Raw genomic sequence first — 144,179 nt, 5'->3', positions numbered from 1 at the left:
CCTCATTTTATTTTCTTAGTGACTTTGGACAAAGCATTTAATCTCAAAGAGCCTGAGTTTCCTCATCGATTAAGTGAGGCCAAATATCAAACTCATTGAGTTATGTGTGGATTAAATGAGATGATTAAAAAGCACTGACTTCATGCCTGTCATATACCCACATATTTTCTGCTCACTAAATATTAGGTATTATTATTGTAGTGGCCTCATTTTTGAGGTCATATATATATATGTATATAAATATGCTACTCAGCAGCATTATGTTGTATGGAGGACATCTGTCCTCTCTTGTTAAGCAGAGGGTGCATGAAACATCCGTGAGTGTATTCAAGAAGGCAGGCAGGTGCAACATTCAAAGCTGTAATGCTGCACCTTCTATAGACCTTTAGCTTTGCTGATGTTTAGCAATATGCCATCAGTCTTCTCCCTCATAACCTCTTGCCTGGCACCCTTCTGGACAATATGCTCTAGAGGAGCAGAACTCAGTGCCAGTTTTTAGCTCTGAATCAATGGAGCAATCTGTCCCTTCAGATTTATCATCCACCCTAAGCACATGATTGACTCTACTGGCAGTTTAGAATTACCGACAAGTTGCAGCTCCTGGAAAACTTTCTTCCAGAGAGTTAGAAATGTTTTTCAAGAAACCAGCAGCATTGAGGATAGCCCCAAGCACAGATGTGGAATATTAAATAAAAGACCACCAGTTCCACACGCCTACCATTGGTGATGGTCTCTGAACCAAAGATAACATCATTAAATGGGATATGACCAGCCACGTAATCATGAAGTTACCTTAGATGCTGCACTGAAGCCTACCTAACTTCTGCCATGAGCTGGCCCTATTAACGAGAGAGACCAAGTGCAACAGGTTCCTTGGGGAAACTTTGTGATTTACCACCCCTCAGAAGTGCATCCCTTGTTTTGGAGGATGAGGCTCCCTTTCACTCTACCTTTTACCTTGGAAAGTGGGAATGAATCAGAAAGAAAACTGGCAAAGCAATAACACTGACAGATGGAGGTTCCAAGAAATATCTTGTGTCTAGGGAGATGCTCTAACTTCCTTAGGTACCCCAGTCTGTTGCTCAGAGAGAAGGGTTTTTAACTCCTGACATGTGCACAGCAGTGGTGTTTTGAAAAGTACCCCATCTGTATCACCCTCATTGTCTTCCACTTTGATACTAACATCAAGTTTGGGTATATCACTAAAAACACTTAGCCAGATATCCCAGAAGTGTTAAGGAAAAACATAAAGCGGAACTAACCATTAACTTTACTCACTAATAATACACAGTCGTCCCTCAGTATCAGGGCATTGGTTCCAGGGCCCCCACGGACACCCAAATCTGCAGATGCTCAAGTCCCTTATGTAAACTGGTGTAGTACAGTCGACTCTCCATATCCGTAGGTTCCACATCCGTGAAAATCGAGGACCGACTGTATGAGAATTTGCTCTGGAGTTGGTTAATTCTCTGCCCTCACTCATATGGTGCCTGCTTTGTGTCGCCACCTGGAGTTGCTCTAGTGATGAAATGTTCTTCATTCACAGGGCACCTTTATTCTAAAGAGTGATAGGTGCTTCATTAAATTATTATATTGTGTTCAACTCAAGCATGCCACTTAGTAGATGGTCTTATCCCCCATATTAGACATGGAGAAACTGAGCCATAAAGCAATAAAACAGGTAGCACATGGAGACAGAATTGAGACTCCAGGCTCCTGAGTCCTGGTTCTCTTTGCAATATCCCCAATTTTTCTTGACATATTACCACACACCCCCTTTTAATAAGCATTTTAAAAATAACACAAACTCTGATACACCCCTGCAGAGGGGGTTTCCCGGCTTCAAACCTCACCCCTTCTGATCATCACTGATATTTAGAAGACTCTTGTATCTCTACCTACCAAGAAGATTTTTTTGTTGCATTTTACTTTCTATAATTTATGAGAAAAGGTTTAAATTTTTTCTAAATATACTTATATTACAATACTGAACATAACACTAGCAAACCCTTAGTACTTTTTAATACCCTCCTACCACCCCACTGAGAATTATTGCAGCAAACTAGATGACTCTGTCTTTAGCCTGTTAAATTTAATCAGGAAAAATTTTAAAAATAATTGGTTAGGTTAAAAAGGGGAAACATTAAAGCAATGTACCAAGACTATTTAGACAGACCTTATTAAAAATAAGATGGAGGGTGGGGAGGGTCGACAAGGATTACTTCCTCCCAACATCTAAAGGTGTACTTCTTCCTTGGTTTTAGTACTGCACAGTTAGAGTCAATTTGCCCCCCTGCTTCTGAAATCGTTATTTTATTTCAGCTTTTTCTGGGTTTCTGAAACGTATTGCTTTTACAGATACAACAGTCTGAACTGGTTGTGCCTTGGCTTTAGAGCTATTGTTAGGATGTTGGTGTTTTGACAGCTAAAGCCAGCTGGCATGAGTTCTCAGTGGACAGCCCAGATGTAGAGGTAAGGGCCCCAGGGTCTTAATCAAACCTTTCAACATTTCTCCATGTTTCAAAGCATCTTCTAAATCCCATGAAAGTAACATGACATAAAACTGAACATGGAATGTTCATAAACACCTAAAAGCTTCCAGACAGAGTATTTGATGCAAAACTGAAATTAGACTTGATTTCAGTTTTAACTTGCTTAAACTCAGCCTTATCTAAGTCTTACAGCCCTAAGTACACCCCTTTTTATAATCCATGGTATGTACAAGTACAGCTGGTGTTCCCATTGACAAGAGTGACTAGATCCTTCATTACAGATTGGTGGAATATTTTTCATGCTCTATCTTAGGATCTACCAATGTCTCTAGAATTGAATGTTTACACTATAGTGATTTATTTGATTTATTTTTATTTATTTAAACTAAGGACCATGATAATATTTTCTGATGAATGACTTTAAACAGATATGGACATTAAAATTGCACAGTAAAAATTCTGCACATTATACATTCATGATAGAATCAAAATTAAAATTTAAGAGCCCCTTTCACTTGACCTTTTGATTGTGACAGTGATCTCAATGAAAGGGCAGACTCATTCACATATATTAAAAGGCACTGAATGATTTTAAACTTCTATGCATATTACATAGAGATAGGATGTGTATAAATTACTAATGTACAAGACTAATGCATATACATGAGCAAATACTTGTGGCTGCTTTACTCAAACTTTCCTCAGATTGATAGCATGACTAGAAATTTATATGCATCTCATGACAGATGACAGTAAATCTTACTGGTCTCTTTGGATTTGTCTCTCACCATGAAATGTAGTAATTATAATGGAGGAAGGGAAAAGGGTGGGTGGTGCTAAAGGCTAATGAAACCAACATTTCTGATGGCTCAAACAATCATCTTTAATGCTTAAATTTATTAAACTACAGATATTTTACTAAGTGACTACATAGACCCGTACTTTTAAAATCTCATGATATCCATAAAAACTATACAACCAGAACAGAGTAAATTTTCAAATAGGTTTCTGAATAAAATTGTTCAATTATTTATTTTTACAAAGGGAAGTAAGGAAAGGGAAGAAATGTGGCATGGTATACTTTCATGAATTTGATTGTAATTCGCTAGGTTGGTTACCTCTAGGAACTGCATATGGATAGCTCAGTACATGTGAAAGTTACACAATGATGGAGGGCTGAACCCTCATTAAAATTTTTATACATAAAAAATAAGACTGTATTATATTCTGAAAATGAAGTTTAAAATGCTTAACATTCATGGGTTTCTATCACCATGACCTTAATGCAAATTAAATTTTAAAAATCACCACAATCTCTTTTTGCAGAGAGAGCTCTCTTCATTGCCTTCATTTCGGACATGCACCAATGTGCTCACAGGGTTTCCGCTTCGTATGTTCCCCAAGCCAAGCTACCTAATTTGACCTCACCCTATTCACATGGGTCTTAGAGAGGAAAATCTGCCAGCCCACAAATGTCCTTTCTACAGAGAACCTCTATTGACTTCTACCCAGCAACCATCTATATAAACAACCCCTTATATTGATCTTGTAAGTTATGGTAATGCTACATTAGCATTTATTTCTCTGGATACATATTTAAACAGTAATTTCTTTTAAGCTAGTGATTACCTGGTAATGCTGAATCAATCTGAAAAGTGTATCTCTAGGACAGCTTCAGAAAATCTGGTGAGAGTTCCCCTTTGCACAGCGAGCATTTCTCAAAGCCTCGGGCTCATGAATGGCTACCTGAGATTTTGAAACAAGGAGCAAGACACAAATAACATTGGAAGAGTCAGAACTGCACTGACTTGAACTGGTTACCAAGTCAGGAGAAGGCATGCAGTAGGAGGACACTAAGATGTTTGAGGTGGAGTTGATCTGAACCAGAGAGATAAACCTTCAAACATACACAATTACTTCAGTGTTCTCCAGATTTAATTGTGAACATGAGGAATCTTAACTATCCTAAGAAATGTGGAAATAAGTGAATCACAGATCTCACCAACTATTTACTAGGGGATTATTTGGGGGACATTATCAGTAGGTTGATTTTTTTTAAAAAATCAGAGTCAGATATACTTGTTTTTAAATGCCAGATTTTGTATAATTTCAAGAAATATTCTCTCTAATGTAACAATTCAGCAGTTAACTCAAAACAGACTAACTCAATCGTTCACTGGAAGACACACTATTTCTCACAAGATTTGAAATAGCCAAATAGTACTTTTTCTTTGAAGACAGTTTTTCTTTAAAGGGCCATATTTAACTGCACCTTTTTTTTTTTTTTTAACATGGATGTATGCTTACAGATCTCATCATCTTCTATATTTAGAGAGATGAGCTTTCCAAAGGAAGATAGGCAGCCAATGAGGAGGATCCCATCAAAAGAGAGGTGAGTTACTATGGTTACTTTTCAGGAGATTGAGTAACAGTGAACTGGCTGCTCCTGGCCAAATGGACCCTTTCCAGAGCAGGACCTAAAAAGAATGTTGCTCTCCGTACGTGTTCATTCAATTAGTCGAGACTACACTATCCTCTTCGCCTTAACCATAGGTTTTCTATGGGAGCTCACTGCTTCCAGCCCTCCTAGCTGCACACAGTCAGCGAAGTCAAAGGGAGAACAGGGAGGACTGAAAACTTCCGAGCACAAACCTAACAGCGACGGGCAGGAGAATCTGCAAGAACAACCCCAAGATTAAAAAAAAAAAAAAAAAAAATCAAATGATGTTATTTGGGACCACCAGCTAGCCACTTTTCAATGGCTGGGGGCGGGGTAGTATCCCAGAATACGTCCCTATCCACACCCTCAATGAAAGAGTCTTTTCTGAGTCTCAGAGAAGGGCACCTGGCTGGATGAGTCCAGACGTACCTTGCGATCTGGGTCCACTCACCAGGAGACAGGTGCACGCACCTGTTTCATAAAGGCGCCGGATCCGGTGCTCCCTCCCGTTTTGCGGCGCTGTCACTCTTCAGACGGGCGCTGACAGCGACAGCGACGGCGGCGGCGGCGCGACAGTGGCAGCACGGCAACTGCAGCTCGGCGGGCTGCCCTGGCTCCTGCAGGTCCGTCCCTCCAGTCTCTGAAGCTCCTCTCGCTCAGGGTTCGCAACGCGAGGCGGGCGCGCAGCTGTTCTCGGCTCGCATTGGACCAGAGGGAGCAGATGTTACCGGTTGCTAGGAGCGTTGCTAGGAGGCGATGACTCCCCTCCACAGCTAGAGAGCAACTTTCCTGCGGTTCGGGTGCGCTGGCGGCGGCTGCTGGGAGGAAGGTTTGAGAGCAGGAACCAGGAGGGAGGCGAACAAATAACCCCAAACAGGGGGTCCTGTGCTCGCCTGAGTTGGGTCCTGGAGAGCGGCCTGGGGAGCTGCGGTTGGCTGAGCGCGCGGGGCTTCAGGCCCTGCTCCGCCGGCTTGGGCAGGTGATGGGGGCCGCGCCCCCCACGGCAGGGTCACTTGCTGTAGACCCTAGCTGGGTGTCCCGTGGAAGGATCGGGTTTGGGGATGCAAGTGGGTTGGCACTTCCAGCGGCTACGAAGCAGGACTCGGTCAGTGCCTTGAGACCAGCTGGGATGGCCTTGGGTCAGGTCCCAGGCAAGGGGAGAGAGAGAGGGGTGTGTGACATGAGGTGAGGCACGTGGGATGAGGAGTAGGGGACCTTCCACCCTCTGGGACTCTTCTCCCCAATGTTCCTGTTTGTGTATGCAGGTTCGAACAGTTGATAGATTTTGAAGAGGGAAAAAATAACTAACACATGAAAATCAGTCCAGAGTCTAATTCCTTTTGGCACTGTTTGTGGCTGCCTGCTGGTGCCAAAGGTTTCAGAAAAAAATGATCCCGTGGTCTAAAATACTTTATGCAGTTAGAAAGACTTCATTTTGATTCAGTGGCTAATTAAAACCTCAGGCTAATAGGCAAACTTCTTTAAAATAAAAATATGCAAGAGAATGTACTTTTCACAAGGGAGACTGGAGAAGGTATGCATGTTTCAGTCATTTACACTTTAGTATAAATTCACCCAAAGGCTTGTATTGTCTCTGTAGTGGATCACTCAGGCTATGTTTTTATTTTTTATCATTGCTTCTTCGTGTTGTTGTTCAATGGAGTTATTGTTCTTGGGTGAAGGGGGATGTTGAGAATGTCAAAGTGGGCAAATTTGGGTAGCCAGTGAACGATATTAAAGAAGGGAAGATGAGAAACGTAGCAGAGAAATTTTGCCCAGTGCTATTCTCAGAAAGGGAATCTCAATGAAGAAAGAGATACACAACTTCCCTATAGCGTCAGGCCAGGGCCTGGAAGGAAGAGGGCAGCACTGGGAATCAACTAAAAAGAAAAGGTGCAGTCTTTGGAGCCAGGGCAGAGCTGCTGTACAGTGTCATGCTGACTCCTGTAATAGCAGACATTGTGCAAGGTTGAAGGGGCTACGGAAAGTGGCCCTACAAATCTCAGGGGCCCCTGCCCCCTCAGGCACCCAGTACCAACTCAACACCTATGACAAAACGTAGAGTTAAGAGTTTGTTAGCCCTAAGATGTAAAAGCTGATAACTTTGTGTTTATTATTAACCTTGTGTTAATAATAAACTCAGTTTTAGACATCCATTCACAACGTATATCAAATCATTATGTTGTATGCTTTAAATATCCTACAGTTTTGTCTGTTATACCTCAGTAAAGCTGGAGAAAAAAGCTGGTAACCTAACATCTAGCTGTCTGGAAGAAGTAATAAGTGGGTTGAAGATCTGATGATCACATTTCAGCTATAAGGTATGAAAGGGGGCTTTGAGACCAGCACACCTCAAATCTGGGCAATAGCCACAGCCAGAATTGCACCACTGCTACCTCTTTTTCACTGTCAAGGAAGAAAGGAGCTGGTATCTCGGTCAGCCTTGCCTTCTTGGCTAGCCCATCTCAGGAGGCGCTCTCCTTTGCTGTTCACAATCCTTTTTTCAGTTTCCTTGAATACGGAAGGTTCTCATTTGTCTCAGGTATTTTGCACATGTTGTTTCTCCTTCCTTAATGTGCCTCCCTTTCACCTGGCTTACTCCTACTCAGCCTTCAAGTCTCAGCTGTACTACCACTTCCTCATAGTGGCTTTCCCTCGGAGCCTCCCACCAACTAGATTAGCCCCCTGATTACATTCCCAAATCATCCTACTGATCCCACTTCACAACAGTCATCACGCCAGGTTTTCAGCTTGTTCCACCTTAACACTGCATCCCCAGCTCCTAGCACACAGTGCCTGGTACATCAAAGGGAATCACAAGCACATGTGAGTGGATGCAGCCACCCTGCCTGGTTCAAGACTTCCGTTTTCACCTTAGCTATGTAGCTATCAGTGAGCTTACATAAGCCATGAGGGGAGCCACTAGTTGCTGTACTTTTTGTTAAGTGAAGGAGAGGAAAAAAGCCTTTCACATAGAAAACTGTTTTCTGCCCTTAGTGAGATGTTGGATTGATATAGTAACTTCTTTTCCTTCTCAAACCATTTTATAAAGGTCACTATCTGTACACTGGAAACTAACATAACATTGTAAATCAACTATACGCCAATATAAAATAAAAATTAAAAAAAAGGAACACTCTGGCTGAGTTTGGTTGGAAAAAAACACAAAACATTAACTGATTTCTACAAAAAAAAAAAAAAAGTCACTATCTGGATTTTAATAGCATTGGAAAATAACCTAAAAGTCCTTTATCTATTTTCCTAATTCTCTTCTTTCTGTGTCCTCCAGAGTAGGTGTGAGTCCTCTGAGCTGAACTGTTTCATCTTTCCTTAAAATTCTCCTCTACCTCAGGTAAAACGTAGCCTCCATCATCACATGCTGCATCTCTATGGAGCGAAAAAAAAAAAAAAATCTGTTTAGAAGCAGCTAGCTAACTTGACCAAAACGAACAGCACTTTTAGTATACCTTATTAGAATAGACTAGGAAATTGCCTTTTCTGCTGTCAATATAACTCACCAAATAATTGCCAAATTCCCTCTTCATCTTGAGGGACCACCTCAAGAAAAATAACAGATTTTTGAAGACATGAAGGAAAGGTCAAGGTAATCTCAAGATCGCAGAATTGCTTGGTGGCAAAGCCAGAAATAGAACAAGGGTATAAGAGTTTAATCTTTACTGGACCCACTGTGTCTGCAGATATAATTTTATAAATTCTTCAATTCTTCTGGTGATTAGAGCAAACTCTTCACTAAACAATTTTGGATTTAAAAATTAAATATTAAAATACCATACTAACCACCTTAGAATTCATCTAAATTCTAATCTTTTCACCATTGAATCTTGTCCCTCCTTGAGACAACCACAGAAGTAATGCTAATCCTGTCTCCTACTCCTTATCTGTTTGCTGAAAAGGATGAGATGTTGTATTATGTAGTAGAATGCACATTAAAATTCATCGGAGCTCTGAATTGTCACCCAAGTCCTCTTGAGCCATGTCCCTGAATCTCCCTGGAGAAACCCTAGAGAAACTGTAAAGAGACTATGAGGTTTACAAGACATATAATGTGATTTGATTCATCAATAAAGTGTTATTCAAGATGATTACGATTTTTTAATTGCTACAAAAGACTTTAAGAATCACAGTCATAGATGGCTGTCTCAATTATTTTAACATTTAAGGATGTTTAAGTCTCTGTTGAAGGAATGTCAGAAGACAGCAATCAAATTTGTCAAGTTTTTCGTTCTGCAGATGATTTACTTTAAAAATCTGTTCCCTCGGCAATTTTCTGCTTTTGCTCACAATTTTATATATTTTCTCTGGTTTTTAAAAAATATCACATATGTATCAATATGTAGTACACAGACACATGTAGAAATGCTCAACTGTACTCAGTGTGAGTGCTCAAACTCTGCCCTGTGGCTTTAGAAATGCGACCTCAAATGATCTTTATTTGCAACACCCCACCACCACTCTAAACAGTGTTAAGATGCTTTAAGATGACTAGGGTGAACAAGTAGAGTTCTTAATCAGCGTGTAATGTTCTAGTGTCACCACAGGTTAGGAAGAACTTCAGCAACATAAGAAATGAGCTTGCAATTAGCAAGCTTTCCTTAAATAATCACCACTACCACAACATTGGAGATAATTTTTTTAAAGAGAAGAAAAAAAATGTGTGCCAAATTCTGCCTAGAAGATTCTCACTAAACTGATTCATTTTTCCATATGCACAAATAAACAACAATTCCCAGCCTTCTTAAACGTAAGTGGAACCAAGTGACTAGCTCTGGCCAATGGACACACAGAAGGAGAGGTTGCCACCTCTTAGCCTGGCTCCTTAAAGAGATTCGATTCTCATGCCTTTTCTTCCCCCTCTATTTGTATGACCAACTAAATATTCCTTTAGAGGCCCTAAGGATTCTGAGATGGGCTTCAATTCCTGAGATGCTAAGAAAGCAAGTTGCATGGGGAAGAACATCTTAGAGAAAATAGACCTTTCTTATACTAACTCACTGACATTTAGGCTTGTTATAACACGTAGCATTAATTCCCTCAACTAATACAGTATGCAAAATGGTAAAAATAAATTTTCCCTGAAACATCTATAGTTTTTTTTTTCCATTTTCTTTTTTTTGTTTTGGGGATATTAGTTGTGTTTTTACTGCTGTGGAGGTGGCTGTTCATAATAGCTCTGCTCCCTCTACTTCTAGCTTGCTGCATCGGAGCCTTGTAAACTTATCACAACTGTCTATACGTAGCAGGGAGAGACCTCTGAACGAGAGCCTCTTGGATGAGTAATTACCCACACATTTGTACAGGAATGCCTACGTTTTGCCTTCTCAGAATCCTCCTCAGATGAAATTAAGTTATTTCAGGTGATCTTTACATTTATAGAGCTCCTTACTTACCCAATATTTTTTTTTTTTTTTTATACAGCAGGGTCTTATTAGTCATCCATTTTATACACATCAGTGTATACATGTCAATCCCAATCGCCCAATTCATCACACCACCATCCCTACCCCCCCTACGGCTTTCCCCTCTTGGTGTCCATACGTTTGTTCTCTACATCTGTGTCTCAACTTCTGCCCTGCAAACCAGTTCATCTGTACCATTTTTCTAGGTTCCACATACATGCGTTAATATACGATATTTGTTTTTCTGACTTACTTCACTCTGTATGACACTCTCTAGGTTCATTCACGTCTCAACAAATGACCCAATTTTACCCAATATTCTTAATTTAAATTCAACACTTGAAGCTAGCTTTTGAGTTGATATACATTGATTTGTATCTGTGTTCCACATAAAAGCCTACAGCACCCTAAAACCAAAATAAATTATATGGGTCATAAATGTAATACTTATAGTTCTAATATATCTATGTCTGCAGTTGGTATGGTTTGAGAGTTAATGGTTTTTGTATATAGTGAAATAAGTAATATCACTCAGGCCCATAAAATTTGCATGTTGATGCTGCAAAACTGTATCTTTTTTGACATACAAAAATTTCACATGTATACATATAAGCCATCTGCTTAGACTTTATTGATAAAACCAGTAGCAGCAGTTTTACAAAATTGGAATGATTTTCAGTTTTGAACTAACATGAGTTCAGTTGCAGCAGACATTTTGTACAAACTGGGGCTAATGCTTCTTCTATGTTTCTGTTTTAAACAAAAAGCAATTAGAACTTATCCTCATGCATTTAAATATCTAATACAGAAATAGTTTTTAGGCTGCATAAAATATGCCTCCAACATCATTGTGAGACTGAACAGCTGCTTTAAGGATTATTTGTACAAGAAAAACAGTATAATTCTTCCAATCACAAACTTATTCTTTATCACAGGTAAACAATTTTGTATTTTCTAACATATTTTCAAAGGGTGTTTCTAACACAAGAGTATTAACATTGAATTGAGTATCGACATTGAATATTTCACTAGCTTGCCCAGTTAAAACACAAGACGTAACAGTGCAAGAGTAATACATTAAAACCATTGTTGTTGAAATCTTGAACATTACAAAAATAGAAAGGTATTCTAGTTTTTAAGTTGACCAGTTTAAAGAATTCCAAACTGTTTTCTATACACTATTCACTGATAGAATTTAGTAATTTTAGAAATGGGGTGGGTCATTACATTCTATAGCTGTTTGTTCTGGTAACAGCTAGAGATACATTCATGCTCCTTAAATAGGAGACACCATAAGTCAATAAGTCATACTGTGAGAAACACGAGGACACCTATTTGGAACGTTCTGAAGATTTTCAGAAGTTTCTAAAAGAGAGTTAAACCCTTTGGAAGAAAAAAGTACTTTTCGTTTTTCTCTTAAACCTCTGGGCCACCCAGAGATTGACTCTCTGCTAGAAAATTTGAGAAAATCTGACAGCAGCTGAGTCTGAAAAGGCCCATGAAGCAATGGGAGAGGTTTGGACAGCTCCTACCTTACAACCAGCAAGTCTGGCCCCTGCACGATGAATTTGCCCAGGAACACCTGCTTGTGACAGAAATCTAAAGGAAGACCAGCTTTTATATTAAACCATGTCATACTAAACTATCCCCGTAAGCGAAATCCATAAAACTAATGACCAGCCTTCACAATCACCAAAAAGTCAGGGCAGTCTAGGACATATAAATAACTCATTAAAGTAAACAAGGGAAAGAAAAGGTGCAGGTTTACAATATTAATACATCTCCAGCATCCAGCTGTGGATAGAACAGAAATACAAAGCACACTCCCTGCTAAGGACAGTGTGCTCCATGCAGGGGAGCACAGTCTCCCCAAAATAGTTAAATATGTTCAAAATGAATGAATCATTCACATTTATATTTTTTTCATGCAAGTTCCTCAAGGACACCCATCAAAAGTTGAGATATAAAGGAAAACCAATAAAATATTTTAAAACAACAGAGTTGCACACAGTATGCATATGGTAAAACATAAATGTGTGAATGTGAACAACTGTTTCAGATGCCATATGAAGACCAAAAAAAAAAAAAATCAAGAGTCAGATTTATCTTGCACTGTGAATATAAAATATTGCTATGAAATCTTGGATGTACCTTGAAAATATTTCTTTTAATCTTTACTTTTTTCTGGGAGATAATAAATGCTATTTAGGAAGAAAATGATTATGTGGGTGAGGACAGTCACTTGAGAGCGGAGAGGTGGAGGAGACTGATTCTTCAAAAGAAAAATAATAATGTAGATTGAAGGACCTTTTTTTGGTGGGGGAAGCATCTTTCCAAATACTGTATTTAAAATCCCATTTTGTAAAAAAAAAAATGCTATTCAATTTAATACTTTCCTTGTGCTTGAAGTTAAAATGTTCTTAAAAAAAGGTCTGTGTTCAACTCCAAGATTGGCAAGCCTACTGAAAAGATGGATTTGTAATTTGTTCTGTGGTCAGGGTGTCTGAGCAAAAGAATTAGAAGATAATACTTTATTTTTATCTTCTCAGAGGGGGAATGGCTAAAGACCATTCCCACTTTAACTTTTAGTCAAATTACTGACATTCTATGAATATATAGCTCAATGACTGGCAGAGATCTAAAAGTGTCAATTACTAGTATATAAGTAAGAATTGATTTACCTTAAAATAAAAATAATGAAACATCTCACAGTCTTCAGAAACTCTTAACTCTGCAAAGTATTTTTTCATCTGTTACTTAGTCAGGCCTATGGCCCTGGTACACAGTGGGGACCCAGAGTGTTTGTTATATTAATGAAGGGATGAATGAAACTTTTTCTTACAACAACCTGGCAAAAATAAGTAAAATGAGTATTACCCTTCCCATGTGACAGATGCAAAAATGAAGGCTTACAGAACTTGTGATCTGACATTCATTTTAGAGCTCATTAGGGGAAGATTTGGTACCAGAGGCCTCATTAATTTTCATCTAATCCAGTATTCTTTCTACAACCACACCTTCATCCCTGCAATAATCAATAATGCCCAGTTCCACAAGTTGCTGCAGCTACAAAGCAAACGGTAATCAGTACACATATAAATAATGTCAAAATGTTCACCAGATATTGATCATCAGTCAAGCCTCCCCCTTCGCCCAGTGTGATTATCGGTGTTATCACTCCATCACCCACCACTTGCTCAGTCAGCCTATGCATTATCAGGGCTCATCCTTCCATTCAGAATTCAGAGCTCCTGTGTGATCCAGATGCTTACAAACCACCTTTGGCTAATTTGTACAATTGACTATGACAGGGCACAATCACAAAGCTTCCTTTCTCTTGGCAGCAGTGGTAAATGTAAAGTCATATAAACTAGTAACAGAAGGTGGTTTTCTGTCATGAATCAGTAATAATGTAATTAGCACTTTTTATCAATGTATATTTAAATCACTGCTCAACAACAAAAACGCCACAGAGTATCTAAATTTGGGGATCACGTCCCCCGAGTCTTCGAAACTTTCCCTGCCTAGATTCTAAAGGACGGGGGAAAGGGCTTAGATATGTTAACATAAATGATAAAATTACGTGATTATTTTCATGAATCTTCTCCTCAAATGAAAAATAAGCTCAATATCATGTAGGTAAAATTGATCCCAGATTGGAGGTTGCTACATTTTATTTGATGAATCATATGAATTAATCCACCTATTTTTCTTGAGATCAGGCACATTAACAAAATGTAACATAGTAATTAAAACTGCAAATAAAATTAAACAGATAATAAACAAACCGGTACATCCAGACAATGGTATATTATTACTCAGAGTTAAAAAGCAATGAGCTATCAAGACTTGAAAAGACATAGAGGAACCTATAATGCATATTACTAATCAAAGAAGCCAGTCTGAAAAGACCACACACTGTATGATTCCAACCATATGACATTCTGGAAAAGGCAAAACTATGGAGACAGTAAAAAGATCACCAGTTGCCAAGAGTTAGCAGAGAGGGACGAATAAGCAAAACACAAAAGATTTTTAGGGTAGTGAAACATCTAGGAGTAAACCCTAGTGTAAACTACGGACTTTGGATGGCAAGAATGCGTCACGGCAGGTTCATCAATAGTACCGAATATACCTACCCTGGTGCGGGATGCTGATAGTGGGGCGGGATCATGGGGGTGGGGGTGGGGGCGGGGTGGTGTAAGTGTGGGGGAAGGGAGTTACTTGCACTTTCTGCTCAATTCAGCTGCGAACTTAAAATCGCTAAAAAAATTGTTTATAAATTTTTTTTAAAAAGTAAATAGATCACAAGGACCATGTTTTTTCCCCCCAAAATAGAGGTCAAATCTTATTCCAACAGATATTTTTACAGAAATTTCTCAGTCACAATAAAGTATGCAAATACTAACTTCTTATTCACAAACTTAAAATAATAGAATCTTCAATAAAATTAAATTAAAAATTCTGGAAAATACTTTGTGTTTCATAACACTAAAGTTTAATTTGTAGCTGCATTAGTATGGTGGCATAACAAAAGACTGCATTATATTTGGGGATAGTTGTAAATTAATAAACATTATCATGGTCCACAAGGAAATGTGGCAAAATTAGTAAGCCTTGCTGAAGGTGCCAACTCTAAAGAACTTGAAAGACTCTTGAGAGACACACAGCCCTAGAAAGTGAATATATTATATGGAATAACTTACATGGAAATGTTCTTTTAGTGTACATGTTCCTCACCAATCAGAGTTTTCATTGGCAGCCTTCTGATATCTTTTCCCAAACACCAAGGTCTCTAGCAAATTAGAGATGTGAACTTTTTGTTATGGATTTTATTACGGACCATCAATTGGGCAACACTAAAAAATTGTCTTCAGTAAGAATTTTTAGGCCACCAAACATTCTTTTTTTTTTTTTTAACATCTTTATTGGGGTATAATTGCTTTACAATGGTGTGTTAGTTCCTGCTTTATAACAAAGTGAATCAGCTATACTTATAAATATATCCTCATATCTCCTCCCTCTTGCGTCTCCCTCCCACCCTCCCTATCCCACCCCTCTAGGTGGTCACAAAGCACCGAGCTGATCTCCCTGTGCTATGCAGCTGCTTCCCACTAGCTCTCTATTTTACATTTGGTAGTATATATAAGTCCATGCCACTCTCTCACTTCGTCCCAGCTTACCCTTCCCCCTTCCCGTGTCCTCAAGTCCGTTCTCTACATCTGCGTCTTTATTCCTGTCCTGCCCCTAGGTTCTTCAGAATTTTTTTTTTTTTTTAGATTCCATATATATGTGTTAGCATATTTGTTTTTCTCTTTCTGACTTACTTCACTCTGTATGACAGACTCTAGGTCCATCCACCTCACTACAAATAACTCAATTTCTTTTCTTTTTATGGCTGAGTAATATTCCATTGTATACATGTGCCATATCTTCTTTATCCATTCATCTGTCGATGGACACTTAGGTTGCTTCCATGTCCTGGCTATTGTAAATAGAGCTGCAGTGAACATTGGGGTACATGACTCTTTTTGAATTATGGTTTTCTCAGGGTATATGCCCAGTAGTGGGATTGCTGGGTTGTATGGTAGTCTTATTTTTAGTTTTTTAAGGAACCTCCATACTGTTCTCCATAGTGGCTGTATCAATTTACATTCCCAACAGTGCAAGAAGGTTCCCTCTTCTCCACACCCTCTCCAGCGTTTGTTTGTAGATTTTTTGATGATGTAGGCCACCAAACATTCTGACTTAATTTACGTGGATTGAGACATGTTTAGTATATATTTGAGATAAATTTTTATGACGTTAAGAATTACAAGCAATAAATCCACTGGAAAAATTCCTAGTTTTGCCTTCTGTTATAAAATTGAAAGCATTAAGAGTTAGATTCACACTGATTTTAAATTCTTTGAGACTAGAAAATAATTATTGGTCCATCTGCCAAGATAGGGACACCCCCAATGTTGACATTTACCCATTTCATAGGATGCCCCAAATGTGCTTAGTGTATAAAGTCTAAGACAAATTTTAATCAAAAGAAGCAGAGGACCAAGCAGGTATCTGTGTTCACAGCGTCACCCCTTTATCTGGCAGCCTCTGTCCAGTTCACTTTTTCAAAAAGTACAAGGTAGCCGTGCCTTTCAACTATTAAATCACTGAGCTCATAAGAACTGTGTCACATTTGTTTGTATAGACCTAGCGTTCCAGGGTCTAACTTACTGCCTTGCAAAGAGCATTCAATATTCAATTCTAAAAACAAATATATTAAATAAATAAATATTTAGAAACAAAAATGATTGTTCGGCTCAAGCTGTTTTCCTCACCTGCTATTCTCCAGCCCCTAGCCCAGAGTCTGGGATATAACATTTTTAATATCTTTTGAATGAATAAATTTTATATAAACTAAAACAATAAAACAGAGCAAGTAGATACTTTAAGGGGAAAATGAAGTAAACAAAAATACTGCATAAGTATGGTGATACCAATGGGAAGAGAGCCTTCTCACCGTCTTTAAAGTGCAATTGATAACACCGTCGTTTGAAGGCATAAAACCACCACGGAGACACCCGAAGGCAGCCTTAGTGAGCTATGGAGAGCAGGTAGCATTGTTTTATTCTATGAGTGTCCCTAGGCCTCCATGCCTGCCTCTGAATTTGTTCTGTTAAGGCTCAAGCTGTTTTACAGGTCTCACAGTGGCTATAAATATAGCTGATTATTGTCCGTGTGTCTAGGATACTGCTTTGTGACCTGAGGGAAACAAAAACAAAGTACCATAGGAAAGAAAACTCACCTGGAGCCTGCAGGCATCCCCAAAGTCACCTAAACAAAGTCTGAGCAGGCACTCCCTGGAAAAAGCCTTCTGTGATGCAGAGAAAAATCAAAGTGGGAAAATGTCCAAAGGGGAAGAGGGCAGGCCTGGAGTACTGTTATTGTTGATCCTGTTTGGAGGTTACATATAAAAATATTAGGCTCAGAAGGAACTTTAGAAAGGCTGTCTTCCTGGGTGCCCTGCTGTTCCCCTTTAGTCAGAACTCACAGCTCATGCAGATGTTTGTTTTAAAAGACTTCCAAAGGTGATGATTCTGTGATCTCCCTTGGTGATTCCCCTGCAATGTGACCAAGGCCTACTCCAAGTCCCGGGCTTCCTACAGGATTTTTCCAATACATTGAATCAATACAACTCACCTGTTTCCAATAACTCAAAACAAGAAACTTGACTTTTCATGGTACATGATTAAACTAATTGAACAATTGTATGTTGGTAAGCATTGCTGTTTTTATTGTGACATTGCTTCAAAGTGTAGTCACCGCACTCCAAAAAGATTTTAAGTCCTGTGCTATCCCAAAGAGACAAGGAAATCCAAAGAATACATTGTGAATTAGCACAAGACCCTCTTCATATCATTCTCCTTATATCTCAGTTAAACCCTCTTGACTTGCTTTAGGTGGAAGCTCTGACCCTGTCCACATGTTAAGAAGAGAGGGGGTGAGTCATCCTCTCGGTAAGAGCTCTTTACATTCTGGATAACCGTTCCTAGAAATCACTCCTCAGCTTTCTCAATACCTATCCAACCCCTTTAACTTCCCTACGTGCTAAATTATTCCCAACTAAAATCCCTAAGCGATCCTTCTCCAATTTCTTCATGTTTCTCCTTAACTGAGAATCGTAGGACTTGAGTCAACACTTTGGCAATTTGGCAACTTTGGGAATGTGGCCTCACACTTCCCCATCCCAGAACCCTGCTCAATTTAAAACCACCAGTATGCGTGACTGGTTCATGGCACCTGGTTATGCCCAACATGAGGAGGTTTGCTGCTGACCACTTCTTCAGATCAAATGTCCACAAAGGCTCTTCTAAGTTCTCAGGAAACTCTCCTCTTTACTTAAGGTTTGAACACCAGAGGACAACTGAACACACATTTGAACACAAATGAACACATTTTCTATTACATCAACAAGTCACTCTCAAAAACCATTCTAAAAAAGAGTATCAACCCTGATAGAATTCCTTTGAATTATGACTTCTGACGGGAAACAGATAAATAATTGGTCCTATTACTTCCCAGTTGAACAGTCAGGTAAGTCTGAACAGCTGCATTATTAGATCTTTAAAATTTTTTACCTATAAGGATATAATATGGATATATAACATAAGCCCAAAAAAAGAATGTTGCCCATTTTGAAAAGAGTGTCGGTATAGTGCCACATTATTTATTTTACTTTTCAGATCGAAGTTGAAATAGGTACTCAAGTTGCCATCTTTACCAACTCTTTTGATGGGAACAAGGTGCTCTGTCCACATATGAACAGTAGAGAAGAGCTGGGTGTGAGGAGACGCCTTGAGTGTGATTTACCAAGATGTGCACAAAAGCACGAGGGTGGATAAAAGATTTGGTCATTATACCTCACTGGGGGTTTATTAAGACTCAGTTTCCTCCATACACCAGGCTTATCCCGGTTGAGGTTGCCCCAAATTCAGACTAGCTTCATGTAGTGTCAGTGGTACAGTGGTGAGCATAGCTGCCTTCCAGACTAGCTTCATGTGCCTACCCTTTTTAAAGTATCTGAAAATTGTTATTAGTTTTTCTCTAGCATTAGTATTACTTTCACTAGAAAGAGAAACAAATCTTAAATGCATTTTTTTTAAGCATGATTGTGAGAGGGCAACACTGAATGGTTACCATATGCCCATCTCTATGCTGTTATTTCATTATTGAAAAAAAATAAACAAGACCTTATGAGGTAGGAATTATTTCCATTTTCCAGTTGAATAAACAGGGTCACAGGCTGGCTAAGTAATTTTCTTAAGGCCACACAGTAGGCAGAGTTCATCCAAACCCAGGCTAAGAACCACAGCCTGTGCCAACTTCTCTGAGTTGCGTTAGACCAATTTCATTCTCCCCATCTTAAAGTATTTTCCGGAATTCCACAAGTTGTGAAAAATGATACTTAATCTAAAATGGCTTTTGGTTTACATTCGTTTACTCTTCTTGCATATATGCAACAGATGCTGGCAGTATCTAGCATATTTATTTATTCTTTAATTCTTCCATACTCATGCTTTATAATTTGTTTGTTTTATAGTTGTGCCTAACTTTTCTCTTGGGAACACACCAATGATTTTTAATACAGTAAAAAATACTTCTGCCATTTCAGGATTATCTATCATTTGCTTTCATTGAGGATCAAATAGAATGGAATGCTCTTTAGTCACAGTTTACTCAAAGGTAAGAGGAGGGACCACATGTAATTTCTAGCCCTGTTTCTTCACCATTAAAGGATATGCCTGCATTTGGTTTTATGTCGTCTACGAACAATCCTTTCCTACTCAGTGTTTTGATCTTCATGTACTAAGCCCTCTGCTGCAAAAGGATAGCCAGGCTTTTGAGAAACCCCCAGTTCCATGGTCCACACTGAACCATGAATTTAATCAATTCAATGGCTATCAGAGAAGCATTTTCACTTAATCTGATGGGAGTTCCAACTTAAATAATGCATTACTTGAAAAGAAAAGAGTTTTGGTTGTCAGCTAAGACCACGTGGTACAGCCAGGATGTAAAACACAGTGACTGACCGAGACTTGTTAACAATTTATAAAATATTGTGGGTGCTACATGTTGCAGAGGCAGAGGCTGTGTTTCAGGCTTGCTGTAGCACCTAGCACTATGGAGAATACCAACGTTTGAGGTCAATACGTCACTGTCATGGAAGGAGTTGCAGAGTGAACAGTGCCTAAAGTGAGCGACAATGCAGTACGATGCTCTCTCTTTCTCTTCCCATCATGGCGGGGATTCTTTCTCAAACTTTGCACAGGTGGAATGCCAGGTCCATTACTTCCAAAGGCATTACAAGCTCTTTTTCTGTTAAGAAAGGCAAGACCTCCCCCCCTCACAGTTATGCAACAGGAGCAAAAAGAGGTTCCAAAACAACTGTACATCACACTGGGAGCCAGTGAAGGAGAGAACCGAGAGCAGGTGCTCGGCTGCCTGGTGAATGGCCCATTTAAAAATCCAACAATAGTCAGAGGGGCGCAGAGAACGCAAGAGTCACCACCGTGTTTGGGGAAACGGGCACTTCACGATTCAGTGTAAACTCATTCCCTGAAAGAAGGCACGCTATAAACCAGCTTTCCATAAACCTAGTGCATCATTTACCCTCCACAGTAGTATTTTAAAAACATTCTCTTCAGGAAAAATCTCATGGAAAGAACTATTCAAGCAACAAATATTAGTGCTTCTTCAATTTCGTATGTCCCTATGAGATATTAATTATTAGCTAGATAAAATAGGCAAAAGCAGCTTTAACACGGCAGAACCAACTAATTATCTTTCATAACTCCTTTGAAAAGCAAATGTAGATATAAAAGCTCAAGTGAAAAACATGTTAAGTGCACTGTGTCTAGACTTTGCCAAGAAAATAAGGAAATTTAAGTGCACAAAAATGAAAAGATTTTACTAAACCAGAATTTCAAGTCTATGTAAAAAAAATTCACCTCATATTTTGATGTATCTTGTCATTAGCATTTTATATTTATACAATCAGCTTTAGGGTGAATGTTGCTAGATATTCAAGATGTACATGCATCCTACATGGTAAATAGCACCAACATAGTAAAATTATACAAATGAGAAATGCTTTTCAGGCATTCTTCCTTTAAAATTTCTGTTAACTGTATCATAAGCAGACTATTAGAAAGCAGATCAAACACACAAGGATATTTTCACTACACCAGCAGAAAACCTTAGAAATGGTGAGTCAAGGCAGCAGTAAATGAAGTATAGATGATTATTGGGCACTATGAGACAAGGGATGCAGCAAAACATAGAGCAGGAAAATATGAGGAGAAAAAATCCAGGCCTGTCTGTACAATAGATGCAGATTTTTTCAAATGTAAATTTTAAAGTGAATGCTGCTTTTATGTCACTGCATAAAGGAAAGCATAACAAGGCTGCTCTGCTTCCCTTTAAGCACAAGCGCATAGAGTAAGGGATGTGAAAAGCCAATTCTTTGTGCTGTTACTTAATCAATTGCACTCAGTTCTACTCGATGACACAGCCGCACTGCAAAGACCACTCAGCAGTTAATGGATATGATGTTGGAAAAGCACTTTGAGGTCTTCCAAAGCAAGGTAGGGGAAAACCCCAAAGGAGCATGGTTTTACTATTTATTCCCAATAACTGAGCAGCATTATATCCAAAACTCCCATGACCTGAAAAGAAATTAAGATATTCATTTATTTTTCTAATTCTGATTCTTCCATATGAAATCACTTCTTTCAAAAGCTTCAAATCAGAGTCGAGTTATCCTGTGTCTTGGTCTGGGCTTGTCAGGATAACCGTTACATGCTGTAAGGAATAAATATGTGCTTCAAGTGTTACAGCCTACGTTTACAATCTGTCAAAATGTAGAGCTGAGGAGGAGTTATGTGTTTTTAACTGTATACATCCATCCCTAGCTATCACTCTTCCCACAGACAGCAAAAAGTCAACAATGAAACATAAAAGCTAAAAATAAGTGACAGCAATTGCTCAGAAGAGCTGCACATGGGGCTCAGTGTTACATGTACACACATTCCTTCCCTTTTCTTATTACTGCCAATTTAAAGTAATTGAAATTAAGGGCTCAGATCTAAGAAAATAAACATGCACTGCACAAAAATGTAAAAGTCAGTCAGAAGTAAAATTTCATGCTCATAACCATACATGATCAGTGTTCTAAATGGCACGTGCCCAAAATGCAAGTAGTGACTAATATATGTTGCTGCAAATACCACGAAAAAATGACAATTATAGGCACTTCAAATGCTCAAAGAAGAATTAGTGTCATTGCTTACAAACTGAAAATATTCTTCATTCACAGGTGTTATAACATGTTCATTTCTAAGAGTCAATCAAATCAACAAGTATTAAAGATCCACTGTATACAATTTACTATGCTCTGATGATGGAAAATATGGCATTAAAAAAATATGGTTTACATGCAAATACAGAATCAAAATATATGTATGAGTGAGTATATTGTACTGAATATAGAAAAAGCATAATCTAGAAGGAGAACACTAGATTCAGAAAAATCAATACCTCCATGACTTAATAGGTTTTTCGGTTTTCTTCTCATTCTGTAAGAATTTATTAGGTGAGAAAAACAGCATAAAAACCTTGAAAGTTTTAATTTTGAAATCTTACATACTCAAAAGGAGATAAGTTGTCTTACAACAGTAGTTTTCGAATTCCTGTTTAGTTTCAAAATGGGTCACCTAGCCAAATCTCATAGGAAACCACAAAATATAAGTGAGATAAACAAAGAGGTATTTAATTCATACAAATTTGCTTTATAAGTGTAAGTTTTTAACATTTATTTGTTAGGCAAATAAATGAAGGGTTTTTTTAATAAAGAGAAAAACATGAAATAGGGGATTATGGATGACAGTTACGTTCTTCTATGAGCCTCGGCGTCAGATTCATTTCTGTATTTTGGAGTATTTTGCCCCATACTAAGAAAATTCTGATTCCTACACACAAGTGGTTACAAACAGTAACTTTTCACATCTCCCTTGCAATCTAAGGGAGCAGAGACAGCCAGAGAAGCTTAATTCCATAGCCTGAACCAAAATTTAATAACCTATTAACAGAAATTAACTCAACATCATTCATCTCAACTACAATAACATTTCCAATAAAGTATACTCGACAGTGCATATGGGCTTTTTAAAAAAATTACAGTATTTAAATCCAAATCAAACCTTTGAGAAACCCAAAGATCCTTCCACCCCCAGAATGTCCTAGGGTCTAGTAGAATCCAATCCCTACTTAAAGCCTGTCTTTAAAAAAAGCCTGCCAGCAAGCACTGAGTTGGTATCAGTACTCAAAACATGGGTCACCAGGGTAGGTAAGCCCACAAACACCTCTTGGCAAACCTAGGATTCGAGTAAAGTGTGCCACCTGCAGACCTGCTGCCCTTTGGTCTCCTTCATTTCCTCCCAATGGTCTTGTTCCTCCTCTCCACTACTGTTTTGACCCAGAGCAATCCAACCAATCATCTCTTTACGCTTCATGGTACGCCTGTTATACACAGAAATCATCAACGTAACGTCAGAGAGCTGAAAGAGGGCCACCTGGAAAACAAAGGTCTCCTTATAGACAGGATTGGGCTGACCACGTCGGATGGATGTCTTGCAGCGGGACATCTCTTGACCCACAGAACTGAGAAGAAAGAGCTTTCCATATGTATCTGAGGAAACAATGGAAATGAGAAAACATCAGTGCCTTCTGTTTTGCTAGTTTAATTGCAGTATCTACATGGGCTGTACATTTTTCCTTTTTAACATACTGAGCAGCATCTTTAGGCCCGGAACTTGCTGTAGGACTAACACATCTTACATGAGCTCTTCAGGAAAGGGATTATTACCTTTACGCTTAATGTTTCATGCGGCCCACCATGGGGCACCTTGCTGATGTTCATTAGAAGCTCTATATGTGCAAGGGTATGTATATGCACAGGCACGTGTGCAATGGTATTTGTGGACATGCACAGTTCTTCATCCACATTTTATTTATGTAACTATAAATATACATTTTGCTCTATGTGTCTTTCTTTTCATTGTCAAAGGGCTGTTTATGCCTAAAGAGTCTCTTCTCTTCTCACTCTCTACATATTCTTTGGACCATGTTATCCACTCAGTGACAACCACCAGATCTGTATCTCTGGCCTAGACTTCCCTCCCAAGCTCAAGATCCAACTGAATACCATACTTCTTCCTGTGGAAATCCCATCTCACACTCATCATGTCTCCAACTCTTAAAAACTTGCTGTTTTAGTATTCTCCAGTCCTGTGAATGGCAGTATCATCTGCTCAAGTACCCAAGTCAGAACTCAGGACGGCATTTTTGACTAGACTGGCTTCCTTACCCTTAATCCAGTCAATCAACCACCAAGTTCTGTTGATTCTACCTCCTCAATAGCTCCCAAACCCACCCACTTCCTTGCATCCCAATGCCACCGAACTCTCAGTGTACACCATCAGCTCAGGTCACCAGCATTTCCCACTTGCATTACTGCATGTTTCTTCACTGATCTCCAGTCACTGGATTGTCAGACGGGTCTTTGTAAAATGCAGATCTGGTTGTGTCACTCTCCCTAATAAACAAAGACTAAACCTTCAATACATCCCACTAGTCTCAGGATAAAAGCTAAATTTCTCGGTATAGACCACATACCCTGACACTTTTATCTTCCAGTTTCACTATGCATCACTGTTGCCTTTATACACTGCATCCCCACTACACTGAATACCTTATCCCTCCAACCCACTCTGCTGTCTTTCCCTTTCACTTCTGCATAAGCTATACATGCCCTGATATCCCAAATGATATCTACCTTCACATGACTTCTATTCACTAGTTTAGTTTGGATGTCACTTTATCCTGGAATCTTTGCTGACCACTTGCCCACATGCTGACCATCTGTGGGCTCCATCAAAATCTAGTTTTAGCCTCTCTCAGCACTTAATACCCAGTATTTCCATTGCCTGCTTACTTGTCTGCAAAACTGTCAGTTCCCAGATGGGAGAAAGAGAGACTGCCCTGTTTACCACTGTACCCCCATGCCTGGGGTAATGCCTAACATGTGGTAGACACTCAATAAATACTAAATATTTTGTAATGAATGTCTATGACCAGCCAGGAGGCTCAACTTTCTTTTTTCTTTTGGACTTAAGTTTTCAAACTTGCAAAATGGAGCTAAACCCCTCATTTTATAACCCCTGCACTAGAATACCATGAGATGGTGACTAGCATCATAGGTTTAGTCACTTATAGAAAGTAAGTACTAACATAGTCTATTACTTTTACTAAAATTCCTGAATGGATAATTACAAAGAAAATTATATCCTAAGAAATTTCTATTTTTATTAAAATCAATTAATTTATCAATTTCTTGACTTACTCCTAACTACATTTTTTACCACTAATTTATGTGTCCTATCCTTTAAAAAAAAATCTACAAGTTCCAGTGTTTCCCGAATTTTATCATTCTGTACATTCTGTTCAATGCAGGCTAAATGCTGATTAGTGTTTACTGCTCACTTTCCCACCTAACAACCAGTCAAACTTTTTAAAGTGTAAACCCAGAGCTCTGTAATTTACTGTTCTCTACAAGAGCATTGTAAGATAGGAAACAAATTACAACCTGCAGTTTTCTTTCTTTGTTGATCTTTTTCTATTCTGGTTTGATATGTTATTTTATGCAGTTATCTGCTGAGAAACACAAGGTGTGAAATTACACTTCAGGTGTGAAAAACACTTCTCTGTCTCAAAAACAGGGCTCTCCACTCTTCAAACTGCTTTATGGAAAAAGCTGTCAGAAAACCAACAATGGGGGAGTGAACTTGTGTTTCCGCAGCTGTACAGCTACACAATTCCTGTAGGAAAAGTTCAATCCAGTCACCAAACTGGTCTGGCAATTCTGCTACCAGTTATGGCAGTGAAAATTGAATCAATCTTGCAGACAAAGACCTGCTCATTTCACAAAGAGAGCAATTTCCAGCTTTATCCTGTCAGAAGATCATTTTCTAATTATGAGAAAGGCTACTTACTCCCAAACCACCATCAATGAAGCTGAACTGTACGTGTATGACAAAAGGGGGAAATAATAATTTTATAAACAATCCAGTCTGAGGACACCTGACCAGAAGAAGAGAAATGTTGCTGATCATTCCAGCTCAAAAGGGAACTTTTTATTGGCTGTAATAATGTGCTTACTTCTTAGTGACCCAGGGCTGTGCCCAGAAAATTCTACTTGTGAGGAATAGTGGGGAGTAAGGCTGGGGTCTTTTGGGGTTCAATGACTTAATCTGATGAGCACCAGTCAGAATGGAAGAGAAAGAGTCAAGTAAATATGCAACTTAAGTGAGCTCTGTTTTAATTCTTTGGAATTGATAATACTTGCTGCAGAGCACCACCGAGCAGTACTTTTTTTTTTTTTATTCAAACAGAAAGTCACAAAAATTATAATCATCCTCATCAGTTCACTCAGTCCCATGTAATTAATTTATTTTTCATCTTGATTCTTTGTTAGCACTTTTATGAATTCATCAGTTTTCCATTAGAGTTCTGAAAATGCTTATTTATTCAGTTCAGCAGTATAGTCAGTTACCAGAAACCTGTACTTGTCAGAGTCTTTTCCATGAATTCCTTGAAGATGAAACCCTTTTATAGGAACATTTTTGCAAAAGCATCAGAGTACACCCAGAACTGTCTGTAAATGACAAAAGACTTAAAAATGACCATGGTTAAAGATTTGATGAAAGTTCATAATAATGCAATTGACAAGGAAATTTAGTTATTTCTGAGATATACATTTTAAAGTATTAACTAGAAATATGACTTATAACATTATACCAGAACATATAAGATTTTCAGAAATTTCATGTAATGTCTGAAACATTTATATTAACATATTTCCATACAAATAACCCAAAGAAAGTTTAGTATTAGTTGTGTTTTTTGTTTGTTTGTTTTTTTATACTGCAGGTTCTTATTAGTCATCAATTTTATACACATCAGTGTAAACATGTCAATCCCAATCGCCCAATTCAGCACACCACGATCCCCACCCCACCGCGGTTTTCCCCCTTTGGTGTCCATATGTTTGTTCTCTACATCTGTGTCTCAACTTCTACCCTGCAAACCGGTTCATCTGTACCATTTTTCTAGGTTCCACATATATGCATTAATATATGGTATTTGTTTTTCTCTTTCTAACTTACTTCACTCTGTATGACAGTCTCGACATCCATCCATGTCTCAACAAATGACTCAATTTCGTTCCTTTTTATAGCTGAGTAATATTCCATTGTATATATGTACCACAACTTCTTAATCCATTCATCTGTCGATGGGCATTTAGGTTGTTTCCATGACCTGGCTATTGTAAATAGTGCTGCAATGACCACTGGGGTGCATGTGTCTTTTTGAATTATGGTTTTCTCTGGGTATATGCCCAGTAGTGGGATTGCTAGATCATATGGTAATTCTATTTTTAGTTTTTTAAGGAACCTCCATACTGTTCTCCATAGTGGCTGTATCAATTTACATTCCCACCAACAGTGCAAGAGGGTTCCCTTTTCTCCACACCCTCTCCAGCATTTGTTGTTTATAGATTTTCTGATGAAGCCCATTCTAACTGGTGTGAGGTGATACCTCATTGTAGTTTTGATTTGCATTTCTCTAGTAATTAGTAATGTTGAGCAGTTTTTCATGTGCTTCTTGGCCATCTGTATGTCTTCTTTGGAGAAATGTCTATTTAGGTCTTCTGCCCATTTTTTGATTGGGTTGTTTGTTTTTTTAACATTGAGCTGCATGAGCTGTTTACATATTTTGGAGATTAATCCTTTGTCCACTGATTCGTTTGCAAATATTTTCTCCCATTCTGAGGGTTGTCTTTTCATCTTGTTTATGGTTTCTTTTACTGTGCAAAAGCTTTGAAGTTTCATTAGGTCCCATTTGTTTATTTTTGTTTTTATTTCCATTACTCTAGGAGGTGGATCAAAAAAGATATTGCTCTGATTTATGTCAAAGAGTGTTCTCCCTATGTTTTCCTCTAAGAGTTTTACAGTGTCCAGTCTTACATTTAGGTCTCTAATCCATTTTGAGTTTATTTTTGTGTATGGTGTTAGGGAGTGTTCTAATTTCATTCTTTTACATGTAGCTGTCCAGATTTCCCAGCACCACTTATTGAAGAGACTGTCTTTTCTCCATTATATATCTTTGCCTCCTTTGTCATAGATTAGTGGACCATAGGTGTGTGGGTTTATCTCTAGGCTTTCTATCTTGTTCCATTGATCTATGTTTCTGTTTTTGTGCCAGTACCACATTGTCTTGATTACTGTAGCTTTGCAGTATAGTCTGAAGTCAGGGAGTCTGATTCCTCCAGCTCTGTTTTTTTCCCTGAAGACTGCTTTGGCTATTCAGGGTCTTTTGTGTCTCCATACAAATTTTAAGACTTTTTGTTCTAGTTCCATAAAAAATGCCATTGGTAATTTGATAGGGATTGCATTGAATCTGTAGATTGCTTTGGGTAGTATAGTCATTTTCACAATACTTATTCTTCCAATCCAAGAACATGGTATATCTCTCCATCTGTTGGTATCATCTTTAATTTCTTTCATCAGTGTCTTATAGTTTTCTGCATACAGGTCTTTTGTCTCCTAGGTAGGTTTATTCCTAGGTATTTTATTCTTTTTGTTGCAATGGTAAATGGGAGTGTTTCCATAATTTCTGTTTCAGATTTTTCATCATTAGTGTATAGGAATGCAAGAGATTTCTGTGCATTAATTTTGTATCCTGCAACTTTACCAAATTCATTGACTAGCTCTAGTAATTTTCTGGTGGCAATTTTAGGATTCTCTATGTATAGTATCATGTCATCTGCAAACAGTGATAGTTTTACTTCTTCTTTTCCAATTTGTATTCCTTTTATTTCTTTTTCTTCTCTGATTGCCGTGGCTAGGACTTCCAAAACTATGTTGAATAATAGTGGTGAGAGTGGACATCCTTGTCTCGTTCCTGATCTTAGAGGAAATGCTTTCAGTTTTTCACCATTGAGAATGATGTTTGCTGTGGGTTTGTCGTATATGGCCTTTATTATGTTGAGGTAGGTTCCCTCTATGCCCACCTTCTGGAGAGTTTTTATCAAGAACGGGTGTTGAATTTTGTCAAAAGCTTTTTCTGCATCTATTGAGATGATCATATGGTTTTTATTCTTTAATTTGTTAATATGGTGTATCACATTGATTGATTTGCATATATTGAAGAATCCTTGCATCCCTGGGATAAATCCCACTTGATCGTGGTGTATGATCCTTTTAATGTGTTGTTGGATTCTGTTTGCTAGTATTTTGTTGAGTATTCTTGCATCTATATTCATCAGTGATATTGGTCTGTAATTTTCTTTTTTTGTAGTATCTTTGTCTGGTTTTGGTACCAGGGTGATGGTGGCCTCATAGAATGAGTTTGGGAGTGTTCCTTCCCCTGCAATTTTATGGAAGAGTTTGAGAAGGATGGGTGTTAGCTCTTCTCTAAATGTTTGACAGAATTCACCTGTGAAGCCATCTGGTCCTGGACTTTTGTTTGTTGGAAGATTTTTAATCACAGTTTCAATTTCATTACTTGTGACTGGTCTGTTCATATTTTCTGTTTCTTCCTGATTCAGTCTTGGAAGGTTATACCTTTCTAAAAATTTGTCCATTTCTTCCAGGTTGTCCATTTTATTGGCATAGAGTTGCTTGTAGTAGTCTCTTAGGATGCTTTGTATTTCTGCAGTGTCTGTTGTAACTTCTCCTTTTTCATTTCCAATTTTATTGATTTGAGTCCTCTTCCTCTTTTTCTTGATCAGTCTGGCTAATGGTTTATCAATTTTGTTTATCTTCTCAAAGAACCAGCTTTTAGTTTTATTGATCTTTGCTATTGTTTTGTTTCTATTTCATTTATTTTTGCTCTGATCTTTATGATTTCTTTCCTTCTGCTAATTTTGGGTTTTGTTTGTTCTTCTTTCTCTAGTTCCTTTAGGTGTAAGGTTAGATTGTTTACTTGAGATATTTCTTGTTTCTTGAGGTAGGCTTGTATAGCTATAAACTTCCCTCTTAGAACTGCTTTTGCTGCATCCCATAGGTTTTGGGTCGTCGTGTTTTCATTGTCATTTGTCTCTAGGTATTTTTTGATCTCCTCTTTGATTTCTTCAGTGATCTCTTGGTTATTTAGTAACGTATTGTTTGGCCTCCATGTGTTTGTGTTTTTTACGTTTTTTTCCCTGTAATTCATTTCTAATCTCATAGCGTTGTGGTCAGAAAACATGCTTGATATGATTTCAATTTTCTTAAATTTACTGAGGCTTTATTTGTGACCCAAGATGTGATTTATCCTGGAGAATGTTCCATCCGCACTTGAGAAGAAAGTGTAATCTGCTGTTTTTGGATGGAGTTTCCTATAAATATCAATTAAATCTATGTGGTCTATTATGTCATTTAAAGCTTCTGTTTCCTTATTTATTTTCATTTTGGATGATGTGTCCATGGGTGTAAGTGAGGTGTTAAAGTCCCCCACTATTATTGTGTTACTGTCGATTTCCTCTTTTATAGCTGTTAGCAGTTGCCTTATGTATTGAGGTGCTCCTATGTTGGGTGCATATATATTTATAATTGTTATATCTTCTTCTTGGATTGATCCCTTGATCATTATGTAGTGTTCTTCCTTGTCTCTTGTAACATTCTTTATTTTGAAGTCTATTTTATCTGATATGAGTATAGCTACGCCAGCTTTCTTTTAATTTCCATTTGCATGGAACATCTTTTTCCATCTCCTCACTTTCAGTCTGTATGTGTCCCTAGGTCTGAAGTGGGTCTCTTGTGGACAGCATATAGATGGGTCTTGTTTTTCTAACCATTCAGCAAGTCTGTGTCTTTTGTTTGGAGCATTTAATCCATTCACGTTTAAGGTAATTATCAATATGTATGTTCCTATGACCATTTTCTTAATTGTTTTGAGTTTGTTTTTGTAGGTCCTTTTCTTCTCTTGTGTTTCCCACTTAGAGAAGTTCCTTTAGCATTTGCTGTAGAGCTGGTTTGGTGGTGTTGAATTCTCTTAGCTTTTGTTTGTCTGTAAAGCTTTTAATTTCTCCATCGAATCTGAATGAGATCCTTGCTGGGTAGAGTAATCTTGGTTGTAGGTTCTTCCCTTTCATCACTTTAAGTATATCATGATACTCCCTTCTGGCTTGTAGAGTTTCTGCTGAGAAATCAGCTGTTAACCTTATGGGAGTTCCCTTGTATGTTATTTGTCATTTTTCCCTTGCTGCTTTCAGTAATTTTTCTTTTTCTTTAATTTTTGCCAATTTGATTACTATATGTCTCGGCATGTTTCTCCTTGGGTTTATCCTGTATGGGACTCTCTACGCTTCCTGGACTTGGGTGGCTATTTCCTTTCCCATGTTAGGGAAGTTTTTGACTATAATCTCTTCAAATATTTTCTCTGGTCCTTTCTCTCTCTCTTCTCCTTCTGGGACCCCTATAATGCAAATGTTGTTCCGTTTAATGTTGTCCCAGAGGTCTCTTAGGCTGTCTTCATTTCTTTTCATTCTTTTTTCTTTAGTCTGTTCTGTGGCAGTGAATTCCACCATTCTGTCTTCCAGGTCACTTATCCGTTCTTCTGCCTCAATTATTCTCTTATTGATTCCTTCTAGTGTAGTTTTCATTTCAGTTATTGTATTGTTCATTTCTGTTTGTTTGTTCTTTAATTCTTCTAGGTCTTTGTTAAACATTTCTTGCATCTTCTCGATCTTTGCCTCCATTCTTTTTCCATGGTCCTGGATCATCTTCACTATCATTATTCTGTATTCTTTTTCTGGAAGGTTGCCTATCTCCACTTCATTTAGTTGTTTTTCTGGGGTTTTATCTTGTTCCTTCATCTGGTACATAGCCCCCTGCCTTTTCATCTTGTCTATCTTTCTGTGAATGTGGTTTTTGTTCCACAGGCTGCAGGATTGTAGTTCTTCTTGCTTCTGCTGTCTGCCCTCTGGTGGATGAGGCTATCTAAGAGGTTTGATGGGAGGGACTGGTGGTGGGTAGAGCTGACTGTTGCTCTGGTGGGCAGAGCTCAGTAAAACTTTAATCCACTTGACTGTTGATGGGTGGGGCTGGGTTCCCTCCCTGTTGGTTGTTTAGCCTGAGGCAACCCAACAGTGGAGGCTACCTGGGCTCTTTGGTGGGGCTAATGACAGACTCTAGGAGGGTTCACGCCAAGGAGTACTTCCCAGAACTTCTGCTGTCAGTGTCCTTGTCCCCACGGTGAACCACAGCCCCCCCGCCCCCAGCCTCTGCAGGAGACCCTCCAACACTAGCAGGTAGGTCTGGTTCAGTTTCCCCTGGGGTCACTGCTCCTTCCTCTGGGTCCCGATGCACACACTACTTTGTGTGTTCCCTTGAAGAGTGGAGTCTCTGTTTCTCCCAGTCCTGTCAAAGTCCTGCAATCAATTCCCACTAGGCTTCAAAGTCTGATTCTCTAGGAATTCCTCCTCCCGTTGCCGGACCCCCAGGTTGGGAAGCCTGACGTGGGGCTCAGAACCCTCACTCCAGTGGGTGGACTTCTATGGTATAAATGTTCTCCAGTCTGTGAGTCACCCACCCACCAGTTATGGGATTTGATTTTACTCTGGTTGCGCCCCTCCTACCGTCTCATTGTGGCTTCTCCTTTGTCTTTGGATGTGGGGTATCTTTTTTGGTGAGTTCCAGTGTCTTCCTGTCAATGACTGTCCAGCAGCTAGTTGTGATTCTGGTGCTCTCGCAAGAGGGAATGAGAGCACGTCCTTCTACTCCACTATCTTGCTTCCTCCTCCCACCGAGCAGTATTTTATCTTCTGCTGACGATTCAGACACCTCTTGGTGTCAAAACCATCATCAACAGGCTGAATGGGTCACAATCCCTAGATCGTCCTGGATGCTGTTCTTCTGACCCAGCCTGCCAACTGCTCTATGGGTCACTTGTCTCTTTCTCCATAAAGGAAGATACCACATGTACCAAAAAAATTATGACAGTAAAATATCTCCAATATATCATGGCACAAAAGTATGTCATTTGGGACTCAGAAGTCATTTTTCCAAAGAAACAATATAATATCTAACTATTTAACTAACCACAATAGTTAGTTAAATAGCTCATACAAGACACCTGCCAGTGGGCAGCATGACGGTCTACCAATTGTAATAGACTCAGCCTTGTGGAGGGGGTGGGAGTGAGGTACCATGATTCTCTGGGTAAGGGAAAGAATTTGGTCATTTAACCTCCCCTTAGCTTCTAATGTATTCATAATTATAAAATATTTTCAATATACATGAGAGAGAATAATAGTACACATACCCAAGTATGCAGACTTGTGATATTTAGCATTTGTCATATTTACTATGGACCTTTTTGCTTTTTGTTTGATTTTTAGGAAATAAAGTGTTATAATTGAAGATCCTTGAGTATCCCTCCTAGATTCTGTTTGGTTTCCTCTATCACTAAAGGTAATTCCTCTCCTGGATTTGCAGCTCATCATCTTCATGTATGTTTTTATCCTTTCACTATATAAATAGCTGTAAATAAAGATATCCAAAATATACTTAACAGTATTCTGCACATTTAAAAAGTATTTAACGTTTTACTGTATGTCCTCCCAAAACTTGCCTTTTTTGCATTCAGCATTAAATTTTTTATATTACCTATATTATATATACAGCTGTGATTCAAGTGCTGTATAGTGTTCCAGTATATTAATAAACCACAATTTATTTATTCATAATCTTAATTAATGGTCATTTTAATTGCTTATAATAACCAAGAAGTGAAAAGATTTCAGTGAACATTTTTCTATATTTTACATTGTACCAATATTTGAGAATTTCTCTAATACATATCTAGGAGTAGATTACTGGCTCTTTACAAATTCTAGAGACAAAATCTTGTTATTTTTATTGTTAATATCTTCTCCCTGCCTGTAACTTATCCTTTTCCTCTGTGTAGTAACTTTTGTAGTATAAATGCTTTAAATTTTTGTGGAGTCAGATTTATCAATGTTTTCTTTTTCAGTTGACATATTTTAAAAAATTGTTTAAGAAATCCTACCCAAACCCAACAGTCTTCCACATTTCTCCTATGAGTCTTAAGAGTTTGTTTTCCACATCTGATCTTTAATCCACCTTAAACTGATCTTTGTGTGTGGTATAAAGTAGGGATCTAATTATTTTTTCCTATATGGGAAGCATTATTCATTTAATAGCCCATTACCTCCCAGCTGATTTGTAATATAATGTCGATCAGATATCGTGTCCAGCTTTAGTGTCCTTCCCCTAACTTGATAATATTTATTATCATTTTAGAGTATATTTTGATCTGCTCTGAATCCTTCTATCATCTTTTTAAAAGCTATTTTAGTTATTTTAAGCTCTTGCTTCATTTAATTGGCTCTTGCATATGAATTTGAGAATCAGTTTCTCAAGCTCTTTTTTTAAAAAGAAAAATACACCAAAAAAAAATCTGTGAGGATTTTGATTGGGATCGTACTGGGTATATAGATTAATTTGGGGAAAGCTGTTATTTTCACAATATTGATTATTCTAAACAATGAACATGGTTTATCTATCTATTTAGTTTCCTTTTGTGTCTTTCAAACAGTGTTGTGATTTTTAAAATAATTTTCTTACTCATCTTTTATTAAGGTTATCCTTTGGTACCATAGGTACTGTTACTTTTGTAAATATCCATGTGTTAAAACTCCACTTTCTAACTGTCATTGATGTATTAGAAAACAAGTTTGTATTTTTAAAAAATGTTATTAGTTTAAATTTGTAGGTTTTCTTGTATTTTTAATGTAGACAATCATATTTTCTACAAATAATGGCAGTTTTGTTTCCTCCTCTCAAGCTTTAAATTTTTATTTCTTTTTCTTATTCTACTGAATTGCCTTGAGTTTCCAGTCTAATGTTGAGTGAGAGTGATGCCAGTGAAGCCTTACTTCATTCTTGACTTTGAGGGGATTTCAGGATTAAGAATGATGGCTAGTGTCTATTTTCTTAAAACACCCACTATCAAGGTTAAGCAAGTTCCCTTCCACACCACAAACTAGTTGTTGATATTTAATACCACTTCTACCTTTCTAAGCTCTTTCCCTTACCTAACATAAAATTACATTCCCCTGAATCTCTTGCAGTAAGATCCCAGTTAAAATCCACTAATGAAAGCGACTTGTATGAGACTGGAAAGTAGAAGGAAAGGGGTGCCACAGCCCTCTAGTCCCAGTTGCAGGCATGTGTACAGGCATTAGCAAGCAGATGGCAAATTAGGGTTTTCACCCATGGTGTTCAAACATCCTTATGAGAATCATCCCTTTCATATGTACACAGCTCAGATCATACTGGCGTCTTTCCTGTGATACCTATACTTCTGGATTTCCTGGAGAGCTTTCCTGACCTTTATCACAAGCCTTCCCATGCTTAAAACCCATAAGAAACAACTTCTGACTCAAAATACCTATTTTGTATTTTCCTGACAAAATCTGACTGATATAGTAACTGGTAATCTGAACTGGAATGCTACCAAAATAAAAACACAAGAATGACCACTGGCCTAGAAGTTGGGTGCCAGGTGATGAAGAAACTAATATCAGAGGCTAGAACAATGGAGATCCATAATCCATATTATGTGATAGTAAAACCACCATCTTCTATAACTTGGAAGGAAGAGCATATGCTTAATGTTTATAAAACTAAGGAAACAGACTGAAAAACAGAATGTTAGAAGTGTGTATTCATACTACTGGCTTTATTTGGGGGGTGAGGGTGAAAAGTAAGCTTGGGAAAGAACTGACCAATGTGCAAGGAAAAAGAGAATCCTGAAATTCAGACCTTTCTGTGGTTGGAAAAGTTCCTTGCTTCCAGACCTCCAAACAGTAAGAGACGGATTTTAAAAGGCTTCAAACAACAAAGGCCCAGTAAACCTTCTTAGGGGAATAATGTGATAGTGACTCAGGTTAAGTATCAAATTAAGGATGTAGGCTTCACACCAGATTTTAGTTTACTGAGCCATGTGACTGAGGTCTGAATAATAGAATATGAGAAGTGGCAAATATCATCTTCAATCACAGCTATAGGCAACCACTCCCCCGTCTCTTCCCCTTCCATGACAACAAAGCAGGTCACATTTTGAATATAATATTATCACCTCATTAAATGGAAAGAACCTGTATGCCTTAGTCACAGCTTAGAGGAGAGTCACCTGCTTTATTTTGGACTGTGATGCAAGGGAGAAATAAACCTTTGCTGTTAAGCCACGAACTTTGCAGAATTTGTCATTGCATCATAGCCTAGCCTATACGCATACACCTTCTATTATTCCTCTGCTTTGAGTTATTTTTATCAATAATGGATAGTGCATTTTATCAAGAGCTTCTTTTGCAACTATTGACATGATCAGGTTTTCTCATAAATCAATTGGTATGTGAACTGCACTAGATTTTCCTAATATTAAGTCATTCTTGCATTCCTGAACTAAGCCCAATTTGTTGGTAATTAGTATTTCTTTTTCTTATAGATTGTGAGGCTATGTGGGCCCAATATAAACTGCAGTATATGTGAGAGGATGTGAGGAGGGGGACAGGGAGAGATTGGGAGGAAGAGAAATATTAATCTAATGTTATATCTACCTTTTACATAGCAGTCTTAGTCCCTTTACATTTATTACGATCACTGATATATTTTGATTTATTTTTATTGTTTTGGTTTGTGCTATCTACTCTGCATTTTCTAGGCTTTTAAATATCTCTTTCTGCTTTCTATTGGATTAACTGAATTTTCTTTATTCTAATTTAGCCTCTCTACTGGTTTGAAAGTTGGAAATGTTAACATGTACACTTGACTTAATGTCTAAAATGAATCAATACCTCTACCCCCTTTTTAAGCAACGTAAGTACCTTAGAATTCTTTGACTTCCATCTCCCCTTCACATCCTTCATGTTATTCCTGCCTGGAATTTCCTTTCCACGTCGTTGTTGTAGTCCCAACATTAGGCATGTTTCCTTCTATTGCTGTTTCTGCTTTACGCAGTTTATACATGCTTACCCTTACCTACACGTTGATCTTTTTTTGTTCTTGTTGTTCATTTTCCTTTCTTGCACTTCACTACTTCCGTCTCAGTTCGATTTCCTTCTCCCTGAAATAACATCAGTTAGTAGCTCTTCCACTGATAAACCCTTTCAAACTTTGTGAAAAAGATCTTTATTCTTCCTTCACTCAAAAAGAATAGTAAGTTGAGAGTATTTTTTTCTCTTTGATGATATTCTCCCCTTGTCCTCAGCCTTCTATCGTTGCTGTTAATAAGCCTGTCCTCAGTCTGTCATTCTTCTGCAGAAAGCTGTGTTTTTTTTTAAAGCAGCTTTATTGAGATATAACTCACATACCATGGTAACTGTATTTTCTCCCCTGTTGCTTTTCAGATTTTCTAACTTTGATATTGTTGTGAGAATTAAATGAGATGATGTAAGTATAGGAATATCCCATATGCAATCAATAAGTTATTGCCACATACAAATCTTCATATGAATTGGCCTTAATTCTAAGCACATAATGGCTATTAGTAAGTACTCGTTATACTTAGCTTTAAAAGAAGGTGGTATGCCCTATATCTGTTCATTTCCATGTAGTCCTTTTTTCCCTGCCTTTCATCTGTAGAGTGTACCCCCCTGCATCCCACTTGTTCTCCACGCTAAACACGAGCCAGCTTGATTTGCTTTTCCTTCCTCTAGTCTCTGCTACTGTGAGTACCTAACAAGGTTAATATGCTGCTGCTGTAAGTATTATCATTTGGGATGTAATTATCACATGTGGCTAATCATGCACATGCTGAGAGGCTGGGGAACTTGTTTTTAACTGGAGGGGACATCTTAATGATAGTTTTTGACAAGGACCATTATATGGGTGTATATAGACACAGTGCAGTAATGCATTGTAGAAGGACGGAGAAAGAGAACCTGCCAACAGAACAGCTAACATTTTTTTTAAAAAACGTAGACTTGTATCAGTAATATTAACTAGTTAACCTTATTTAATAGGGAAAGAAATTAAACTCAGAGAGGTTAAATCAAATGTCGAGGCCACGCAGTAACTGGGTGGCAAGCCCAGGAAAAGAACAGAACAGAGCTGCTAAATTGTTAGTGAATTGCTTTCCCATGAAGCCAAATTCAAAAGATAATCAAATGTTTCTAATTCTTAATGGTAACTTTTTCAAAAGCTTCTGTAAATGTGTATCCGCAATGGAATATTACTCAGCCATAAAAAGGAACTAAACTGAGTTATTTGTAGTGAGGTGGATGGACCTAGAGACTGTCATACAGACTGAAGTAAGTCAGAAAGAGAAAAACAAATACCGTATGCTAACACATATATATGGAATCTAAAAAAGAAAAAAAAGAAAAAGAAAATGGTCAGAAGAACCTAGGGGTAAGACGGGAATAAAGACGCAGACCTACTAGAGAATGGACTTGAGGATACGGGGAGGGTTCGGAAGGGTAAGCTGGGACAAAGTGAGAGAGTGGCATGGACATATATATACTACCAAATGTAAAATAGATAGCTAGTGGGAAGCAGCTGCATAGCACAGGGAGATCAGCTTGGTGCTTTGTGACCACCTAGAGGGGTGGGATAGGGAGGGTGGGAGGGAGGGAGATGCAAGAGGGAAGAGATATGGGGACATATGTATATGTATAACTGATTCACTTCGTTATAAAGCAGAAACTGACACACCATTGTAAAGCAATTATACTCTAATAAAGATGTTAAAAAATAAAAAAAAATAAAAATAAAAAAATAAAAAAGAAATCATAAAGATCAGATCAGAAATAAATGAAAAAAAAATAAGTCTATCAGGATTTCAGATGTCTAGCAGGCACAATAAGAGGCTTTTTCACCTGGGCCATCTGCCATGTACAGATGTGGAGACTATCCCTTGCCATCGGATTTGTAGACTACCCTGTACCATCTTAACAGCAATAATGACAACACTGACCACATGTACTAAGTGAGATTTTACCTTGAAAGTGCCTGGAATGGTTCTTGGCACACTGTTACCTGACTTGAGCTAAGATTAGTTCATTTTGTTAACTTACTTATATATTGTTTCTGAATAGGTTCTATGGAATAGTTTCAGTAATTTTCAAATAGCCTATTTTATCTTCCTTAGCCCACCTAGGATTTGAAATATATATATACACATTTAAATTTTTATAATACGGGCATTTTCACCAGAATGAAAGGAATGAAGGAAGGAAGAAAGGGAGGGAGGTAGGGAGGTATAAAAACCTACTTACCTTTCTATCTATCTATCTGTCTGATGAATAGAGAAAAGGTTAAAGTTAGAAATAAAGAAATGCCCAACCACATACTTTGTCTTGGGATGGATGTGGTTTATGGAGGATGCTACAGAAGATGCCCGCAGGTTCATTTGCTTGGTACCCTGTCTATTCCATCCAAAACTGAGTCAAGGGAATAAGGTCGGAACTTGAGATGTCATCATAATTTTTTTAAAAAAATGTAATGCCCACCACAGTAGCCCCTATCAATGGCTAGACCGTTGTTTTATTTTTATCTACCTGGCCCAGCTGAACTATTCCAGACCAGACCAGATTTTCATGCACATTATTTTATAACAAATTTTCAAATATGCTGAAAATTCAAAATAATTATACAGTGGATACCCATACACCCATCACCTAGATTCTTCAATTGTTATATTTTTCTCCATTTATGCTATGGACTGAATGTATGTATCCTCCCAAAATTCATATGTTGAAGCCCTAATCCCCAATGTGATGCTATTTGAATGTGGGATCTTTGGGAGATAATTAGGTCATGAGGGTGGAGCCCTCATGAATGGGATTAGTGCCCTTATAAGAAGAGACATGAGAGAGATGTTTTCTGTCTCCGCCATGTGAAGATACAGCAAGAAGATGTCTGTCTACAAACCAGGAAGAGGGTTCTCATCAGGAACCAAATCAGCTGATACCTTGATCTTGAACTTCCCAGCCTCCAGAACTGTGAGAAGTAAATTTCTGTTGTCTAAGCCACCCAACCTATGGTATTTCTGTTATGGTAGCCTGAGCTAACAGCGTTTGCTTTTTCACATATCTATGCATCTATCTATCCATCAATCCATCACAGCTGTAGCCATCATTGTTCTTTACCCCTAAACATTTCAGCATGTGTTTCATTAACTAGAGTTCAATAATTTATGGCTCTTTTCTATTATAAGGTAAAATTTACATGCAGTGAAATGCACAAAGCCTAGTACAATTCAGTAAGTTTTAACAAATACAAACATCCATTTAACCCACATCCCTATCAAAATATAGAATATGTCCATCACCCCAGAATATTCCCTCATGTTCATGCCCAGTCCATCTTGATACCAATACCAATCCTAAAGCAACCATTCCTCTTCTGCTTTTCTTCACTATATGTAAATAAGTTTTGCCTGTTTTAGAACTTCATATAAATGGAATCATACAGTAGGTACTCAGTGTGATTTTGAGATTCCTCCATGTTGTTCAATGCCTCAGTTAATTTCATTCCTTTTATATTGCTGAATAGTATTCCACTATGGAAATATATCTTCATTTGTTTATTCATTCATGAGGACATAGGGCTCTTTGCAATTTTTCCATATTATGAGTAAAGCTGCTACAAACATTCTTGTTCCTGTTTTTTTTTTTAACTTATGGGTAAATGCCTAAGAATGGAACTGCTGGATTTTCAGTGCATGTTTACCTATATAAGAAACTACCAAGCCTCTTCCCAAAGCTGTTATTCCATTTTACACAACCACTAAGAATGTATTCTCCACAGCCTCACCAATACTTGAGGGAATCTGTCTTTTTAGTTTTAACCATTCTGGGGTGGGGGGCGAGGGGGGGTGCCGGGCAAGGTGTGGTAGAGACTCATCTCTAGGAATGCTCCCACCAGCTCCTGCCCATCGGAGCAAAACCTGCCTTTCACTGAGACTTCTCCCCCAAGGATTTGCCTCAGAAATCTCGGGAGGGGAGCTTACATCTCATTGGTTTATTTCTTCTAAGACCCTAAAAGAGAAGAGGAACTCCATCTATTATTTGTCCACCTCTCCTCTATCTTGCTTAGAAAGAAAAGTTTAAAATACCAGAATAGTCATCTAGCTGGATCAAGTTGGCAAGTTCACAGTTATCTTTTGGTTCATGATATATTTTGATGCAAAAGATTCTCGCTTCTAAATCCCAGCCTTTGTCTCTTTCCATCAAGATTTAGCACCTTCCATATTCTAGAGAGGAGAAGTCCCCACTCCACAGGCTCAACCTCTTTTCCTTTGGGCTTCCCTAAGAACCATTCTTCACATTATCATAGCCAGCCTGCAAGGCAGGATTGATGTCCCCTTTCTGCAGAGGAGGTCACCGCCTCTGAGCTGAGGGTCTCAAGCACAGGATTTGTGACCGTCACACACATTTCTACCGGTGACTTTCCCCTGGCAGGCAGCTCCCTTGGGGTGCACTCTGACACAGGGCTCTGAGGCTCTGCCCGCCCTCCTTGCACCTTCACCAGGGAGATGAGTGCACTTCGCCGTCTCCCTCCTCCACTCCCCACTCCAGGCCTATTCATCTTCCAGCTTGCATCCTCTCCCCTTCACACCCTCTTTCTTCCAACGCTGCTCAGTTATCTCATAAAACTATTGTTCCCTCATCCTTTCTCTCTCCTATTCTCTTCCATATGGGAACTAAAATTGTATCCTAAGCTTGCCTGATGACTACCAAAGTCCTGCTAGTGGTGTAAGGAAGTGAGACATAATGAAGGACCAATGTCGTCAACATCTCAAGCCCTTGAAAGTACCAAGAGGTCCCTTTCAGAATCTCCACAAAAGAACCTTCTACTTTCTCAACCCCTCCTAATTAAACTGGCTTTTCCTCAAGTACCAGCATTCTATGTAAACAAAAAACTTTTGTCTTCACTATTGGGTTTCTGCTTTAATTAATAGCATCACAGCAACACTGTCTTCTATTACTTTGGTCGCAAAGATACAGCATGCCAGTTATATCTGTCAGTTAAACTGTAGCACTATTCTATGAAAAATCATGTAAATGCCAAACTGACTTAAACTTCTGGAATGAAATCAGTTTCAAAATGAGGACTTGCCTTTTTTCCTACTCAGTTTTAAATATTTGTTATAAGAGTTTCCTCTTTGGCATATTTTCTTTTATATAGAAATGCATGAAGTTTCACGAGCACCATTCTCAACATCACAGCTTTATATGTAGTATCCCTACCTAGAAAGTACATATTATTATGATCCCATTTTACAGATGAGGAAACTGAGAGTCAAAAAGTTTAGTAACTCACACCTAGTAAGTGACAAAGACCTCAGATTGGTGCACTCCAGTTGATGCTTTCTTAGCCACCATGCTGTCCTTCTCCCCTGTATTGCCTGGGACGACCCAGCATGCAAATTAAAGCCTCCCAGCATGGACTGGAATAGGTCATGATTGTGTGATCCACCTCCACATCATTCTCTGCAGCTGCACCATGTTCTTCCCTGAAAATTTTTCAGATCTCACCATATCTCAGGAAGACAGGGAAAGAGATCAGAAAAGGCTCTGCAGGGAAAGCAGTAAATCCAGATCTTTAGTAAATCCAGAGTTTTTTTTTTTTTTTTTTTTTTTTAAAAAGCTGTATCTGGAAAAAAGAGTCTAGCCATGCAATTAATAATCAACATCTATTATGGATTTTAAATAGTCCTTACCTGGTTCTGAGCGTCGATACAGAATATGGCCTATGCTTCTGGTCTCTTCTGTTCTCCAGAGTGCTGGGCTTTCCTTACTAACTTTCTCTAATGCCTTTAACACAGACTGACTAACAAGATACTACTGAACAGAGATATTGTGGGCGGCAGCACAGTTAAAGACTAAAAGGAGTGAGAGCCCAGATTTGGTTGTAGGAGCTGACCTTTTTCTACCAGCTCAGCTGGCTCTTCATCTGATGCTGACATGTGAGGCCGGAGTCCATTGCCTCTTGCAGCCTATCATGTTGTTACTGACTTCGTCCTTATTTCAGTAAGTTTTGGCTGCCTGTGGTGGACACCCTCACTTACGCTCCACTCTACCCACTTCTATGTCACCTTCTTGGACTCAAAAGGCTGGAATTTCAACAGCATTTTCCAGACTCTCTTGCAGCTAGAATTCTAGATATAAATTAGATTCCTCAAATTAGATATGGTTGCATGAGAGCCAGAAGGCAGAAGTGAGGCAGATACCATCTTCCCACCCTTTCTTAAGCTGTTTCTGCTGATAAGCAAGATCATTAAAGATGAGCTGATTTTTTAGCAGCATTATTCCAAGGTTCAATCTCCAGCTTCCTGGGTATTGAGAGGCAATTTGGCAGCAGCAGCTGCAGCATCTTTATTCTGGCTTCCTGAGCCCTGGACAGCAGCTGTGGGAGTATGTCTTGCGCTGCTCTTTCCAGGTGTGACCTCAGAAGCTGCCCTGGTGAGTCAGGCCTGGATTGCCCCACATCTTCCTGCTCCACCTCCTCCACCATCAACCACATAACCACTCACATTTCTTTAACGCTCACTATGTGTCAGGCACTGAATGTTCTACATAAATCATTTTATTTAAACCCCGAAACCACCCATGAGAAAGGTACTATTAATATTCCTTTGTTCCAGATGAGTCTGCTGAGATTCAGAAAAGAGAGGTAAATTGTATAGGATCAGAGCAAAGTTAGCAGGTAAATGAGTAGAGCTGGAATTAGATCCCAGAACTGCCTGGCTCCAAAGACTGAGCTCTGTCTCTTTAAACGTATTTGAGGATCTGGGACCTATTAGCAGATTTGAATTGTTCATACATGTTATGTTGCTGAAAAGACATCATTCTTTTCCCCCTTTAACGATCTACACGTAGAAGCCAGCCTATTTTAACGATCTACATGTAGAAGCCAGTATCAAGATGCATCCAGATATCGAAGAAGGCTTCAATCTAATTAAACAGAAAGGCATTTGAAAAATCCAGAGGTATCACTTGGTAAAAACGTGTCTAAGTCACAACAGATCATTTTTATTGTAAAAGTTAGAGAATTGAGATGAAAGCAGACACAGCCTTCTTCCTGCCTCTGGGAGGACCAGAGCTGGGGGTACAGGCATGAACTTACCAGGCACTCTGTTAACCGCGAGGTTTCGGAAATGGCTGCCTTTGATCATCTCCACGGATAATCGCCCCGTTGTGGCATTGTATGACAGCCCCACCAACAGCTCTGGCGCCCCTCCATGCGACAGCGACTGCGTGGATGAAGCACTGTCACTGTGAGAAACTGCAGATGGGCTGAGCGGAGACTCTCCACTCTGGAGGAGAAGAACAACAAAGGATCCATTGGCCCCACTGCACTCCTCTCCCTTACAGAAAGCCGATATTATGTTTGGTGAAATTGTGGCCCAGTCTCCACTGCTGCCAAAGATTACTAATGGCGCACTCGGTGTGAATGATAATAGGGCCTGGGGAGCGCAGTTTTGGATGGGATCCCCTGCATTATTAGCAGACATATTTGTTTCAAGAGCTGTCTCCATTCACTCTTTCCTCTCTAAAGACAAAACGGACAAAGATGTTATTACCAGTGTAAATCAAACCCTGGAAGATACATGGAGAGCTAGCAGGACACTTAATATAGACCCAAATTTCTATGAGTCTATATTAGACCCATATGGAACCCGTCCACTCCAGGCATGAGCTCTGCTTCTGTTCTCTGCAGCCTCTTGAGGAATGTAGCAATACAGGAGGCATTTTGTCTTCACCAGAAAAGAAATGACCACTGGCCGTCTACCACCCCATAGAATATTTGGCCCCTGGTTCTGCTTTTTCAGGTTGTCAGGACTATGGCAGATGCTACATTTTTTCTTCCTAAGGAGATGAATTATATTGAACGTGAACACTTTTACAACTGTTTAGTGAGGAAGCTGACACATGGGCTGTGCATCTTAGAGACCTTGCAGGTACCAGGGGAGCCCACGCTTTGTGTCACATATTCATGTATGCGCTTCTCTAAAGCACCCACCTCTATGCACCAGACACATTGGGAGGAGGAAAGCAAAGTAGATCAGGATGTTGACTCTCACTCAAGGAGCATGAGTGGGAGTGGACCCTGAGGGGCAGGCCAGCCAGCCTCCCAGACCCACAACTGCTCCAACCTTTCTTCTCAACATCTGCAATCATTTCCTAAAACTTCTTATCAGGAACCCCAATAAATAAATGCATTGAAAGAAATTAAATATTCTTCACATCTTAGGAAACTACCCTGTTTACCAAGCCATGGACATCCCTGTAGAGCCCATGGAGGCTTTCATGGAACACAATTTGTAAACTACAGGGCTAGGTGGTTTTGATAGATGCCTTATAGCCCCTGCTGTCTGGATGGTGATAACCCAACAATGAAATATTTGCTTAGTTTGGGGTGAGGGCCACCCCCTCCCCTGGGCTTGTGCAGAAGTGTCCACTGTGGCACCTGTCACTGCACAGCTTGCCTCTCGCATCAAATTCTCAACCTTAGGGACTTCCCTGGTGGCGCAGTGCTTGAGGGCCCTCCTGCCAATGCAGGGGACGTGGGTTTGAGCCCTGGTCCGGGAGGATCCCACATGCCGCGGAGCAACTGGGCCCGTGAGCCACAACTGCTGAGCCTGCACTCTGGGCCCACGAGCCGCAGCTGCTGAGCCCACGTGCCACAACTGCTGAGGTCTGCACGCCTGGAGCCCATGCTCCGCAATGGGAGAGGCCACCGCAATGAGAGGCCTGCGCACCACAGCGAAGGGTAGCCCCCACTTGCCGCAACTGGAGAAGGCTCGCGCGCAGCAACGAAGACCCACTGCAGCCAAAAATAAATAAATAAATAAATGAGGAAAATCTATAAAATACTTTAAAAATAGCAAAATGACAAACAAATCCAAAAAAAAAAAAAAAATTCTCAACCTTATAAATCCCTCAGTCCACAGGGCATAGCCCAGTGTGTAGCTTATAATCATGCTCAACAAATAACTGGTGAATGGGAGAATTTTTACCTTCAAGGTTCTTTTACACTGGCTCATTTCCCCCACTCAACTCTGTGCCCCCAGCACAGGGCCCAGGGCCCAGCACAGAGAAACAGGGGTGTAATAATACCTATCCCTATGCTTTATGGTGCAGGATTCCTCTGACCTCCTGTGGCTTCTGTTTCCCAGGATTTCAGAAACACTCTACTCAGAGCTTAAGAAAAAAGAGGGATTTGAACAGAGACGAGACATGATCTGGCTTATGTTTTAAAAGGCTCCTTCTGGCCCCCGTGTTGGGAATAGTCTACAGAGGGCAAAGGCGGAAGCAGGGAGATGACTAGGAGGCCATTTCAGTAATCCAGCCAAGAGTCAGGCTCTGGTTAGATTTTCAAGATAGAGCCAGTAGGATTTCAGGTGGAAAGGAGAGAAGTCACAAGTGACTTTTAAGATTTTTGACCTGAGCAATTAAATGCATGAGATTGCCTTTAACCGAGATGGGAAGACTGCAGGTAAAATAGATTTAGTGAGGCAAAAATCAGGATTTCGAGTCTGGAGATACAAATTTTGAGACATCTATTAAAAATGTAAGTGGCTGGATCTCCCATCAGCGCACTCTGCACTTTCTGGCTCCTTTCCCCTTCCTCAGACAAGTCAAGCTCCTTCCCACCGCCTGATGTCTGTGTATGCCAGCCCCTCTGTCTGGAGTCCTTGTCCTCCACATGGCACCCAGTCTGGCTCCCTCGATTCCTTGAGTTCTCTTGTATCACCACCTGAAACATACTTTCTCTGACCTTCTAAAGCAGCAGCAGCCTCTGCCTCTCTCTCTTTGCCTACCCCAGTTTGTCTTTTGCCGCCCTCCTCCACCAGATTGTACGCTCCATGAGGGCATCACCTGTTTTGTTCTTTCCTGCACCCCCTCTACCTATACAGCACCTGACATATAATTGGTACTCAGCAAACATTTTGCAATGGATGACTGATTTGTCCAACAGCCCAAGATAGTTACCCGATCTTTTATGTGATTTTTAAAAGGAGATCCTCACACTGGATGACATATAACCCACGGGAAGAGAGGGTTACCCATCTTGTAGACATAAAAGCTGTGCTGTATTATTTTGAAACCTGAGGGACACAGAGGACAGGGCATGTGGGAGAAGCCCAGTCATATAAATGGAAGGTCTTAGAAGTGGCTGGAGTTCAGGGCTTCCTATGCAGCCTATGCAGGCATACCTGTTAAGGACCTCACCTTGAAAGTCCCATCATCTCTGAGATGCATCATGATGCATGCTGGGGTCAGGGCAGGGGGATGGGTGGTAGGACCACTTATCAACTAACGAGAAGGCCAAAAAACCTCTCCCAGTTTCCCCGTGCCCTCCTTCACAATGCTGCTGTCATTTCCTAAAATGGAACACAGGGAACACATCCATCAGGTTATAGCGACTATGGGCACACATACAAAAAAAGAAAACCCATTGTACCGTGAAGTGCAAATCATGTCTCAGAAGGATGAGGAGAGCCAAATGGAAAATTAAATTAAGGTGTTTGAATTCACGGGCTGAATGTACTAAATCAAGGGCTGACAATTCCAGATCCTCAAACGTAGTGCATCATTAGCAGCACCATTTAACATACTCACACTGATATTACTTCTTGGCTCCAGAACCAGAGTCACTTTCATTTCCCCTTCTTGGTGCAGGTGGCTGAGATAGAAGAGCCTCTCGCCCATCATTCTCTCCCAGGTCATCTTGCGGGTGGCGTACAGGCGGAAGCGGACAGCACAAGAAGCCACATCTCTGGGCTCCAGCTTGGCGAAGGTGACTTTCTCCTTGAAGATGGGGTTGGGCCCTCTCTGTATGTTCGTCCTGCCCCTCTGTTTCTTACTGGGCAGCAGCACGACATGCACTTGCCAGGAGCTGATGCCACTTCGGTCCTTATCCGGGAGGCCCTGTGCTCTTACGATGGTCACTGTGAGCTTCTGGCTGGCAGCTCTATATTCAAAGATGACATCCAGGCAACCACATTTTGAGATGGGCTCCGGGACCCCAGATGGCACTTGAAAATTGGTTCCGTCCTGTTCCTGTTGCAGACAGGGAAAGATTAGGAATGGAACAATGCTTAATACATCTTGGAAAGATGGTGCCCCTCTGTGCTCCTTCAGAACCTCATTCTTTTGGACTGTTACCATATATCCCTAAACATTAGAAAGGTCTGTTTCCTGGTCTCTCTCTCCACTGGACTGTGAATTCTTTGAGGGTACAGCACTGGGCACATGGTAAGCCTTCATGAATGCTTTTGGAATGAATGAACAAAGCTTTTATATTTTGCAAAGTGCTTTCCTCTACACTGCCTCTCAAAAAAGCACAATTGACCACTAGCATTGAAACCAACTGAGATACTAAGTCTAAAACTAGTCAGTTATGCAACTGCCAAAAGGTAACTTCCTCAAGTCCCCGGGAGAAATGGTTCAGCCTGGGCCTGTGCTCTCTGAACCAGGACCTCCTGCAGATAAGGATCCTAATGGGGGTCACAGACAGGTGATCCTTCAGTAGATTTTCAATCTACATGGCAGAAAATGTTCAGGGCAGAGCTTCTCAAACATTCGAGTGGACTTGAATCATCTGGGAATTCTGATTCAGTAGGACTGGGGTCAGGCCTGAGATTCTGCATTTCTCAGGCCACAAGGATGTCTCAGCTGGACTCAAATCACTCTTGGAGTAGCAAGTGTTTAGGAAGGTATCCTAAACCCTGGAGACAGAACACCTGGGTTGAAATCATAACTCTACCATTGACTAGCTTTTTGGCCATGGCCAAACAGGCCAGTCTCTCTGTACTCCAGCTGAAAAATGAGCATCAAGGTACCTGCTTGATAGAGTGTTGTTGTGAGGTTTTAACAGATGTGGGAAAATACCCGGCTCAGACCAGCCTCCATAGATATCTACTCCCATCACTGGACTTATGCCACTTATTTTCAAACACGGCCCCTCATTATGAAATACACTTTTAGACAGCAGTTCACCTCAGCCAGTCAGATCCGATGACCTCCCTGAGAAAACTGAGCTGAACTACATTTACTTTACTATAATGAACCACCCTCTAACAAACTATTACTAATGTCTACATAATTTGATTTTTTCCTCTGAAGGCATGCCTCTTACTCATAACTAAACTTTGGTTTGATTCTTACTGTAAATCAGAAGCAGTTCTTCTTTATGTAATTGAACACCAACTTTGCTAATTCAAAGAACTCTTTATTTTTATAAATATAATGATACACTTCAAAAATGCATGTTCATCAATGAAACTTTCCCACAGATCTAGGTGAAAGTTCGAGGTTCTGGAATGAGACATGCTTAGGAATCCCAGGTCCATCACTTACAACCTTTAGGGCAGTGGGCAAATTATTTAATCCTTCTCACTTTCTGTTTTCCTCAACAGCAAAAGGGGGATGATACCTACTTTATAAGGTTGTTGTGAAAATTAAAGGACTTGACACATAGTAGACATCTAATAATTGCCCTCTCTCTTAAGATTCACATTAGTCTACCAAGAAAAATTAGGCTTCTTGCAAAATAAGGGAAGCTTTTTACATCCTTTCCTCTGAGCATGCATTTATGTGTGAGTGTTTCTATTCAGAGGTACCTAGTTTCAAGTGATAAAAGTGGTTGCTATAGAGACTTCTGAATACAACTGACTAGTGTAGATATAATATTAGAAGCAAGTCTCCAAGGAGTTAGGCCAACTCAAAAATCAAGTCACAGTCTTCCGTTAAAACTCCCATCTATTTTAGCCTACCTTTGGTCATCTCTATATTGCTTGCTGGACCATAAGTAATAGCAGCTAACATCCACTAAGCCCTCCCTTATGCCAGGTACCACACTAAACCCTTTATGGACAGTAAAAGCCCACTCTTACTCACTTCAGAACTTCTTGGCCTCCCCTCCTGTTCCATTTTTCCCTACAGGCTGTCTGGGCTCTAAGTGGCTTCTGCCTGGCACAATCCAACAAAGTCTTGCCTCCCTCCCATGCAAGGTAACTCTCAGCTCCCACCACAGGCCTCTCCTTTGATGTCAAGGCTTGGAAATTTACAGAATCCTGCTTGGCCTCATGTATATGAAGTCCAGAGTGGGGGGGCAGGGTGGGTGGTGTTAATGCCCCATGCAATAAATTTTTCTCCCCTTGGACAGATGTCCTGAGACTAGTTTATACAGCTTCTTAGGGTATGGTTCCACAAGAGCAAGCCATGAGTCACAATTAGTGGTAGCCAACTCCATTACACATTCTCATACTGGCTCTCCCTTCCCTGCCTCACTCTCCTCGTTCCTCACTCTTGTCACCTGGAATTGCATGTCCTAACAAAGTAGGCTCTGCTTTTGGGAAATCCAGCTAAGAAACATTATCTTCTTAGACATTCATATTAACCTAATGAGGTAGGTATTTCAATATCTTCATTTTATGGGAGAGGAAACTAAGGCTTAGAATGGCTAAATAACTTAACTCCTTGCTCCCAATATCATATGCCCAGCCGGAATTACCCAGGATTTGCCAGTATTAATGCTCAAAGTCCCAAGCCTTACGGGGAACCATGATGTCTACCTTCTTCCCCCACAGATCTTTCACCCTAGCTATTTATAAGTATAGTAAGTGTGTGAGATGAAGAGGGAATAAGATGGGAGATGGGAGTTGGAAACACACACTACTTTGAATTCCATATCCTTTTAGGCCCCTGCTCTTGATATTAACTAACAGTCCCTAGTTTTGTCATCAACTTCAACGCCAAGGTTAAAATATCCTAGTTAATGAGCATCTTCCCACTTATCTATCAGGCTCTCTGTTCAGATAAATGCTCACTCCACCTGCAGGTTTGTGGTGAAGTCCTGCGGAAAGGGTCTGAAATAACTGTCCTACGAAACTTGAATCAGACACAGCTCCAGGCAATGGCCAGGCTCTGGATGGGGACAATCCAAGTTGTGGTCCATGAAAACTGGGCTTTGTGGTCCCTTCCTGGGCTGATCTGAGACCAAGATTTGTGAAGGCTGATATTTTTATAGCAATTAATTATTTCAACACACTCTACCTATCACCAGGCAACTAAAGGCGCTCCTCCTGTGGGTACTGTTAATACCACTAATCCATCTGACCTTCCTGCAAGGCAAAAATCTCTTCATTTTTATCCCCATTTGGCAGATTTTAATTAACTTCTCAAGGCCAATCAGTTAATCAGTGGAAAGCGGAGATGAAAAGTGGGGCAGCTGCCTCTCTGTGCACTCAAAATCACCAGCCACCCTCCCATCGTCTTCCCTGCCAAGCCCTAGGTCTGCAGGAAAAAGTCGACAGCCTTTTCCAGCAGAGAAGAGCAGTGCTTGCAAACCCATCAGCCTAACAGGTAGTCACACTGCATGACCAGTTCCCTTCTGAGGCAAAATAAATGATTCCTTTAGCTCTCGTATCCTGGGTTTTTCTTTAAGATGGGAATACTTGTGCCACATTGTCAAAACCCATGAAGATATAAAGATTTTCTATCAAACTGAAAGGCTTTCTGTTTTAGCAAGATAGTGTTGATGTCATCTGTGTGGCCCAAAGTAAACAGACCCACAGTGTGTTCCCGATGCCAGATACACAGGGGAAGACAGGCTTCTTAATACACTAAGAGGCAAATAAATCAATTCTTAAAAGGCGAGCTAAGCCTGCAAAGCAGGCATTTACGGGAACTGCCTCCGAGCTGCATCTGAGGTTCTACTGTAGGAGCACCAAATTACAGTTTTTGTCTCAAAATAGATAGGAGGTTGAATGGAGCACACAGAGATGTCTGGGTATTTTTGGAGTCTGAGAACATTTAGTGCCCTCAACACCAAATCTTCTACTAAAGCTCCACGAGGCAGGCAAATGGGAGGTTACCTGGAGAAAGCAATTCCAAGGCTAATGGTACAGTTTTCAAGGGGAGAGACTGTCAATAGGCAGGTAAACAGTTCTGTTTTGCTTTTGTGGCGAGAGAGCCAAAAAGAATAGTATTTTTAAACACTAAATGTTAGTGTGTGGGATGTGATATGACTCTTGGCAGTAAACTGGTAGGGAAGCACAATTTTTTTACAAAACGTATAAGGTTGATAGCTTTGAGGGTCTCTGTATGAAGGTTTGCTTTTAACCGGCCACAAACCACGTATCTGTGTCGCCATCTCTGGTCCTCAGCAGTAACACGACACCCAGGCGCACATGCACCTGTGCCATCTCCTTAGGCTCTCTCTACATGCCCCAGTGCCTTAGCAGTCAGGCTTTGAAACATAACTATCTGTGATTATTTTTCTTCTCCCTGATTTGGAGAAGCATTTGAGCATTTGGTGTTTATGACAGTCCAGGTCCAAATAAGAGATTCATCCTGTTTATTTTCTCAGTCAGACTGATGCTAACAAAATCCATCCACCCTTCTCCTTCCTCTCTTCGCACAAATTAAAGTTTCATATAATTACATGACTTATTTCATCAAAATTAATTTCAAAGTAGGTATTAGACACCATTATTTAATATCTCTTAATGTCATAGAATCATAATCAGAGGGGTCTAGCTAATAAAGAATAACCATAAGTGCCTGTAAGATAAAACAATGTTTGTAAATTCTTATCACGGTGCCTGACACATAGGAATTGCTCAAAAATGGTAGTTTCTATCATCATCACCTCCAGTCATACTCTGGATGTTTAGGCATATTCGGGAGTAAGTTTCAATTTAAAAGAAATTTAGACGACGCATCTTTTGTCAGAGATTTATCCAAAAAGCAAAGTCAATGGCCAGAGGGTCATGATAGACTAATGCCATCGCCTAGATCTTCAATTCAGTTCGGAGCTAACAAATACGCTCATGCTGCAAGACCTTCCTCATAATATCTTGTATAATTTCATTTGCAGGGGCATTGTATTTTAGTTTCATTTTCAAATAATTCTCACATTCAAAGAATCATAACTCAAGATTTGGTGTAAATAAAAATAAACTCCATTTAATTGAAACCATGAAGGAAATAATCCAGTCTCCCTAAAGAACTAAAAACCCGTTATATAAAAAAAGAAGCCTGATTGTTGCTGGGTTCATTCTGCCACCATGCTTCTTTTTATTTTTCCATTTTGATAGATTCCACTTATATATGATTCTTTTATTGGCACACATAAGGGCTGGGCCTTGGTCATCTGAACAAAAACTATATTTCCATTAAAGGCTCTTAAGGTGTTTGTTCTTCAAAGCAATGCTTCCTTCTTGGAGAAATTTTTTCTTGAGGGATGGAGGAGGCGAGAAAGAAGGGAGAGGAAGCAAAAGGGGGAAGGGAGAGGGGAGGGGAAGGAGAACGACCAACCAGAGAGCACACAATACTCAAGCAAGAAAAAAATGGAAAACAAACAACTTGCCTCTGGACTCCACACGGAGGAGCTGCCAGCGGCATAGGAATCTTCAAATCTCCGGTTATTAAAAGCTGTCTCCATCTCCAAGCTGCCCTGTGTGCACTGCCGGCTGAGGCTGCGGACCGCGCTGGTCTCTTGGGGAGATGTGCCATGGTGCCTGGTGTCCCCCACCTCACAAGGGGACTGTGAGAGGGCAGAGATGGGGTCACCTTCACCATAAGGCAGATTCTCAGAATAAGTCAGTTGGCTGGCTCCATCCAAACCTAAATTTGCAAAAAGGAAACTCTTTCAAATATATTATCATGTTTCACCTTTTTATCTAGAGAAAATGGGCGGTAGCAACTACACCAATCAAGTCTGCAAAAACAAACTCACTAAACAACACCTGCAGAAACATACTTCCATCTATATGGTAGATAAATTTGGTCCATAAAATCGAAACCCATTAGTTCATTATGTAGGGTACAAGAAGGTTTAATGCTTTACAATAATATGAGTATAAAGGATGAGTATTATGTGGATAAAATAAACACATTAGCATTTGGTTGGAGCTAAGGACCACAAGACCTTCGGGATGAATCTAGAAAGCAAGAATAGTAACCAGCTATAGAGATCATATGTTTTCCTGGCTTTACCATTCTTCCGACTGTCTTCCACGTTCACCATAACACCCTCTGCTCAAAAGGCTTCAGTGGTTCTCTCAAGCAAAAAGTTCTCCACTTAATCCATGGAAAGAACACTGGACTTGGATTCATATGATCTGAGTTTAAATCCTAGCTCTGCATTAAGAACTTGAATGACATTGGAACTGCCTTAACCTTTGTTTTCTTATCTATAAAATGATGATAAAAGCCATCAGAGAGTCATTGTGGACACATGAAATAATATCTTCCTGGCAACCACCAGCTCTCCCATAAATATTAGCCTTGCTTACCTGTCTGGCCTCAACCAACCCAGCAAATCCCATTTGCTACCACCTCCCAACTCACAGACACCTGTGGCCTCACAGGTCCATGAAAATGTTAGTTGTGTATTTTGGTTCACAGCGGTCCTCAAGCCCTCCCTCCTGCCCTTTCCTTCCTATCCATCCAAAGTCCTGACAACTCCTGAATCTTCCCTGACTCCTTCAGGCTCAGTGTCTTTCTCAGGCTTCGTGTCATCCTATTCTCTCTCTGTTCATCCCCTTCCTCTTCCTCAGTGTCCAGGTTACCCTCAGAGAATAAGGAAACACTGACAGGGTCTCCCTAAGCAACAGCTTTCACCCTAACTTGCTTCCACATCCAGAAAGTAGCCAAGGATGTCTTATCTCCTGGGCCTCTACTCTTCTCCAGTGGGCCCCATCCCAGGATGATAGAAAATTAGAGATATAGACAGGATTAGTGAGGATGACAAAGTATATATGGTAAATTCAGCTCTTATTTACACACTGTATGATAGCAATTGCTCCCATAGTTGGTCTTAAAATCTGAGCTAAAACATAACGTCCTTGAAGGCGCTAAGCCACATCTATATACTGCATAGTCTTTATCCACCAGTGGGTTTTACTAAATCTCAAATAACTTTAAAGGCTAGGCAGATAAAAAATATTTGAAACAGCCAGGTGTGCAGCAATATGGAGTGGTGGTGACAGTGGTTTAGCAGACAATATATGACCCACCGACAATAAACACCCAAATTTTAAAATACGTTATCACCCTATGCAGACCATATAAAAACATCTTTGGGAAGACTTGGTTTTCAGGGCACAACTTCAGACTCCTGATTTGGGATTTTGCCCAACCATGGCAAGCCATTGAGATGTTCCCCATCTGCCCTGTTATTCTTAATAATTCACTTCAGACCTCTTGGAAGCTCTGTCATAGGGCACCTAACATCTTTACATTCACATTTTCCATTTTTTGGCAAACACCCTTAAAAAAAGTCACAGAAAATGACAGAACAAGGGATATTCCACATGCAAAAACCCCATAACACAAAGCAGAATTTTCTTCTCAGGCCCTAATTAGCCCATCCATTCCTCACATACACGAACACTAAAATGTCCTATTAAACAGTGGGTCATCCATCAACGTGTGTAGCACCCAGCAGGATCTCAGCACAAAAATCTAACTTTGCCAAGAAATTACCCCCATAAAATTGTCTCATGACTTCAACTCCTACAGTGATAATACTTAGATCAGTAATAATGGAATTTTCAAAAGCTACATTAAAGCCTTGAAAAGCTATTCATAACTGAAAAACATAAGAACTATATTAATGTAACAAACCATTTTCCTTGACAGACAAGCAAGGAATGAATTAGAAAGGCAAATCTGGGGGACAAGTCAAGTTGCAAGGAGGGGGAAGGGGAAAGGTGATTCACTGTTACATAAAGCAGTCTTCCTGTGCTTTAAGTTAAAGAAGGTCATGTCACCTTAAACACATACGGAAAAGTAATTGCCTGTTGTCGAGAAATGTATCCTGGCTTCTTAGAAATTATAGGGCATAATTATGTCACATCAACCATATTTATTTTAGCAGAGGAACTTTTTTAGTTCATATCCCATTTTGATGGAGTATAAACCTATTATCCAATTACTTTCTTTCTACTCCCAGACCCCTCCCTCCATCACCCATATACCAATACTTTAGCTAACTATCTGTGATGGTCAGTTTTATGTGTCAACTTGGCTATAGGCCTCAATTATTCAATCAAACAGTAATATAGGAGTTACTGTGAAGGCATGTTGTAGGTGTAATTAAAGCCCTTAAGCAACTGACTTTCAGTAGAGGGGATTATACTACATAATCAGTCCATTGAAAGGCCTTAAGAGGAGAACTGAGGCATCCCTGGAGGAGAAGCAATTTCATCTATGGACTGAAGCTTCAGCTCCTTCCTGAGAGTTTCAGCCTATCCTTCCCAGCAGCCTGTCCTGTGGATTTCAGAGCTGTGTATTCCAGTGGCCTACACAGCCCCTACAATCGCATAAGTCACTTCTTTGCAATAAATCTCTTGAAATATATATATATATATATATATATATATATATATATATATATATATATATCTCACCCTGAAATCCCCTTCATATCTGATTGATACAATCTTGCTTGATACACCATAAAATCTTGCTTGATACACCATCCTAAACAAAAGTGAGCACAGACTCTGGGGATAATTGACCTGTTTTAAATGACACCAGGAAGCTAACGACTAGCTTCTATGAAACACCCTTAGAACTAAATATTTCACAAGCAAAAATAAGGCTTTGCTCAAAACAAACAAACAAAAAGTCCAATAAGTGGGCTATTATTCTGCAGCCCACCTTTCGTGCGTAAAGACCTCATGCACAGCTTCTGATTCAGATCACTTGGCTCAAACCCTCTTGACATTATCAGGAATACAGGGACAATTAATGTACAATAACACTAAATCAGATATGTGAGACAGGAGAGAAGTTGCCTGGAATATGAAGATTTTTTACATGGGTTTGGACCTTGAATTTCACTGGTCCAACATTTTGAATGCATTTTTTAAGTGAAAGAATTATCTACAATTAAATTTGATCTTAGAAAATTGTGTTTAAGGTAGAGGGAAAAATAGCTAAATAGATAGAGAATAGGCACCAGAAAACAAATCCTCTCTGGGGTTCATGTTTAATCTTTTCCTTATTCTTTACTGCTGATGCAAACTCATTGATCTAAAGATGAACAAAAAAAAAAGGACACTGAAAAAAAAATCATGCAATAAAAATTACATTAACACTTCCATGGCATTTGATAACCTAAAATTTAGCACACAGTTAATCATTCCTATGAAAATCCTGATGATTTTCTTCAAAATCTACAGGTAATTCATTTAATGTAGTGGACTTTTTCCTCCGTCCGATAGAGAAAAATTTAGCCTTTCTATCACCATCTGTCAAAAAATTCAGAACTGCACCAGTAATGACAAAAGTTGTTGCTAATTCCAGGAAGAGTGAGGGCTAGAGTGTTTGTCAGAACTCTCAGAACAGCAGCCATTTGTATAAATCAAAATCTAGACACTTGGGCTTCTGGGAAATGGGGCCATTAGCTTTAGAATTAAACAAGCTACTCGTAGGGGATCAACTGCTATTAACTTTCATTAGCTAACATTTGCCCTCTCAGTGGAGAGAGAGGAATGCTGTGGTGTAACAGCAGAGAAAGAGAAAACAGGAGAGGGGGTGAGGAGATGACAGAGGGCCATTAGCTACTGCTACTATGCTTTGGTTACATCGGGAGTTTATCTCCTGGCTTACCTGGGGCTAAAAAGAAGAGCAATAAAATGTTACGTCGCCCATGCCAATAAGTAAAATTACATGATGGTCAGCAAATTATTATATTCCTGCTGAAAAATAGGGTCCTTTTTGTTAATTTTCCTTTTTTTCCCCTTTGTTCTTTTTCTGCCTGCCTCATCCACATCACCAAATCAGAAATTTCTTCTCTGTTATCTTCTCTCAATTCTGAACTCTCCTTTTTGTCTTTCTACTACTAAGTGTTGAAAAACAAGGAAGATCAACTATGCCGCCATTGGTTGGACAGACCACAGGCCAATGGAAAGAAGGAGAAGATTAGAGAACCCAGGTCATTTAGACCAGGTCACTACAGTGGACAGTATGACATTTTCTCTGGCTTTTTACCAAATACACTTCACAGACCCTTCCCTGTTCCAATGTCCTGTGCCTATTCAGGGTTCTGGACATAAAGGAGTTGGAGAGATGCCTGACCTTCGCTGGGGAAAGCACTAAGAAATATCATATTGTTCTTTTCCTAGGTTCTTCTGTGTGCACGGTGCGGAGGGAGAAGGACCCTTGACAAGGCCTACCCGCAGTCACAGGCTGTGCTCACCCTACCTCTGAGTGTCCTCCTCTCCCTTTGTGAAAGGTAAACTTACTATGAAGATGGAGGCTGGCGTAAAACCTGCTCTGACCCATGAATTCTCACACGGGCTGGGGTCCAGAAACTACAGGGAATGAGGGAGGGTGTGCTGGGCATGTGTTGTGTCTTTTTTTTTTTTTAATATTTATTTATTATTTTTAACATCTTTATTGGAGTATAATTGCTTACAATGGTGTGTTAGTTTCTGCTTTATAACAAAGTGAATCAGTTATACATATACATATGTTCCCATATCTCTTCCCTCTTGCGTCTCCCTCCTTCCCACCCTCCCTATCCCACCCCATGTGTTGTTTGAAAAAGGTTATTTAATATTATTATAACACATATTTTTATTTGGAAGATAAAACACACCTACTGTTTTAATATTACAAACTATTGAAAGTAAGGCTTCAAAAATCTGAGGTTACATAGATATATGGAAAATAGACTCTACGTTTCCAAATGGGAGGAAAAGCACAGAAGTGCAATGCCAGCAGACAGCTATGTAAGATTTCTGTCCTCGTCAGAAGGGAACAAGATTTCATAAAGCTTGGTGAATACCGTTAGAGTCATTAGTGTTCAAAATGTACAAAGCGGTAACCTACGAGAAAGGAAGGGATCCCACAAGTGGGGGTCAAGACTTTGGCACTTCTGATCCTTTCTCTCTGCATGAGGCTGCTTGTGAGGTTTGAAGCAGCCCTTCTGCCCTGTCCCAGCCTCCGGGTCCTGCCCTATTTTTCTTTTTCCTCTCTGGACTCTTAGATGCAAGTGCAGTGACTCAAAAACATTCTTACCATTAGACATCCCTGGTCTAGATAAAGGAAAGGTTTGATGCAAAGAATACCTGCGCAGGCAGACACTTCTGTGCTGGCCTCTTCGTGGGTGGAAAGCCAGCGGCTGGGTTTTGGTTTACGCTCCAGTCCTGTCTGCTTTCCTCTCTGAGATGCTCCTGAGCGGAAACTCTGGGACCGGGACACAGAAATCTCAAACTGTTTGATAACCTCCTCATCGCTGTCAGAAGATGTGGGCAGCTCCTCATCATCTCCAAAGTTGTTAACTGGAAGCAAACAAGAGCAATGAGTCTCCTACGGGGCCCATGAGAAAACAGAGATAGATAATCTGGAGAAATAGAAGAACATGGCCAATCGGTCTGGATCAAAGCAGACTGAACCTGGGTAGAGAGAATTCAAAGCACTTTTGAAACACAAATGTGAGTCCACTGGAATGAAACAGGAAAAGAAAGCTCAGGAGGGTAATTAGAAGTACATGGTTAGAACCAAGAGAAACCACTGGGACACGCCAAACTCACATAATGAGCCCTCTTGTTGAGCTGGGCATCCTGATGATTTGTTATGTTGCTGGCATGTGCTCATGACTGTGAACAGGACAGCAATCTGCACATGCGCCTCATGTGTAGTTCTAGTCAATGATGACGGAAAATACTCTCTTCACCTCATCTCAGTTATTAAAACATACAGAGCCAAGCCCCACTTCAGAGGAGCGATATTAGCAACTGAGATCTTCCCAAAACTTCCAGTTTTGACAAGTGACACCACATTGTATGGGTTTAAAAAATTAATACATAACTAGTTTATACTAGAAATGCCTTTCTCAGCACCAATGACTCAACCCAAACACCCTTTAAATTATTCGTACCACTTTTCCCACCCCAGCACACTGCTCTGTCCTCTTTGTTTCTCCAGCAGGCCGTGATCATGATCATTTCTGCCCTTGCCTGTGTTGTTCCTTCCACCTGAAACCCTCCCTCCCGCAGGTGTTTACCTGGCTGGCCCCTCTCACCACTGAGGTCTCGGCTTGACTGTCACTTCATCCTAAACACTTCTCTGATCATCCTCCTGCCTTAAGCAGCTCTGTTCCCAGTACTTATCATCTTTCTTTCTTTCTTTCTTCTCCCCCATAACTTCCATGAGAATAAAGACATCACCTGTTTTGTTAACTGATGTCTCTGTAGTATGTAAAACAGTGCCTGCTGCACAGTAAGTACTTAATAAACACTTGTTAAATGTTGAATAGATTGGTGAATAGCCAGTATTTTCTCCCAAAACCCTGAGCGCTCCCCCCGCTCCCCAACAACACTCACACATGGTTTCCTGTGCCTGGAATATGCTTTTCCAGCCCCGTCTAGACTAGTCAAGAATCTAGCTCACCATTCAGGTCTCAGCATAGACATCATTTCTTCCAGAGAGTCCTTCCTTGACCCCTTAAATCAAGTTTAGGGATTTAAGGCTCCTTCCACATGCTGTAAAATCACTCTCTGTCCTGCCCTGTCAGTGCTCCCTCCAGCTCTGTGGCAGAATTACCTATTTCACTGCCGACCATTCCACCTAACCTGTACACACCCTGAAGGTAAGGGGCACATCAGACTGCCCACCTTTGCATCCCTCCAGGCACTGTCTCTGTGGCAGGTGCGTGGCAGGCTACTCTGTAAACATTTGCTGAATGCGATTTGGAAACGATAAATAATGGAGAATTATTTTTTAAAGATTTCCTCTTTCCATCCAAAAGTCACACAGTGGTTCCTGGGAAGGATATGGTTGTTAATTCACAGATGGGTCCTGAAGATCACTTCTGAATCAGAGGCTAAGAAGAAATTAAAAAGCAATATTTTAAGTGAGAGAAAATACTTTAAACACCAGCCTGGCCAAAACATTTATTCTCTGGCTTAAGAGTTGATTTTCCTGAGGCTCTTTGGAAATTAGTAATTATAATGGACTGAATGCTTTTCATGTGCCAGGGGCTGTCCTAAGCGCCTTATACATATCTCACACAAAGCCCCTATTACTGTTCCCATTTTCCAAGTACGAAAATTGAGGCAGAGAAAAGTCTACAACTGGTTGAAGATCATACTGCCAGGAAGGGGAAGAATCAAGATTTGAATCAAGTCAGCCTGTCTCTAGAGACCACGTTTCTAATCACTCTGCTAGAGAATGGGAGAGAGATGGCAGAAAGAACTCTTATTCTCTGTGCTCACATTAGCTAGCTGAGTCTATGTGGCCAAGTCTCTTAACCTCTCTGACCCTGTTTCTTCATTTGTGGAAGAAATATCTTCACTTTTAATGTCTGGATAATTTCCCAGGTCTTTTCTAGATCTAAATTCTCCGACTCCAAACTTTCTACCTGACAGGCACCAACATTCAATCTGTTTCTCTCTTTTATGGAGCAGCTGATCCATGAACATAAGAGCATAATACTGTTTCCAGCGCACTCAGTTCTATGGTTGGCTGTGACCAGCCCCACGGTAGGACCTGAAAAGCTAAGTGTTAGAAAAGATTCCATTGCCGTCTCAACAGAACACCATTACAATGGACAGTATCCTCGCGTCTCAGCGTGCTGGGCATAGGCTCTAGCATGGGATGGACCATCACGTATGGAAGATACCCAGAGACGAACAGGACCAAAACTAAACTCTCTCCACCTTTAGAGTATAGGACCAGCTAAGCACCTGGGAGGTAGTCAGGGAGATACATGCCTTGGTGAAGTGGCTGGATTAGACATCCATTGGCACTTTTTCCAACTCTGATATTCCATTCCATTTGTATTACTAGGCCAGTTTTTAAAAATGTAAATAGTCAAAAGTCATCAATTTTAAATTAAGTGAGTTAGTCCATGGGTATTTCCTCATGTATAAAATCAGGAACTAGAATTCATTAATTTACCATTATGTGGTCCTTGATTTTTTTTCAGGGAGTCACTGATCATCCACAGAGCACAGATTCTCCTCACTCGATATAAGAATCATAACAGTAATTATAATGCTTCCCACTTACTAAACATATACTGTATGCCAGGCACCTTCTGAGGACTTTGCATATATTATCCCATTTAATCATCACAGCAACACCATGAAGTAAGGATAATTATTATTATTCCCATTTTAGAGACAGGAAACGGAGGCATAGAGAGGTTAAGTGACTTGCCCTAGGCAACAAAGTTAGCGAAGTAACAAAGCTGGGACTTGAACACAGAACCTCTGTTCTTAGTCACCGCACGTATCATCAAACATCATTGTATCAGGACACTAGAGCCATATCTAGCTTACTTTTCAGAGTGAGGTGAGAGAGGGTTCTGCCATTTCCACCCTGAAATCTGCCAGGAGGTTGCCTCCTTTGTGAGAAGAGAAGAGCAGTGGGAAGAAGAGTCAGTCCATGTGAGAGTGAACACGCTCAGGCTGCAGTATAACTGGCCCATTGCTCCTCGTGGGATTATAAATGCAACTGCACATGCCATGCTAAGCCTCAGTCCCCAAGGATCTCAGGGAATTCTCTGTTTAAAAAGGAAACCTACCATGTACAATGCTTGGTGTCAGTCTATTTATCTCTTGTAAAAATAAAATACAGTGTGTGTGTGTGAAAAAAAAAAAAAGAACAATAAAAAGGAAACCTACCATCTCTCCTAAAAACCACTGAGCAGCAACAGGAATCAATACTGGTGCTATTATAACAATAAAAGCAATCCCATATAAAGCATTTATCATGTTCCAGGCACTGTTCTAGAATCTTACATATGATAACTTATTTACTCCTTACAATAACCCAGTGAAGTCAATGCTTTATTATCCCCATTCTGTGGATGGGGAAACCGAGGCACCATGAGGTTAGTAATTTGCCACAGTCATAACAGTTAATAAATAGTGGAACCAACATTCAAACCCAGGTGGTCTTGCTCCAAAGTCAATATTATTAATGACTACATTATGCTCCCTCTACCATCTGCTTCTTCAAGGAAAAAAATCCAGGTTAAAATCTATACAACTGTGTTTGGTCACTAAGACGATAAAATCACATAAGTTGGGCTAGAAAGGATTTTCATGAGCATCTATCTGTTCCCTCATTTTCACGAAAAGAAACCAAAGCCCAAAGAGGCAAACTGATTTGCCCATGGTTATACCAAGCCAGGACCAAACGGAGGTCTCCAGGTTTCCAGGCCAATGGTTTCACCACATTATTTTCCAAGCTCTCTCACTGGTCGGTTATTTTCTCAAATTTAAATTTTGACTCTTAACCTTTTTGAAAGATCCCAGCTGCTACTTGCCTTGTAAGAGTCTGTGTCAACAACTAAATAGCTGATCTGGATTTCATTCAACGTAAATCTTTGAAAATCACAAAGTCTCATCTAAGTTGTAGCACTTATTTCAGACATAAGATAGTTACTTTACATATGATAGTTACTTTCTGAAACACTGTATAAATACCAAGTTCAAACCCCTTTCAAGATATGCACTTGGGAAAGAGCATGATGGAAATTTGTAATAAAATCTTCACCTCTTTATCTAATTAGCTTGCTAAAACAACAGAGAAAAAGTTGCACAAATGCCATGGATGTGAATACGTCTTGAAGTTGAGATTGTCCATTTCACTCAGTCACAGAATGCAGGAGATCTTAGACACCCCCTCGGTATCTACCACCAAAGAGAAGTCAGACTCTTCTGCAATCTTTCTGATGCATGGCCACCCAGCTCCATCCCGCTGTTCACACACTACTGAGTTGCCACTGTGGGCTTCTTGCACTGGCAGGAAGTTCATGACTTTGACAGAAAAGGAGAGTTATCTGTAGACCCATCAATATCGAGTCTCTACAGCAGTGCCATCGGAATACGCCTCCCTCTGATTTTTAGTGAATGTTTTTTTTCTGGTAAAGAGGGGCAGAGGAAATGCCATCTTCATCTTCCACAATTAAGAGACAGGAAGGCGGGGCCCCAGTGCCACAGAAACTGCCTGTCAGTCTAACATCAGTGAAGGCTAGGGTGGTTAAGAGTGCAGAATCTGGGGCTTCCCTGGTGGCGCAGTGGTTGAGAATCTGCCTGCCAATGCAGGGGACACGGGTTCGAGCCCTGGTCTGGGAAGATCCCACATGCCGCGGAGCGACTAGGCCCGTGAGCCACAACTACTGAGCCTGCGCGTCTGGAGCCTGTGCTCCACAACAAGAGAGGCCACGATAGTGAGAGGCCCGTGCACCGCGATGAAGAGTGGCCCACACTTGCCGCAACTAGAGAAAGCCCTCGCACAGAAACGAAGACCCAACACAGCCATAAATAAATTAATTAATAATAATTAAAAAAAAGAGTGCAGAATCTGGAATCAAGCTACCTCAGTTTGAATCTGGGATCTTCCATTTGCTGGTCTAAGATCTAAGCAAGTTCCTTAATCTTTCTGAACTTCAGGGTCCTTATTTTGATATTCCTTATTTCTTAAAGTTGTTGAGAGGACTAAATGGGATAAACCACGTAAAGGTACTTAGCATATGCCTGACATATGATATGCTAAAAATGTTAACGATTATTATTATTCCTCATCATGGCAGTGCCCTATGTGGAAACCCTTCTACGAAGCCTCGCATTTACATGCAAAGGGAAGAATGCCTGTTCTTGCAGGGTCTGACTTGAAAACTCATCATTAGAGCTGCTGTAGGGAAAGGATGAAAGAAACAAGGGCTGGAATAGGAGAAAATTAAGCTGAAAATGTGGGTTGTATCACCTTCCTTCCCTCACTATACTTTTTTCCAAGCCTAGAGGTGGAGCGCTCTGTAAGAGTTGGCAATGCTGTCTGGATGTGGGCAGTGCTCAGCACCTGCTCATTTTGTTGCTTCTTTTAAGGCAACAAAACCACCAACTGGTGATGCAAAGAGAGGATTTCTTAAGCCTGACTGCTGCTATTTTACAGACGGAGAAAGACTTTATACATGATCAGTGAAGATCCAAGCTTATTAATTCCTTCCCACCCACAAAGGAGCAATTAGGTGGAGGGAAGTACTGCTCATATCTTACAGATGGGTTGTAGAGACAGGCGGGGGTGGGTTGTGCTCGGTGGTACGGTACCTGGGTGCCACTTTTAGCTACAATTGCAGGAATCCCTAATATACCAGATTTCTCAAATACCCATGGCAAATGTCTGCCTAGGGTGGTTGGATAAGGATAGAAATAAGAACGAGAAGTTGGTTAGGGTGGGATAGGGAGGGTGGGAGGGAGACGCAAGAGGGAGGAGATATGGGGATATATGTATATGTATAGCTGATTCACTCTGTTATACAGCAGGAACTAACACACCATTGTAAAGAAATTACACTCTAATAAAGATGTTAAAAAAAAAAAAAAGGTGGTTAAAGTGAAAAAGCAGAAGGGAGGGTCAAAGGTTGACAACTACCCCTGTCAGATCCTTAAAAAAAATGGTCACATTTTTAGATGCATAATCCAGCCATTCTTGGACTCAGGCAGGATAGGAAAAGATTTTTATAAATCATCAGCCTTGATTTTTTTCAGACTATGCTTTGTGGAGGTATGGGTTTCCACAAAGGAGCTTCAATGCCACCCACAGTAAAAGTGGAGATGTGGGTAGTTGCACTGAGCAGGTTGAGCTATACACCCTGTACAATCAGGGCTGTTTTGCTTTAAGACAGTTTATATTTTTATAAGATTCTGTTGGGAAAAAAATAAGAGTCCTGACTTTTTTTTTTACGTTTGAAAAACATTGATATAACCCAACTCCCTCATTCTACAGAATAGAAACTAAGGCTGAGACTACTTAAGGCACATACCTATATGTCAAGTAGCTAGTTAGTGGCAGAGGAAGGATTACAATCTGGTTCTCTGATGCACACTTGTTTTGTCACCCTACACCTTGTATGAGATGTTTTGACAACCCTATTTCATATATGAACAAAGAGACAGAACTTGTAATAGTTAAATATGAGTTCGTCAAATAGAAAATATTTTACTAAAATTAGTAACATAAAGATCACTACACTAGGGAAAAGTAAGTTACAATATTGAGGATTCCAGTTATGATAACAGCAGAGTAAGAGATTTGAACTAACCTAATAACAATTATGAATTCATGAAAAAAATTTAAACCAACTATTTGAAGGCATAGAGAGTGAGCAGGAACAGGCAGAAACTGGAGGGGATCTAATTTTTTTAAAGAAGGAAATTTCACTGGATGAGATCCATGGTTATACTACTTTTCTGCTGAAAGTATTCCTAAGTCTATGAGGCACAGGGCATCAAGGACTCAGGCAGAAATCACAAGCCTTATTGACTCGAGGTGTCAGAGGACAGAATTCAAGGCAATCAGAGCAGCTGGAAATGGAGAAGGAAACCCCAGGAAAGAGGAAACCACAGAGAGGGAACCCCAAAATCTGCATATGAACTTAGCTCAAACACTTGGTTAAAACCTGAACTATGAAAGCATGGGGGAAGAGTCCATGAAACCCAGAAAAAGTAACAGCTAGAGGGCTAAAAATTTGATCAGACATTTTGGTTTAAGCCTACCTCAGTAGAGACTGAGTTAGGAGATTGAATCTGGCCAAGGTAGAGGGGCTTGGAAGACACCCCAGGTTTTCCATTAAAACTTTAGAAGGGCCAACATTAGAAATAAGACTAAGAGTAAAACTGAAATAAGCCCAGCATAACAAACTATAAAACCAATATAGTCAAAGGAGTCAACTAGTAATTTCACTGTGGGCTAAAACAAAAAGCAATATTCTTTATAGGAAGATGAAAGAATCCATTACCTTTACAACATTTCATCCATAATGTCCAATGCACAATCAAAAGTCACTAGACATACAAAGAAACAAGAAAAATGTGAATCATCAAGGAAAAAAAGCATTCAATTGAAACTAGCCCCACGATGACTCAGATGTTGGATGCAAAAGACAACATCTTTAAAGTACCTATTATAAATAAGTTCAAATAATCAAAGGAAAAGGTGATCATAATGAATATAAATAAGGATAATTTCAGTAGAGAAATGAAAATAATATTTAAAAAACTAAATAAACTTAGAATTGAAAATAAAATCTTCGAAGTTAAAAAATTCAGCCGATTGGTTTTTTAGCAGATTGGAGATGGCCATGAACTTCGAAGGAGCTCAGTAAAAAGTAATCAATCTGAAGAACATAAAACCTTTGGAAAGAAAATAAACAAAACCTCAGTGAACAAGGATAACACATCAAGTTGTCTGAAATATGTGTAACTGGAGTCCAAGGAGGAAAGAACAAAACAAAAGGACTCTCCTCCATGCTTTCATAGTTCAGGTTTTAGCCAAGTGTTTGAGCTAAGTTCATGTGGAAGAAAAATATTTGAAAAATAATGGCTGAGAATCTCCCAAATTTGGTGAAAAATCAACGTACAGATTCAAACATTTGAGTAATCTAGTTCAAAAGTTCCACAAATAGGCACATCACCGTCAGCTAGCTGGAAATCAAAGACTAAACAAAATACCTGAAAGTAAGAAGAGAAGGAAAAATGCATTGCATACAGGAAAATAATAATACAAAGAAAACTGTCTTCTCTCAGAGATATCGGAAGCCAGAACACAATAGAATGACATGTTTAAGTACTGAAAGAAAAAAAAAAAAAAACTGTCAACGCTGAATTCTATATCCAGAGAAATCATCCTTCAGAAAGGAATGTAAAATAACCACAATTTTATATAAATGAAAAGAGAATTCATCAGACATGCATTTCAAGAAATGTTAAAGGAAGTTCTTCAAATGAAAGGGAACTGGCAACAAACTGAATCTCAGATCTGAGGGAAGGAATGAAAAGCAATAATAGCAAAGGTAAATATGTGAGTAAGTACAAAAAATATTTGATGTTTTCTTCTTTTACTTCTTCTGAAAGATAACTGAAGAAAGCATATATATACTATTGCATGGGGGCAGGGGATTGATAAAGTGTGGAAAAGTAAAACATGAGATGTGAATAACACAAAGGAGAGGGGAAGTAAGTGATTTATACTGTTGCAAAGTGGTGTAATGCTGTGACATAAAGCAAAGAGTAGATGTGAAGTGGTACGATACTAACTCAAAGTGGACTATGATAAACTAAGGATGTATGTGTAATTCCTAGAACAGCCATGAAAAAAGAAAATACAAATACGTAGAGCTAAAAATTTAATAGAGGAATTTAAATTGAATAGTAAAATAATAGGTGATTAACACAAAAGTAAAGCAGTAAGAGCAACAGAAGATGAAAATCAGAGGCAACAAATATCAATAGAAAACAGATAGCAAAATGACATACTTAAACCCAATAATTTCCATACATTAAATGCAAATGAAATATCACATTTGAAAGTAAAGATTGTCAAACTGAATAAACAAGCAAGACCCAATTATGTGATGACCATAAGAGACACACTTTAAATATAAATACACAGACAGGTTAAAAGTAAAAGGATTAAAAAGATAAGTTAGGCAAACTGTAAGCATAAAGAAGCTGATGCAGTTGTATTAATATCAAAGTAGACTTCAAGACAAGAGTTTTACCAGAGATGAAGGATATTTTATAATGATAAAGTGATCAACTCATCAAGACATAAAAATTATAAGTGTGTATGAACCTATTAGCAGGGCTTCAAAATACGTGATGGAAAAACTAATGGAACTTAAAGGAGAAACAGACAAATTCAAAGTAAAGCTGAAGATTTTAACACCTTCTTCTCTGCAGTTAGTTGATAAAGCAACTAAGAAAAAATCAATAAGTATATAGATTTGTATTATAACTCAACATATAGTTCACTGTGATAATGTGGACTTGAAAAGAAAGAGCATTCTGCAGTTTTGGGGTACAGAGTTCTATGAATGTCAAATAATACCAATATCTACATAACTCTTAAAGAAAGTAGAAAAAGAGAGAACATTTCTCAACCCATTTTATGAGGCCAGCATAATCCTAATAAAAACACCTGACAATGACATCACAAAAATAGAAAATTATATACCTATATCCCATATATCATAGTTACAAAAAATCCTTAGCAAAACATTAACAAATGAAATCCAGTAATGTATTAAAAGGATCATACATTATGGCCACATAAGGTTTATCCTAGAAATGCAAAGTCGGTTTAAAATACTAAAATCAATTGATATAATTCATCAAATTAACACAATAAAAAAAAATCATCTCAACAGGCACACAAAAAGTTAACAATATCCAACATCAATTTCTGATTAAAATAAAACAAAAGAATCTCAGCTTACTAGGGATATTCAACAATCTGAAAAAAGGGAGAATCTACTAAAACTCTATAGCTAACATCAATGATGAGACTACTTAATGAATTTAGCAAAGTCATTATATAAAAATCAATTACACTTCTATATTCTGATGACAAATTGAAAAGTTTTTAAATTTTAATTCTGTTCTCAAAAGATGAAAATACATTAATACTTAAGAGTTAGTTTAACAAGAGGCATTCAAACCTACCACACTAAAAGCAGTATTTCTGAGAAAAAATAGAGAAGTCTCAGTATTGTTAAGATATTAATTTCCCCAAATTAGTCTATTGTTTTAATGCAATCTAAATCAATATCCAAGCAGATATTTTGTAAAATTTGACAATCAGACTCCAAACTGTATAAGGAAATAAAGGACTTATAGTATTCAAAATAGGGACTTCCCTGGTGGTGCAGTGGTTGGGAATCTGACTGCCAATGCAGGGGGCATGGGTCCAAGCCCTGTTCCGGGAGGATCCCACGTGCTGCGGAGCAGCTAAGCCTGCACACCAAAACTGCTGGGCCTGCGCTCCAGAGCCCGCGAGCCACAACTACTGAAGCCTGTGTGCCACAACTACTGAAGCCCGTGCACCTGGAGCCCATGCTCTGCAACAAGAGAAGCCACCACAATGAGAAGCCTGCGCACCGTGGCGAGGAGTGGCCCCCACTCACCGCAACTAGAAGGAGCCCACGTGCAGCAATGAAGACCCAATGCAGCCAAAAATAAATAAATGAATAAATAAATTTATTTAAAAAAAAGAATATTCAAAATAATTCTTAAAAAGAACAAAGTGGGAGTACCAACCTACCTGCTCTCAAGACTTATGATACAGATACGCTAATCAGGACAATTTGCTATTGGCAAAAAGGTAAACTAATAAATCAGTAGAATAGAAGTGAGTCCAGAAATAGCACCACATAAATATGGTCCATTTTTTATACAAAGGTGGCAAAGCAATTCAACGGGGAAATTAAAGTCTTTTCAAAAAAGAATGCTTGAGCAAAATTGATATTAATATGGAACATCAACCCTTACCTCACGCTATGTGTGTGGGTGTAAAAATTAATCATAGATCAAATTGTAAAACTTTATAAAACTCCTGGGGAAAGAACATAGGAGAAATTTTTGCAACCTTAAGATATATAAGAGCATGAACCATAAAAGAAAAAAAGCTGCTGAATTAGAAATCAAAATTTAAAACTTTTCCTCGTTGAAGATATTAAGAAATGAAAAGGCAAGACATAGACTGAGGGCAAGTTTTTACACACATGTCAGATAAAAGACTTGTATCCAGGCACCAGGAACTCTGTTCTGAAGTGCCTGGTGCCAGGCCTCTGCACTCAGTACCCTTGAGCAAGTAACATTAGACTAAGCACAAAGGAAAAGAAAAAGGCCTCAGCAGGTGATGAGAAAGGCATGAGAACAGGCTGGAAGGAGAATGAGGCACCAAGAGGCCCAAGCTGAAAGAAATAAAGACTTCCAGTACATCACCCTGACAGTAAAGAGCGAAGGAAAAGGGACGTCGGAGAACTGCAATGCGTTCCACTTGAACAAAGGGAAGTTGGGTTGTGATAATATGATTCTGGATTCCACAGAATGTTGTGGCTCAGAGAGGCAAGAGATAAAAGACAGAGAAACAATATAATGCCATGTGGCTGACAGGGTCTTGGTGCTCTGGCTGGGTGTCAGGCCTGTGCCTCTGAGGTGGGAGAGCCAAGTTCAGGACATTGGTCCAACAGAGACCTCCCGGCTCCACGTAATATCAAATGGCAAAAGCTCTCCCAGAGATCTCCATCTCAATGCTAAGACCCAGCTCCCCTCAAAAACCAGCAAGCTACAGTGCTGGACACCCTATGCCGAACAACTAGCAAGACAGGAACACAACCCAACGCATTAGCAGAGAGGCTGCCCAAAATCATAATAAGGTCACAGAACCCCAAAACACACCACCGGACATGGTCCTGCCCACCAGAAAGACAAGATCCAGCCTCAACCACCAGAACACAGGCACTAGTTCCCTCCACCAGGAAGCCTACACAACCCACTGGACCAACCTTAGCCACTGGGGGCAGACACCAAAAGCAACAGGAACTACGAACCTGCAGCCTGCAAAAAGGAGACCCCAAACACAGTAAGATAAGCAAAATGAGAAGATAGAGAAACACACAGCAGATGAAAGAGCAAGGTAAAAACCCACCAGACCAAACAAATGAAGAGGAAATAGGTAGTCTACCTGAAAAAGAATTCAGAGTAATGATAGGAAAGATGATCCAAAATCTTGGAAATAGAATGGAGAAAATACAAGAAACGTTTAACAAGGGCCTAGAAGAACTAAAGAGCAAACAAACACTGATGAACAACACAATAAATGAAATGAAAAATTCTCTAGAGGGAATCAATAGCAGAATAACTGAGGCAGAAGAACAGATAAGTGACCTGGAAGATAACATAGTGGAAATAACTACCACAGAGCAGAAGAAAGAAAAAAGAATGAAAAGAATTGAGTAGTCTTAGAGACCTCTGGGACAACATTAAATGCAACAACATTCGAACTATAGGGGTCTCAGAAGAAGAAGAGAAAAACAAAGGGACAGAAAATATTTGAAGAGATTATAGTTGAAAACTTCCCTAATACGGGAAAGGAAATAGTCAATCAAATCTAGGAAGCACAGAGAGTCCCATACAGGATAAATCCAAGGAGACACATGCCAGGACACATATTAATCAAACTATCAAAAATTAAATACAAAGAAAAAATATTAAAAGCAGCAAGGGAAAAACAACAAATAACACACAAGGGAATCCCCATAAGGTTAACAGCTGATCTTTCAGCAGAAACTCTGCGAGCCAGAAGGGAGTGGCAAGACATATTTAAAGTGATCAAAGGGAAAAACCTACAACCAAGATTACCCTACCCAGCAAGGACCTCATTCAGATTCGACAGAGAAATTAAAACCTTTACAGACAAGCAAAAGCTAAGAGATTTCAGCACCACCAAACCAGCTTTACAACAAATGCTAAAGGAACTTCTCTAGGCACGAAACACAAGAGAAGGAAAAGACCTACAATAACAAAACCAAAACAATTAAGAAAATGGTAATAGGAACATACATATCAATAATTACCTTAAATGTAAATGGATTAAATGCTCCAACCAAAAGACATAGACTGGCTGAATGGATACAAAAACAAGACCCGTGTATATGCTGTCTACAAGAGACCCACTTCAGACCTAGGGACACATACAGACTGAAAGTGAGGGAATGGAAAATGATATTCCATGCAAATGGAAATCCAAAGAAAGCTAGAGTAACAATTCTCCTATCAGATGAAATAGACTTTAACAAAAGACTACTACAAGAGACAAAGAAGGATACTACATAATGATCAAGGGATCAATCCAAGAAGAAGATATAACAATCGTAAATATTTATGCACCCAACATAGGAGCACCTCAATACATAAGGCAAATGCTAACAGCCATACAACGGGGAAGCGACAGTAACACAATCATAGTAGGGGACTTTAACACCCCACTTTCACCAATGGACAGATCACCCAAAATGAAAATAAATAAGGAAACACAAGCTTTAAATGATACATTAAATAAGATGGACTTAATTGATATTTATAGGACATTCCATCCAAAAACAACAGAATACACTTTCTTCTCAAGTGCTCATGGAACATCCTCCAGGATAGATCATATCTTGGGCTGGTAAATTTAAGAAAATGGAAGTCATATCAAGTATCTTTTCCAACCACAATGCTATGAGACTAGATATCAAATACAGGAAAAAATCTGTAAAAAATACAAACACATGGAGGCTACATAATACACCACTTAATAACCAAGAGATCACTGAAGAAATCAAAGAGGAAATCAAAAAATACCTAGAAACAAATGACAATGAAAACACGACGACCCAAAACCTATGGGATGCAGCAAAAGCAGTTCTAAGAGGGAAGTTTATAGCAATACAATCCTACCTCAAGAAACAAGAAACATCTCAAATAAACAACCTAACCTTACACCTAAAGCAATTAGAGAAAGAAGAACAAAAAACTCCAAAGTTAGCAGAAGGAAAGAAATCATAAAGATCAAATCAGAAATAAATGAAAAAGAAATGAAGGAGACAATAGCAAAGATCAATAAAACTAAAAGCTGGTTCTTTGAGAAGATAAAAAAAATTGGTAAACCATTAGCCAGACTCATCAAGAAAAAAAGGGAGAAGACTCAAATCAATAGAATTAGAAATGAAAAAGGAGAAGTAACAATTGACACTGCAGAAATACAAAGGATCATGAGAGATTACTACAAGCAACTATATGCCAATAAAACCGACAACCTGGAAGAAATGGACAAATTCTTAGAAAAGCACAACCTTCCAAGACTGAACCAGGAAGAAATAGAAAATATAAACAGACCAATCACAAGCACTGAAATTGAAACTGTGATTAAAAATCTTCCAACAAACAAAGCCCAGGACCAGATGTCTTCACAGGCGAATTCTATCAAACATTTAGAGAAGAGCTAACACCTATCTTTCTCAAACTCTTCCAAAATATAGCAGAGGGAGGAACACTCTCAGACTCATCCTACGAGGCCACCATCACCCTGATACCAAAACCAGACAAAGATGCCACAAAGAAAGAAAACTACAGGCCAATATCACTGATGAACATGGATGCAAAAATCCTCAACAAAATACTAGCAAACAGGATCCAACAGCACATTAAAAGAATCATACACCATGATCAAGTGGGGTTTATCCCAGGAATGCAAGGATTCTACAATATGCACAAATCAATCAATGTGATAAACCATACTAACAAATTGAAGGAGAAAAACCATATGATCATCTCAATGATGCAGAAAAAGCTTTCAACAAAATTCGACACCCATTTATGATAAAAACCCTCCAGAAAGTAGGCATAGAGGGAACTTACCTCAACAAAATAAAGGCCATATATGACAAACTCACAGCCAACATCATTCTCAATGGTGAAAAATTGAAACCATTTCCTCTAAGATCAGCGCAAGACAAGGTTGCCCACTCTCACCACTATTATTCAACATAGTTTTGGAAGTTTCAGCCACAGCAATCAGAGAAGAAAAAGAAATAAAAGCAATCTAAATCGGAAAAGAAGAAGTAAAGCTGTCACTGTTTGCAGATGACATGATACTATACATAGAGGATCCTAAAGATGCTACCAGAAAACTACTAGAGCTAATCAATGAATTTGATAAAGTAGCAGGATACAAAATTCATGCACAGAAATCTCTTCCATTCCTATACACTAATGATGAAAAATCTGAAAGAGAATTTAAGGAAACACTCCCATTTACCTCTGCAACAGAAAGAATAAAATACCTAGGAATAAACCCACCTACGGAGACAAAAGACCGGTATGCAGAAAACAATAAGACACTGATGCAAAAAATTAAAGATGATACAAACAGATGGAGAGATACACCATGTTCTTGGATTTGAAGAATAAACATTGTGAAAATGACTATACTACCCAAAGCAATCTACAGATTCAATGCAATCCCTATCAAACTACAAATGGCATTTTTCACAGAACTAGAACAAAAAATTTCACAATTTGTATGGACACACAAAAGACCCCGAATAGACAAAGCAATCTTGAGAAAGAAAAATGGAGCTGGAGGAATCAGGCTCCTGGACTTCAGACTATACTACAAAGCTACAGTAATCAAGACAGTATGGTACTGGCACAAAAACAGAAATATAGATAAATGGAACAGGATAGAAAGCCCAGAAACCCACGCACATATGGTCACCTTATTTTTGAAAAAGGAGGCAAGAATATACAATGGAGAAAAGACAGTCTCTTCAATAAGTGGTGCTGGGAAAACTGGACAGCTACATGTAAAAGAATGAAATTAGAACACTTCCTAACACCATACACAAAAATAAACTCAAAATGGATTAAAGACCTAAATGTAAGGCCAGACTCTATAAAACTCTTAGAGGAAAACATAGGCAGAACACTCTATGACATAAATCACAGCAAGATCCTTTTTGATCCACCTCCTAGAGAAATGGAAATAAAAACAAAAATAAACAAATGGGACCTAATGAACTTAGAAGCTTTTGCACAGCAAAGGAAACCATAAACAAGACGAAAAGACAACCCTCAGAATGGGAGGAAATATTTGCAAATGAAGCAACTGACAAAAGATTAATCTCCAAAATTTACAAGCAGCTCATGCAGCTCAATATCAAAAAAAGAAACAACCCAATCCAAAAATGGGCAGAAGACCTAAATAGACATTTCTCCAAGGAAGATATACAGATTGCCAACAAACACATGAAAGGATGCTAAACATCACTAATCATTAGAGAAATGCAAATCAAAACTACAATGAGATCTCACCTCACACCAGTGAGAATGGCCACCATCAAAAAATCTACAAACAATAAATTCTGGAGAGGGTGTGGAGAAAACGGAGCCCTCTTGCACTGTTGGTGGGAATGTAAATTGATACAGCCACTATGGAGAACAGTATGGAGGGTCCTTAAAAAACTAAAAATAGAACCACCATATGACCCAGCAATCCCATTACTGGGCATATACCATGAGAAAACCATAATTCAAAAAGAGTCATGTACCACAATGTTCATTAAAGCTCTATTTACAATAGCCAGGACATGGAAGCAACCTAAGTGTCCATCGACAGATGAATGGATAAAGAAGATGTGGCACATATATACAATGGAATATTACTCAGCCATAAAAAGAAATGAAATTGAGTTATTTGTAGTGAGGTGGATGGACCTAGAGTCTGTCATACTGAGTGAAGTAAGTGAGAAAGAGAAAAATAAATACTATATGCTAACACATATATATGGAATCTAAAAAAAAAAAAAAAAATGGTTCTAAAGAAGCTAGGGGCAGGTTAGGAATAAAGACACAGATGTAGAGAATGGACTTGAGGACACGGGGAGGAGGAAGGGTAAGCTGGGACGAAGTGAGAGAGTGGCATGGACATATATACACTACCAAATGTAAAATAGATAGCTAGTGGGAAACAGCTGCATAGCACAGGGAGATCAGCTCAGTGCTTTGTGACTATCTAGAGCGGTGGGATAGGGATGGTGGGAGGGAGATGCAAGAGGGAGGAGATATGGGGATATATGTATATGTATAGCTGATTCCTTTTGTTATAAAGCAGAAACTAACACACCATTGTAAAGCAATTATACTCCAATAAAGATGTTTAAAAAAAGACTTGTATCCAGAATATAGAAAGACTTTTACAACTTGATAATAATACAACTCAATACAAAGAACCCAATAAAAAATTTCAAGCACATGCTTCACAAACTAATATGTGCAAACAAATGGCTTATAAGCAAATGAAAAGATGCTCAACATCAGTAATCATCAGAGGAATACAAATTAAAACCAAAATGTTATACCAATAAAATTTTTCACAAGTGACTGCAAGGAAGTAAAGCATCTGGAGCTCTTGTACACTCCTGGTAGGAATGCAATGGTAAAACTGCTTTGGTGGTTTCTTAAGAATTTAAGCAGACATTTGACCATATAACCCAGCCACTCCACTGCTAGATATTTTTCCCAAGAGGGGGGAAAAAAACACATGTCCACCCAAAGACTTTTACACAAATGTTCCTAGTGGCTTATATTTTAATAGCCAAAATCTGAAACCAAGCCAAAAGTGTGGCAACAGGTAAATGGATAAACAAATAATGGTATATCAATACGATGGAATACTAGTCAGCAGTCAAGAGGACTGAACTATTTATACCTCCAACAACATGGACGCATCTCAAAAGCATTAAGCTGAGTAGGGGGAAAAAGCAGTCAAAAAAGAGTACACATTATATAATTCCATTTATATAATATTCTAGAAAACTTAAAATAATATATTGCGACAGAAAATAGATCAGTGGTTGCCTGCAGGGGCAAGGGGAGGTTAGAGAGAAGGATGGATTACAAAGGGTCGTGAGGAAACTTTTAGAATGATGTAGATGTTTGTTTTCTTGCTTGTGATGATCGTTTCACAAGTATAATATGTCAAAGTCGCCAAATTGTACACTGCATATGTGTGCGGTTTATTGTATGCCAACTGTACCACAATAAAGCTTTTAAAAAGTGGATTGAAGTAAAGCTGGTTCCCATGGCAGCCTTCTCTCTCTCCCTCACTGCAACGCACTGAAGTTCTGTCCTCCCCTTATTGATTCAAATATTCCCAGCCTTGAGCCATTTCTGTGCAGTTGAGAAGACTGAAAACCAAGGAAGTCTAGAACTTGTCCTCCTGCTCTAGCCAGAGGAAAGAAGTCCGAGGACCGGAGTGCCCACCAAATGGAGTGTCTCTCTGAGCCCCACTGTGTGCACCTGGGAAGTTTCTCCTGGCTTTCTGATTTATATTCTGAGTTCCTAGATAAACCTTGAAATGTCACCCACAATTTAGCTCTGGTCTGACACCTCTGTGCCTCTAGTGACTATACCCTATTCCCAACAGCCAACAGCCACAAACTGAAGTTAAACCTCAGTAGCCCTGAAGACAGACAGTACTGACACAGCCTGGACTCCCCTGCTGCCACACTCAGCCCACCATTTTTATCTCCATGAGCCAAGTGTTTGCTAAATCAGCCCCAAATTTTCCTGGCATCTCTGGACAGAAATTTGTATAGCTAATCACCTAAGTGAACAGTCCTATAACAAGGGCTACTTTAGCCACTTTGAAGCTTATTTCTCTTCCCTAGCAGGCCAAACTCATCCAGGATACGAAAAGAGGCATCATGAAAGCATTGAGGGGTACGGTGATTCGGTCTGACTACAGAGATCACAAAAAGCCTTCACTACACGTAGCATTCTGAGCAAGACCTGTATCTGTACTCATTGGGCCTTCATTTCTCACTATGTGGACTCTCTCAAATACAAATGTTTTCTGAACACTTGGCTTTGACAATTACTCTAAGCTGTTTGATCACTCCAACAAGGCTCACCTGAACAAGAGCAGTACTAAACCATTTACTTACCTGACTATTTTAAGCTCTGCTAATTTGTATGCCTCCTACAAGGGCATCTCCTTTTTTTTTTTTTTTTAACATCTTTATTGGAGTATAATTGCTTTACAATGGGGTGTTAGTTTCTGCTTTATAACAAAGTGAATCAGCTATACATATACATATATCCCCATATCCCCTCCCTCTTGCGTCTCCCTCCCACCCTCCCTATCCCACCCCTCTAGGTGGTCACAAAGCACTGAGCTGATCTCCCTGTGCTATGCGGCTGCTTCCCACTAGCTGTTTTACATTTGGTAGTGTATATATGTCCATGCCACTCTCTCACTTCGTTCCAGCTTACCCTTCTCACTCCCCACGTCCTCAAGTCCATTCTGTACGTCTGCGTCTTTATTCCTGTCCTGCCCCTAGGTTCTTCAGAACCATTTTTTTTTTTTTTTTAGATTCCATATATATGTGTTAGCATATGGTATTTGTTTTTCTCTTTCTGACTTACTTCACTCTGTATGACAGACTCTAGTCCATCCAACTCACTACAAATAACTCAATTTCATTTCTTTTTATGGCTGAGTAATATTCCATTGTATATATGTGTCACATCTTCTTTATCCATTCATCTGTCAATGGGTTGTTTCCATGTCCTGGCTATTGTAAATAGAGCTGCAATGAACGTTGTGGTACATGTCTCTTTTTGAATTATGGCTTTCTCAAGGTATATGTCCAGTAGTGGGATTGCTGGGTCATATGGTAGTTCTATTTTTAGTTTTTTAAGGAACCTCCATACTGTTCTCCACAGTGGCTGTATCAATTTACATTCCCACCAACAGTGCAAGAGGGTTCCTACAAGGGCATCTCTTGATAGGACTCAAGTGTTGTGTTGTTTTCCTACAACAGTGGCATTTACATACAAATTAATGACTAAGACCGTAATTTACTCTGCTGAGAATGAGGTGACCTGATAATTAAATTTCTGCACATGTACAGAAAACATAAAACCAGAATGCTTGGGCTTCCCTGGTGGCACAGTGGTTGAGAATCTGCCTGCCAATGCAGGGGACACGGGTTCGAGCCCTGGTCTGGGAAGATCCCACATGCTGCGGAGCAACTGGGCCCGTGAGCCACAACTACTGAGCCTGCGCGTCTGGAGCCTGTGCTCCATAACAAGAGAGGCCGCGACAGTGAGAGGCCCGCGCACCGCGATGAAGAGTGGCCCCCGCTCACCACAACTAGAGAAAGCCCTCGCACAGAAACGAAGACCCAACACAGCCAAAAATAAATAAATAAATAAATAAATAAGTTGATTTTTAAAAAAAAAGGAATTAGGACAGTATTTCTTCTTTAAAAAAAAAAGAAAAAAGAAAAAACCAGAATGCTTGTTCTTTCTTTTCTCCAACCTCCAATAGCTCTCTATCACGCCAATGAATCCTTACAAGCAAATGTGAATCAACATTTTAATTTACAAATGTTCTGATTAGGAAGACAAAAAAAAAAATCCCATTGCCATGGATACTAAAATGAAGGGACTGGGATATGTAACCAAGGCTGAGAAAGACAGTGAACAGATCTTGTGATTTGCAGGTGTTGTGAGTTTCTGGATTTCTAGTTGTTCAGTTCATTCCCTCATCTTCCAACTCCATGTTGCAAATCATCCTCAAGGCAATTTCCAAAGTAGTTTTATCTTGAGATAAAACTCAACCGTAGCCCAGTCAAGCTACAGAGATAATTTCCATACAACAGTTTCAAAGTTTCTTCAGCACCAAATTCACAGTAAATATATCCAAATATATCATGACAACTGAAAAGAAATAGACTGAAAATATTCACTTAGCTAAGTGACAGCTTTTTCAGAAAAAAATAAATAAAAGCATAAAATCCATATTCAAAAACAACTCACACAATTTGTACATCAGCTATTCAGTGGTGGTATGCATATATCAGAAAAGTAGCTCCCAATAATGTCCCTGAAAATCAGGTAATAAATAACTTTTCTCCATTTGCAGAAAAATTAATGGGAAATTTTCTAAATGTTCCATTTTTCCCATACAGTTTCTATGCATTGGATGCCTGTTATCACATATATGCTGCAAGCACAAGCAGGCAATAACACAAATGAATATTAACAAAGAAATATGGGCATTGCTAATCATGCTTCTTTCCTCAGCTTGTTTTGTCATGGACATGCATACTCATGGCTATGACTATTATATGGCTTATACAATCTAGCTGTATTTTTCACTGGTAAAATGATTCCTGATTCATGATGAAAATAAATACATTAAAATTTCATGGGGTGCCACAAAAAACACCTCAATTTTAGGCATTGAACCAACTGAACAAGCCTGGCACTACTGAATTAGAAATGTTGCCCTGGGTATAATAATGTCCCTTGTTCCATCCATATTCTTAACTGCCATGCAGTTTACCTTCTATTATTTTTCTTACTTACATTTTCTAAATGGGTTTATGCAGCTGTGACTTCTCTAACATCTTCAAAGAATGTGCAGTCTTAACTCATTCTTCTCTAGTCTGTCCCCTTAGTCTAACATACTATTAGAAATAAAACAAATGCTTCAATAATTAATAAAAATATAAATTTAAAATTAGTATAATAGAGTATTAGTCAGAGTTCTCTAGAGTAACAGAACCAATAGGAGAAAAAAATATATATATATATATATAATTGGCTCCCATGAGATTATAGAAGCTGAGAAGTCCAAAAATCTCCAGTTGGCAAGCTGGAGACCCAGGAGAGCCAGTGCGTTGTTCCAGCCTGACTGCAGGCCTGAGAACCAGGAGAGCCAATGGTGTAAGTTCCAGCCCAAGGGCAGGAGAAGATCAATGTTCCAGCTCAAGGAGTCAAGCAGGCAGAGTTCCCTCTTGCTCAGCTTTTTTGTTCCATTCAGGTCTTCAGTTGATTGAGTGAGGCCCACCCACATTAGGGAGGGCAATCTGCTTTACTCTGTTGAACAACTCAAATGTTAACCTCATCCACAAACATCCGCCCAGACACACCCAGAATATCTGACCAACTTTATCTTGGCACTTCCGTGGCCCAGTCAAGTTGACACATAAAATTAACTATCACAAATACCATATAAAAGCCAAATGCAAAGGAGGAAGAATATCAATAAGAAGCAAATCAAGGGCTTCCCTGGTGGCACAGTGGTTAAGAATCCGCCTGCCAGTGCAGGGAACGTGGGTTCGAGCCCTGGTCCACAAAGATCCCACATGCCGCGGAGCAGCTAAGCCTGTGCACCACAACTACTGAGCCTGTGCTCTAGAGCCCATGAGCCACAACTAGTGAGCCCATGAGCCACAACTACTGAAGCTCGCGCACCTAGAGCCCATGCTCCACAACAAGAGAAGCCACCGCAATGAGAAGCCTGCGCACTGCAAACGAAGAGTAGCCCCCGCTCGCTGCAACTGGAGAAAGCTCGCACGCAGCAACGAAGACCCAACGCAGCCAAAAATAAATTAATTAATTAAATAAATTTTTTAAAAAAGAAGTAAATCATATACAGGTTTTAATCCCAGCTCTGACACTTCCCAATTGAGTAACCTTGGGTCATCAATAAACTTCAGTTTATTCATCTATAAAAATTAGACCAGGGCTTCCCTGGTGGCACAGTGGTTGGGAATCCGCCTGCCAATTCAGGGGACATGGGTTCGATCCCTGGTCCGGGAAGATCCCACATGCCGCGGAGCAACTAAGCCCGTGTGCCACAACTGCTGAGCCTGTGCTCAGAGCCCGCGAGCCACAATTACTGAGCGCATGAGCCAGAACTACTGAAGCCCGCGCGCCTAGAGCCCACACTCTGCAACAAGACAAGCCACCGCAATGAGAAGCCCACACACAGCAACGAAGACCCAATGCAGCCAAAACTAAAATAAATTAAAAAAAAAAAATTAGACCAGCTTTTGGTTCCTGCTACACAGAAGCCTGAGACCATATAGAACCCCTCCTACTACAAACTAACAGAAATGCTGATAAAATTAGAAAGACGTCTGGTATTAGCCCAGAGTGGTAGTTAACTTGTTTGCAGGTCCCATAGGCTAATATCTCAGATACAAATAGCCTTGGGTTCATACAAGGCTGGATTCAGTACCCTAGCATAAGACTACTACTCTTTTTGAAATCCTGTCCTTTCTTTGAAAAGGGGACTAGTAAAATTCCATCTAGTAGTTTGTACTTAGAGAAGTGGGAAGGAAGCTTGCTATTTGTTTGGGGCTGTGAATGGAAAAAAATTATCCTGTGAGAAATAAAAACATCAAGTCTTCACAGAAATATAATATCAACACAGGGTAGACATCTGAAGGCAAGAAATTAATAAGAAAAATGATCAAGTACCTATGAAATCCAGGAGACCTAACAGAAGTAAGTACAAAATTGTTCTATAGGAACACTTCTATAATCCAAGGTATATGGGATTATACCCATCACCATGTACAAAAACACCCCTTCTGAAGATGAGCTCACCCACAAACACACAGAAGATAATACACAAGAAGGATTAAACTAGCACAAGGTGGGATGCAAAACAATCTAAGAATACACAGTAATTTTAAGCACATGTGGAAGAGTTATAAAAATCAGCCATGTATCAGGTCACAAAGGAAGCTTCAAAAATACAGTTAGACCACATTTTAATTTCAGTACAGTTAGAAATAAAACAAGACTTTTAACAAATTATAAAAATGCTTTTGGAAACCAGAAACCACAGTTTTAAATAATTGATGGGTCAGAAAAAGAAACCCTAATTGGATTAATAAAATATTAATAACTGAAAAATAATGAACACATTACATATCATACACTTGTGGGATATAGTTAAAGTGGTACTTAAAGAAAATTTATGGATTAATTTAGAGTATGTATTAGGAATCAAGAAAAAGATGAAAAAATTAATATGATAGATGGTCAATTCAAGATGTTATCGATCAACTGTTTAACAAAGCAAAATACAAGGAAGAAATGGAAAAGATAAAAGCAAATATTAATAAAAAATATCAATATAAAGAAAATACTAAAAATAGAGAAGATAAAAACTATCTTTTAAAGATAAACCATTGACAAGGTTGATTCATACAAATATAACTACAGACAGAGCGGACATTTAAAAATCACAACAGAAAAAAAAAGGTTTAAACAATTTTTTTAAAAGAGAAAATAGAAAACATATAGGCCAGTAACCAGTAAAAAAATAAAACGTAGAAAAAAATTCAAAAGGGACATGTCACATTCAGATGGTTTTATATGACTTTTTCTAACCTTCAAAGAACAGGTAACTTGCTCTTTTATATAAGCTGTTCTAGAAGGAAAAACTTCCCATATCATTTTATGAACTCAAAGAAGGTAAGTTATATAGTAGATCAATCTCTGATGATCCTAGTTACAAATATCCTAAACAGCAGCAAACAGAATTTAAATGTATTAAAAACAAATACATCAAAAATAAAAATTCACAGCATACATGCAAAGATGTTTAAATACTAGGAAAGTATCTTAAGTGTAAATAACCACATTAATAGGTTACAGATGAAAAACATATAATCATCTCAATAGATGTATAAAATCATTAAATAAACTTCAGCACTCATTTATGATAAAATACTCTTAGAAAACTAGGAATAGAAGGAAACTTTCTCAACCTGAAAAAAGATAATCTACCATTCATCACACTCGAAGGTAAACTTTAACATTCCTTAGAGACTCTACAAGACTTGGAAAGCAAGAAATAAAATTCCAAAAGATCAAACTACGTTAAAAAAAAAAATCCAAGGTCAATTTTAAATTATTAAGAGTTCATTAAGGGGATTTCTGCCTCTGATCAAGGTGACAAAACAAATACTAAATCTGCTCTCACACATGAAACAACTAAAAACCTGGACATAAACAATGGCTCTGAAGATATTAAACATTAGGCAACAAAAAACAGCAATTCCTAAGAGATGAGAAACAAGCAAGTCAGTCCTATGACTGTCTAAGCTGACTACCTGGAGAAAGTTTTGAAGCCATTGTACAGGGAAGGGGAACCCAGGCAAGGCTGGTGTTCTCCCTGATTTGAGGTGATAAAGCTAGGAGGCCAGGGAGGCCAAGGCTGTGAGAGCTCACAACACAGTATTAAAGAGGAGAGCTAAAAACAGAGAGAACTCTATAAATCTGCTGTATTTGAGTTTTCAGCTGAATACTGATAAGTGCATGCATGTGAGGAAACTACCTGCAGCCATGGAAAGAACCACTGAAAATGATGAAGTAACAGTCCCTTGAACTCACAACAGAGCCAAGAACATTGTCTGGTCCAACTAGCTAGAGTAGAAAACCTCATAACTGATGTGGCATTGAGTAAACTACTATGAAGGGTTTTGCCTCAGTAGGGAAGAAAAATTAAAACCTCGATAAAACATTATTTTGGTCCTACCTAAAAAGGCTTGAAACCAAGACCAGAAAGGATCAAACTGTTTCCGAATTATTTAACCACAACTCAGAGCAGAGCTCAAGAATATTTCTATATCCAACATGCAACAAGGCAAAATTCATGATGTATGACATCCAATCAAAAATTTCTAGGCATGCAGAGAAGCAGGAAAATATCATGCATAATGAGGGAAAACGTCCATCAATTGAAATGGAGTAAGAAATGACACAGATAATAGAGTTTGTAGACAAGAACATTAAAAAAGTAAATATCACTGTATCCTATACATTCAAGAAGCTTGAAGAAATGCACTAAGTAGAGAAAGAGTCAAATAAAATTTTTAGAGCTGAAAACTACACTAAGATGAAAAAAATAACACTGATTGGGATTAATCACACAATTGGACAATGCAGAAGAGTAGAGAGCTTGAAAACAGCAGTAGAAACCAATTCAAAATGAAACACAGAGAAATATAATCACTGTAAAAACACAAACAAAGCACCAGTGACCAGTGGGACCATTTGAGGCAGCATAAAATACACGTAATTGAAGACCCTGACGGAGGGAGGGGAGCAGAAAAAATATGTGAAGAAATCATGGCCAAACTTTTCCATATTTGATGCAAGTTACAAACCCACCAATTCAAGAAGCTCAAAACATCCTAAGTCCAAGAAATATGGTGAAACTACACCAAGGCACATCATAATCAAATTGCTGAAAACCAGTTAGAGATGGTCAGGAACAAAACAACAGAGTGAACCCTAATGTAAACTATGAACTAGTTAACAATAATGTATCAATATTGCTTCATCAATTAGAACAAATATACCACACCAATCTAAGATGAATAATAGCAAAAAGAGGGCAGGGGGAGATTATATGTGAACTCTCCATACTTTTTGCCCAATTTTTCTGTAAACCTAAAACTTCTCTGGCAAAGTAGTCTACTAAATTTTTTTTAAGTAGAGGGAAAAAAGACACTATGAACAGAGGAATGTAGACAAGGATGGCAGGCGATTTCTCATTGTGAAATCTCACAGTGAAAAAATATTTTTAAAGTGCTGAAAGACAAAAAAGCTGATATTATTCTATACCTAGAGAAAATATCTTTCAAAAGCAAAAGCAAAATAAAGACTTTCAGAAAGAATTCATGACTGACAAAACAAAAAATTTTAAAAGTCCTTCAAACAGAAGAAAAATGATACCAGATATAAATCTGCATCTACACAAAGAAATGAAGAACCCCTGAAATCACTATGTGGGTAAATACATAAAGACTTAGGTTCTTATTAAATTTTTTTTTAAATGTCCCAGGTTTTACACATGTGTTGCAGTTCATAGATGTTAATTTTGACCTTCCAGAATCTTTCTCTCTCTTTTGGTAATGACATCTGATTTTCTTTTAGGAAACCATGCCTCTCCAAATCTCAATCCATGAGGTTTGGGTAAAGCTGACTGACTCCACATTCCTTCATTTTAGGGTAGGCAAAAACCTCAGATATGGGCAACAACAGTCAGCCTCAGAACTTTGCTGGAAATATTGAAAAAGCACCCCTACGCCTGCAGCTGGCGCTGATAAGGTAGTAGGATATAAGCCTGTATCTGCTGTCACCTGGGGGACAGCCTGCCTGAGAAAGAAATCAACACAGAAAAAAGCAGAACCAAGAATTATGGATTCCTGATACTAAGACCCTCTGCAAAGTGGAGCCAATCATTCCTTTATCAAAGCACAACCCACTGGGCTTTTCACTTCTGTGAGCTAAAAAACTCTAGTGTGTGTGTGTACATGTACACACACACTTAAGCCCCTTTTGATTGAATTTCTGTCACTTGCACCCAGAAGGATACTGACTGGTGTAGTAAAGTGCAAAGAGTATTAGAGGGGAGAGTAAAAAGATCTCCATTCTAGATCTGTCTCTGTCAACATATTATTATAAAATCTTGGGCAAGAAACTTTATTTCGTTCTCTTCTCTAAATTCCTACAATAAATGCTGTCTGCATAATTCATTAAGAAAATAAGTATGTACTGCTTTGTGATATGTCTTCTAGCTTGACTAGCTATTTAAATCTTTATTAACACTTTATTTCACTTATGTCTTATTTCCCCAACTGAATTATATCCTTGATTCCTCCCACGTAGCTGGTGTATCCCCTGAACCCAAACACATACACAGTACAACTAATATGAGAAAGCTGATCGTTTAGGGTCCTCTCAGTTTAAAACAAATTTATGATTCTATAAGAATACTGTGGCCCCAAATACCACGTCTGCTCTCTGATTCCACAGCATTTCATTCATATTGACGAAGCTGCCCCATGTCTTGTCCCTGAAATACCATTATTCCCTGGAAGCAGAGTCTGCCCTAGGCCTTTACAGTCCCGAGATGGAGCACAGTGCCCTTGACACTGTCAGCATACTGAAAGCACTGGCTGAATTGAACTCAATTCTATCCAAATTTCCCTTTATGTTCAGAAATATTGTCCTTCACAGATGAAGAGAAGTAAAAGGCAAAGAATTTAGAATCAGAAGACCCGAGTTTTAGCCTTGATTCTGCCCACCTGTTAGCTGTGTGACTTGCCATTTGTTAGTTGACTTTTCTGAGCCTTCAATTCTTCATATACATATGAAAATAATGATCCCTGCCTTCCCTTTTAAAGGTGTTGTGAGGGACAAAAGCAATCATTTGTAGGCAAAGGACTCTAGGCAACATTTACTAAACATTACAATGTACTCATTATATTATATATAATATCCCATTTAAAACTTATCCTCAGAGGTAGCTATCATATCCTCACGCGACAGGTGAAGTTACTGAGGCCCACAAAAAATTAAGTAACATGTAGGCTCTGTCTGACTCCAAAGTCCATATTCCTTCCATCACACTATTCTACTTGGTAAACACAAATAACAGGTGTTTCATTCCCCAGGTGCCAGGGAACCATGAAAGACAACAGGCTGGGCCTCAAATGACAAAGGATAGCAAGATCAAAGTGGGACCCAAAGAGTTTCTGCTCATCCACAGTAGCTGGTATTGCACACGTGCCACTACAACTTTTCCCTCCTATACCCAAAGCAGAGGATACTAACTGGTCATGGCACTCTTTCCCGATAAGGCTCAGAATCTGTAAATGCACTTTAAATAGCAAAATCCACTGATCAGAACGGCCTACAGGATGGAGCTGATGGGCAAACTTGTGCCCAGTAAAGACTCTCCTTACATCCTGTTTAGAGACTGCAGAGCAGAGCTATAGCCAAGCCTGGAATCAGGAGAGGAAAAGGGAAGACAGTGTTAGGAAATTCACTTACTTAAAAGCCCATCTGCTTAATAAACAGCTTTGACCCTATGAGATGCCAGGTCCAAGGCCCGAAGTCAGGCACAATCGATGAGCAAAAATGGACCCAGCCTGGCAATTATAATGCCACCAACTCTCTCTTGCATTATACCAAAAGCCTGTGAAGGGCCATGAAGCAGGCAGGAAAAGTGGGCTCATTTAAGAAAGCAGAAATAGCCTAGATGGGTCAAGTAACTTCAAAGACTGTCAAGTCTGCTGCTGGAATGCTGGACGCTAGATATGTTTCAGAATTCAGGTTCTCTTGGATTTTAAAAAGGAAAAAATGGTGCACATACCATAATTTATTTAACACCCCAGTGGGGTCTGGGGCAACACCTTGTAATAAGACACACTAATAATTAAAACATGCAAATGTTTACTCTAACAGAGATAAGTAAAGGCTCTAAATAACCTCATCTCAGTTCAAGTCATCCCTGACCTTTGGAAAAAATTCCAGTTTTCAATGTCTTGGATTTTGGAATTCCTGATAAGGGTTTGTACCTTTGTATCAAAAATAACGTTGCAAATATCAATTTGAAAGTTAATTTTATGTGTCTGATTTCAAGAAGAGACATCCCAAACCATATGCTGGTGTTTAATCAAGGTATGCAAACCTTTTCCCCACAAGCTTTATTAAGAAATATTTTTTAAGATGTAGGGATCTCGAATATTCTAAAATTTTTTGTTTGAAGATATTAAAGAAGTCCATTTGCAGAATAAAACTTAATTCTAGGGGTTGGAGATAGCACAGAGTAGGTGAAGAAATTATAAAAATACAAGGTAAACACAAGAAAACTAAAAGGACCTTGTAAACAGGGCTCCTGCCATAATTAAGTTGAAGGGGCGAAAAGCCCACGCTCCTGAAAGTCACTTAATATGGGGACCAGGCTTCTCAGGGCACCTGAGACTGCTCTTGCAGCTCAGAGGCAAAGGCGTCTAAATGCAATGATGTGTCCCTTGATGCTGCACTCAGAGGATGCTGCTTTTGAGTCCTACTTACTGATCCGCTTATGAAATATGACACTGAGGACGTTCCTCCCCTGATCTTCCACAGCAAGGCAGCCTCAGGTTTCCCTCTGTCCTCCCTGCTCATCTCCTGGCACCAGTGCTCCTTAGGGTTCTACCCTGAGCACTTTGCTCGGTCCATATGCTGGACCTGCTAAAATCTCAAAACTACCCACAGTTTCAACTGCCAAGTCCAGAAGGGCAACCAGCAAAGCAGCTCCTCCATCCTCTCCTGATCTCTTCTCTCATGCATTCAACACCTGCCTCTAGCCCGGATCTCTCTACAGCCCCCACCATGCCCATCCTGCGGCCATCTACTCCCAACCTACGTGCTGCCACCTTTTTCCTTTATTCCCATCCTCATGTCTCTGTGCCCAGAATGACCTCTGCTCCCCTGACTCCCATTCTCATACTTTTTTATTGAAGTACAGTTGATTTACAATGTTGTATTAGTTTCAGGTATACAGCAAAGTGATTCAGTATATATATATATATATATATATATATATATATATAACTATATATATATAGTTATAATTACAGTTATCTTTTTCATATTCTTTTCTCTTATAGGTTATTACAAAATATTGAGTAGAATTCCCTGTGCTATACAGTAGGTCCTTGTTGGTTATCTATTTTATATATAGTAGTGTGTATATGTTAATCCCAAACTCCTAATTTTAACCTCGTTCTTCACCTTTTTCCATCTTCAACTTTTTCAGGATCTGTTCCCCGCTCCCCTTCCCAAAACACAAACCTGAGCTTGGATTCCTCTCCCTTATTCTTGCTCCCCCTTCTGTCCGTGCTTACCTCTGTGGGAGCACTTACCAAAGCAATTTAAAACTCTCCGTTTACTTGTATGCACCCCCTCTAGACAGGCAGCTCCTTGAAAGTGGGAGCAGAGTCCCTCTGTCTGCATCCTCAGAGTCAAGCCAGAGAAGTGACCAGCCCACAGCAGCTGCTCGATACATATTTATTAAATGAAAGCAGTAATTAATTAGCCACATCCAACTATAGTGGAAAGAGATGGACCCCTCAAAGCATCAAACACAGAAAAGCACCTATCACCATAATCAGGCACAGAGTGGGTGTTTAACACAAATGTGTTAAATGGATCAGTTAGATATTTCATTAGCATCTATACAACCCGTCATCTTGTATTTCTGATACACACAGATTAAATGGGCTTTTGTGGTCTGGACGTCAGCCCCAACTCTTAATAGGAAAAAGCCTTTCACGTTCCAAATAGCTTACGAAGAAACCCTTGGAAGAGAACCTGTTGGTAAGCAGGGGGTGAGTGTACAACAGTGAAACACTGTTTATCAAATTTAGCTTCTATTAATCTACTTTAATTTCTTTTTGCTAAACCCGTAAGTGGATATCTACTTGTCTCTTTAATAAAATTACAAATATTTTCCCTCATTATTTTCTTCCTGTGTTCTATCCTTCTTTTCTTTACCTTCATTTTTTTCTCTTAACTAAATGGATTCAATGTTTTAAGAGCTATTATAATACAGTAAAGAGATGAACAGAATCATTGACCAAATAATTAGGACAAGGTAAAAATCAAAGCAGTATATAGCATAAATAGAAACAATTCATATTTTTAAAATAAGATCCTAAACAATTGGGCTCTGTGCCCTTGGAACTACTTCATGCTGAGTTCTAGAACATACACTAAAAGTGATCATGATGCAAGTTGGATTTAAGGGGGCTACCATTTGCAGCAACATGTTAAATAACCTGCATGTGAGAATCTGACCCTCACAGCACCCTAGGGGCAGCATTTGACTCTCCATACTCAAAAATTACCCACCTAATGCACCAGGAATACAGACAGGCATATGCAAACACTTAAGGTCACTTCAGAGACACTGCATCTGTCATAGCCAAAAAAGCCAAAAGACAAACTAAGAAAACTGTGGTCTGCAGGTATAATGTTCAGTCAAGTCCATCCTCAACAGTAAAGCTTTTGTCACTTTCTGCAAGATGACTATGTAGGACAGTTTTTATTTCGTGGGGGGAGGGTTTTGAGGGTTTTCTTAAACAGCTTTGTAGAGATATAATTCACATGACATATAATTCACCGATTTTAAGGGTGCGATTCAATGGTTTACAGAGCTATGCAGCCATCACCACAATTTTAGAACATCTTCCCCCAATTTCTCCACATCCTCACTAACACTTGTTATTACCTGTCTTTTTTTATTATAGCCATCCTAGTGGATGTGAGGTGCTACCTTATTATGGTTTTAATTTGCATTTCCCTGATGGCTAATGATGTTGAGCATCTTATCATGTGTTTATTGGCCATTTGTATATCTTCTTTGGAGAAATGTCTATTCAAGTCCTTTGCCCATTTTCTAATTGCCTTTTTATTATTGAGTTGGAAGAGTTCTTTATATATTCTGGATACAAGTCCCTTATTAGATACATTATTTGCAAGTACTGTTTCCTATTCTTTAGGTTGTCTCTTCACTTTGTTGATGGTACCATTTGCAGCACAAAAGTCTTTTAATTTTTACAAAGTCTAATTTATGTAGGTTTTTGTGGGGTTTTTGGTCACCTGTTAATAAGGTTTTGGCCAAACCAAGGTCATAAAGATGTACTCCTGGGTTTGTTTCTAAAAGTTTTATAGCTTTGGCTCTCACAGTTAACACCTAGGGCCCATTTTGAGTTAATCTTTGTGTATGCTGTAAGGAGGTTTTGTTTTTTAATTGGATGTTAGCTATAATTCATAAATCAATATATCTCTACATCTTTCATTTTCCTGCAGGGTACTAACCTTCTCCTCTCCGCCTTGCTCACGCTCTCATACCCTCTCCCTTTCTTCATACTGGCTTGTGAACTTCTTCTTGTCAAATGATTCAGTTTATCTATGATTGTTAAGTTTCTTCCAGAATATGTGTCCCCGTTTTGAAAATAAAAACTACTAGTTTCTATGCTTTATGCCTTGGGGTAGGAGAGGAGAGATATTCCGGGTTTGATAACCAGAGTTTATACTTAGTGCATTGATTTGTCATAAGGTGCAACATTTAATTTCCACATTTGAGCTGCAGGGGGGAAAAATTAAGCTTATTTCATTACTAACAAAATGTAAAGATACATTTTTATCCTTGATTTTAAATGTCTATAGCACTCACTTTCAATTGTCCTATGGTTTTTGAGATGTACTTCTGCCTTAATATTTTAAAATCAAATTAAAAATTTAGCTTCCTCTGTGTTTTTTCTGAGATACTATATTTTCTGAAATATTTACAGAGGAATATATTTTCCTTAAGTTTATTATGTTAACATCAGAGATACTTTAAATTTCATAAAATGTCTTTTAAAGGTTGCTGATATTGTAATTTATTATCTGATAATTAGCTGTACATTCAATAGTTTGTATATTTCTAAAACCACAGAATTAAAAATAAACCAAATCTGACGGGTACACTAAAAATAATTAGGGGTAAAAATTTCTTTCATACATTGTAATGACACTTTCATTAGGTAAATGGGCTGGAAAAGAATTCTGTTTACCAAAATACTCTAGTCCTGAAAAAAACCACTAACCACTCCTACTTTAACCCCTCTTCAATTAGTTTTTTAAAATTTTGTTACATTTACCTTAATGATTTTTTTACTAAGTTTAGAAGCTCCCCAATCTACCAATGTTATGTTTAATCAGATTTTTGAGACTTTTGTTCGCAAAACTAACCAGGCATTTAGAGCTAAAAGATCATTGTCATTATTCAGTATCATTACCCTAGGTGGATCCATTTTTATAAACTCAAGTAAATAATATATTTATAAACTCATATAAGAATGTGTTGTGTATTAGGTAAACAAAAGCATCCTAAGCTAATGGATACTACAAAATAATAGAATTGAAACTGTCACTATTTGGAGAAATTTTTAAGTAAATGATCCTTCCTTCTAAATGTCATAAAATAATAGACTTTTAGGCTGATATGCTATTTTAATTCTTATCGTACAGGGAAAGAAATTAAAACCCAGAAATATTAAGTGGTTTTTCCATAGTGAAGAAAATGATAAAAATTATCTTAATAGAATCCTGCATTTCCATGAAATTTTAAATTTTATTAAGATATTCAGTTGCTGACAGTAATGTCAACATTCACCTTCTTTATTTTTAGGCTTCTACCATCTTTCTTTTATAACTTGACTTTCCTTCCACTTCCCATGCTTACCTTTCCTTCAGCTTACTGGGTCATCTATCTCATCATTCCTGTTTTGTTCATCTAAGCCAGTGAATTCCCTCCTAATCTCTCTAGCCACTGTCAAGGTAATTCACCTGCTATTCTGCACTCCATTAAATGCCCTTCCAATTTTATAGTTTGAAACTGTGCTGCTGCATTTTTTAGGATTTTAGTATCTTCAGCTTCTTGCTTTTAGGGTTCAGATTATAAAGTCCATCTTTCCTGGTCAGGCCCTTTCTCATGTCCCAACAGCCTTTCAGTACCAGATAAAACTAAAGCCTTCCTCTTTGGCCAAATTCTGACACACAGAGACACCACCCACCCTTATCTTCAGTACAGGGCCTGTTTCCTTGGTGCCAAGGGTCACTGAGTTAGCGTCACCACTTGATCCAGATTTCCTAATTTACCCAGGGAGGTGAGTTAGATATCAAGTCACTGCATGAGTCATGATGCATGTCCCCCATCACCACCTATTCATGTGATTTAGAGCAAGTCCACCATATCCCCCAGGTCTCCGTTTCCTGGACTGTAACATAAGGGGACTCTTCTGATTTCTAAATTACTTTTAGCCCTAAAACACCATCATTTATCTCACTTCCAGGCTCACATTTGCCTTTCTTGTTTCCCCGATTAGTAGAACTGAAAAGATGTCCCACAGTTCAACTAGCTGCTCACGAAGATTAGTAACTATCTGCTTTTCAAATAAGGTTGAACTATTTTTTTCCACCTTTGAAATATACTGTGAACATCATCTCCATTTCTGAACAGCTTCACGGTGTTTTTCTAACTATAGTGTTTGTGCTAAATGGGAATAAACCTGCAAATTAATGCAGTTTAGCTCACTAGAAACCTAGATTGTAAGTCTTCTCTGAACTCAACCAAACAGGAGTCAGTTTTGAGGACGTGGTTATGTTTAATATGACAGGTTTGTAGTTATTTGCACATTGTGACCTTTTATCTTTTAACATGTTGCATATATTTTCAAAGAAACTTTAAAGCCAACATTCAAAATATTAAACTAAGTAATTTTAATAGTTCAAGAAAATCTATTCTGTGCAGCTTGTGTGCTTTTCAGTATCTCACATAATCCTCACAACAATGCTATGAGACAGATACTACTATTTCTCCCCATTTTATAGATAAGGAAACTGAGGCACAGAGGATGTAAGTTAACATGCCCAAAGTCACCTAGGCTTTAATCGCAGAGAGTTTGGTTCCAAAGTACATGTTCTTCAACTTGAAATTAAATGATGCACTTGTTTATTAATAAACATCTCTGATGTTTATTAATAAACAGTTGCAACAGATAAGTCATGACCTTGATTTTCTTTCTTTGCAGCTTTTCATTTTATGAATACAAAAGGCCACTGTCTGGAAATCCATTTTATTTCATCTATGGTTGGCCTCAGCTAATGATAACACACTCTTTTCGCTAACTGAGAGAAAGGTTAAAACCACCTTTGAATCTGATTAACAAATAGCAAATGAAAACCTCTATAACTATGCTGCAAACTGATGAAAGCTACATTCCACTCCTGGCAAGGGAGTGAAACAGGTAGTTCAACTCTGTGTGAAAGAGAAAGTGAGAGTAATAAAATTTACAGCACAAAATTAGATGGGATTTGGACTGGTGTGGGGATGGCCTCCACGGATCTTGTATTTTCCAACCAATTAAGGTAAATCAAGGCCACGCTTGTCTCAGTACAACTGGTCATTCAGACATTTCAAAATGATTTCTACACAAGGGATTCATTCACTTTTTGGTTGAATTTTCAATATTCCATTCAGCAAGTTCTGTTTATAACACTTTTAAGACTAACTCTTCTCCCCCTAGCAGCACAATAAAACTGGACAAAGGTACCATTCTACTGAAAAGGAACTGATGAAAAAAAGGAGTCAGAGAAAGACTTGCAAAAACGGCTTTCATCTAAGCAGAAAGACACATTTCAATTTGGTTTTGTACTGAATCTTTTCAATAATGGTCAGACTTCCCTACTATCCAAACCTCCCTCACAGAGCTAAGCATCCCCCAGTTTTTCGGCACTATCTGTTGATGCCCAGCCGAGGAAGAGGGTGGGAGGAACGGGTGGTGGAGGGTGGTCACCTACCAGCTGCTGTTAAAATCTGTCAACTGGCAAATGAAGCCTCCTGATTTGTGAGCAATTTCCAAAACAAACAAAAAAAAAATCAGAACTACCATCTGGGAAGTGGGAAGAAGATACCACTTGGCAAAAATGTTTCAGAAAACATAGGAAAACACAGAAACACACACAAATACTCCAATGTGTACACACACATACACGCACAGAAAGGCAATGCCCTCAAACTGATAAAACCGGCAAACTCTCCCTACTACTGAGACTTTCTTTTCCCAATTACCTAACATTAAAAGGGAGCTGGGAGACCTCCTCCAGAGAGTCCGCAGGTGACAGAAAAACTGGATTCTGTTGGTAGTCCCACTGCTGACTCACTACCCGGCTTCAAGCAAACCACCTGTTATGAATTTAGGGCATAGTTTATCAATTTGCAAAGCAGGTGTGAGCATTCTCACCTTCCACGAATCATGAGGTGTATTTAAATGAGGATTTCAAAGAACTATGCTATTCTGGGAATAGAATTTCCAAAAGGAAGTGTAACATATCATTTTTAGAGTCCCACATGATCTCCATACCAGCAGCAAGAAGCTTCACACTCAAGACCAAACCACCGGTGGCCGTCGCTTCTTATCCACACAGGTGCAGCAGAAAAGCCTGATGTCTGTTCCCAGTGTGAAGTGTGGCCGCAGCCAACCTGGGGGAAGGTGATAGATGCTCTTTATATCTCCTTTTACCTCACATTCACCCAAGACATTTCTCCAAAAGGGCTGCTTCATTCCTAATTGTGATGTTTAGGCTGGACCTTCGGGAACCACTCGGATGAAAGGTAATTGTGCAAAGCATCACACGCTGCATTAAACGCTGGCCCCTGAATGAATTTTCCTCTGGGGAATAGACATAGCTACTTTTGCTTTAAAGAAACAGCTCCCAGAATACTGAAATGTTCTATATTTGTTTTTTATTATACTTAATAAATTCCACTAAGCTTCTCCTACTTCTTTTTCTTGATTACACTTCATGGTACTGTCTATATTCTTAGTACTTTCAAGTTTGCATTTATAAATTAATTTTCAAGTTCCCTTTTTATATTGTCTTCTAAGCCCATTCCAAAATTGTTGTGTATGTACTTTACTAAAATATATATCAACCCTGGTTGTAATAATAACATAAGACTTTAGCCTTTCAGATGTTTACACTTTGGTGACTCTTCCCATTCAACCAAAAAACCTGTTCTCCTTAATCAATCCTTTCATATAATTCTTAATTCTATTTTGACAACTATAATTAACATGAAAATTCATATAAAATATTCTGCAACTTACCTAAAAGTTTAAGCAAACAGAGGGATGCTATGGGTTAATTATTTTTAAAGGCAGAATAACATTGTGGTCAAGAGCCAGACTGCCTGTGTTCAAATCCTGCTCTGCCACATACTAGTATGTCCTCTGTGCCTCAGTTTCCTCTTTTGTAAAATGGAGTCAATATAGTACTTATAGGCCTGTACATATAAAGCACTTAGAATTGTGCATATAAAGCAGTTAGAACCGCTTGGCACATAGTCAGCTTTCAAGAAATGACACCAGTTATAATAACCATCACCATCACTACCACTACACTTTTCAATATAACCCAGTAAGCACAACCCACTTATTTGAGGCTCAGATCGAACAGTTGCAAGAGAACCAACTGAAGGCAGTGGCCAAACATAAGTGACTATTCAGGGAACTGTGTGGTGACACAGCCCAGTTGAGCAAATTCTGTCAGCCAAAGTCCAGCCAGGCCAGGAACAGCACAGTCATGGCCACTGAATACAGAGTTGCTCAGGTGGAACATCAAAACCTTCAGGGACACAGAGGATAAGGATAACAACTCTTTTGGGTGTATAAAACTCAGAGGCTTCTCTTTCCTAAGGAATCATATCCCACGTTTGACACAACCCCCAGCAGTCCAAAGCTCTGCAATAAAAATCAGCAACTTTTCAGAGATGCACTGACTGCACAAAGTACAAAATTCCCTCTGAAATAAAAAGGCTCTCCTCAAGCAGTTTGGGGAAGACAACAGAAGGAACAGAAGACTCATATTAAACATGGCTGTTTTGAGACTTCTGAGTTGTGTTTTCAATCAGGCACCCAAGCCTGATTTAGTGGGAAGGTTAAGGAGAGTGAGACTCCTAACATAACATCAAACATGCAATGTCAGGACACTGAGGGAACCAAAGGATAGTGATCAGTGAAATGTCACCTCTGAGTATTACTGCCATGCACATAAGGCTGGACTGAAATACAACAGCTGGCAAACTCATACTTCAATCTAAAAAGCAGAATAACGTAATGACAGGAGGATGATATTAAACATTTTTAACACCCAATGAGACATTGGCACCAACCAATCAGAACAGCCTCTGGATGTAAAAGCTCTTATATCCATTCCTGCCACACCCTTAGAGAAACCCAGGTCTCGGGCCACCAACCCATAAACAAGGTATCTCTCCAGTTCAGACCACAGCCCCCCTTTCTTGGGCTCTGCCTTTGAGGTGCTAGAGCCATTTCTCTTTCCTGGTCCCATATACCATTAAGTCTACATTCATTCTGGAAAGTACTGCTATCAGAGATGCAAAATGGTCAAGGCTGAACTGGGATATGAAACCAGATCCTGAATCTTATGGATAAAGTCACAGATGCTAGGGAAGGAAACAGAAAAGGTAAAACCCTCAACATGCTCTCAGGGAACTTCTCCCCATTTTTTCCACAGATTTTTTGATAAAACAACTTACAGGTTAATTTCAGGAAAAGATGAGTTTAAGGCAAAGAGCATTAAGTAGACAGAGAAAATTAGTTTTGAAAATGATAGAAGAGAAACTTCACGATGAAGACATCACTATCATGAACAATTCTGTGAAGAACACAGCACCCAAATGTGTAAAAAATATTTTAACATATACGTAAAGAAATATTTTTCAATCTCTGACAGATCAAGTAAACAAAAAGTAGTTGAAAATATGAATATAATTAATACATTACAAGCATTGCCCCCTTAAAAGCAGAGAAGACATCTTATTTTCATCTGTCAATAAAGCGCTTATAATAGATCATATACTTGGTCCTGAAGGAAAACCTAATAGATTATTAGAAGGAAAACATATTATTCATTTATTCAACAAGTTTTATCTGAGCACCTACTTACATGCCAGGCTGTGTACTGGTTCTAGTACTACAGTATTAAACAAGACTGATAGGATGCATGCCTCCATAAAGCTTATAAACTAGTGAAAGAAAGAAAAAAGAATAGGTTAATACAGTTTGGAATATACTTTATTATGGGAAAAACATGAGTCAGGGGAGACTCCTCCTCTCCCACTATGTAAGGTTAAAAAAGAGGGGAAGTTCTCTAATTAAACAAAAGGACAGGGACAAAGAGAAGACAATTTGGAAGTTTCTAACAAAACTAAACATACTATTACCATGTGATCCAGTAATCATGCTCCTTGGTATTTACCAAAAGTTTTTGAAAACTGAGGCTCACACAAAAACCTGCACTGATTATTTATAGCAGCTTTATTCATAATTGCAACAACTTGGAAGCAAACATATGTCCTTTGGTAAGTGAATGGATAAATAATTTTTGTTATATCCAGACAATGGAATATTATACAGCACTAAAAATGAGCTATCAAGCCATGAAAAGACCTGGGGAAAACTTAAATGCATAGCATTAGCGAAAGAAGCCAATATGAAAAAGCTACATGATGTATGATTCCAAGTTTATGGCAGTCTACAAGGGCAAAATGATGGGGAAAGTAAAATGACCAGTTGTTGCCAGGGTTTATAGGAGGAGAGAGGGATGAATAGGCAGAGCACAGAGGATTTTTAGGGCAGTGAAACTATTCTATACGCTACTATAATGACAGATACACATGGTTATGTACATGTTTGTCAAAACCCATGGACTGTATTAACACCAAAAGTGAACCCTAATGTAAACCACGACTTTGGGTGATAATAACGTGCCAGTGTAGGTTCATCAATTATAACAAATGCACCACTCTGGGTGGGGGGCAGGGGAATGTTGACAGTGGAGCAGGACATTCATGGCGGGGAGAGCAAGGGGTATAAGGGAACTCTGTACTTGGTGCTCAACTTTACTGTGAACTTAAAACTGGCCTAAAAAATAAAGTCTAATAAATAACAAGCCACCTCATTTTATGTAAGTTTTACTCTAAGGATAATACATATGCATCACTTTTCTTAAATCAAAGAGTAGTAATGAATAATAATGAAAAATAGCAGTCCTTGGTCCCACCTCTCTATTCTTCTCCTCAGAGACAAATATTTTAAACTCTTTGAATTCATTCTTCGGGAATTTACTTCCATTTTTAAAAGTATATTTACACGGCTATTTTTGACTTATCAAGTTTAGACTGTCTACAGAATTACTGTCATAGTAGATGAAGATTTGGCTATTTTACACTACTACTCCCATCCTCTTCCTCTTTTGTCCAAATATTATATACAATATTTTCTGTTAAATCTTAAGTCGTTGTTTATATTATTATGACCATAAAATTATTGTTCATATTTGAGCTACTTTACTGATATTTATTAAAGGGCATCAGGAAATAATGGGAAAACATTCCACAATCATAAATGGAAAGGCATGTTATAAAGATATCATTTCTTCCTCTGATTTTTATACAGAACTAACACAATAAGATTTTTATTAGAATTTGATAAAATTTTTCCCATATGAACTTTAGAATCAAACAGACAAGATTAACACGTTTGAAAATTCATACCAACATTTGGTTGAAAACAGGATAGTTGAAACGTGCTTTATGAGGTAGCAAAACAATACAATTAAAAATCTAAGGATGGAGTAATATTCTGATAAAGAATAACCATCCGACAAAACCATTTATAAAAGCTGAACAAAAATAAATTTAAAACAACTGTTTGAATAAATGTTGAATCTATTCAGGAACAACCAACACAGGCAGTGCTTAGGGTCTATGATCTTGAGAAATAGGAAGCACTGAAGGTGAACTACACACTCGCCTCCACTATCTCCCTGAGGGCAGTTTTCAAAATCCCAGGATGGGGAACTAGAAAAAGATCAGAGTTTAGAGCAGCCAAAAGCAGCTGAGGCTCTGAGGTAAAATCCCAGGGAGGAAGTAGCCTCAGAAAAATCTGAGTAAAAATTCCCCTCAAGTTGTTGGCCAATTCCTAAACTGTACATGAACTTTAAAAAGCTAACAGCTCAGAGGCTAAAAAGGTAAACATAGATTTTATCAATTTCATATTTTGAGAGAGACAGAGGTTGGAGGTCAAATTCCATGAAGGTAGAAGAAACTTGATAAACACTCTTTCAGGGGAGACCTCAGAGGCACTACATGTTCGGAATAAGAGATATCTCAGGGAGTAAAGTTAAGAATAAAATAAGCCTGCCTCCAAAAGCCCAAAAATAAATCCTTAAAAGTATCCTAGTGATCCTGGTACTGCTACTCCAGCTGCCTGCCAGCAGAAAAATTAGGCTCTTTTGGAAGAAAACAAAATCATCCAGATCCTCTACAATTTTTGATCCGTAATATCTGGAATTCAGTTGATGAGCTCAATAGCAGATTAGACAAAGCAAAGTGGAAGAAGAGTGATCTGAAAATAACCATGTTGAAGCACATGGAAAAATAGATTACAAATATGGAAAAAGAGCCCAAATAACTTATGAAATACATATGTGTGTGTGTGTGTGTGTGTGTGTGTAACTGAAATTTTAGAAGAAAAAGAAAGTGGCAGAAGCAGTATCTGAAGAAATAATGGCCAAAATCCTCCCAAATGGATGGAAGACATCAAACCACATATTCAAGAAGCCCTATAAAAATAAATAAAAAGCAAACTACCACTAAACACATCATGGTAAACTGCAAATAAATAAGACAAACTCATAAAAGCAGTCAGAGCAAAGCACATTAGCTTCAAAGGAGCAACAATAAGATTGAAGTCTAAATACTCAACAGAAAAAAAAAAAGATGAAACTTGAAGAGAATGGAATAATATATTTAAAATACTGAAATAAAAATAACTACCAATTTAGAATTTTATATCCAGTAAAAATTAACTTCAAAAATAAAGAAAAATACATTTCAAACACGTAAATACTGAGAAATTCATAAGCAGCAAACTGGCACTACAAGAATACTAAATGGAATTCTTAAGACTAAAGGGAAATTATCCAATGTGGAATTATGGAAATGTAGAAGGGATGAAAAACAAAGGAATGCATCAATATAATTTGAACTCTTTAACAATAACTATAGTATGCTTCCCACAATAGATTATCTCCCACCCCTACAAAAAAAAATTTGCAATATTACAACTTTTCTTGAACCCATTAGAGAGAGCTTATCTTTCAGGGCAACCAAGTAACTGACAAATCTAAGGAAAGACAGGAGCCTCCAAAAAGATACAAGATACTAAAACCTGCTTACCTGAGACAGACACTGGACCTAAGTCAAGCCATTACGAATAATTTAGCTAAAACTTTTAACAAATTGCTGAAATCCAAGTATGAGCTAGCATGAACATAAAACCTCTAGGAGCTGCGGACACAGTAGAAATTTATACCCACTCGCAGACTCTCCTCAACCATCTTCATTGGGTACTAATAAGAAAAACTGGAGTGAAAGACAAGAGAAAGCCTCCCTCTTGGTTCAGTCTTGTTGAAAGGAAACAGCAGCCACTGTGGAAAATTGTCCACACAGATTCTTCTCCCCTCTCTCTCCTAGGGCATAGGAGACATAACCCGCTAAAGACAGAAAATTCTGTTGGCTTTAGGGCACAGGTGAACACCTCTGCAGCTAGAGAAAAGGAATGGAAAAAACTCTCTAATTCTACCAGCAGAGAGTGGCAGAAACACATCCTGGATCCAGATCATTAGCTGTCCTGTACCTCTGGCCAAGAGATAGGATTACCAAGAATGCCACAGCCACAAGACTCAGGGACATACCACTCCCCAGAGACCAATCTATATCAGATAACAGAGAACACCATCCCACTCTGCCCACCAGGCTAGCAAGTATCATAACGAGAAACAGCAATCTCCTGCTGGGGGTGTGTCAAGAACACGGAGACAGACCTTCTGTGATGTGGAGGCCAAAGGGAACACTTAAACCTAAGGGTGGAGCAAATATTAAGAAAAAACTCTCTGGTAAACCTGCCCCTACCCTAAACACCAAGGTAACACTAGAAGAATTTGAAGTCTATGGTGCATAGAAGGTAACAATAACAATAACTAAACCTAAACCCAGCTCAAATCTTGGCTATTTTGACTTAACTCCTCATATTAAAGGTGTAGTAAAAGATAAGGTATGCGTATTTCCAATCATAAATGCTATTCACCTCAGTTCTCAATCTATATACCTTACACAAGATGTCTAGATTTCAGAAACAAATTATGAGACACACAAAAAAAAAAGCAAGGAAAAACAAGACACCATTGAGACGAAGCAATCCAGAGAACCAGACTCAGATGTGACACAGATGCTAGAACTATGAGAGAGGAAAATTAAAACAACAATGAGGAATATGTTAAAGACTAACAGAAAAGGTAGATAACATGCACTATCAGATGAAGCATTTCAGAGATGGAAACTGTTAAAAAAAAAAAAAAAAATCCAGACGGAAATGTTAGAAAAGAAAAGCACTGTAAGAGATGAAGAATCCCTTTAATGGAATCACATTAGACTTAACGTAGTAAAGGGAAAAAAATTATAAACTTAAAAATAAGTCAACAGTAATTATCCCAACTGAAACACAAATATGAAAAAGAACAGAACATCCAAGAACTGTGGTCAATATCTAAAGGTATAACATATGAGATATTGGAATCCTACTAGGAGAAGAGAGAGAACAGAGGAAAAGAATGTTTAAAGAGATAACAGCCAAGAATCCCCCCCAAAATTAATAAACATCAAACCACTGATTTAATAAGATTAAAAAACACAAATCCAGATAAGTTAAACACACACACACACCATATTCAAACTGCTGAAAAACAATGTTTAAAAAAAAACCTTGGGGCTTCCCTCGTGGCACAGTGGTTGAGAATCTGCCTGCCAATGCAGGGGACACGGGTTCGAGCCCTGGTCTGGGGGGATCCCACATGCCGCGGAGCAACTAGCCCGTGAGCCACAACTACTGAGCCTGCGCGTCTGGAGCCTGTGCTCCGCAATAAGAGAGGCCGCGATAGTGAGAGGCCCGCGCACTGCAATGAAGAGTGGCCCCCGCTTGCCGCAACTGGAGAAAGCCCTCGCACAGAAACGAAGACCCAACACAATAAATAAATAAATAAATAAATAAATATTTAAAAAAAAAAAAAAAAAAAAAACCTTGAGGCAGTCAGGGGAAAGGACACATTACATATGAGGGAACAAAGGTAAGAATTACGGCAGATTATCATTGATTTGCAGCACACCTATACTACAAGACCTAGTTCTTCAGAGTGAAGACCCATAATACAGACAGAAACTTGAAACTACATAACAAAATGAAGAGTGCTAGAAATGACGTAAATGAAGGTAAATTTTTAAATTATTTTCTCCTTATTTCTAATTTTTCTGAAAGATAATTGTCTAAAGCAAAAATAATAGCAATATACTGGGAATTTAGAGCATAAGTTAAAGTATATGTATGACAACAAAGGATCGAGGTAAGAATTAGGAATATACTGTTGTAAGGTCCTCACACGACCCAGGAAGTGGTAAAATATTTAAATTATACCTTAATAAAAAACAAAAATTAATTACAACTCCCTGGGGATTTAAGATATTTGTGTAAATAAAAGATATGACCACAGAAATACAAAAGTATAGAGGTAGGTATATAAAATTAGAATGTTATAAAGTTTTTGCATTGCTCAGGAAGTATCTGATAAAAATACTAATTTAGAGTAGACTTTAAAAAGTCAATAATGAATATTATAATTTCTAGAGTAACCACCTAAAGAATAAAAGAATATAAAACTAAAAATTTAAGAAAAAAATCAAATATTTGATTAATCCAAAAGGCAAGAAAGAAAATAATGGAACAAAGAGCAGACAGGTTGAGTATAGAAAATAAACAGTAAGATACCTTAAACCCAATTATGTCAGTAACTATATTAAATGTAAATTGATGGAATAATCCACTTAAAATATAAATACTGTTATACCAGATAAAAGTAAAAAAAAAAATCCAACTACAGTTGACCCTTGAACAACACGGGTTTGAACTGCATGGGTTCCCTTATACATGGATATTTTTCAAAAGTAAATACTACAGTGCTACACAATCCAAGGAAATCTTCTGGATGCAGAACTGCAGATATGGCTGAGTATAAAATATACGCAGATACTAGACTACCCGGAGGGTTGGTGCCCCTAACACCCTGTTGTTCAAGGGTCAACTGTGTAACTATTTGTAATAGACCACTTTAAATTTGATACAACTGGAAAGGAAAAAGATCTAACATGCAAACAGTAACCAAAAGTAATATGGTACAGTTATATAATATCAGAATAAACTTTAAGGCAGGAAGTATTATTCAAAATAAGAAAGGATGCTTCATAATGATAAAATGGTCAGTTTAATAGGAAGACATAACAACCCTAAATAATATAACTTCAAGTTATATAAAGAAAAAAAGAACAATTTGTCATATTTCAAGGTTTTAACACTCCTCTCTCCAAAACTGATGTAAAAAAAAAGAAATCACATTACATAAAAATTGAATATGATTAGCCAAATTACCATAATATAGAGAATGTATATAACACACACCTTCATGATATGCATTCTTTTCAAGTTTACATGGGATATTTATCAAAAATGATCTATATGCTGTGCCATAATGAAAGCATCACGAATTTCAAAATTCAAAGAATTGAAATCATGGTATATTCTCTGACTACAGAGCAGTTAAACTAGAAATCAATAAAAGAAAGATAACCAGAAAAACACCTGGAAAAAATTAGAAAATATGTTGAGCTTACTTACAATGAAAATATAACATTAAACTTGTGGGTGGCAGCTAAAGCAGTGTTTTTAAGGGAACATAACTATACATGTATACTTTAGAAAAAAGTTATGTATTAGAAAAGACCCAACAGAAGAAGAAAATCTGAAAGGTCCACTATGTATTAAATAAATTTAATCAATTACTTGATTTGTTTTCACCAAGAAAACGCCAATCCCAAATGGCTTCACTAGTGAAATCTGCCAACTTTAAAAGAAGAAAAAATATCAAACTTACATAGTAAGAGAGCAGAAAAAGAAGTAAACATTGTTCATACATTGTGATGGGGCAACCATAGCCTTGGTACTAAAACCTGAAAAGGACATTACAAGAAAAGACAATGACAGGCCAATATCATTCATGAACAAGATATAAGAAACCATAACCAAGATATTTGAAATTCAAATCCCTTGATATATAAGAAAAATAACATGTCATAACCAGGTGGGATTTACTCTGAAAATGCAAAGTTGGTTTAACATTTGAAAATCAACCAATATAATCTACCCAGTAACAGAATAAAGAAGGGAAAAAATCTTATGGTTACTCCAATAGATGCAGAATAAGCATATAATAAAATGTATCTCCCCATTCTATTCCTAAACAAACTAGGAATAGAAAGAAATGTCTTTAATCTATGGTGATAGAAGTGAGAACAGTGGTTTTCTTACAGAGCAGGCATGAGGGGGTGGCCTGAGGTTTCTAACTTGATGTGGGTGGTAATTACAAGAGTAGAAAGATAAACATTCTTCAAGCCGCAGTTAAGACTCTGCACTTCATTGGATATAAGTAATACTTCAATAAAAGAGTAAATAAAAAGAAAAAAAAAAAACCCTAAGTACTAGAACAAGAATTGACCAACAGCTAATTGACTAGAGAAGGCATCCTGGAGGCAGATAACAGAACGCGATATATGATAAATGAAGCTTTACAGCTTTACAAAAATCAATGGGGAAGGAAGAAATTTTTCAAAAAAAATGGTACTTTGAAAAATATGACCCATCAGAAAAACTCCAATTTAGAATTTCACCTTACACCATATCCAGAATGAACTCCTAAGGGGTGAAAATGTTCATCGTAAAACCACCCCCTTCCCACCCCCACTGTCCCCATGGGCAAAAAAGCTAAAAGAAAATGTAGCTGAATGTTCAACTGACAGAAATTCGCACGGTTAATGTTCATGAAGAATTTACTACAGGCCAGGCACTACCATAAACACTTTGCATATAGCACACACTAAACATTCACAATTAAGAGATAACATAGATGGGAAAACTGAGGCCCAGGGACTCCAAGTAACTTGCCCGAGGCTCACACATCAAATAAATGGTTAGACCAGAGCTCAAATCTAGGTTTCTCTTGCTCATTCCACGGCATCTTGCGGCTTCATACTGATATCTCAGAAAATGGGACTTTATATAAAATTGATTTGAGGTTTTATTCTCGTCTCCTGGAGTGATTCTGAACCAAAAACAACAACAACGGATCAATCACCTCCCCCAAAATGACCAACTGACACTAGATCAAAGTGTATTTGGAAAAATATTTGCAAAACATGACAAAAGCTTACTAGCTATACAAGAAGAGTTCTTAAGTAGGGATGGATTAGGAAGAAAATCCCCAACAATGAATAAAACCACGAGAAGGGCACCTACACTGAATGTCAATACACACGTTTTTAAAAATCACAAATAGTTCACACTCCAACAAAGAATAAAATGTCGCCTCTCACGAGTGTGAACCCTCACAACTTTTCTTTTTCTCAAACCGCCTGCACCCTCAGAACTCAGGACTCAAGTTTCCAACGAAGACCCACGCTGGTCGCGTGCGTGTGAATTTCCTTGCTGGCGGTCACCGCCAAGGGGCGCAAGCGGCGCGCACCAGCGCTAGGAAGCTCGGGCTCCCAGATCAGCGCGCTGGCCATGCTCACCGCTAAGCCTCTCAGGACCAAATTCCCAGCTCACTCAGTGATGTCCAGTTTGATCCTGCGAGGTTCCTGGTACCCAATGGGAATTTTAGCTAAGTTTCACTTGAACAAAGACGCGACCAGGGTGGACAGAGCCCACCGAAGGTGAGGGCCGGGTCCGCAGTTTCTGCTGAGAATCAGGAATGCTGGTTGGTGAAAACAATTGTGGAAGAGGAAGTGAAAACTTGGAGGCTTTTGGGGAGATGAAGGGAAATCTTCATTAGCTCCTGCCCACCTCTTCCCTAGGAAAATATGGAAAATTTGGAGTTGAACCCTCCAAATTCAATTCAACATTTCCTTGGCCAATTTATAGGTAAACTTAGTAACTTTCCAAAGATCCGTAAAAGAATAAAGTTATTTTGTTTTTTTTCTTTGTTGTTTGTTTGTTTATTTGTTTTAAGAGAGAGGTGCTAGGTTTGTAGCTACTCTCCTCAAAAAGAAATAAGGTGATAGGGATATAAAGAAAAAAATTATATAAACCTGTGGCAAACTTGAGTGAGATCATATGTTAATTTACTTTTACCTACCTACTATAGAGGGAGGAAAAAACTTCTTTAAAATGAAATTAGTGACAGTCTTAGGTTTTAAAATCTCTAAAGTTCTTTACAACCCACTAAAATAAAGAATCACAAAATAAACTTTCAGAATTCAACAAAACCCCAAGATTGTCAGGCCAATTTCTTCATGAATTGTTAAATATGATTTATGAAATAACCCAGATAAAAATCAACTGCCTTTCCTAATCCAAGTGTATCTCTAACTAATAAGTTTGGGGGAGGGGGGCAGGAAGTGAAAGGATTTCTTTATTGAAAAAAGAATTCCCTTCACTAATTCCCACTGCGACCCATTTCCAAGGTTTCAAACACTGCAATAATAGTCTCTGGTGGGATTATGATCAGGTCACCATTTAGACTAGGGTGTTGGATCAGAATTTTTAAAGGATGCAGAGGGCAACTCATCTTTATCAGGGGTCCTGGGAAAGAAGGCTGGTGCCCCATCCACTGGGCACTCTCCTCCCAGAAGAGAACTGGAGAATTTTCCCACAACTTCAGCTCTACCCCAGCTACTGCCTGATCACACAGCAAAAACAATTCCCTGTGTTTGCAAAGGTATCACATGAAGAAACACCTGGAAGCCTGGAGCATCTCCTCCAAATCTAGGCCAATCTTCGATTTGCAAAAGACTATAAAGACCAAAAAAAAGAGTAGGAATATCTAAGAAAAAAATAATACATCTGTTACATGCTTAACATGTTTTGTGTAGGTTCTCACATTTAACTAGATATTGTTATCCACATGCTATAGATGAGGAAAGAGAGGCCTCTTTAGGTTATGTAATTTGCCCATGCTTACATGAGAAAGTAGCAGTGTTGACATATGAACCCAGGTGGCTCTACCAGAGTCTTCACACGCATGGTTCACCATGATAATTCAGAACATGGAACTAATTCGTTCCACAAGGAAAAAAAGGCATAAAATATCTTCATTTGTGTACTTTCTTCTTCATTTGTGTGTTCTCTCCAAGTTCTTTTAAGAAATAAGCACATTCTAATTCTGCTTCATCATCTGTTGAAATCTAAGCCTCAAAAGTCTTTTGTATTACTACAGTGTTATTTCTTCTATTAAAGTTTTAGCCTTCTTGTTTCTAATATATTGTGAAAAGAAAAGAAAAGCTACAGTTCTTACATTTCAATAGCTTATCGTTCCTCTTATTACAAATCTAAAAGTATCTCATGGCAAATTCAGCCACTTAATTTGTGAACACTGTCGAAATAAACTATTTGAAAACAGGATATACCAAATACAAAAAAAAAAGTATTCATTAATTTATTCAACAAATATTTATTTCTTACCACCATAAGGCAAGCACTTCTAGACGCGGGGGATACACCCATGAAAGAAGTGGATGGAAATGTCTCCTGCCCTCACGGAGACAGACAGACAAATAAGTAAAACAGGTCAAATAGTGAAAAGTTCTCTAGAGTAAAAAAAGGCATAGAAATGGATGGGTACAGCTTAAATTTGTGTGATCGGGGAGGCCTCTGATAGGGCTATTTGAGTATAGACGTGAGGGAGCAACCCTGGAGATGTCTGGAGGATGGGCATTCCAGGCAGAGGAAACAGTTCATGCAAAAGCCCCGAAGCAGCAGCACAGCTGGTGTTTTAGAAGAAGAGCTAAGGGGGCCTGAGTTGCTAAAGCGAACAGGGGGAAAAGAGTGGAATGAGGTCAGAGCAACGGCATGGAGCTAGATTACTAAAGACCTTATAGCCACTGAAAGGGCTCTGGCTTTTACTCTAAATGTGATGGAAGCTACTGACAACAAAGGAATGACACGCTCTATCTTGAGTTTTAAAAGGAACACAGTGCTGTGTTGAAAACAGACCACATGAGAGGAAAAGTGCATACAGAGAAATCGGGGTAAATTCAATAACACAGGGGCAAGATGATGGTTGCTTAAAGCACGATGGTAGCAGTGATGGAAGGAAGAAACAGCCTAATTCTAGATATATTTTTATAGTAGAGCCAACAGGATTTGCTGATGGATTATATGCAGGGAAAAAAAGAGAGAGGTGTGAATGACGACTCCAAGATTTTTGGCTGAGAAACTGGAAGGATGAAATTGCTATTTAGAGCTAGGCAAGACTGTGGGAAGTGCAAGGTTTTGAGCGGAGATCAGAAATTCCGACTTGGACAGACTAGACATGAGGTTTGCATTAAACATCCAAGTAGAGTAGCAAGCAAGCACTTGGACACATCAAGAGTAGCCTGTAGACTCATTAGCATATGAATATTATCTAAAACCTTGAGATGTGATGAGATAAGGGAGAGAGGCAAGTCCAACCCTGGATCCTAACATTTGGAGCTCAGGGAGATGCTGAAGATCAAGTAAAGGAAACCAAGAGAAACTGGCCAATCAAGTAGGAGGAAGCATTTATATTCCTACACCAACAATTTGATCTTTCAAAAATTATTAATAAAACAAGTATTTGATAAATATTAGTTTTCTACAAATTTCCTTCTTAAAAATCCCCACATTTCAAAAATTCCTGAATAACAAGGCAGGCCGGAAGAGTAAGCCACCAAGAATTCTTCTGACATGTCCCCTAGGGTCTTCGATTTTACCTGGCAGAGCTGTGCCAGAACCTGAGCAAAGTTTAACGTTCCCACCAACTTAATTTATGAAATATTTATTATGAATCTAGCATATGCTAGTCACAGTGCTACAGATAGTGGTGAAGGGATACAGGGATGATTAATATGTGGTACCTGTCCTAAGGAGTTGATAGTCTAGCAGGGGAGATCAAACACGTACATCACAAATAATGATACAAAGTTAATGTAGATAAAATCATAACAGTTTCAAAAACGTATTTGGGGGGCTTCCCTGGTGGTGCAGTGGTTAAGAATCTGCCTGCCAATGCAGGGGACACGGGTTCGAGCCCTGGTCCGGGAAGATCCCACATGCCGTGGAGCAACTAAGCCCATGCGCCACAACTACAGAGCCTGTGCTCGAGAGCCCACGAGCCACAACTACTGAAGCCCGCATGCCTAGAGCCCGTGCTCCACAACAAGAGAAGCCACCACAATGAGAAGCCCGCGCACCGCAACAAAGAGTAGTCCCTGTTCACCGCAACTAGAGAAAGCTCACGCGCAGCAACAAAGACCCAATGCAAAAAAAAAAAAAAAAAAAAAAAAAACATATTTCGGGGTCAAATTCTTATAGTTTAACAAGCATTCCATTATAATCAATGCTGTAACTCTAAACCAAAAATACACTTGAAATATTTCAAAGACTCCGTTGATCACCAGCAAAATAAATATTCTTCTGCACTAACACTGAATGGTAGTACCTCTCTAGTACCTAGAACATCTTGCCCATCTTAGCTAAGCATCTTCTGACAAGGAGACACCTCTTATGAAAATGACTTGGAGCTGTGCCACTGAGAACTGAAATATCATGACTTCATTGCTAAAGCTGGAGTGCCAAAGAAGAGTTATTGCTCCCTTGATCTTTTGTCCCTGGTGCATACTCAGGAGATGATGCCAGAGCATATCAATTGGCTCTACATTGTAATGCCAAGTTGTCTGAGGTGGTCCCATCCACAGCTGCTCTGCATGGTGATGTCACAGTAGCCTCACCTGTGCACCCGGAGCTCCCTACATCAATTGCAGAGGCAGGACTCATGTGTCTTGCCTTATATCTCAGAGAAAGAACAAACAACTTTAAGTGAAGGCTGACACAGTAACATTCACAGCTCATTTTCACTTGTAAGTCCTCATTAATGCTGGATGGAGAAGGTCAAAGCAAGTCTTAACATACTTTTTGCCTGTGTCTTCCAACACAGTGTCAAAAGTGTTAAGAAACCTGGAGAGTGTCATTGACTAGATTTTTTTTTTTTTTTTTTTTTTTTAATAAATTTATTTATTTATTTATTTATTTATGGCTGTGTCGGGTCTTCGTTTCTGTGCGAGGGCTTTCTCTAGTTGCGGCGAGCGGGGCCACTCTTCATCGCCGTGCACGGGCCTCTCACTGTCGCGGCCTCTCGTTGTGGAGCACAGTCTCCAGACGCGCAGGCTCAGTAGTTGTGGCTCACGGGCCCAGTTGCTCCGCGGCATGTGGGATCTTCCCAGACCAGGGCTCGAACCCGTGTCCCCTGCATTGGCAGGCAGACTCTCAACCACTGCGCCACCAGGGAAGCCCCATTGACTAGATTCTTGCAACAGTCTGTAATCTACAGTTACTTGTAGGATATTTACAGGTTGTTCATTTTCTTGAAGGTAATGAGCTATGATGGTGCCAGCTGAGATAAGGTTTATATTCATTCATTAAGTCAGTCATTTTTTTCATTCATGAAACTGACGCTGTACTAAATCCTAGGACTGTAAAGATAAAAGCACAAACCCCTGCCATCAAGGAGCCTACAGACTTGGGTGGGTACAATTTTTTTAAAGTTATATACAATACAAAACCTGTATTACTGAGAAATGTAATATGCTATTGGAACACAGAAGAGGAAGCAGCTAACTGCCAGAAGAAGGCCAGGGGCATGGGGGTGGGGGTGGGGGTGGGGGTAGGGAGGGGCAGTGTGGGGAATATGACAGGATACTATGAACTGCTATGAACTGAATCCTTGTGTCTCCCCAAAATTCCTATGGTGAAATCCCAACCCCTCAATGTGATGGTATTAGATGGTAGGGCCTTTGGGAGTTGATTAGTTCATGGGGTAGAGAGCTCAGAATGGGATTCCTGCCTTTATAAAAGAGACCCCCAAAAGCTCTCTTCCCCTTTTCCAACATATGAGGACAAAACAAGAAGACAGTTGTCTATGAACCAGCAAATGAGTTCACGGAGATAGAGAATCTGCTGGTGCTGGAAACTTGGATTCCCCAGTATCTAGAACTGTGAGAAATCAGTAATTTTTTTTTTTTTTAATAAACAATAATCTTATGAGATTTATTACAAAACAATGTGTGGGTTTTTTTGGTTTTTTGGGGGGGTTTGTTTTTTACTTTTTTAATTTAATTTTATTTATTTTCTTATACAGCAGGTTCTTATTAGTCATCAATTTTATACACATCAGTGTATACATGTCAATCCCAATCACCCAATTCATCACACCAGCACCACCACTCCCCCACGGCTTTCCCCCTTGGTATCCATACGTTTGTTCTCTACATCTGTGTCTCAATTTCTGCCCTGCAAACCAGTTCATCTATACCATTTTTCCAGGTTCCACATATATGCATTAATATACGATATTTGTTTTTCTCTTTCTGACTTACTTCACTCTGTATGACTGTCTCTAGATCCATCCACGTCTCAACAAATGACCCAATTTCGTTCCTTTTTATAGCTGAGTAATATTCCATTGTATATATGTACCACAACTTCTTTATCCATTCGTCTGTCGAGGGGCATTTAGGTTGCTTCCATGACCTGGCTATTGTAAATAGTGCTGCAATGAACATTGAGGTGCATGTGTCTTTTTGAATTATGGATTTCTCTGGGTATATGCCCAGTAGTGGGATTGCTGGATCATATGGTAATTCTATTTTTAGTTTTTTAAGGAACCTCCATACTGTTCTCCATAGTGGCTGTATCAATTTACATTCCCACCAACAGTGCAAGAGGGTTCCCTTTTCTCCACACCCTCTCCAGCATTTGTTGTTTATAGATTTTCTGATGAAGCCCATTCTAACTGGTGTGAGGTGATACCTCATGGTAGTTTTGATTTGCATTTCTCTAATAATTAGGGATGTTGAGCAGCTTTTCATGTGCTTCTTGGCCATCTGTATGTCTTCTTTGGAGAAATGTCTATTTAGGTCTTCTGCCCATTTTTGGATTCGGTTGTTTGTTTTTTTAATATTGAGCTGCATGAGCTGTTTATATATTTTGGAGACTAATCCTTTGTCCGTTGATTCATTTGCAAATATTTTCTCCCACTCTGAGGGTTGTCTTTTCATCTTGTTTATGGTTTCCTTTGTTGTGCAAAAGCTTTTAAGTTTCATGAGGTCCCATTTGTTTATTTTTGTTTTTAATTCCATTACTCTAGGAGGTGGATCAAAAAAGATCTTGCTGTGATTTATGTCAAAGAGTGTTCTTCCTATGTTTTCCTCTAAGAGTTTTACAGTGTCCAGTCATTTAGGTCTCTAATCCAGTTTGAGTTTATTTTTGTGTATGGTGTTAGGGAGTGTTCTAATTTCATTCTTTTACATGTAACTGTCCAGTTTTCCCAGCACCACTTATTGAAGAGACTGTCTTTTCTCCATTGTATATCCTTGCCTCCTTTGTCATAGATTAGTTGACCATAGGTGCGTGGGTTTACCTCTGGGCTTTCTATCCTGTTCCATTGAACTATATTTCTATTTTTGTGCCAGTACCATATTGTCTTGATTACTGTAGCTTTGTAGTATAGTCTGAAGTCAGGGAGTCTGATTCCTCCAGCTCCATCTTTTTCCCTTAAGACTGCTTTGGCTATTAGGGGTCTTTTGTGTCTCCATACAAATTTTAAGATTTTTTGTTCTAGTTCTGTAAAAAATGCCATTGGTAATTTGATAGGGATTGCATTGAATCTGTAGATTGCTTTGGGTAGTATAGTCATTTTCACAATGTTGATTCTTCCAATCCAAGAACATGGTATATTTCTCCATCTGTTGGTATCATCTTTAATTTCTTTCATCAGTGTCTTATAGTTTTCTGCATACATGTTTTTTGTCTCTCTAGGCAGGTTTATTCCTAGGTATTTTATTCTTTTTGTTGCAATGGTAAATGGGAGTGTTTCCATAATTTCTGTTTCAGATTTTTCATCATTAGTGTATAGGAATGCAAGAGATTTTTGTGCATTAATTTTGTATCCTGCAACTTTACCAAATTCATTGATTAGCTCTAGTAGTTTTCTGGTGGCATTTTTAGGATTCTCTATGTATAGTATCATGTCATCTGCAAACAGTGACAGTTTTACTTCTTCTTTTCCAATTTGTATTCCTTTTATTTCTTTTTCCTCTCTGATTGCTGTGGCTAGGACTTCCAAAACTATGTTGAATAATAGTGGTGAGAGTGGACATCCTTGTCTCATTCCTTATCTTAGAGGAAATGCTTTCAGTTTTTCACCATTGAGAATGATGTTTGCTGTGGGTTTGTCGTATATGGCCTTTATTATGTTGAGGTAGGTTCCCTCTATGCCCACTTTCTGGAGAGTTTTTATCATAAATGGGTGTTGAATTTTGTCAAAAGCTTTTTCTGCATCTATTGAGATGATCATATGGTTTTTATTCTTCAATTTGTTAATATGGTGTATCACACTGATTGATTTGCGTACATTGAAGAATCCTTGCAGCCCTGGCATATATCCCACTTGATCATGGTGTATGATCCTTTTAATGTGTTGTTGGATTCTGTTTGCTAGTATTTTGTTGAGGAATTTTGCATCTATATTCATCAGTGATATTGGTCTGTAATTTTCTTTTTTTGTAGTATCTTTGTCTGGTTTTGGTATCAGGGTGATGGTGGCCTCATAGAATGAGTTTGGCAGTGTTCCTTCCTCTGCAATTTTTTGGAAGAGTTTGAGAAGGATGGGTGTTAGCTCTTCTCTAAATGTTTGATACAATTCACCTGTGAAGCCATCTGGTCCTGGACTTTTGTTTGTTGGAAGATTTTTAATCACAGTTTCAAGTTCATTACTTGTGATTGGTCTGTTCATAGTTTCTGTTTCTTCCTGGTTCAGTCTTGGAAGGTTATACCTTTCTAAGAATTTGTCCATTTTTTCCAGGGTGTCCATTTTATTGGCATAGAGTTGCTTGTAGTAATCTCATGATCCTTTGTATTTCTGGACTGTCAGTTGTTACTTCTCCTTTTTCATTTCTAATTTTATTGATTTGAATCCTCTCCCTATTTTTCTTCATAAGTCTTGCTAATGGTTTATCAATTTTGTTTTTCTTCTCAAAGAAGCAGCTTTTAGTTTTATTGATCTTTGCTATTGTTTTCTTTGCTTATATTTCATTTATTTCTGCTCTGATCTTTATAATTTGTTTCCTTCTGCTAACTTTGGGTTTTGTTTTTTCTTCTTTCTCTAGTTCCTTTAGGTGTAAGGTTAGATTGTTTGAGATATTTCTTGTTTCTTGAGGTAGGCTTGTATAGCTATAAACTTCCCTCTTAGAACTGCTTTTGCTGCATCCCATAGGTTTTGGATTGTCGTGTTTTCATTGTCATTTGTCTCTAGGTATTTTTTGATTTCCTCTTTGATTTCTTCAGTGATCTCTTGGTTATTTAGTAACGTATTGTTTGGCCTCCATGTGTTTGTGTTTTTTACATTTTTTTCCCTGTAATTCATTTATAATCTCATAGCGTTGTGGTCAGAAAACATGCTTGATATGATTTCAATTTTCTTAAATTTACTGAGGCTTTATTTGTGACCCAAGATGTGATCGATCCTGGAGAATGTTCCGTGCGCACTTGAAAAGAAAGTGTAATCTGCTGTTTTTGGATGGAATGTCCTATAAATATCAATTAAATCTATCTGGTCCATTGTATCATTGAAAGCTTCTGTTTCCTTATTTATATTCATTTTGGCTGATCTGTCCATTGGTGTAAGTGAGGTGTTAAAGTCCCCCACTATTATTGTGTTACTGTCGATTTCCTCTTTTATAGCTGTTAGCAGTTGCCTTATGTATTGAGGTGCTCCTATATTGGGTGCATATATATTTATAATTGTTATATCTTCTTCTTGGATTGATCCCTTGATCATTATGTAGTGTCCTTCCTTGTCTCTTGTAACATTCTTTATTTTAAAGTCTATTTTATCTGATATGAGTATTGCTACTCCAGCTTTCTTTTGATTTCCATTTGCATGGAATATCTTTTTCCATCCCCTCACTTTGTCTGTATGTGTCCCTAGGTCTGAAGTGGGTCTCTTGTAGACAGCATATATATGGGTCTTGTTTTTGTATCCATTCAGCAAGCCTGTGTCTTTTGGTTGGAGCATTTAATCCATTCACGTTTAAGGTAATTATTGATATGTATGTTCCTATGACCATTTTCTTAATTGTTTTGGGTTTGTTTTTGTAGGTCCTTTTCTTCTCTTGTGTTTCCTACTTAGAGAAGTTCCTTTAGCATTTGTTGTAGAGCTGGTTTGGTGGTGCTGAATTCTCTTAGCTTTTGCTTGTCTGTAAAGCTTTTGATTTCTCCATCGAATCTGAATGAGATCCTTGCTGGGTAGAGTAATCTTGGTCGTAGGGTCTTCCCTTTCATCACTTTAAGTATATCATGCCACTCCCTTCTGGCTTGTAGAGTTTCTGCTTAGAAATCAGCTGTTAACCTTATCGGAGTTCCCTTATATGTTATTTGTTGTTTTCCTCTTGCCGCTTTCAATAATTTTTCTTTGTCTTTAATTTTTGCCAATTTGATTACTATGTGTCTCGGCGTGTTTCTCCTTGGGTTTGTCCTGTATGGGACTCGCTGCACTTCCTGGACTTGGGTGGCTATTGCCTTTCCCATGTTAGGGAAGTTTTCGACTATAATCTCTGCAAATATTTTCTCTGGTCCTTTCTCTCTCTCTTCTCCTTCTGGGGCCCCTATAATGCAAATGTTGTTGTGTTTAATGTTTCCCAGAGGTCTCTTAGGCTGTCTTCATTTCTTTTCATTCTTTTTTCTTTAGTCTGTTCTGCAGCAGTGAATTCCACCATTCTGTCTTCCAGGTCACTTATCCGTTTTTCTGCCTCAGTTATTCTGCTATTCATTCCTTCTAGTGTAGTTTTCATTTCAGTTATTGTATTGTTCATCTCTGTTTGTTCTTTAATTCTTCTACGGCTTTGTTAAACATTTCTTGCATCTTCTCGATCTTTGCCTCCATTCTTTTTCCGAGGTCCTGGATCATCTCCACTATCATTATTCTGAATTCTTTTTCTGGAAGGTTGCCTATCTCCACTTCATTTAGTTGTTTTTCTGGGGTTTTATCTTGTTCCTTTATCTGGTACATAGCCCTCTGCCTTTTCATCTTGTCTATCATTCTGTGAATGTGGTTTTTGTTCCACAGGCTGCAGGATTGTAGTTCTTCTTGCTTCTGCTGTCTGCCCTCTGGTGGATGGGCTATCTAAGAGGCTTCCACACGTTTCCTGATGGGAGGGACCGGTGGTGGGTAGAGTTGACTGTTGCTCTGGTGGCCAGAGCTCAGTAAAACTTTAATCCATTTGACTGCTGATGGGTGGGGCTGGTTTCCCTCCCTGTTGGTTGTTTGGCCTGAGGCAACCCAACACTGGAGCCTACCTGGGCTCTATGGTGGGGCTAATGGCAGACTCTGGGAGGGCTCACGCCAAGGAGTACTTCCCAGAACTTCTGCTGCCAGTGTCCTTGTCCCCACGGTGAGCCACAGCCACCCCCTGCCTCTGCAGGAGGCCCTCCAACACTAGCAGGTAGGTCTGGTTCAGTCTCCCCTGGGGTCACTGCTCCTTCCCCTGGGTCCCAATGCGCACACTACTTTGTGTGTGCCCTCCAAGAGTGGATTCTCTGTTTCCCCCAGTCCTGTCGAAGTCCTGCAATCAATTCCCACTAGGCTTCAAAGTCTGATTCTCTAGGAATTCCTCCTCCCGTTTCCGGACCCCCAGGTTGGGAAGCCTGACGTGGGGCTCAGAACCTTCACTCCAGTGGGTGGACTTCTGTGGTATAAGTGTTTTCCAGTCTGTGAGTCACCCACCCAGCAGTTATGAGATTAGATTTTGCTGTGATTGCGCCCCTCCTACCATCTCATTGTGGCTTCTCCTTTGTCTTTGGATGTGGGGTATCTTTTTTGGTGAGTTCCAGTGTCTTCCTGTTGATGATTGTCCAGCAGCTAGTTGTGATTCTGGTGTTCTCACAAGAGGGAGTGAGAGCACGTCCTTCTACTCTGCCATCTTGGTTCAGGCTCTCAAAATCAGTTTTGTTTAAGTCACTGAGTCTATAGTATTTTCGTTACAGCAGCCTCAATGGACTAAGAGAGCTTCCTAGAGACAATGGTGCTTGAAAGGACTCTTGAAAGATGCGCAGTTTTCACTAGGCAGGCACAAGAGCAGGGAGAGGAAACCAAATGTTTAGGTGTGAATGAGCTCGGTATTTCCAGACACTGGAAGACAGTGGCCCAAATCCTTGAAGGCTATGAATCTTTCAAAGGAAAGAAGTCATCCTGGAAGCCTTTTTGTATGAGAAAGTATGAAATCTGATGCAGAGTTTAGAATGCACCCTCTGAGGGGACCCTAGAGAATGGATAAGTGATGGAAAGAATATAGAAATAGAGAAACCAGTTAAGACATTATTGAAATAGACCAGCAGAAGAGGATATATATATATATGAGTTAAGGTAGAGGGGACAGAGAGAAGTTGTACTGAACAAGAGAAATTTCAGAGACAGAATCAATATAATTTGGTACATACTGAAAAAACAGATGCAGGTTAGGATTGCTGTGAGGGATAAGGAACTGAGAAAGACTAATCTCTTACTTTGATGACTAGCTTTCCATAAATAAGAATAAAAGATGATTGTGTTTTTAAACATGTTGAATTTGAGATGTGTGATACCACCCAAGTGAAGGCAACTCGGATATATGAGCCCAGAGCTCAGGAGAAAGGTCCAAACTAGAGATGCAGATATTTAGCAGAAGTCACGGAAGAGTGTGTAAGAGGGAAACCAACGTTTAAGGAATTGGCAGAGGAAGGTGAATGAAAAAGACATGGCAAGGAGAAAACCAGGAACAAGTGGAGTCCAGAACCCAGGTGAGGAATGAGTTTCAAGGGAGGAATATTCAACACTGTCACTCTCAAATAAGTAAAATGGGCGAGGGGGAACTAGTCATATAATTCAGTGCATGTTCATTAGAGTAGAAGACTAGAGGCCAAACAATAGTGAGGAAAGAAGCAAGTAGGGGCTAGGGAAATGGAGACTGCAAATGCAGCCTATTTTCCCATTAATCCCTTAAACTAGACTTAGGAAGGTTTAAATCCACCGTCAGAAGCTGTAATGCCCAGTAATTTGTTGCCAGTAACTGCTGTTGAACTGGACTTCTTGTAGCAGAGGTACAGAGGTGTGGGATGGAAGTGGGAGCACTTCAATCCACTTTGGGACAGCGGCTACATGGAGAAGCACCTTGATGTGTTTTTTTTTAAATAAATTTATTTATATTATTTATTTATTTTTGGCTACGTTGGGTCTTTGTTGTTGCGCACGGGCTTTCTCTAGTTGTGGTGAGCGGGGGCTACTCTTCCTTGCGGTGCACTGGCTTCTCACTGCAGTGGCTTCTCTTGTTGCGGAGCACGGGCTCTAGGCACATGGGCTTCAGTAGTTGTGGCTTGTGGGCTCTAGAGCGCAGGCTCAGTAGTTGTGGCGCACAGGCTTAGTTGCTCCGCAGCATGTGGGATCTTCCCGGACCGGGGCTCGAACCCATGTTCCCTGCATTGGCAGGAGGTTTCTTAACCACTGCGCCACCAGGGAAGCCCCCCCCCTTGATGTTTTGAGTCAGACGCATGTGGTTTGGAATCCCAGCTACTTTACTAGCTAGAGACATGGAAAGAGTTACTGAACCTCCCCAGAACATTTGTCTTTTCTTTAAAAATAGGAATAATAATCTACCCACCTACTCGTGGACACACCTCACAAAATTATGATTATTAAATAATATATAATGTAATTAAAATATTTAACACAAAGGTAAGGTTACACTTTGTTGAATGCCTATGGGTGTTATATTTATTATTACTGATATTAACAATCAAGAAGTTCTTCACCTGGAGTGCTCTACAAAATCAGTAAGGACTCTTGGCAAGGTCTCTTGGGCACTTGCAGTGAGATAGCACATGCCAGTGGTGAGTTTTCCTGTGAAGTCTGCATTCCCTTGATACTCTACCATCTGCAAACTGATTCAGGTCTATAGATTTAGCTTCTAACCAAAATCTTTTTATGAACAATTCCTGCATGAATCATTCGCACAGCAGCCAAGAGAAAGGAGTAGTTGCCTTTTAAGACAGAAATACAATTTCCTCATTTAAAAAAATCTGTGAGAATAAATAACTCACATGAAGGTATTTAAGTAGCTTCTACCTTTTGTGCAATTTCTCTACTTTATTTAAATAGCCAGTCTAGGATCCTACAGTGGGCAGACTCTAAGGTGGTCATCCTTACCCCGATCCCTCTCGCCTAGTGTCCATACCTTTGTGTGATCTCCTCCCCTTCAGTGTGGGCAGGACTTGTGATGTTCTTCTAACTAGCAGAGTATGACAGAAGTGATGGAATGTCATGCCCATGATTTCATTATGTAATATAAGATTCCTTTTGCCAGTGGCCTCTCCTCGCTAGCTTGATGTAGTAAGCAACCACACTGCCCATGTGACAAGGAACTGTGGGCAGCCTCTAGGGACTACAGGCAGCCTCCAGGAGTGAAGGGCAGCCTCCAATCAACAGCCAGCATGAAGTTGGGGCCCTTAGTCCTACTTCTACAAGGAAATCAATTCTGCCCATGACCTGAGAAGGCTTGGAATGTCCACATGAGAAGTCAGCCCAGCTGATCCTTTGACTGCAGCTTTGTGAGACCCTGAGCAGAGGACCCAGCTAACTCATTTCTGGATTCCTAACCCAAATAAACTGAATAATAAATACATATCATTTTAAGCCACTAAGTTTGTGGTAATTTGTTACGCGGCAATAGATAACTAATTCAGACACCATTCAGTTAATTGTGCAGTTAAACCAATCTAAAAGGGTGAGTTAGAGAGATTTTCTAATATCCAGGGGAGTAGCCATGATCTAAATCAAAATTATCAAATGAAATATTGCTTTTCCTGACTTGTAAGAAATGTGCATTCGTAAGCGCTGAGAAGCAGGTGTTCATGGCACCTGTGATGACACTATGCCATATGTGGTGACACAAGGGGTCCAGGTCCATCCTTGGAACAAGCTTCTGATCAGTGCACAATGTAAAGGCAGTGGGGACACCCATGAAAGGCACTGGCTCCTCCAATAGAGCTTTTGTTTCTTTGCCACCGGATTATCTATTCTTTCAACTTCTGGAATCCTGATTTTTTTCTGGTAAGCCACCTGTTCTCTATGTTCACACCACGTTTCTGGTAAAGGTCTCTCTCCACCAACCCCAGGAATGACATGTGACTTAGGCCTGGCCAATCAGAGCTCCACATTTCCCTGATCTCAGGGATTGCTAAGGTTTGCCACATAATTCAAGCCAAGCAGAGAGAATCAAGCCAATGAGTGCTAACCCCAGAATTTTTTTTTAAGTTGCCAGAAAGTGGCATTTCTTTCTCCACTAGATTATAACCTAAGAGGATATAAATCTGGAGCTTCTGGCGACCATCTCACTACACATGGAGCCAGAGAATGGAACCAGCTCAGATGGATGCAGAAATAAGAGATTGAGGGAGAGAGAGAAATCAAATTCCAAAGACAACATTTGAACTCCTGGATATACCTTCTCATGGAACGAGATTTACCCCCCCATTTGTCAATTACTTGAGCTCAACCACTCTCTTTCTTTGCTTATAAGGAATTGAGAAATTCCCTATATAATTTGAGTTTAGTTCAGTTGTATAAATAGCATGGTTTCTGGTACATAAACAATATTGCCTCAATGCCATTTTACAGCTAAGAAGTCCAACCTTGAAAAGGGAAGTATCACGAGTAAAACTGATCTAGCACAGACTCAAATGAAAGTAACTGCTTGTCATTATAGGTCTAAATGCAGGAGAGCAATTTTCAAACTTTCCATACAAGCAGTGGCTGCTTTTTGCAGGATCAAAACAGGATAAAAACTAGGCAGTCCCAGAAAAACTTGAAGTTCTTATTTTGGTTTTGAAATAGACTTTGATATCACAGCCTAAGAAGATAATGCTTGAAGTTCCAACTTCATAATGGTTTCTTTTCCCCCAAAGGAACTGATTTTTGAAATGATATAAAAGTTCTTGAAGTCCTTCCATGTCATGAACAAGAAAGTCTCCTGCGATAATCCTGTACCTGACATCCTTAAGCAAAAGATTTATGAAACATCAGAAAAATCTCAAGAACAACAGAAACTCCAGAGTAATAACTAGACAGTATTACTGATGACCAGATGCTGATAAGCTTCAGCAAAACCACATTTTACAGTCAATCCACCAAACACAGTCCTCATCCTACCCCATGGCTTGTCCGTTTACTGTTCGCTCTACTAGGAATGCTCTTTCCTTCAGGTCGCTGCATAACTGTTGTCTTCCCAGACAGGTCATTCTATATAAAGTATAGGAAGGACAACCCTATATAAAATAGTACTCACCCAATTAATTTTTATCCCCTTATCCTGTTTTATTTTTCTACATGGCATCTATAACCTATGTTATATTAATTTGTTTACCTGGTGAACATCAGAATGGGTAAGACTTAGATGTCCATTGTGCCAGTTACCTATCATCTCCAGAAAGTCCCAGTTCACCTGCAAATTGTAGCTCTTGCACAATTAACAGAGACTATTTCAAAATCTACACAACTGCTTGAACAATGCTTTAATTACTACACTGGTCAAGGTCCAGTCAGAAAACAAAACCCACAATAGGTATTTCAACAGAGGGAATTTAATATAGAGAATTGGTGCCACAGGTATTAGGTATTGGATAAATAGAAGGAGGAACAGAAATAGCCCAGAGATTGTAACTGCAGGAAGCAGCTACCACCCCTCTGGCTGGGGAAGCAAAGGGAAGAGGTCAAGGTTATTATAAACTAGGAGCTCAGAGGTGAGGTGCTATGGATATGCAGCTCAGACATCTGAGGAGGGGAAACTGGCTGGTCAGTGCTGTCACCTCTGAGTAGAGTACAACGAGCCTGGATCTGGAATGCTCAAAGAAGCTGGGGACTAGAATCCACACTGCTGACAGCACGGTGAAGGGCAGTGCTGAGATGCCAACAACAGAACCAGTGAGCAAAGACAGGAAAAAGTAAGCCTTTTCTCCTTACCTCCCATCTTCCGATATCCCTCTACGGCTCCTCTTGACATAGATCAGAGAATACCCCCAAGCAAAGGCAAACGGGAGTTTGCAAAATTCCAGCCCCAACATCCAAAGCAGGATATGGAAGAATGGACTTGACCTGAGAGACAATAGTTTAAAAACCAGCACATATCCTAATGCATTTCTCCAATTTTATTTTCATAAGAAAAAAGCCAAACTTCAAATGAAATGGTACAATGCTTGACTTCTGACTGTATTATCACTAGCTCTTTCTTGTAAACCTTGTCCATTTTAATCCAGAGTACCATAGATGAACTTTGGGTGGTGCTGAAACCCATGAAATTTCATTGCTAAAAAAGTTTGATATGTTATGTATGTACCTCTCTGCGTAAGTAGGTTCATAACTTTCATTAAAGTTTCAAAGAAGCCTGTAACGCTCCTTAAAATTTGGTATCACTGTCCCATGTTCTCACTCATTATTTAAACTTGTTATGGAAAACACAGACAACTTGTAGATTCCTTTAATGCCTTACACACACTATTGGTTATGACTGTTTGTTATAGGGAAAAGGAACCAATTTGAACCACCGCAAGAAAAAGTGGGGCTAGAGCAAGAGTATCAATTCAAGGGACCTCAACGAGGGAAGAAATTACCCTGTTTACAAAAGGGGCTCAAAATAGGACTGTCTCTTTCATATAGCCCATCTAAATACACTCTAGTATATGTGTTCAGAGATATACTTACATTGCAGAATTATCTGTTACGGTAGTGAAAATTGGGAAATAAATTAGATGCTCATATGAATGGATAAATTAGATCAACAGAAGAATGAATCAATTAAATGGAATGTTAATTAATACAGTGGATTACTATATAGCAGTTAATATAAACCATATGGACATGTATCTGAACAATGTAAAAGTGTAACATTGAGTGGAAGCAAAAACAAGTTGCAGAATAAAATACATTCAATATTATATCATTTGTATAAAGCTTTAAAACATGCAAAATTATGTGGCACATAATTTACAAATACCTGCAGCAAAAGAATAAAAACACAATAGGAATCATAATGCCCAAATTTAGGTTTGTTTTACTCCTAGTAGGGAGAGAAGGGGAAGAAACAAAGAGGGGTCCTCAGGGGACTCCAATGACCTCCATCCTGGATGGCTTCTTTAAAATAAATCTGAATTAAATATGGCAAAATGTTAAGACTTGGCAAAGTTAAGTGGTGGGTGTTTGCTGTATGATGCTATATTTTTCTATGTTTTTGAAATGTCTCATAAATTTAAAAACTAGGAAATGTGAAGGGCACTAAAAGCTCCATTAGCAATGGCCTAGACCACCCCTTAGCATAATTATCAAGAGCTCAAAGGGAAGAGGAACTTATAGTCACACCTCAGCAACTCTTTCCATTGCAAGGTTCCTTTTCAGAAACACTCTCCACAAGGGTGGACACTGGAAAAGAGTACCAGGGAGGGAGAAAGGGGACTTACCAAACAAAGGAAAAGATAAGAGGGGAAGAAGAGAAGAGGATAAACGCTCCATGTTATTTTAAAAGATAAGCAACACACGAACAATACAGGTAAGAATCTCCCTCAGCAAGAAGAAACAAGGTACATAAGTGAAAAAAGTTCTTATTAAGCTGTAGTTCCTACCTGGCTCTGGCTTCTTCCCTGTTGAGCTAGATAATTGCAAAAAATAATACACCTGCCTCAATTACGGTGTGTGCCTCAGGGCAAGGAAGACTCCTGAGCTTCTACTATCAAGTAATTCCATTATTAAGGAAAACTTTCTGGTTCCTTGGGAATTGTGAACATGGAATTTAAGCTTATTTGTAGCATAATTTACCTCTAATCCATTCCTAATGGTGGTAAGAAGAGGAAAATAGAAAACGGGCTTTCTCATTTTAAACCTGTCCTTAAAAATGTCCTACCGTGTATTATAATATCCAGAAATTAAGGCAAAAATTGAATCTCTATTTGACCATTTATATAAGTTACGTGTTCTAACTTCTGTCCATATAAAATTGTGTTACATGTCTGAAATTTCCTTTTAAAATGACACCAAGTTGCAAAACAAGTAACAATGGCAATAACAACCTCCTTGCCTTAAATATCAAGGCTCTGAAAACTGGACATCAGCTCCTGGCATGTTCATTAATACCCAGATTTTCTAAAACATGCTAGTCAACATAACAAGAAAATTAACTTCATAAAGCTTTTAGAAAACAAATTCTGAAGCTTTTGCAGGATACTCAAACTTTTTCATGGACAATTCTGGATAACCAATGACATGGTGGCAAATGCTATCAAATGAAGTACTAACAAATGAAGATAAATTTAACTAGGGATGGGTTTACTTTCAAGAAATCACTTGGGCAATGAAAAAGCAAAGTTCCAGTATTGCAGTTAAAGGAAAGGCAGGATGCAGCATTTCACGTTCAGTAACACATCCTATAGAAAAGAAATGAAGCCTGTGTAATTTATAAATCAACTGCATGCTCTTGCCTGATACCATCTACTCTCAATTGCCACAAGCAATCCCCAAAACATCGACAGAACAAAATACCTTCAACCCATAAAAGCTTGAGACCAACCAGTAACTAAGAACTGGTTGGGACAGGATTTTCCCATGTTTCATTAGCCTTGTCGAATAATCTGATTGAAAAGTCAAATTATATCACCATGATTTCAAAGCCTGCTGTTCTATTTTTTAAATACACTCCATCTAGTCAGAGTGTTTCTAAAGTTCTACATGCCAACGTACTCAGAACACATTAATTCCATTAGCAGGCTATTTCAGGAAACAGTGAGCATATTTCTTGGAAACAAATATATGTGGTTGAAAAACAGCCTCAAAAAAGTATGAGGTGAAAAACTGAAAACAAAGATGATTTTAAAATGCAATAGAACTCCTTCCCATCACATATTAAAGGTGTCATAATTGCTTCTTGACTGAGAAGTTAGTTGCTGTTTGGGATTTGGGTCTTTAAACCAAACAGCCTATCTTGAGATGGCACTAAAAGGACTCTATCTGCCTCTTAATCATAGGCAACTGCTAAATGAAGTGTATCTGTTTTCTCTGTTACATTACTATTGGCAACCAGGTCCCCAGTAAGTGCCCAGAAATGTTTCCATGGTTACAAAAAGCATTCAGCATCCCTCTTGTTTTGGGCCAATTTATCTTAAAATCTATTGTGGAGAAAAATATGGCACATTAAGGAGCATAAAATCAAGATACAACGTTATGAAAAGAATTCAAGGTTAAATGGGAAAAGCAGGCTTGACAAGGCTTTTTAAAAAGTGCATATAAATCACTGATTAAAATGCTGCCTTTTCTTAGTGTATCTCCAAATACATCCCTCTAATAGACTGCAAAGCAGCCCATGTACTGAGGCTGACGTGATCTCCAGTATAAAGGAAAAAATGAGCAAGTGAAGATAATTTAAGAGTGTTAACCAGCAGGTAAACACCCCCCCCCAAAAAACAAGGGTTTTAATATTCTTGCAGCTGAGAGTCCAGTCCCATATTCTAGTTTCAGAGGGTCCTTAGAGCATTTAAATATTTTGACAAAAGAGAGGAATAAGAGCTTTTGTTCATTGTCTATAAGGCATCTGAAGTAAATCAGTGGACTCCACCTCATCAGGGAGAGGGAGAAAGAGGGAAGTTCTCTAGAGACAACTCAGTAAAGCGCCTCCATTTATAAAGTCATGAGTGATTTGGGCTAACAGGGCTGTCTCATTCGAGGTCTCCGCTGCATTCCCAACTCCCACTGCCACCAAAGAGCCAGGGCATTAAAAACATTTTTGCATCTTCTGGAACATGTTAAACAAATGGTATAAGCATTTCAATAATCTGAAGGAGAGGTCCACAGCTTATGCTTGTGTAGATTTGTCCATTTCCCCCCAATGCTTTGTACATGGTAGGCATTCAATAAATATTTGGTTAACTGAGGAAGGACATCATAAAAGACATCTCTTTACAGAGGAATGTTTCTCCCCATACTACCTATACATACATGCCACCCTTTATCATTTTTCTATTCCTCTTATTTTCACTGTGAAATGGAGAGAAGTGGGAGGGATTTAAAGTCATAATGCTATTAAGAACTAATTTGAAGAATTTCACTTCCAAGGAAGACAGAACAGATATACTTTTCCCTATTCTTCCCCCCAAGTACAACTCAAAACTCTAGACATTGTATATAAAACAAAGATGAGAAGACTGAAAGATGCCGAGAAGAAGGCAGACCAGCTAGTGACCATGAGACTCAAGGAACAACATGGAGGTGAGTTTTCTGGGTTCTTTTGCCTCATATATCTCAGACTTGAAGCTGAGGAAGCTGGCAACCCAGAAACGCCAATGAGCACAGACCAAAAAACTCAAGAGATGCCAGTTCTCTCTGTGCAAAGGGCCAGGAAATGGACAGACTACCCAAACAGAAAAGTTTTAGACAATAAGTGTCTAAATCCAGCCAAATAGCACAGAAAAAACTGTGTCCCCCACCCTCACTCATGCCAGCAAAGGCCAGAGAGACAGCCTAGACTTCCATCCTCACCAAGCTTTAACGAGGGACCCCAATATCCCCACTAGGGGATGCCAGAGAAGGCTGAGTAGGAATCCAGAACTTTCATCCTTGATGGCCAGTAATGAGCATCCTGTACCCCCGCAGTATCAGTGAAGGGCACATGGGGAGCCTGCACCCCACCTGAAGTAATGAGGCACTCCTGCCCCACTCTACTTCGGTGGTGTCAGAGGAAGTCTAGTGGAGACTCACGATTTTCACCATCAGTGCAGCTACCTTCACCTCCATGTCAATGGAGACCACATGGAGAGATGGACCTGCCATCCAACCCAGCATTAGTGAGGAGCACTCCTTCAAGGGTTAAGGAGATCAAGAGGGAAACCTGGACTTCTGCCTCCACCTAGCAATGATAAGGTGGTACCCCACTGCCCCGCCAGAGCCCTGTCAAAGACACTCTTTAGTTGAGAGGTCTTTTAGGGGGAGTAATGTCAAAATAAGGACAACTATTTCTCTTTATGTGTTTGTATCGGCTTACACACTGTTTCTTCTTACCAGCTACTACAATAGCTCCCTAACATATATCCTTTCCTCCAGCGTAGCCTGCAAACTGATGCCACAGTTATCCTTCTAAAATGGAGTTCTGTTGGTATCACACTTGATTAAGAGCTCTTTGAGATTCCCAGCTGCTTACGAGACAAAACCTAATCCTTAACACAAAAAACAAAGACCTTCCCAATTGCAGCCTATGCTACTAGCCCCATCCCTGAAAATGTCAGTCTTGTCCACATGTCTGTGTTCATGCCATTCCTTCAAATGGAATGCCTTTCTCTCTCCACTCACCTCTTAAATTATAATTCATTCTTAGGGTTTGTAGTCCTATATCATCTGCTCTGTGGAACCTTCTCTGATCACCACTGGCAAAACCACCTCAAAAGTTACCACGTAGATAACTGTTCTAATTTTCCACAAACTTTTAAAAATGGGACTACTTACATGTAACTATCTCTTAGGCATTAGAAAACTCCTTAAGACCAATATTTTATTTGTACATTTATCTCCAAGCCCAAACATGCCACCCAAATTAATGAGAATGTCCAACTTAATTTTAGAGTTTAGTGTTAAGTGTGCAAAGCTCTATGTTCTAGCTTCCACTTAGGATGTAGAAAAATTGGAAATAATGCTCTCGCTCTTTAAATAAAAATTAAATCTGCAAAATATGTCAAATTACACATTTTAAAACTCATCAGAGAGCTGAGATCATAAAGCAACCAACTAATCCAAAAGTTACGAAAAGAAAACTTCTTTCCATGGGAGAAAGGACAAAAGCGTTTGCTTGCCAGGAGCAGATGCTGGATTCATACAAGCTGGCAAGAAAAATTAAGCTAATATTTTCAAAGAACTTCTAAAGACCAAGTGTGTACTAGAACAAGAGTAGAGAACCCATGGGAGCCACAAACCCCAGGGAAATTGAAACCCACTTAGAAGCCTGGCCCCACAGAACTCACCTGGTACTCACAAGAAAGACAGAGTGGAGCGGGGCAGGGCAGGAGTGGAGAAAGGTTCTCTCATGGTACAGTCCTGGAGTAGGGGGAAGAGCAGCTGCTATAGACAAAATCAGAAGTCTCACCAGGATTCCTCTCTCATCTTTCCACTATGGAATAAAAGCCACAAGCCACTTGGGAAAGGGCAGCAAGTCCCATCATCCTCAGACCATAGGTAGAGACACATTAAGATGAGTGAATAGAACAGAATAAAAACTACCACCGCTGGGGAAGAGGTAGAAAGAAGTCCTGGAGTCAGACCAGTGGAAATCCCCTAACTCTGAGGGAGGGGCAAGATTACCAAAAAGGCCCTAACCCAAGACACAGGAACATATCACCTGCCTAAGACAGAGGCTGCTCCAGAACAGCAGAAAACAGAAACTTCCAACACAACAATACCATATGAGCAAACACCAAGTAATGAATAACATCAGGGGCTCCTTCTGGGAAAGGGCCAACAGTCTGAAAACAGAGACCCTCTCTGAGGTACAGGCAACAAGAAAAGACTTGAAGCTGAAGATGGAGCAGATTTTGACAAAGCTCTGTAGCAAACAAGCCCCTACCCTAAACACAATGTAATAATAGAGGGTTTTGAAGGCTATACTACAAGGAGATAACAATAACAACAAAACCGAAACCCTGCTCATATTCTGACTAAACTGACTCAACCCCTTCACACTAAAGGCCCAGCACTAGAAAAGGCTCACCTACTTCCAGGAAGACATACTATTTACTTCCCCTACATATGATGTTCAATTTTCAGTCTAAAATACAAGAAAAGCAAAAAAGCAGAAAGGAAAAATACACTGTCAAGACACAAAGCAATCAAGAAAGCCAAACTCAGATACGACTCAAGTGTTAGAACTATCACACAAGGAATTTAAAAGTACTATGATTAATATGCTAAAAACATATTAATAGTGGAAAAAGGGAGAAACATGCATGAATTGATGAAGAATTTCAGCAGAGAAACTGAAATAAATTTTTAACCAAATCAAAATGCTAGAAATGAAAAACAAGGTAACAGAGATGAAGAATACTTTTGATGGACTAATCACCAGACTTCATACAACCAAAGAAAATATTAGTCAACTTGAAGACTATGTCATTAGATACTACTACCCAAACTGAAATACAAAGAGAAAAAAAAAAGAATGAAGGAAAGAAAAAGAACATTCAAGAGCTGTGGGATGATATCAAATGGGCTAGTATTTGTATAATTGGAATACCAGAAGAAGGAGCAAGAGAGAATGGATTAGAAGAAATATTTGAAGAGATGATGGCAAAGAATTTTCCAAAAGTAATGAAACTCACTAAATCACAGACACAAGAAGGACAGAGAACACCAATAAAAATGAATACCAGAACACACACACATACACATATGCAGTACAAATATAAACGTACACACACACACACACACACCCCTAGATATATGCTGCTGAAAACCAAAGATAAAGACAAAATCTTTAAGGCATCCAGTGGGAAAAAAATGACACATTATATGCAGAGGAACAAAAGTAAGAATGACAACATGCTTCTCATAGGAAAACTATACAAACCACAAGACAGTGAAATGGAAACCTTAAAGTGCTAAAAGAAAAATAACTGTCAACTCAGAACTCTATACGTATCTAAAATATATTTCAAAACTAAATAAGAAATATTTTTCAGACAAACAATAACTAAGATAATTCATTAGCTGCATATATGCACAAGAAAAGTTAAAGAGTGCTTCAAATGACATAAATGATATAAATACAGAATTCTTCTTTTCTTATTTTAATCACTCTAGGAGATAACCAACCAACTAAAGCAAATATCAAATATCAGCGTATTGAGTATTTATTGAATATGTAAAAGTAAAATATGTAACAACAAAAAAATAAAGGATGGGAAGGAAGAATTGGGAGTACACTGTTGTAACATCATCTAACTATACATGAAGCAGTACAATATTATTTCAAGATAGACTGCAATTAACTAAAGATATATATTGTAAAATCTTAGGATGATCATTAAACTTTTTTTAAAAGAGATAAAAATAATAAGCCAATAGTGGAGATGAAATGGAATCACAAAAATATTCAATCCAAAAGAATGCAGAAAAAAATAGGATAAAAGAAACAAAGAATAGATGAAACAAATAGGAAAAACTCTAACAAAATGACAGATTTTAATTCATTATCAATAATTACATTAAATACAAACAGCTTAAACATACCAATTAAAAGTAAAAGATTGTCAATTTGGATAAAAAAGCAGGACCCAATTATATGCCACGTACAAGAATCCCACTATAAAGATATAGATTTAAAGTTAAAGAGTAGAAAAGAACATGTCATGCCAGCACTAATCAAAAGAAAGCTGGAGTAGCCATGTTAATATCAAAGTAGATTTTAGGTCAAGAAATACTACCAGGGATACAAAAAGGTACATTATATAATGACCAAGAGGTCAATTCATCAAGAAGACATATATTTCTAAAATGTGTATGTGTTTAACAACAGAGCTTCAAACTACATGAAGCAAAAACTGAAAGAACAGAAAAGAGAAAAATAGCCAAATCCACAAGTAGAGTAACCAACAGAACAAAATAAGTAGACAAAATCAGTATAAAAATAAGTATACAGAAAATCTGAAAAACAGCCTCAAACAACTTGAAGTAATTTATAGAACACTATCTAATAACAGCAAAATACACAGTCTTTTTAAGTACACATGAAACATTCAACAAGTTAGAACATGTTCAGGATCATAAAACAAACTTTAATATTTTTAAGCTAAAGTAATACAAAGTATGTCCTCAGACCACAACTGAATTAAACCAGAAATTGGTAACAGAAAGTTATCTAGAATATTCCCAACATTTGGAACCTAACCTACACACTTTTAAATAAACAATGCATCAAAAAGGAAGTCAAAAAAAAAAAAAGGAAGTCAAAGGGAAATTAGGAAATATTTTAATATAATGAAAATAAAAACAACATATTAATATTTTTGGATGTAGACAAAGCAGCGCTTAGAAAAATGCATCCATTAAATGATTATATTAGAAAAAAGAACAAATCATACCCAAAGCAAGCAGAAGGAAGAAAATAATAAATAACAGAATTCAATAAAATTAGGAATAGAAAAACAATAGGGAAAAATTAATGAAACCAAAAACTAGTTCTTCAAAAAATATATAGACATATAGATAGTCCTCTACTCAGACCCCACACCCCTGCAAAAAATGAAGATAAAAATTACCAATATCAGGAAACAATGGGGACTACTATATATCTTACAAACACCAAAAGGATAACAAGAAAATACTATGTCCATAAATTTAACAACACAGATGAAATGAAAAAAAACAATCCTTGAGAAACACAAACTGCCAAAAGTCACTCAAGAAAGACAGACATCTTGAATAATCCTATACACACTAAAGAAACAATTTTTATTTCAAAATCTTCCAACAACAACAAAAAAATTCCAAACTCAGCTGACTTCAATGGAAAATTCTAGCAAACATTTAAGAAATAAATACTGATTTAACACAAATTTGTCCAGACTATAAAAAAGGAGAAACATTTCACAACTCATGTTATGAGTCCAGCATTACCCAGATACCAAAACTAGACAAAGATATTGCGAGAAAAGAAAACTATAGACTAATATCCCTAATGTAAATTGATAAAAATTCCTCAACAAAATATTAGCAAATCAAATCCAGCAATATATGAAAAGAATAGTACATCACGACCAAGCAGATTTTACCCAGGTATGCAAGACAGGTTCAACACTCAAAAATTAATCAGTATAATTCATTTCAACAGATTAAAGAAGAAAATCATATGATCAGCTCAACAGATGCAAAACTGCACTTGACAGAATTCAACATCCTTTTTGATTAAAAACTCTCAACAAATTGGAATAGAAAGAAACTTCTATATAATAAAGAGCATCTACAGAAAGCTACATCTAACTACTAAGTAACAGTGAAAGACAAAGATTTTCCACTAAGCCCAGGATCAAGGCAAATATACCCACTTTCACCATTCTTATTCAACATGATAATATAGTGTAATCAGTCAAGAAAAAGAAATAATAGACATGGGTATTGAAACGGAATAAATAAAACTGTCATTTGTGTGATTATATTATTATCTATGTAGAAAATCCCAAAATAGCTATAAAAAAGCAATTAGAGGTGGGGCTTTCCTGGTGGCACAGTGGTTGAGAGTCCACCTGCCAATGCAGGGGACACGGGTTCAAGACCTAGTCCGGGAAGATCCCACATGCCGTGGAGCAACTAAGCCCGTGCGCCACAACTACTGAGACTGCACTCTAGAGCCCACGAGCCACAACTACCGAGCCCTTGAGCCACAACTACTGAAGCCCGCGTCCTGTAACGGGAGAGGCCACCGCAATGAGAGGCCCGCGCACCACAACGAAGAGTAGCCCCCACACACTGCAACTAGAGAAAGCCCGCGCACAGCAACGAAGACCGAAGGCAGCCAAAAATAAATAAATACATAAATAAATTTTAAAAAAAAGCAATTAGAACTCATCACTGAGTTTAGGGAGGTTGCAAAATACAAGATTATATACAAACATCAATGGCATTTCTATATACTAGCAAGTAGCAATTGGAAATTTAAAGTTATAGATATACTATTTACAATTATATCCAAGAAAAGGGAAATACTTAGGTATAAATCTAACAAAATATGTATGAGACCTGTATGCTGGAAACTACAAAACAGGTGAAAAAAATTAAGAACTAAATAAATGAAGTGGTATACCATGTTCGTAGATTTAAAGACACACTATTTTTTTTTAACATCTTTATTGGAGTATAATTGCTTTACAATGGTGTGTTAGTTTCTGCTTTATAACAAAGTGAATCAGTTATACATAAACATATGTCCCCATATCTCTTCCCACTTGCGTAAAAACACACTATTATTATCATGTCATTCTCTCCAAACTGATCTACGGATTCAACAAAATTCCAATGAAATTCTCAACAAATTTTTTTGTAAAAATCAATAAGCCTAATCTAAAAACTATATGGAAACAACTAGAATGGTCAAAACAATTTTAAAATATAAAATTGAGGGCTCACCTGATTTCAAGACCATAATGCTATAGTAATCAAGACAGTGTGTTATTAGAGAAAGAATACAAATGTAGATTAATGGGAAAATATAGAGTCCAGAAAAAGACCCACACTTATATAGATAATAGATTTCTGACAAAGATATCAAAGCAAACAATGGAGAAAGAATAGTCATTTCAACAAATGGTATAGGAATTATTAGTCACCTACGTGGTGGGGGGAGGGCTTAATCCACACCTTGCATCATATAAAAAATACCTCAAAATAGATCATAGCTCTAAATGCAAAATCCATAACTTTAAAATTTCTAGAATAAAACACAGGAAAAAAAATCTTTCTGACCCTGGGTTATAGAAAGATTTCTTAGATATGATACCAAATGCACAATTCATAAAAGAAATACTTGATAAGGTGGATTTCATTTAATTAAGAATCTCTGTTCTTTGAGGGACATTGTTAAGAGAATGAAAATTCAAGCCACAAAACTGGGAGAAAATATTTTTAAAGTACATTCCTCATATTCAGAATATAAACATAGTTCCCAAATCTCAAAAATAAGAAAACAAACAATTCAATGAAAGTGGGCAAAAGATTTGAAGACCCTACAAAGAAGTCATACAGATTACAACTACATGAAAATATGCTCAGTGTCACTAGTTATTAGGGACGTGCAAATTAAAGCCAAATGGGATGTTAAAACCTATGAAGGGTCTACGATTTTACCCTACTTGCATCTAACAAGTTTGCCTGCTACTGTTTTATAGATGTTGGCAAAGATGCAAGACTTCTGGGTTAGAGACAAAGGACAATTTATTACTCACAGTATCTCCAAGTACCATGGAGGTAATGCAGAGGCAGGCCCAGATAGATTCCGTGCATGCAATGGGTTTATGTCGCCAGGGAACACCAAGCTTGGAAAACCTCTACCATTTGCAAGCAAATTTGCCTAAGCTTTGCCCTGAAGAGAGACATTAACTTTATTAGATTGGACAGCAAACAAATATCCCCTGTGTTCTGGAGGGACACACTATCTTCCAAGGCTGTCATACAAACACCCTTGAAAAGATAATCCAAAACAAAAGGCTGTTTGTGGCTCTGCCCTGCTCATAGGACATGCAAGACACCAATGGAGAATTATCTCCCTACATGAGTTATCACCACACACCTATGAGAATGGCTAAAAAATAATAATAATAATACCACAAAGTGTTGGTGAGGATATGAGTGACTGGAAATCTCATACATAACTTCTGAGAATGCAAAATTGTACTCTGGAAAACAGTGGATTTTTTTTTTATAAAGTTAAACATATACTTTCCATATGACCCAGCAATCCCACTCATAGGTATTCACCTAATTGAAAACATATTCACACGAAAACTTGTTTTGCAAATGTTTATAGTAGCTTTATTCATATTGCTAAAAACTGGAAACAACCCAAATATCCCTCAACTGCTGAATGGATCAACAAACTGGGGCTTTCCTGCAATGGAATACTATTTAGCAATAAAAAAAAAAAGCAAACCAGTGGAACACATGACAACACAGATAAATCTCAAGGGTGTTACAATAAGTGCATTATGAAAATAGCCAGCCTCAAAAGGCTACAAACTGCATGATTCCATTTATATGACATGCTGGAAAAGGCGAACAAGAGAAAGACAAAACATATCAGCAATTTCCAGGAGCTGGATGTAGGGAAAAGGACTGGCCCCAGAGGGACTTGAGTGATAGAACTATTTCATACCTGGATGGTGGTGGTGGTTAGAAGACCATGTGTGTCTGTCAAAACTCACAGAACTGTGCACTACAGAAGGATGAATTTTACTATATGTAAATTATAACTTTAAAAAGAGTGGGGGTGGGAGAGTTATATGTGTAAACTCTAGAATCAGACTACCTGAGCTCTGCCTCTTTCTAAATGTCAGTCTTGGGTAGAGTCCCAAATTCTAATCATCAATTTTCTCAACTGTGAAGTGAGAATAATAGTAGTATTTACCTCGTAGAGCTGTTAGCTTTCCTTGTTGTTCCATCAGTAATTATTATTTGATGTCCTATTATATACCTAACATTGTGTTTGATAGTAAGGATACAGAAATGAATCTGTGACACGGCTGTTGGCTTCCAGAAGGCTACAATCTAGTGAATCAACATTTCCCGAATGAACACAATTGTTTAATTGCCATTAGATTATTACAACGATTACAAAAATTAACAGAAGCCAGTGTTAAGCATCTATTGAGCCAAATTCATGTTAATAATTTTAAATATAGTTCAACTTTAGCAAGAATTTTCTAAAATAGGAATAGAAATTTCAAGTCAAATCTAAGAAATCCTATTAGTAGTCCAGACATTTCTAGGATTATCTCTATAGATAATTTTAAAAGGCTTGCAATTGCATTTATTTATAGTTTATCAGATTCAGAAAGAATATTAGGCTACCTTGGTTCACCAATTCATTCTAGCATTTAATACTTTAATTTGAGTAAGAGTATCAAGAAAGCATTATACATATATGTGGAATCTAGAAAAATGGTACAGATAAACCGGTTTGCAAGGCAGAAATAGAGACACATGTAGAGAGCGGACATGTGGACACCAAGGGGGGGAAGGGGGAGTGGGATGAATTAGGAGATTGGGATTGACATATAAACAATAGCATATATAAAATGGATAACTAATGAGGACCTGCTGTATAGCACAGGAAACTCCACTTCACTGTACAGTAGAAACTAACACAACATTGTAAAACAACTATACCCCAATAAAAAAAATTTTTTAAGAGAAAGCATTATAAAAAGAATATGAAATTATATTTCTTCATTTACTAAGACTGTATGTACCTGGATAAAACATTCCTCTAAAAAGATAAAGCTAAGAGGAGTCACTGAAAATGGATGAAGACACTAAGAAAGTATTCCGAAAAAGTCTGCTCCCTCCAACAAGAAGAGAATTAATGAGTTCACCTTTTACATTAAAAGATCTGAAAACCTGCATGAGCTATGTGTGCATTACAAACACACATCCTATATACACACCCAACACCTTTCTCTGCCTATCATGTATCTCTCTGTCTCTCAATAAAATGGAATGTCCTTACTTCAGGCTTAGAGTAACAGAAGCGTGAGAAATTTATGCCAGAACATACTACAGCTACTTTTATAGAGTTAATTACATTTTCACCATATTCATTATGCATTTATTGAAGGCCCATTATATGCTCAGTTCTGACAGGATGAAGCTCTATAGGCAGTTTGTTTTAAATGTGTCCTTTCCATTCAAGGCTAGAAGAAAAGCGAGCTATTCTTATTCCAAAGATTTCCTATCTACTGTCATCTCACATCACGTCTCAGTACAACACTGTGAGAAGTGTTCTTGGAGTGTTATCAACTAAAAATTTTGCAACAAGTATGGCTTTTTGCACAGGATTTCACACTGAATAATATAGTAACATCTAGAGATTCCTAACCTAGTTTAAAAAAAAGAGAATATTTTAAAAGATGTTTTAAACAGTATGACATATGCACGAGGGGCTTCTCAAAGAGAACCCACAGACTTGTTTTCACCATTTCACTTGCTCAGAACTATTGTTTTGGAATATGGAGCCCACCAATGTGGATCTTCCAAAGTTTTATATATTGAAAATATTACTAAGGATTACAACTCTCATTAAGAAGCCAGTATGTGGAAAGGTATAAGAGACAAAAATAAAATTCAAATGATAACTAAAACAAATAAAAATAAAATGAGTAGAAATGTCCTTTGGACAAACCCATAAAAAATGATTACTGGCTAGCTTACCTTGCATTTTTCCATTAACGTTTTCTAAAATACCAGAAAGGTGGCTGTCAAAGCCCTGTTGAAGGCCACTCCTTTGCTTTTCAAGGTGATGTTCTTCCTCGGCAATAGAAGAAAGCACATGTGGTGGCTTTTGGTCATCAAGGGTCTGATTGGGCCACTGGGTCACTACAGAACAGGAGTCCTTTGCATGCTGGCTAAGTCTGGGGCTTGAACTTTGGGCAGAGTCCTGCAAATCACTATTACAACAGGAGAAATGATCCACTTCAAGAAACAAGGAATTTATGTCCTCTTGACTCCAATTGCTTTGTTCTTCATCTTCAAAGTAAGTTTCCTGAATCTGAATATCATCTAAGTCCTGGTCTAGCTTGTCACTCAATTTAGAGTCTTGTTTGTTGAAGTTAACCAGCAAAGCAGATAACGTATCTCCTGCTTGCTGGAGAGCTTCATAAACCAGAGATATCCAGGAAGAGAGAGGCTGGAAGAGGTTCTGAGCATCCTGAGATGCCATGGTCAACAGCATGGCCAGCTATCTGATGTCTACAAGTCCACTTGTTCTGTTCCTTCAATACTCTGGACTTAATGTGAACTACAGAACAAGCATGATGAGAAATTAAATTGGAGGTCTCTCAATGGCTGTGAATATTTCACTCTCAAAACTTCTCAGCTGAAACAGAGGAAAGAAATACTTACACCTGTTAAAGTTACAACCTCAGGCCCATCACCAGATTCCTACAATCAATGTCAAACAGTATTTGGGGACAAAAAGGGGTCATCATTGAAATCCTTAAGGCAGCTAAATAAAAACGACTGTAAAAGTCTAAAGGTATCAAATTATTTCAATGCCTGTTCACCTCTGCAGACATGTGCAAAACTTCCATTAGCACTAATGGGCTCTACTCCTGTGGACTGAGAGAAGTCTATCCCCATAGACCGTACTTAACAGTGTGAAAAGGGATAAATGAATCTTCATTAAGAGGCAGTTGGACATGACATTTCAAAATACAAGAAAGGTTGGATGCTTCATCTATGAATCTGCAGATCACAGAGAGCAGGCTAATAAGCATCTCTGCTTCATGACACGAAGATTTATCCTTTCAAAGGAAATGTGTGCCTGGAATTAAAAAGCTTTTAACAAATCTTAGAGCAGGATTTTATATTTTTACGCAATTTCTAGAAATTACACCTATTCTTGGGAAACAACCAACCTCTGAAAGACTGAGGGTGGCAAGTGGATTACACAGCTTATTGGAGACATGTCCAGAGCATTTTGTTGCTTTTGTCTGTGTTCCAACTGCCCAAAGACAGCCCTCTACAACCTGCGAGACTCCTGGGAGACACTCCTTCCCATGAGATTCATAACCTGAAGGAGGCAGCTACAGGACGTCGACAGAGCAACAGGGCACGATGAACACTCTAGGGCTAAAGATCTATACTTTCACAGATATGCATGTATGCACACAGATATACAAACATGTACACATATACCTGTGTATACATAATCATATGTTATGTGCATTATGTGTGTACATACTTATCTTATTGCCTTTACACTGCTCATCAACAGCTTAGGATGAATGTTATACATGACGGCAGAGCCTAAATTCCTGCTTGCACTTAATCACCCCATCTCTTTTATAGTAATAGCTTCCTTCTGACCAAATCTATCAGCAATCCTGTAAATTTCAGCCATCTTGACCTCAGGCTACTACATGTGACATGATTGCCTACATCCTCCTAAAAACTTCTCTTCAGATTCTGTGCTAGCCATACATTGATTCATTCAATAAACAAATATTGATTAAGTGCCTATTAAGTGCTGGGCACAATGCCAGGTACAAGGTAACCCTGAGGTTTCTATCCCCATGGAGCCCACATTCCAGTTAAAGGGAAACTGAGCTCTCTGCACTTTCCTGACACTGAATAATTCATGTGTCTGTCTTTCAGGCTCTTCCTTGTCTAAACACCAACTACATATATACAATCACTCATTGTCCTACAGTTTCTCCTCTTCCCCCTTTACACTCATCAGCTGGGAGAGTTGACCCATCCATAAGTCTCAATTAACACTTTTTTAAAACTCTAAAATATACATCTCCAGCCCTTAACTCAATCCCTCTTTCCAGACTTGTGTCTGGTTATCTAAGCCAGTGGTTCTCAAACTCTGCTGTGTCAGAATCACCTGGTGAGCTAATAAAAAACACAGAGGCCCAGGCTAGTTGAAGGAAAAGGCTCTGGACCTTTGCATTTTTGTCAGGTTCCCCAGGTGATTCTGACAACCACCAACGTTTGAGAAATGCTGATCTAAGGAAATAGCTACACTGGGACAACTCACCAAAATCTCAACTTCAGCTCATCAAAACCTAGCACATCACTTTTGCTACAACAAATGTTCAACACTCTAGACTCACATTTTAGTGGTTGTGAATTTCTCCCTTCAACCCTCCCCCTTTCCATTCCTTCCATCCCAAGTTCTGCTAATTTGAGGTCTATGAAGACTCACTTCCATTACGTTTTGTATAGTTATCGCCTTTCCCCACACTCGAATTTCCTCAGAAATTACATACCTAATTGGTTTCAGTCTCTAATCTTCCCCGGCCTCAATCCGTCCCCTAGGTTTGCTCACCAAACCTGATATTGCATCGAGTTTATTGCCTGTCTCCTCCCCTAGAATGGGAATTCCATGAAGACAGGGATTGTCTGTTTTGTTCTTTAGTTTATTCCCAGTGCCTGCAAGTATGCCGAACACATAGTAAATTCTCAATAAATGAATTAACAAATCCTATTTAAAATTGTGCAAAAACGGTGTCTAGCATACAGTATGTACTCAAATGTGTTAAAGTGATTAATAAAACCTACTCAGAACTGTTGAAAACATCTTAATGTTACCATACAAATCCCCTGCTTGGTTACACTGAAGAGTTCTTTCAGCATTCGTTCCACCCCATTTCACCACCCACAGGGTTTTTTTGTTTGTTTGCTTTTCCTCCACAAATATTTTGCTTAAATTAATATGCTTTGGGGCATCCCAGACCTAGAAAGTTCCCTGAAAAAACACTGTATCACTGTGCCTTAGGTTTAAGAAACTTTTTAAGATAGAAATGACATATTTTCCTTAATAATCCAATAATCTTTTTTATTGTTCTTTTATACAGAGAAAACTTTTTTTCATATACAACCCAAAATCTTCGAATCTACGCCAGCATTTTCTTATCCAATCTTGGAACTAGTAACAACCCATGCTTTCAGTCTTATGTCTCCATGTCTTCTGAAATCTCTGTCCATCAAACCCTCATGGAAATATTTTTCAAAATAAATCTTGTATCACTCCCCTAGTTGAAAAACAAACAAACCACAAAAAAAAAAAACTACTGTGGCTTCCTATTTCTTCTACTGCAAAATTTGAGCAATAGCAAACGTTAATTCATATTTGTTCACACAGAATTTTTTAAAAATTAATTTGAATGCCTCCAATTCACTACAGTCCTCACCTCTTCCTGCTGTTTATACCCACTTGCTTCACTCATTTCTGTGTAGCCTGCCTGACCCCTGGAGGCATTTGGTTTTCAAGTTCTACCCTGTAGGATAAAGTTTACATTCTTTACCATGGCAAACAAGAGGAGAGATGCTCAAAAAAATTAACAATCAGCATTGTCTTACTACCCTTACTGCTAGAGGGGGGCGGTCCCTAAAGGCCTCCAGCTGGGTGTCAACTCTTTAATTGCTGAAGTACTAGCTGTGAGGAGGTCTGGGAGGTGAAACAGGACAGTGGGAGGGGTCTCAGATCAATGGCTATTTATCAACCAGCTTGAAACTATTTCAATATTTGCACAACTCACAGGGCCCTACCTTTTGTCCTAACAATGTCCAGCTGTGTGTGAGCTGTGCCCACCAATACCGCCCCACAGTGGGAACTCAGCCGTTCCTCACCGCTCTTCACTCTGAAGTCCTATTTTCCCATAACACTAACACACTAAGCATTTTCCAAAGTGACTGTGCTCTTTCCTGACCTCTGTTTGCTCTGCCCAAGGTGCCTTCTCTTCCTACCCTGCCTGGTAAATACTTACTTATTCTTTAAAATGAAACTATTATGTCAACTCTTTATCTATAATCAAAGGTGTGGCCTCAGAGTGCTTTGAATGTGCCTTTATGATATAAGGTTTTACTTGTTGTGATAATTATTGGTCAATCTTTCTCTTCCAATGGACTCTGAGACCATAAGTGCTGGGACTGTGTTTATACTTTATAGCTCCAGAACCCACACAGGGTAGGGACACTGTAAAAGTTTGTTGAATGAATGAATGAAAATTACTAATGAAAAATTTTAAAGCTAAGTAGCCCTAATTCCTTTGTTTTTCTTCATCTGTAAAGTAGATGACCTCTAACAGTTCCTTTCCACTTTAAAACCCAAGAATTTACCAGTGTGGGGCAAAAAGCATTTTAATACTGAGGCTGGATGTAGTATTCAGCAGTAAGTCACCTTTTCAGGGACTGGTTCTTTACTTTTGCCAATAACCATTGTCAGATGATCTCAGAGTGATTGGAAAGAGACCAAATCTCAGTCTATATATGAAAAGTTGTCCAGTTGTTATATTCCAAAATAGTAAGACAAAAGGGCACCTACAACTAGAATCTGAAAAATTACCAAGTTAGCAACACTAGAGAACTTTCATTTTATATTAAAGCAGTCTGAAGCCGAAAGGGCTAAGAGCTGGCAGAGTAACCATGGAGATACCTTTGCTGCATAGGTAAATTTCAACTTAATTGGTGGAACATGCCACCAGTTATATACCTGGTATCCTTGTTTTCTAAGTGGTAAGAAAGCCCCCAAAACTAAATTGATTCTGGTGCTCTAATAAAATTTTTTTAATAAAAAATAAAATAAAACCACATGAGAAGGAAAGAAGATGGTCTAGGTCCCTGGATTAGAAGAGAAAATACATATACAGTCTGTGGTAGCTAAGAGGGCTCATTATTTGAATTAAAATAGTTGATGAATTTTCATTAGTATGAGAAGTATAAAACAAAACAACAAAAAACATGTGTATATGTGTGTTTAACATACAAGCTCCTACCACAAACATGACCAGGGCCTCTCAAAATACTCAGAATAAACTAGCAATCTAATAAAGAATTAGTAACAACTGATAAATAAAGATGAAAGGAGAGCCACTGATAAATTCCTAGGGGCTATATTTCTTTAAATTTCGTTTTAATTAGAATTACATTTTAATTATAAAAGTGTTCAATTAAGGTCATTTCAAACACAGGAAATGACTAAACAGTAAACATTAAAGAGTTTTGCTTATGCATGGGGAAAAACTATCAAATTCCTGAGCCATATGCTTTCTCACATATTTTGATCATCCTGACCAAGGGTAATTGTGAACAGAAAAGAAGTGTGCCATCCCCAGAATAATAGTGCTTATG

The 144,179-nt window shown here is 38.7% G+C and overlaps 1 protein-coding gene across 2 annotated transcripts; it reads right to left on the bottom strand.

The window, feature by feature from the left end:
- Positions 1 to 22,735: 22,735 nt before the first annotated feature.
- Positions 22,736 to 139,307, bottom strand: SYT16 (synaptotagmin 16). Of its 2 annotated transcripts, XR_009699564.1 has the most exons (7): positions 138,753 to 139,307; positions 59,064 to 59,276; positions 53,348 to 53,604; positions 47,593 to 48,033; positions 44,093 to 44,282; positions 37,001 to 37,085; positions 23,542 to 23,580 (listed from the first exon to the last, which is right to left on the bottom strand). XR_009699564.1 is itself a non-coding variant. In XM_061182659.1 (6 exons), the coding sequence occupies exons 1-6, from the start codon at positions 139,270 to 139,272 to the stop codon at positions 23,267 to 23,269; spliced, it is 1,935 nt and encodes a 644-aa protein (XP_061038642.1). In that variant the 5' UTR covers positions 139,273 to 139,307; the 3' UTR covers positions 22,736 to 23,266. The 2 variants fall into 2 exon arrangements, 1 of the variants encoding a protein (XP_061038642.1); XM_061182659.1 differs by lacking the exon at positions 37,001 to 37,085 and having other exon boundaries at positions 22,736 to 23,580.
- Positions 139,308 to 144,179: the final 4,872 nt, after the last annotated feature.

Source organism: Eubalaena glacialis, chromosome 2 (genome assembly GCF_028564815.1).
Source record: "Eubalaena glacialis isolate mEubGla1 chromosome 2, mEubGla1.1.hap2.+ XY, whole genome shotgun sequence".
Lineage (NCBI taxonomy): Eukaryota > Metazoa > Chordata > Mammalia > Artiodactyla > Balaenidae > Eubalaena > Eubalaena glacialis.
The sequence above is the reverse complement of the archived record's forward strand: the minus strand, read 5'-3'. Positions and strand labels throughout refer to the sequence as shown.

Bases quoted from the DNA above. Each gene is read 5' to 3' on its own strand.
- SYT16 (XM_061182659.1), bottom strand. From the start codon at position 139,272: ATGCTGTTGACCATGGCATCTCAGGATGCTCAGAACCTCTTCCAGCCT. The intron at 53,605-59,063 runs GTATTCTTTGCA...TTGCAAATTTAG, and splicing joins AGAAGTGTCTGCCTGCGCAG to GTTTGGATGGAGCCAGCCAA. The intron at 23,581-44,092 runs GTAAGTTCATGC...TTGTTTCCTCAG, and splicing joins CGCGGTTAACAGAGTGCCTG to ATACATATGGAAAGCTCTTT.